This window comes from Hermetia illucens, chromosome 3 (assembly GCF_905115235.1).
Source record: "Hermetia illucens chromosome 3, iHerIll2.2.curated.20191125, whole genome shotgun sequence".
NCBI lineage: Eukaryota > Metazoa > Arthropoda > Insecta > Diptera > Stratiomyidae > Hermetia > Hermetia illucens.
In genome coordinates, this window is record NC_051851.1 from 126,589,250 (window position 1) to 126,708,908 (window position 119,659).

The following is a 119,659-nucleotide window of genomic DNA, read 5'->3' on the forward strand; positions in this document are numbered from 1 at the left end:
CACGGGTCTAATTTGTCGATGAGCCGCGCAGTCCACTTGCCCCTTGGCTCATTTTGCCAAGAAAGTTGCCACTCGTTAAGGGTGCGTTGACGTTCTTCACGGGCAACCACTTCTCTTAAGTTTTCGCTCTTACGGCGATAGATAGCTTTGCGCTCCTTGGCAAGGAGGGCAACGGGGATCACTCCCGCAATCACCATCATAGCCGGTTCGGAGACAGTGCGATAAGCAGACGTCACTCGCAAAGCTCCCCGCCTCTGCACTTGAGCGAGGCGTTTACGATGCACCTCCTTGTCAAGGGCATCAGCCCATACCTCCGCACCATAGAGAAGGACTGACTGCGTTGCTCCCATGAGGAGACGTCTCCTAGTTGATATAGGGCCGCCGACATTCGCCATTAGCCGACTCAAGCCCGCGAATCCTGCTGCAGCCGTGTCCGCGGCTGCTTTGATTTGCTCGAAGAAGCTCATCTTCGAGTCGAGCATTAAACCAAGGTATTTAATCGCTGGTTTTGACTCTATAGTCAACTCGCCGATCGATATGGGATCCGTTGTTAGGTTACCATCAACCCCCACTTCAGCATATCCCTGCGTTAGTATAGCACTTAATCGAAGTTTAATCAATATAATGCTCTCTAACGACATCACAGAGCTTTTGGAAGGGCGCAAATTCAAATATCTCTCAATGCCCACAAACACCTCCATCGCGTACTATCCTTTCAGAGCTGCGTCCTCTATCTTTGAAACGAAAGAGTGCAGGTTGGTAGCGTGTTGGTTTTCATTTAGTAGGTGCGACCTTAGCGCCTTCTCATGAATGTGACGCTCAACCAGTCTCTCCAGACATATCACCGAAAATGATTTTAAGCTGATTTATCTGGAGTACCTTGAATTTGAATAGTCAACTTTTTCAGGTTAGGGTATGAAGACTACATCAACCTTCTGCGAAGACTAAAGTCTAAAGAAGACTAAATCTTAAGTAACGGAGATCTGAGAGTGAAACTTAATCTTATCAGTCCCTAATCAACTCTAACAATAGTGCAGATAGTTAGGTCAATTACTTCACTTCTTTTTGACCCTAACAACGCAGGTTCGCACTATTCGTTCGCAGACATCAGATTGTGATAAAATCAAACAACCTCTCTCCTCTAGGATTGCATTTGCTACCTCCCCGACAAATGCCCCTTAGTTCTTGCGTCGGCGGAGGACACACGAATCATAGGGTAAGTAAGCAGTGGTAACTATGACGTTTCTTTCCTTGCCGTTAACCTGGTATTTGGCAACAGACATCAGGACGGAGGCTCGCGGTCTCGAGGATCTCTCATGGAAGAACTCCCTTCACTGATCTAATATCAATATCTAGTCCCCATTTCTGATACAATACCGCAGATTTTGTTAAAACCAACCCATAGCTCGATATATAAGGACAGTTCTGCATCTTTGCCAGACTTGCTGGCAATAGATAGGAAGAGGCTTGTTATCCTGCAGGTTATTTTGACTAACCTCTATGCTTGCAGACATAAGTGTAGTCTAATGTGAAACCTGCTGCTAACAGAAGAATCTGCTGCCCACAGCTTGTCGTCACTTTGATATAGCAACGCCCATTGCCTCATTTCCAAGAAACTTGACCTTCTTTCGCAGTGTCTTGGCTGCATGGATCTGTTTCGACATACCGGAGTTAGACTATTTGCGCCCAAATCACCCGCTTCACTTTCTTCCGTTTTTCCTTGTAGGGACGAGAGGGACGCCCATTTAGGAAGTTGTAATTCTATCCTTTCTAGCTGACCGCGCCGTAAACAATGGGAGCAGGTTTTCTACTGATTTCTCCGTGTCTCTTTATCTTTCACAGATTTCTCCGTCGAGAACATGAATCTGGTGAGGCCTCCAAAATCATTGCCTTGGCCGCGACCTGATTCCTCAAAAGTCGCGGTTGGATTTGAAGTATGTGACCCCTTATCACTTCTTACAATCCATTGCTTCCAACTTCATGTGTTTGAGACACCCTTACTGCCGAGGGAGGAGGAATGAGAAGTTTCATTTTTGCTTTTCCGAAATTAGCCATATTGATGCAGCCATAGTGAATTGAACTGTAAAATAATCAATAGCTACTTCCTGCAAAGTGTTTATAGAAGATTTCTTACTTTTTGGTTTTAGTCATTGTAGTATAATTAATGCTCTTTAATTTTTTTTTCAAATTTGATTGACCAATTCTCAATTTCAGAATATAAAGGCCAATATTGATCACTGCAGTCTAAAGCTTAAAACTTAGGGTATGCAATATGATTGATTTTAAAGTTTAACCTGCTTTTAATATTTCACAAAGTTCAACAAAGCACTCACCTACATTTTAGCTCTTTCATATTTCATCTAGGGTCATACAACTTTCCATGTCTAAAGCAACGAGTCTACGTTGTTTCCTTCTATTCCAGTAAACTAATCTTCGGCTGTACGATAAACTTTTGAGTTGTACATATGTGTTTATAGCCAATTTAATCAGTTGGGGGGGTGGAAAACCATAACTTCATTCATACATATTAGCGAATGGCAAGCAAACCATGCACCATTGGTATGAAATGCTGAAAGGTTCAGCTTTGATTGAAAATTGGTAAATTGTAATCCCTTCTTACATGTGTAGGGCCCACAACATAAATATTTCGTTTTGTACGATGTAGACATTATGTAGACCTCGAAATTCAGGATATTGTTTTTTCAATGTAAATAAATTAAATTTGGGACGAACTTTTATGTTCTTGTCTTTGACAGACCGAAGAGGCCTCCTATGGAAAATTCGTTTGCATCACCGACACGACTCATCAAGGTAAGACATTGATAGGCTGATTCAAATCAGCTTTAGAAATGCCAAAAGACCTGTGAAAAATAAAGTACACACGGTGACTATTGCCATCCCTAGTGAGACTCACTTTCAATTTCTCACATCACATATTTTCACCTAAAGACCTTATTTTATGATTTTAGTAACCAAGCTCCGTGCTAAATTTACGCAAGGGGCGAGGGACTGTATTCTGTCGAAAAATTCTTGGCGATCCGGATTTTTACAGCTACACGCGGCGGTCGCGACCCTTCTTTTTTGCAGTTTTAGCTCGCATTTTGATTCATTCGTGTTGGTTGAATTTTCAGGATCTGGTGCGGACCCACGAATCGATTACGTGAATTTTTGTATAATACCACGTAGGGAATCGAAGTGCCCAACGGACTCCCCCCACCACTTCACATTCCCGAGCATGGTTAGCACAGAGGCATGCAAGGTCGTGCTAACCAAGCATGCAAGCACGTGTCAACGGAGCACTCGATGGGGTATAAATATTTGCGAGTTGACCTTCTCTATCTCTTTACGTTTCTTTCTATCTTCCAAATGCGAGCTAAAACACTTGATATATTTAGATGATGCATGCTGGTATTGATCACTATCTTTGAACCCTTGAGGGATAGCAACGACAATATTTCGGTAGGAACATTTTTCTCAAGATATGGATTTTTTCCGCTTTTTAGTCGCTTTGCCTCCCTGCGCCATAGCAACATTCACCTGGAATGTCTTATAGTAATCGGAATTGTAATATTACGGATATGAAAGGTTTTGCAAGGAACTTTCACAAGATGTTTTGCCCATTGCCCAAGTCGGGAAAGCGGAAGCTAGACGCCTCAGGTATGAAAGGTTTTGTGTATTTCTGTTATAACGAGATTTTGGCCTGCATTTGTCCCATTAGCATGTAGCACGTAAAATATGCATATATTATGTGAAAATATCCACTTTCAAGTGATATTGACATTCATAGTCTTGAATTTGCAGAGGAGCGACAGTTTTGACCTAGTATTACTTTGTTAGTAATAGTGCGATTTTGACCAAATTTGGCAGGATCATGCTCTATGCTGTAGCCTACATTACTGCAATTTGTGATTCTATTGTGAACTTAAGGGGGTTTTCCTGTCAATTACTGAAAATTATAGTAAGGGACTATTATTAACTTTATTTGAATAGGTATCGGTATGGAGGGTATTTCAGAGCCTAGGCACCATATAGTGGCAGCCCCCTGATTTTTTTTTCAGATTTTTCGGTTGGGCAGTTTCTAAGAATGTGTCCGCTAAAAAATGATCACTTTGTCGACTTGACTTCAAAAAGTACCAACCGAGACCTTCAATTTGATACCCCATGTGACTATATTTTATTAGAAATATTTTACATCCCCTTTTGCATATATAGATAACCCCCCCCCCCTACCCCTTAAATTCGACGTAAAAGGATGTAACTAACTATATGCGTGAGTGTTCACAGTTCCCACCTTTCTACCAAATTTGGTGCCAATCGCTACAACCGTCTCCGAGAAAAAAGCGTATGACGGACAGACAGACAAACAGTAAACCGATTGTGTAAACACAAAACCTTAGAAAAATAGAAAACTGGAAGCTAGACGCTTTAGATATGAAAGGTTTTGGGTATTGGGTAAAAATACTTGAGTGGACATTTGTCCAATTTTAACTACTGTTTATCCATTTAGACTGCATCTTATTCATTCAGTGCGATACTGGCATTCAAAGTTTTATATTGCAGTAAATTTGCACAACAGCTTAATGATTCCAGGATAGGGGCTTTCAGTAAATTCCCGAAAAATATACAAATACAGCAATGTACTATTATTCACTTTATTTAAATAGATATTCGTATAGAGGGTATTTTGAAGCCTAGATACCGTGTGTCTGGAACACTATAATTTTTTCGGTATCCTAGATCCCCTTCCCTTTCGAGCCTCCGCATTATTCCCCTTGGCACCTTATCGTGACCTTTCACTTTATATTTTGGGATTTTCCAGGTTAGGTAGATAGCAGGGTTTGAATGAAAGCCGTGTTTACATATAACCTTGGCCATAAATATTAGCACCCTATATTTGATTCTTTTTCTTGTTTAGTGTGAAAATTTAAACTATTTTAGTGGTTTATTCGATTGCGTTGTATAATTCATACAATATTATCAAGATTTTGTTGGCCTACCGTTGGCCTTTATTACAGCAGCTATCATTTACGTTATACACCTGAGCGCTTGTGGCGTTCCATTCGCAGATTAGAACGTTTTTGAGCACTGTTTTGGATGTAATGATATGCTCCCTCATTTTGTGATTTAGGTTACTCCCAACCTAACAACACAATGTAATTCTCTTTAGACCAACTTATTGCTGTAGCTTATTTGTAATAGGGTGAGTTAACTTCTTAGAATTTCATTTAATTCAAGTCGGTGTTACCGAAAATGGAGGCATCAAGCCATTTATATACTTTTCACTTCATAAAAGACATTTCCCCGGTGCCACTAACACCCATACATTTTAACAGTATAAAACTGTTTCCTCTATGCATAACAGTGACCGTCTCATAATCTATATAATATTCTTCACCAACACGACGGTCTCATGAAGGTCAAACGACGTTTTTTATGCCTGAGAAAAAACAAAAATCAACTATTGCAGTTAAGAGGGCGACCTAATATTATGTATGTCAATTCGTCGGACCGCGTAACATTTCTCGAATTTCTCGCTGTGCAATGTTGACGCCGTCAAACCCATTCCAAGCGATTCTTCTTTGTCCTGATCCAAAGCTACGGTTTCTTTCTAGTTCCATAATCATCCATAGGATCCACTTCGGCAAGTCTCTTTCTTGCCGTACAACCAGTAACAACTTTTCTATTTTTTTCGGCAGATCCCTAGTAAGCTCAGCCAATTTTTTTGAGATGATTAACAGGCTTGTGAATAAGTTCCCTGTTCTGGAATTTCGCGTTTTCTACCCGCTTTTGATCTATTCGCGTGGCAGCCTGGCTCATTAAACATTTTAATTTTGATATGCCACGTGCTTCCACTAACAGTTGCAAATACAAACTGAGAACGCATCATCAAGAGAAACTCAAAACACCTGTTTTCAGCTTCATCTCTCAGATGTTGTACAAATCATCACTGCAAGGAACAATGGTACCATCATATATACGATGATCAGGAGAGACGCACGAAGGATAGTAACCTCACTACACTGTACAGCTAACAATCGACTTTTACCATATTAAAAAGATATAGGGTCACCTTCTCAAATCTGTCCAAGCATATAAAACGCACATTCAAAAGGTTTGACATACAACTGGTAGGATCAAGTCGTATTTACCAGGTGAAAACTCAGTTTGATAGAGAAAAGGACTGAAAAACGGTAGAGAAGATGAGCCGTATTTATAAAACTGCACAAACGAACAGGTTGATAACCACTAGATTTAGGGAGCATACGACGAAGGCAAAGTTGGCTGTCAAGTACTCTCGAAAACCCAGAAAATCCATAGTGGCAGATGCGGCCATAAGGGAGGAGCTGGAAGTGTTCTCGTCACCCATAAGTGTGTCCTTCATGAGCAGCCTAATTTTCTCTTCCTGGCTGGTACACAATCGCTTTAATATTCCTTGCGTAAGCGGTCATATGAGCTGTCAGTCACGGACTTCGATGGCATATCGCGGTGGCAGTACCACTATGGCTTGTAAATTTTGCTGTTGTGGGACTTTCATACTATACCTCACAACGCTTGCCTCCACAATTTTAAATCACATCTTAGAATCGTGAGGGTTGAAGGCAGGAAAAACTTGTACCCAGTTTGCGGCGGTCGGACTTATACTCTTGTGCTTTTACGTTTGGCTTGAACTCGGCAATTTTCCTTATTTGAATTCGGGGCCACCACATTGGGAATTGTCAGGTTAGGTAGATATCAGAAGTTTAATGAAATCAGTGTTCATATATGTGATACGTTTATTTAAATCCTATATCGATCCTGCTTATCATGGTGGGCTCCACGGTGAATGCTCTACTTAACTCTCTAGAAATTAGCTAACTTTTAGGGAGAAGATCACTTTGGTAGAAAAGGTAAAGGTAATTAAAAGTTCTAATTCCAGACAAGTGTCTAGAAGTAATTGGCACCGCTACAATATCCTAGACGACTGTAATCGGTAAAAAAACTTGCACCCTTCTTTTCAATGAAAGGGCCAAGCATTGATAGCTCTCACCTATCCACCACATTTTGCATGGGAAGGAGTAATCGTTTTTATAGAAATGGGTGTGACAGACTTTAATAAAGTCTAGTTTTCACAAAATGTTAAAAATATTAATTTATTTACTTTGGTTCGATTTGGCCACCTTCAGCTTGGCTATTGTGTTCAAACGATGAAAAAATGAGTTCCATGGAACACGAATGTGAGCTTGCGGCTTTTTAGCCATTCTTGGTTCGTTTTGTGGGATGGTGTGGAGTCCTGTGAAAACTTCTTCGTCCTACGATCGAAATATTTTTATGCCCACGGCTCCAAGATGGTTCTAAAAAACTTATCCGATCATAAGTAGCATTATAATTGAAGCTAGACCGGGTGAAACAATTGAAGAACGTTCGTCAGTTACCATTGCTGCCGAAACCATTATTTGTGATATGAAATTACTTCGCATGACCATTCGTCAAGTTCATACTATACACATGATCATTTTGTCTATGAATTTGTAATGTAATTTGTAATTGCTCGCGATGTCGATGATGTCGTTCAAACTGCGTCTTCACTTTCAGATATGTAGCTGTTATTTTTGCCTTCCATCACACGTATTTCATTATAACTATTTATGGTGCGGAATATTCTTTGCCTTCTGAAAAAGTATTTTATTCACTTCAAGGTGGCTGAGCTCATGAACAATAGCTTGTTGCGATTTTGCAGTCAAATATGACTCATTCACCTTGAATTCCATGAGATACAGATTGTTTTTGTGGTGTATGGAATTATAATTAAGTGTCATTAAAGTAAACTATGATAGATGTAGATTGTGAAATTTGAAAAGAAAACCATGTTTTAATAAGAGTGGGATTTCCATCAAAGTTTCCAGTATTTTACTTGTTATGTTATCGGTTAAAACTTTGTACTCTTACGATGAACTTGAGGGTTTTCCTTATAAATTCCTAAAATATGGCAACATACTATTATCAACTTTATTTGAATAGATAACGGAATTGGATGAATTTCCAGGTCTAGAATTTATATGTATAGTTGCCTCTCAATGATTTTTTTCAATTTTTTTCGTTGGCAAGTTTCTGAGAACATCGACTGTTACATTTTGTTTTTCCGGGGAGCACATTTTGAATAGCATAATCTCCAAAAGTGCTAGCTGAACTCTTCGTCTATCCTTGTATGCCCATACAACAATATTATATGAGAAAATATTTTACACCCCCCTGTACGAGGAGCATCACTCGTTACATGTGAAGGGCCCCCCCTCTGGCATGTATGGGTAGCACGAATTTCTACGTGGAACGCGTTTTATATGCAAAATATTCTTAACTAATTTCATGATAATAATTTCAGCCGTTTTTGAGTACACTATATATAATTGAATCGATTATAATGAGGGACAGTGTCGTAGGTGGGCCCTACTTGCAAAGCTCACCGCCGTGGACCCTGTGCTAAGCGCTCGCGATTCATCTGACATAAGGCGGCAGACCAATATATGAGTCCTCTCAGACATCCTCACCCTGAAATGCGGAAATCATTTCAACGCCTCAAATATGTATGCCAGCTTCGGAGAATTAAAGGTATTCTTCTAATTCCATAGTACGAATTGTGTTAGTCAGTTTTTGGTGGGTCCAGCATCTCCTCTGCTTTTGCTCATTAGCGCAAACTTCGCCACGTTCTTGAAAGAGTGGAAAAAGCGCCGCCTGACATGTGTTGATCGCGCTGAGTAGCATTTTAGCTCTATTTGCGACGGTTCTTTGTCCATCATAGACAAGAAGGCCTCATCTACTTCCTTTACCATTCAAAGCAGCGGTCTGCGGCGCGTTCCTCACAGTCGATAACGTTTACTCGGATGGTGTAGACAGGAAAAGGTCTCCGTTCAATATTTCCCATCTTAGCTCCTTACTTGGAGTTTTTTGGTGGCCGACTTATCCCCAAGTCATCATGGCTTCCTGATTTGGGGATTATCTCGTCTTGGCTTCTTGCGTCCTGCGAAATCCGTAGACATTCAGTTTTTCACCAGTAGACGATTTTTTTGAATTAGGATCTCCTTTTGGAAATGGGGACATTTCGAGCTGCTTTCATAAGGCATTGAGTTTGCCAATAATTCAACAACAGCTCTTTTATTCGAATCCGGGTAGTATATTTCGGTTGGGGAAAGTTCCGGCAAACTTGCCAACGATAACCCTCATGACGTTCATCCGGATAAATAACGCTTCACGTCATGATTTTGATAGGGTCCTTTCGGTATTTCAATGGAAATGTATCGGTGACGTCTATCTTCTAATATTTTCCACCGTTCTGTTGCTAGGATTGATGACATGATACAAAGGTCACGTCGAAAATAGTAACCTTGCAGCCATGGCGTTGGAATTTTGGGATGCTATCGATATTTAAGTTTTAAAACTAATCTCCTCCGAGAGCCTGGCTAACGCGCGTCTCATTGAGTGGCTCTGGCCTTAAAATCATCTCTAACCGATATTGTCCTTCCTTTATTCCGGATCTGGTCATCTAAGTTTCTGAAATTTCTTGAAGAGCAAGAAAAGAGTTGTTCCATGTGAACATTGAGAAATATTATTCCTGCACAATAAGTCAGATGAAATCATCTGCTCGGCCATGGCCATGTAGTCGTTAGTTTGCAGTCTCACGATTCTAAATAGAAATTTTTTTCAAAGTATTGGAATACCACGATCATGAGCTCCTACCTCGCAGAAGACTTGCGCTTGAAAAACGGGGTAGATCTTTGTTCCTCACCATTGAAACTGTTTTCTTTCTTGTCACGAGATCGATCACATCCGGCTAATTTCGTTTCCCTTTATCCACTGTCTTTTAAAGGCCGATAGTACGGGGCCTATTCAGCCATTATAATACATCCTCCACGCACAAATTGCATTTTCCAAACAAAGTGGATTTTTTAAAAATTTTGTTTTATTTTTTTACGAATCGGCATAAACTATAAATACAGGTTCAATTATCAGAAAAGTTTAACCCACTTGAGGAGGTGGAATATATTGGTCGGCAATGTCAGCCACAAAGTCCATAATATCTTGGCAGTCAACTCCATAGAAGTCAAGATTTCGTTCCATTATTTTAAACGGGCGAGAATCTTTAACTCGATCGCACATTAATATAAATGATGGCGAATTAATTTTCCTTCTCATGGTTGGGAGATGGGTACGCGATCCTGGGCTTGCAGTTAAGTCAGTCATTAACGCTTGCGGAATTGGCCGAAAATCTAAGAAACCTTGTAAACCTCCCCTTGGTAGCTGTGTGTAGGTTTTGGTCTTCAAGCGCTGTGCAGGTGTTGCTACCCTCTCGCTAAGCCAATTATAATAGAAGTTCGAGTCGATATATAAATCTGTGCATGCATATTTTTCTAACGCAACGCAGGATGGATCAGCTCGAAAAGCAGCGAGTTCTTGTTGGAAGGTAGGAGAAGCTATGTAATCCATGGCTCCTCGAGTGTTTGGATCATTGACCATGCTGGCGAACATCATCTCAGTTGCATTCTGCAACATAGAAGTGAACTCTGTCCCATCAGGAGCTTGACAGGCTGGTTTCGGCACTGGAGGCGGCGTTGTTGCCGGGGGTTCCTTCGGCACTGCAGGTAATGTTGGGGTCTGCCATTGCTGTTGGCCTCCACTTAGTTGGAGAATATGTTGATACAACAGCTCATAAAGTTCCAAAATCGAAGGCTGAAATGGTTGCTGGGCCGGAGGCTGAACTGAAGCCTGACTCGTTGGCTCTGCGGGCTGTTGACCGAGGGCTGTGCAAAATAAAAGACCACAAACTATAAAAACTTTCATCACTCCGATATTGACTACTGCACTTAAACTAAGTGCTCTTCTGAGGTGATGGAAGCTTTTATACTTCCATGATCGTGTTCCCCATTGCATCATTTGCCATTTTTTCTATTTTTTTTGTCAATAGCCAACTCATTTGTTCCAAATATATGTTCCGCGCTACACTGCAATAATAAGATACCATTTTTCGAGAACCAGAATTACGCTTCCTTAGCACTTTTAGAATAAATTTTCAAAATGTACATAAGCACTTAGTATTGCGTATCAAGAAAGTCGAGGTTAAGAATGCCATTTCGATAACCAGCACTGTTTGCAAAGTAGCAAGATAAGGAATATTATAGTTATGATAGACACTGCTTCGCAAACTACTAAATTTTGATACACGGAATGCCTATCGGGGAAAAGTTTATTTGCAAATAATTATAAAATTTTTCGGCCGCTGATAGGTAAACATTGCACAATCTGAATTCTACTTTACAATGATGAATTTAGAAGTCAACGACACAGTGTCACTATAAAATTGAAAAATTCTGCACAAAACTATTTGTTTTTGGGATTGGGATGGAATTTTCTCTTTCAAAACGTAAACGTTCAACTATGCTCATATTGTTCATTGCCCTCGAACTGACAGAAACTGTTTCTGGCTCATATACATATGTACGTACTTTCTGATAATTAGCGATGGACCGCAATCAAAAGTACGTAGAGGCTAACTCTCTCTTTCCTTAGATCTACCTGTTTTCTGTATAGATCGTACTGAAATGGCGATAGAACGATGCCAACTTAACAAAGGAGACATCCATCAACACACTGCCACCCAAAAGTGAAAGTGCTAGTCTATACTAAGTGAACGCTTTACATATGAACCAGCGGATATCAGGCCTATCTGACGCTGTTGCTGTAAGGTTTTCATCCAGGAACAATCTCTGATATCAATAAACCACAAACCTTATTAATGGACTTTCATTTCAGCCTCAGTAGAACCACAGCAATTTGAGTAGAAGCTGATGCCATAACGTAAAACCACTGCATTTAAATATCCGCCGGTTACCTGGAATTAAGCAGAACAACGCCATAGAGCAATTGCACGTTCACATGTTCGTGTTAAATGTGGGGCTTATATACTAATTTAATGTATTGTATACTATCGGAAGTCCTAGACCCCATTTTACATGTTGGTCGATCTACGGATTAACCTAGATAATGATCATTGTGACAGCAAAACTACAACGGTCGAGTTAATCATAAAAAGACAAAACAATAGGAATGGAACTTTGATTATTTCCCCTTGGACGATGACAAAGTTGCTGTTGGAAGGTTTATAAGGGTTATGTAATATGCGGAAAATGAATAGGGATGAAAGAAGACCGTAGTTCCAGCGCGGATCATGTTTGTTAGAAAATTTGTAATCTAGTGCAGTAATCCCACGTTCATAAATGCGGTCAGAATGTAAGTCATCGATTTCTTCCCGGGTACAGCACTCTACGAGCCTACATAAAAAGAATAACCGTGGACGAAAATGCCCCTTCGTCCACAGTGATTTGTGGTACAACCAGGTGGTTTGGATTCCCTGCAAAACAGTTCGATCTATTCCTTTTGGATGTCTATAAAAACCAATGGTGATTCAAAAGGAAGTATTTTTTTTCCCTGGTTAAAAGGCTGCTTAGAACGTCGCGGGTATTATACTTCAGCCCCCCTCAGGATTTTGGGAGAAGTTAGTACACTTTCTCTACTGTTTTCTGTTATGCACCTACGTCGGGCATCCTAAAATACCATATCATACCATACCTCTATGGAGTCTTTTCTCAATGTGCAACTCATTCACTGGCAGTTCCGCCTTCTGATCAACACGTCCGTGGGTATTTTGCCCGTATTGATGACATAAAAGTTGATGCAGCAGAGGACTAGAATCACCATTCGGATTGATTATATTCCACCACAAAAACTGGCCATGTCCCAAAAACCTAAAGCAAATTTTCGAAAATTTTTAACATTGTGACTGCTTCAGAACCTAAAAACAAAGAATATAGTGATCAGTTAGGAAGCATACACGAAGGAGAATGTATAAAACAAAAAAAATTAAGTTCAACTGTCCGTGGAATTGAAAAACCGGTGATTCGAATGCGATACACATTCTCATTTCATATATCTTCTGCCCAGATGATGCTTCCTGGCACTCCCGATGTTCGACTTATATCTCCTCAGGCAGTCCTTATACGGTTATACAGTGATTGGGCAGCCTATCATTCCATGTCCTTTTACTGTTTTTCCGTAGCACTAAACTATAAAAGCTATTTCGAATGTTCCAAAGACCTGAGCCTTGACTTCAATTTGTTTCTCGTGCTAACGTTGACATTGGATGCACTCATAAGTTTATAATAATAATAAAGTTAAAGAGACACACGGGTCCGTCGTTAATTTCCGAACTAGCCCAAAGCGTGTGCCTGCCGTTGATATCACAGCCTCGCTGCGATGATAGCCAGATCAGATATAATTTTTCTAATGGGGTTGATTGGTAGTGAATCATATTAGCTGCTCCCGCGCGGACAGTTTTACTACGGTCGCTGAAACTGTGGTCCGAAGGCAGAAAAAGGCGCAGGCTTTTTCTGGCGGGGACATTTTTTCTATGGAATAAATTGTGATATTTGGTTTGAAGTTCTTTGAAAATTCATCTTCTACCGATCCACACGCCTGTACCAATCGTTTTCGAACAACGAGGAATCGACGAAAGCTGCGGAATCCACAAACCTCCCGCCATTGCGGTTGCCAAGATCGTGCTTTCCCATCACATGTTCGAACAAGGTGTTATCAGAACCTACCTTAGCATTCAGATCACCCTTCACGATAACAATGTTACCTTTAGGAAGGTTCTCCTTAACTGCATGTAAATGCTTGCAGAAATCATCTTTCTCGAAAATATCGGAAGTTTTCGTTGGTAGCATAGCACTGTTCAATTATGGATGTTCCTTAACCTGGACCGAAATCTTGCAGTCAGAAATCGGCTCCTAGGTCAAGAGTACGTAACTTGCGGTAGCCGTCAGAAACAACCCGACACGGGATTCGCGTCTGCTACCACTCCTCTTTCCAGAGTACCAAAACACATTGCCATTAGTGTATTAAGAGGGAGAGAAGTACTCTTCGGAGTGCCACTATGTTACTTCGCTTAGGCTTTGGATACCCAGGGAGCATTCTGGGGACCCCCATTACCGTTGTCGAGAAGTGTGCACGCATTCCATAAATTAATCATAGCAGCTATAGGTCAGTCCCTTTGCGAGGCATTGTCGACATTTCGGTAGCAGTAAAGTTTCAAAATTTGCAGGTTGCTTACCCTTAAATTTCTAGCGGCTTTGAGCGTATTCGTAAGCCCCAACTCACAAGGCAGGACAAATGACGTCAATTTTCGCAATTTGAAGCCTCCCTTTTGTAGAGCATTGATGAGGTCTGGCTAGATGGTTTACGCTTCCTTGACCATACCAAGTAGAAGCCTTCCTTAATGGCTCGATACATTCTGGGCAATACTTTCTTTTGTCCAACGATAAGTGACACCCTGTGCATGGCTATGTAAGAAGCTTTGCCAGTACCGTATGTAACGGTTGTTTACTTCAAATGTTTTACCGTTCGAATGGAAGACTTCGCACTATATTCGATGTTAATCCTGTCTACGTGTTTTCCTTTTCGTCAATATACGAGTGATGTTATTCGGGGTGCTGAGTCCGACTAGTAACGAATTGAGATCTTTTTAAGGTTTTGTTTGTAGAACAAAACCTTATTAAAATCGGTTCACTGTCTGTCTGTCTATCCTTCTGTCCGTCTGTCACAGGCAATTTTCTCAGAAAGGGCTATACCGATTAACACGAAATTTGGTGAGAAGGTGGAACTGTGGACCTTCAGACATGCAGTGAGTAATATCCTCCTACGTTGAGATTTAGGAGGGGGGGAGGGGGGGCCATACATGTAAAAGGGGGGTGTAAAAATTTTTTTCACCAAATATAGTGATGTGGGGTATCAAACGAAAGGTCTCGATTAGTACTTTTCGAAGCCGGTCTTAGTTTTGAGATTTGTTAAAAAGGCGGGGAGTGGGAGAGGTTCAAAGTGATGATTTCTTTAACGGAGCCATTCTCAGAAACTACTCAACCGAAAAATCTGAAAAAAATCGTGAAGCTGCCTCTGTACGGTACCCAGGCCTTAAAATACTTTCCATATCGATATCTGTTCAAATTAAGTTAATAATAGTTTATTACCGTAAGTTTATGTCAGAGTTATAAAAGTTGGTAGTAGTATAAATATAATATGAAGCATATTATCTCCAAGTTTGATCAAAATCATACTATTACTAACAAAGTTACAGTAGCTCAAAGTTACCTTACCGTGTAAATTTACAACCCGAAGTACTAAATCTGATATGCTAAATGCATGTTCTTAACGGGCTACGTACAAATAGGATAGTTCTACACTCAAATATACTCACACAAGAAACAAACAAAACCTTTCATACCTGAAGCGCCCAGCTTCGAGTTTCCTGACTTGTTTTTAAATATTAAGGGATTCCAAGCATCCACTTGATGTCCGACCGAACCAAATGCACCACAACTTGCTCTCACTTTTGTTCTCCACGGATCCTTCTTTTTGTGTTTAGAAGCGAAATAATAAAAATGCTAAAGGGAACCGTCTTCACCTTTTACTTTATTGAGATGCTTACCGGACGATGTTGTCTGAGACAAATTGGAAACCACTCAAAGCTTAGTGAATAATATGTCTACTACTCCTCCATAAAACCTACATATTGATTCCGAAGGGCATCCTCGGAATTCAATGGTTCCTTCAGTTCTGAGAACTGCTGGAAATATTCACAGATTCAGCATTCCAGTTAAATGTAAACAGAACAATCTATCTTTGTCATCAACCATTTTTCTGGGACTTCGTTCATTTTCCAAAATCTCTTGAAAACCTTGGCCGTGGTGTCCTCAATGGCGATCAGTAAAAGTATTCCTTCTTGATTTTTTCGAGAGCAGTTTGGGCCGAGGAAAATCCAGTCAAACTTTTTTTTACCGCGCACGGAGTCCCCTTTTTGCAGTCTGCTACCATGATATCCCTGTATATATGCGCTCCAAGGAAAGTTTCTATTCGTCCTGTGATTCCACAATGCTGATTACCTAAGTTCTTGACTGATATTTCCACCGAACTACAAATGTTAAGAAACATAACATCAATGATTGGGATTTATAACATGGTTTTCACTGAACTCAACGTTGCATTGCTCAATTAGCACTGTGGTGCGCTACTGTCATATCATAAATTGATAAGACTATGGTTGCTGCGGCAAAAGCAAATGGCAGAGGCAAGTCGACTGAGGTCTATTGAGCCAGCCTGTTGCATTCACTTAGGAAAACAGTTCTCCCATCCTGGAGATAGAGATTCCTTTCATGTCCCTTAAAGAATGGTGTCCGTAGCTTGACTCTGGCTAGAATTATGCAGCCGTAAAAGAAGTTCCTTAGGTTTTCTCGCTCTTCTCCGCAATTTCGGCAATGCGAATTGTAAAGTGTGCCAAGCTCTTCTTGGCGAGAATAAATACTCTTAGTTTTTCTCGATCAGTGTCTCTTGTGCTGTGGAATAAATTAGAATATTTACTTTGGAGCCCTTTGATGGTTCGGCCTCTTCGGGTCCAGGGCTTCTGCATTAAAGCGGCGTCCACGTCTTTCTCTGAAAAAAAGACCAGCAGATTAGCTAAGGTGCTAAGGTACGGATCACCTGGAAGGAATCGAAGCATGGAATGAATCTCTATGTTCGTTTTTGCCTTCCAGACGACGCCTGCTGGCCTTCTCTAACAGCCTGGTTTAGTTTGCTGCTGGCGAAATTTTCATCCGCCAGAGCCACATGTGATTCTTGGCCACGTCGCGAAAGGGTTTCGGAGTTTGTGATTCCTCGGCCGGCTAGAGCCGCTTACCAGTTCTCAGAGCTTGTTTGGCATCCGAGCACTTGAACTCTTTTCCGCTTTTGTTGTTGTTCGACTTTATCTCGAGATCGATTACATTTAAAAGCGATGGGCAGCTCCCAGTGTATGCTATCCTTGGTTTGGGATGTTGTTAACACCTTCTCCAACGTATGGAGGACGATTTCCGAGCTGCTGCTTCGGCTTATCCCCCCGCCAGAGGCGTTTGCTCCTAACACAACACCAGCAGGCAAACAGATCCTCGTCAGTTGAATGAGCCTACTGTCAGCCTCGCCCTATACACACTTGGGTCTTCTGAAGATAGTTTCCAGCGGCTACTGCGAGGAGGTCCTTTGAGGATTTGCCAAATTATGCAACCTTAACTTGAAGCATAGTCAGACCAGGCGGCCCTAGATCCCAGACTTACAGTTTTCTTTGACTACCAATAACATGATTCCCAGGTTACTGTAGCAGAGGTCTATAATCAATCGTCACCACAATCAACAATTTGAAGCAGATAACAGAGGTATCTCTCTTTCGTTCTCGGCTTGATTATAGCTGACGCGTCACTAGCTGACGCCGCTTGCACTTTGTACCGCAGCGGCCAGCTTAGAGAATGCAATTAGAGACAGACCAAAGATGAGCGACATTTCATCATTCTAACAATACTTTCTTGTGTATGGCGCTTTGCATGCTTTTAGCTCTTATATTTCACCAGGGACGAAATCTTTAACTATTTCCTCAATTTCAAGAGGCGTGTGCTTATCATTCTACTAACTGAGTGACATTCTCTTAAGGTTCTTACAGCAAGCAGCATGGAGATGAGATTGCCATCTTATTGCTACTTGCAACAAAAGTGACGGAAATGTTGCAAAAGTAAAAAATTATATAATGTTACCCACACATCTTGAACCATTTCCCGGTATTCTCTGTAAGATACATAAGCATCTCAATCTTCTACCAAATCTTTTTATCACGTACATGTTTGCATTTCTTTTTATGATGGTAAGTTAATAGCAATCGCTCAAAAACAAGCAAATGTACATTTTCACATGTTTTCTAAAGGGGAAAGCTACTTTCGTGTGTGAGAGTAAAAGTGAAATATATTTCGAATTTGAGTTGTCATATCACAATTTCAACAGTGTTAACACCTGCCAGAGTCTTAGATGTACTTAATATTCATGCTATGATGATCTTTTTATCAACAGCAAATTATCTGAATTCCCTTCCTCTGCGCAATGTGATAAAAGAACACCACTCGCGTTGTAGTCTTATGACTGCGGCATATAAAAGCTGGTTCTAGAATTTCAGTGAAATCAGTTTAGTGTGTGGCTAGTTTAAAGTTCACCGAAAATGAAAGTGTCACTCATAGTGGTAGTTCTTTTAGGGGTTGCATTTGCACAGGAGCCTTCCCCGCCAAGTGAAGCTCCCGAAGTGGTAACACAAGAGACACCCGTCGAAGACGTTATCACAGAAGAAGCAATTATTGAACCAACACCAGAGCCTGAACAAGCACCAGAAGCTGAACCAACACCGGAACCTGAACTGGAACCTTCAACCACCCTGAAACCAACTGCATCCCCGCCAGGCGATGCAGGCGTTCCAGGATGTTTAGCACCCGGGGAGGGAGGCCTCCAAGCAGTTCTCAATGAATTCGCTAAGGAAATTCCAGTTACACGACTTTACAGGCGGATTATTAGGGCCCTTTCAACGGATCGAGAAACCCAGCAAGTCTTGTCTTATGTTTCGTCCGCAGAGTTTCATGATTTGCTAATTGAAGTCATAAGATCTCCCGAACTTATCACATTTGTTGACTACGCTTGCCAGGAATTGTTCTTGGATGTTCGTTACTACTTCAATATGTTGCTTAGTCTTTTTGCATTACCGGAATTCCCGCCAATAACAAGTCGTGCATCGCCAGGATTCCGTGGACTATTCTTGGATATACTGGACTTGATTCCTACAGAAAGGTTGAAATCTTTGGTAACTCAGAGAATGGTGACAGATCCATTCCTGCAACAAGCATATTCCAAAATAAGATCACCTGAATTTAGCAACATATATGAGACCCTAGCCAACTCAACGGCTTACAATCAAATGATCAACGGGTTGAGAGCGAAACATATTGATGTTGACATAGTCAAGGGCACAATACGCCGAAGTTTTCTTTAATTTGTTTCTAAGTGATTAGTTTTTATTGATCTATTTTGTAAGAAAAACAAAAAAAGATAGTGACGCAAATACAAACTTTCTCAATACCAAGGAGTTTCTTTCTACAACTTCCCAATTGAAGAAACACAATCAGATTTTTATTGTAAGTAGAGATAAGAAGTCTGCAGGTGTCATAAATCGGAAGGCTATAAATAAAAACAAATATTGATAAAGGTCTAATAACGTTGATTTTTCAATTTGCTACATAAATTTTGGCGAGGGAAAAATGTAATATGAAAAAGCTTTTTCAGTAGTAACTCTCTTTGACAGCCTTTCTGTCTATCAACAAAAAATTACCTAATTTGCTGACAGAAATGCTAGGATTTAAAATTCGTGAAAACTGCATAGATAATAGACTTTTTGGAATAAATATACCAGTAAAATTGGTAATTTTTGGTCGGTAATGAAAAGCTTTTCGTTTGCATCCTATTAATTCAAAAAAACATTAGAGAAGAAAATGACCGACGGTTTCGTCGAGGGTAAAGGCAACTCATCTGACACTGCCTCACCTCTGCCCTGGGAGCAGCATCACCAAAAATGGCTATAGGTGATAATCGATTGCCAAAGACGTCAGTTGTGGAGCACCATTTTATCCAAGTAGCTCTGATGTATGAAGCAATTTCATAGCACAGTGTTGACTAGGAGGATTGATCTGGGATTTTTAAGTCATTGAGTTCTGGACAGGCCGCTATCATTAACAATTACTGCGGCTGTTTCAATAGGTTCAGTTGTTAAAAGTTCTTTTTTATTCAGATTGAGTGGAAGACGCATGAGGCTATCATTTTGCTTTCGATTGCTGGAGATCCTGTTTGTTGTAGTCACTAGAAAAATATCATTTGTATAGAAAAGGTAGATGGACGTTAAATGTCTCTCATAACTTGGAATTACCAAGGGGACTAGCACGAGGGTGTTTCGTTGGTAAATCCTAACAGATATACGCTGCAGTTTGAATATACCTAGCAACCTGCAGACTTTACTCTTCGGATTACTGTAGAATAATTCATCCCAGTACACGAACTTCCCTGCTGTCAGAGATCAGTTTGTGTGGTACATGGTCAAAAGCCCTGTGAGTTTGCGGTAGTAAAGCTCACTCACTCCTTACAAAATGGATACAGATTTTTTGGCTAGCAACTTGCAACCCCAGAAATTAAATATGCTTCAAAAATTACTACCACACCTCGAAATCGGGCTGACGTTTCAGTCACGACCTTTTTGTTTTCGTGAACTGCTTATGACTGAATTGTGGAATGCGCAATCCAGGAGAGACTTCATTAAAGGGAACATTGCGATCGTGATGGGAGATCAGAATACCAAGATGGAATCCTGAACATATTATGGGGCAAGAAGGTCTTGAGGAAACGACAATAAAGTCTGTGGGTTTCTGCATAATGGAGATATGAACTCCACGTACTGCTCCAAAATTATATAGAAGGTGTTGATGTGATCAATGCAGGAGGATCTGGAGCGGAAACCAGCCGACTCTCTGTAGATGCTTTTTAATGCGTTTTAAATATTGGTAGCAATTATCTTTGTGACGGCAGGGAGCACGCAGATACTCCTCCAATTGTCGAACTTAGGACCGGTTCCCTACTTCTGAATCTTGCCTATCATCCCATTTTCACATTTATACTGCGAAAAGGTCTTCCGTTCACAGGAATTACCGATGAGTGGAAGAAGGAGTTCTGCAGATACGACGGGTGCTACGATGTTCAGCTTCGGGACGAGACCATCAAACCCACGGGGGTTAGTCTAACTTAATTGATGGCTGCAACGATTTCCTTTTTGTCTGGAGCTGAGCAAGTTTATCCAAAAGAAGTAGAACTTCACTAGGTGTTATATGGTTGAGAACTGTGCTGAGATGTTCCTGGATCTCTACCTCTGGCCACAGTATTAATTTCAAAAAGTTTATCTTTTGTTTTTTTGCTGAATGAATGCCCTAACAATTTAAGAATGGTGTATTCGATTTGACTTGAAAGTACTTGGAAGTGAGTTTTACCATACATTGAATAGTTTTTTTCTTTTGATAAATAATTTGTGAACTTTTTTGGTCGAAAATTTTGATTTTTTTTTTTTTAAGTACGCGGGTTTTGCAAAATTTGATATATTTTCTTTCTATGTATTTTTGTTTGTTGTGTTTGTTCACCCTAAATTAAAAATTGTAGTGATCAGACCGCGAGACCTTCAAAAAGGAAAGCGTCGTCGAAGGATAACTGTACAGTGGCTATATAGTTTTGCACTGCTTTCGAATCAGATTATCATTAACGCCCTTTAATTTATTTGAATGTCCCGCTGAAAAAAAATCCCAAAAAAGCATATATAAGCTGAACGGAAAATATTTCGTCAACTTAGCTCTCAGAACCATAGAGATCGTGATACGTTCGGAAGCGAACGTTGTAATTATGTGTAGCAGCATCTGCATCCCTAATTAGCGCAATAATGCATTCCTTTTTTTTCACGGCGCACGTCAGGCTATACCAGCACGAGCCTATGACGTTCGCCAAACTCGCCACGCAAGAAAGAGCCTTCTGTTCCCTACGCTTCTCGATTCGCTTCTATGTTCCGGAAGTCACTCGGACCTTATGGTGCCTTTTCGGAAAGTGGCCAAAAACTTTATTTGCACAGAAAAGCAGAGCAATCTTGATGGCGCCCAAATGTTCATCAATATTATACAGTAAGCTTGATGTCAGTTGTCCGATCAGCTAGAGAGTTTTCCGCTGAAGAAAGAGCCGGGTTCCCTTGGGATACACCGCTGAGCTTAAGAGCTCAATGCTTCCTCCCTCGTGGGAGAAGACGGAGACGCGATACGCAAGTAAAGGCACTCTCTCACATCCAGAAGGCGTCACCTGAATTCACCATTCATGATAATACTGTGGCACGGCAGGATTCGCGGCATTCGAAATTTAATTCGAGGCCCTTTTAGCTTAGCTATTGGTAGGTTTGTGTGGTTGTTTACGACCTACGACTTTTGGCTTAGTTTGGTGAAACGTCTTTCAGAAGTTGTGGGATTTTATCTTCACACGTATCTAGTGAAACTAAGGTACAAGCAGTGTGATAGTTTGCTGGAATGTCAAGAAACTAAAATACCATTATATCAATATACCATCAGAAAGCTGATCAGATCTCCGTTTCAATTTGTCTTCACCAGCTTCGGAAAACTTTCAACGGCGTAATCCGATAGTATATCTTCAATGCTTTGCGCTGGAGAGCTATTCCGGCGAAGCTCATAGTTCTTGATAGAGTAACATATGATGTCGAAATGTCACATGCTTCATTGGTATAACATTTTTGATAAATTTAAAGTTGAAAGCGGAGTCTGGCAAAGTTGCATTTTGTCGCCGATACTATTTGTTCCCGTTATTGGTGCTACCTTGTCCAGAGGAGGCAGTCTACTTCAATAAACCATGAGGCTTTTCCTAGAAAATCTCATTCTACGCCAATCTTATCTCTGTGTTATTATATGGAGGCAACATATAGAAAAGCACCACCACTTTTACTCAAATCTGCGTTAACACCTAGCTCTACCGCGTCATTCATGTACTCTGGTCTGAGAAATTCTCAAACGAGGACCTAAGTCGGCGCAAGGGCCAGTTACTGGAAGATGCATTGATTATAGGGCAGAAGTGAGCAGGGGAAAAATTTAAGGGAAATGCAACGAACGCGTTGCTGGCTGTGCCGCTCAATGAAACTCACGGTTTACTTAAGCCTAGTATTTTTCTAGGGCTTGTTAATTATCATGATTTTTTGCAATGACTGTCAACGTATTTTTCTGGGCGTCTGTCAGCAGAAGAGATCAAGTCTGATATAGTAAAATAGAATAGCTCCAATTGGACTTTATTTAGCTCTTTCTCTAATATCATCATTTTGACTTTATTCTACTGAGGCAGTAGTATTAAGTACGTTTATTCAAAGACGCCAAGTTCAAGAGTAAATAAATGATATTAGCTTGTTCTATAAAGCCTCCACACAGCTCTTATTGTGAAAATGTCCGTCAGTAACCACCATTGTGCAGTTTCGGGATGTGACCAGCTCATTACGATTTCCTGGCTTGGACCAGATTCGATGCAGGTGGGTCATTATATAATTGCCAAACCATGATTGTATGTTATTCGTCAGGCATCTTCTTATTCTCTAGTTTCATAAATCTTTTGGATGATTTCGATTTTAAAAGTATAAATCAGAGGACAGTCAGACTCCTCAATAGACGAATTGCTACAAGTATTGCAAATTAGACTCACCTATTGTATTATCTTAATAGAAGTAGTTTTTCAAGCTTGAGTCATGTGATTTGGACTAACCGGTCCTAATCGGACTGCCTGACAGAAACCAAAGGGCAGTTTCTGTAGACCGATGTCATGTTCGCAGTATTATACAAATATTTTTTTGATCACCCAGATCTTAAGCCATCTTAATACTATCTAACTACGTTGTTTGCTTGCTCTTTCAGTCGACATTCGATTATTTTCGTCAATATTTTTTAGTATGTACGTAACAATGACGTTTCCCTATAGGGTACCCAAAGTAGACTACCATGCTTTTCGTTCAGTTGTTCAGATTCAACAGATTACCCCTATTTGACAATTTTGGATGGAATTCCGTCAACTCCGGGAGTTTTGTACTTTTTTGAAAGAAATAGATCTTTATCAAGAAGACTAGATGGTGTCAAGAAGAAAATCATTGCAACAGAGTGCTCGCCTAACTCAATGTGATGTATTTCTGCCCACTGTTCTTTATAAATGCTGGTATCACGTATGCGGTGGGGCCCAGCCCCGTCGTTGCAAACAGGTCCCTGCGAGGCATTTGGGTCACCCGAAATAACAAAGGGTTTAGCACATAAAATTGTTGGTCATAACAACTTTTGAAAGTACACAAACCTGGGGAGGAAAATTTTTTAAAAATCGGTTTATTTTCCTTTTTAAGGTTTTGCGTGAGCCCATCGCGGGGCTGGATCAGCTTTTAGCTGCGGCTCATTATGGTTCTCTCCCTTCCTTGTTTTCGTCGTAGTTCTTCCTGCCTAAGCTGTTGGTGAATAGCTTGCAGTTCCCTTACAACCTGGTTCCAGGCATCCGTTGACTCCAGCATAAACTCCACAATGTTTTCGGGTGTTAAACGCCTGTCTGCGACCGCTTCCATTCTTGTTCGGTGCGCGGTGAACCTGGGGCAATCAAATATGACATGCTCCGCATTCTCAGCCACGTTACCACATCTTGGGCAGCATGGTGATTCGTCGTGACCAAATCGATGTAAATAAGCACGATAACCTCCATGTCCACTCAAGAATTGTGTTAGCTCGTGGCTTAATTCCCCATGGTTTCGTTCAAACCATCTCCGAATATCCGGAATGATGCGGTATGTCCAACGACCAGTTTGGGATTCGTCCCATCGCTGTTGCCACCGTTCGATAGATTCCCGCCGTGCCAGCTGCCGTCAAAATGCGCTAGACTCTCTAGCTGCATACGTTTTGTCGTAGAGTCGCCGACTTTCCTTCGCCAAGATGTCTATGGGGAGCATCCCTGCTAGTACATATGCCGCTTCTCCTGATGTTGTCCGATATGCACTGCATACCCGGAGTGCACTTAACCGATACGCCATTCCCAATTTTCGGCAGTTCACTTTGTTATTCAGAGCAGTTGCCCAAACTGGAGCTGCGTAGAGTAGCACGGAGCTGACTACCCTGGAGAGCAGAAGACGTCGACTTTGTCTTGGCCCACCAATGTTCGGTAGTATCCTCGAGATCGTTGTAGCGATAGAAGACGCTTTAGTTGCGGCGTACTCAATGTGTCTTTTGAAGTTGAGTCTTCTGTCAATAATTACTCCCAAGTATTTGAGCGATGGTTGGGAGTAAATTGTTTTTCCGCCAACTTTGATTTTCACAGTTGTGTTCTTTCTTCTCTTGCTAATGAGAACTACTTCTGTTTTATGCTCGGCAAGTGGAAGGCCAGAATTTCTCAACCAGGAATTGATCTCCCATATCGCTTCATTTGCATAGATCTCGATCTCGTCTTGGTGCTTTGCAACCACCGTTATTCCGATATCATCGGCGAAGCCAATAGTTGTCAAGTTGTCCGGTAGGCGTAGCGTCAACACTCCATCGTACATAACTAGCCACAGCAAGGGACCCAGGACAGAACCCTGTGGCACTCCACAAGTTGTCGGGAATATTTTTAGCCCATCGTCCGAGTCGCAGTAAAGTCTTCTCCCAAGGAGAAGAGGAGTGCCTCGATGATTTTATTCCATTTTGCACTATTGAACACATTTTTTACGTCGAGGGTTATTACTGCGCAGCTTTTTCCTTCTTCTATTGCAGCCTGAGCCAAGCCAGTCAGCATGCTGATTGCGTCGACAGTTGATTTTGCCTTACGAAATCCGAATTGTTTGTCGGAAAGGCCTCCTTCCTTTTCCGCAACAGCGAGCAGTCTGTTATATATTACTCGTTCAAATAGTTTGCCAATGGTATTGACCAGACATATCGGCCTATAAGAGGAGGGGTCACCCAATGGTTTACCTGCCTTCGGAATGAGTATTAGCTTTTGTACCTTCCATTGCTCGGGGAATTCTCCTTCCCTAAGGCATGCCGTGAAAACTTGGGCAAACATACCTGGTGCTGTCCTGGCTGCTACCTTCAGGGCAATGTTAGGGATTCCATCCGGTCCTGGAGTCTTTTTTTCAATCAATCTTTTTGCTGCGTCTAGAACCTCCTCATTTACCACTATCGGAACTTCGCCGGGATGTAAATGTACTGCAGGCAGACTTGTACCATTCAGATCCACTGGGAATAGAGTATTCACTATATTCTGCAGCAACTCTGGGCAAGTAATCGGTGGGGAGCGCTCGCCTTTTAGTGATGACATCACCGACCTATATGCGCCACCCCATGGGTCAGAATCAGCTTCAGTACACATCCGCTTGAAATGTTCGGATTTGCTCCTTGCGATAGCTACTTGCAATTTTTTCCTCGCATTTTTATATTGCACGTGTAGCTCTTCGAACTCAGGTCGGTTTCTTCTGCGCTGGGAGCGTCTCCTAGCTTTGAGACACTTTTTCCGGCATTCCTCAATTTCGGAATTCCACCAAAAATTAGGATTTCGTCTTCGGAAAGTGCTACGTCGAGGCATAGCGGCATCGCATGCCCGCTGCAATTTTTCCACGACCTGTGAAACTTTGTTTTGTGCGCTTCCCGATAGCAATGTATCTTCCAGAAGTACCTCCTTGAACATTTCTGCGTCGAATTTCTTAGTTACCCAGCTCATCATTATTCGTGTTAGTGGCTTCAAATTATTCCTTTGCGAGGTTTGAAAGATGATAGCCTGATGATCGATGTGTGTGTACTCCTCGCTGACACGCCACTCCAAGTCTCTGATTAGGGTATCACTGACGAAGGTGAGGTCTACCACCGATTGCAATTCTCCCCTCCGGAATGTGTTGGCTCCCCCAGAGTTGGCAAGTACCACGTTCAAGCGCGAGAATGTCTCCAGCAATATTCGTCCTCTTGCGTTGGTTTCTCTGCTACCCCATTCTTCTGCCCATGCGTTGAAGTCGCCGGCTATTATTATACTTTGGGGTTGTAGCGACTTGCATTGAAGGATAGTTTCTCCAGCAATGACGTGAATTCCTCTAATGTGAGGCTCGGTGCTGCGTAACAGCTATAGATATATATCCCTCCAATCTTGGCACGGGTGAACCCGTCTTCTGGATGTTTTTTCGCATCTACTATAGCTTGGCTTCCGCAGCTCCATATCGCTGCCTTACTGGTTTTGTCTGCTATCCATACTCCGCTATGCAGATTTTCGTATTGTTCAGAAACAATCGCAACGTCGACGTTGTTCTCGAATACGCTTTGGGAAAGTAGGTCTTGGGCCGCTCGACAGTGATTCAGATTGAGTTGCATAAACTTCATTTGGCTTTATTTATGAACGCCTTTCTGAACACTGGGCATTTACTGCTTCCTGCAATGTGGGCGCTGTCACTACTTTTTGCTTCCACACAGAATACGCACTTGGGCATTCCGTTGCAGTCCTTTGCCAAGTGGCCTTGTTCTCCACATTTGCGGCACAGATTTGATCTGTCTTGGGAGCTACTGCAAGCTTTCGCTATATGACCAACCTGCCAGCACTTATAACATTTATGTACTGGACTCTGTTCCCGTAACCGACAGACCACCCATCCAATACGTACTTTGCCCACTGCAATCGCCTTTTTCGCTGCTTCAATAGGAAGACTTATGGACGCTATCTGCGTGTCACCGTACGCTTTTCTAAGTCGTAGCACATTAGACTCGCTCACTGATTGTAATCCCAATTGGGTTTGCAAGGCCTCGCAGATCTCAGATTTTGTGGTGACTTCATCCAAATCCTTGCATTCGATCACCACCGAATCCTTACTCATTTTGACCGCCGCAGCATCACCTAGTGATGCTTCAATTTTCTTCCGTAGGTTTTCGCCTCCGTCATCACCGGTTTTAAGTTCGAACAACAGGTCGCCTTTCTGTGTTCGTCTTATCCTCGTGACATTTGCACTCAGATCCGTCAAGGAGGCATCTGCTTTAACCTTGCGTAGGATTTCCGCGTACGTCAACTCGCTGGTTTTTGTTATTATCAGCGCGTCCGGCCTGGCTCTTTTTTGCAGCTTCTTCTTAGGTCCTACCTTAGTCCAAGTGTCTTCGGCGCTGTTAGTGGCCTTTTCCGTATGCCCAGATAATCTTCCGTCATTCCCAGGTTGCACCGGCATCTGTTTCTCTTTTTTCCTTTTTGCTGTTCGTTGGGGAGATTGCACTTCTTCATTTGGGTCTCTTAATCGTTTGTTCCGAATTTCCGAGACATCCTTTTCACTTTGGAAGAGTTCTTTGCCAAAGAGCTTTTTGGGAAGAGATGTCTTCTGCGTGGTTTGGGTTGCTACGGCAACCATCGCTTTTTGTTGGCTTATCGACACTGTTGCTTCTGCCCGTGCTTTCACGTCCTCTTTGGCCTTGAAGTATGTTGCCCTAATAGAACGCACCTGATCCTTTATCGCGTGGTGTACATTATTGCGTTGGTTAACATACTCCATTAGATCATTAATCATCGATCCCAGCTTCGTAAGTGCGTCACCCTCGGCTTCAGCAGTAACTACACTGCTGCTACTCTTAGGGCCTAACATGCGTTTTTCCGTCGAATTCGCTGCTGGTGATCGCACTAATTTTGCGCTCCGCTTGAAAGGATCACTCGCACTAGAAGGTAACAGTGGAGCCTCCCCACTAGCCATTTTGCTAGTGGGAAGCCCACCGGAGTCCTCCGCTTCCTCCACTGCTTACAGTAATTTAACTCAAAAAAGTGAAATTATAATAATGTAGTTTATAAAAACTTGTCCGCTTTAAGTGGGGATGGAACTCGGGATTCACTCACCATCCGATAAATTGGAAATTTAAAAATTTATTTGTTATAGTATAAATATGTAAAAGTAAAACCTCCCGCGATCGAAACGAGAATCGAACCCAGATCACGAGTAATGCGAAGCAAGCGTGCTGTCACCAACCCACACACTCTTGGCTAAAAATCACACTTTATGTGGATTAGTCCAGACAATAATTGCACTTTCTACTCGCATTCAGTATGAGCGCCTTGAATGTCCAATTCAGCATTCAGCGAGAGAAATAAATAAATGGGGAAGAGCCAAACTCCAACCTGTTCCTATTTCGATCAACAAACATTAACCATTAAGTGTTCCGCCGTGTTGGTTCGGTTAAATTGAAAACAATTTTTTTTTATTATTTTTTTAATATAAAAGAACAAATAGAAAAAGAAATTCCCCATACGTGATTGAACCAGGGCCGCCCGGGCCGCGAGTACGCGCGCTCCCACTAGTCTGTCCTCGACACCGTATGTCCTTTTTCAATATTAGTTACTGGACATTACCAGCTAACACCCGCCGATATATTTCATAAACGGCAATTCAAATGACCGGTTAAGCGGAGAAGAGAACAAAGGGAAGATAAAACTTATTTAAATAGGTTTCACGTAAGAAACGCCACCGATCTCACTTCACCTTTAACTACTCCCGCACTTTTCACCTTCGGGCAGTTTAGTTCACAACTTTCACTGGATTCCTTTGCCTTTTTTTTCCTTCTTGATTTGCGAGCGTTCGCAATACACTTCCGCTCCAGTCAACGATTACTGTCTGTCTGTCTGTCTGTCTGTCTGTCTGTCTGTCTGTCTGTCTGTCTGTCTGTCTGTCTGTCCGTCTGTCTGTCTGTCTGTCTGTCACAGCCGATTTATTCGGAAACGGCTGAAGCGATTGTCACGAAAATTAGTAGGAGTATGTGATCTGCCGTTCCCTTTACATGCAGTAACTGACGCCATTTTGCGTTAAGTTTAAGGGGGGGCTCCCCATACATGTAAAAGGAGGGTGCAAATTTTTTTTTTATAAAATATGGCCATGTGGGGAATCAAATGAAAGGTCTCAATTAGTACTTTTCGAAACTGGTTCAATATTTGATATTGGGTGAAATATAGGGGAGTGAGGGCTCAAAATATGACCCACAAAAAGTGTAACAGGTCTCATTCTCAGAACCTATCCAACCGAAAAATTTGAAAAAAATCTCAATAGTGCATCTCTACGAAATCTAGGCCTCAAAATATATCCGGTTTCGATATCTGCACAAATAAAGTTAATAATAGTATATTTCCATATTTTAGAGATTTACCCGGCACCACCCTTATGTTCATCCCAGAAGTACAAAATTTGGCATGCGTGTCATGAAGAACATAATGCACAATTTGGTTAAGTTTGAAGAAAATCATACTATTATTAACAAAGTTATAGAGGGTAAAACTTTACAATTTTTTGTGAATTTCGTGCACTCTACAACCTGCACGACGTTATCATCACATATCAAATTCATCCATACCACAACGAAGTAAGTTCGTATAAATTGGGTGGAAAAGAATTATTTTGTTTTAGTTCTTTAATCATTTGTATATAAATATCAATTATTCCAACGAGACATGTGTGTATGTAGGTATATAGTATATGCGTGCTAATGAACTTTGTGGGTAGAGCCTAATTTAAATAGATATAAGAAGTAAATCGGAAATATGAGTAGGATCAATTTATATATGTGCCTATATGTGTACAGTATTCGGAAATAGGCAGTTTGTTTATTTAGGGTGAGCGTAACATCTACGGCTGTAATATGTACGTAAGTCTCGTAGTTTTGTAGCTGTATACGGATAGAAAAATGTGCGTTGAAATTTCTTAGATAAGATGAACACAAAACCTTTATACCCGAAGCACGAGCTTCCGGTATTCCGACTTGTTTATGTCTGTAATTGGGAAATTATTTTATGATACTTATTCACACGAAAATTGGTGATTCTGTCAAGATTATTAGTCTCCAGATACATTGTGTTCAACTTGGGAGTTACTCATTAAAACTGAAAATTTACACAAATGTAGTAGGAGCCAATGTCACAAATGCCGTGTGTCCGGATAACTGAGTGGTTAAAGCATAAGACTGCCGTACGGAAAGTTGCGGTTCAAATCTCATTGGTGGGAGTGATTTATATTGTGATTTGAAGTCGGATACCAATCGACTCAGCCGAGAATGATTGCTTGAGTCAAATCAGGGTAATAACCTCAGGCGAGCGTAATGCTGTCCACATTGCCTCCTACAGTGTAGTGTAATCCTGTAGTGTACCACTACGGTCTTGAATGAAGTGCTCTAACACACTTTCAGCCCATGATCCAATTGGATTGTTGTCCTACTACTATTAAAAAGTTATCATAATCACCATCAATGTATGTAGGCTACGGAATAGTCCATCCTCATGTAGGGGGCCAAAAATTCTTCAGAAGATTCTTCTCTCGAACGCGGCCAAGAGTTCGCAATTCTTCTTGCTAAGAACCCAAGTCTCCGAGGAATACATGAGGACTGGTAAGATCATTGTCTTGCACAGTAAGAGCTTTGACCCTATGGTGAGACGTTTCGAGCGGAACACTTTTTGTAAGCTGAAACAGGCTCTGTTGGCTGGCAAAAACCGTGCGCGGATTTTGGTTGTGATTTTGACCCTAGATAGAAAGAAAGTTGTATTCTCCTATCTTTATTCTTCCCGTTAGACCAGTGTGGTTTAGATAATGTTGGTTGGGTGGTTTTCGCTGCTGATGTTGCCACTGTATATTTCGTTTTGCTTTCGTTGATCTGTAGGCCAAGATCTCGCACCATTTGTTCGGTCTGGATGAAGGCAGTTTATATATTTTGGGTCATTCTTCCCAAGATGTCGATATCGTCAGCATAGGCCAGTAGTTTGTTAAACTTAAAGAGGATCGTACCTCTCGCATTTACCTCAGCATCACGGATCACTCTCTCGATGGCAAGGTTAAAGAGGACGTATGATAGGACATCCCCTTGTCGTAGACCGTTGTTGATGTCGAATGGTCTTGAGAGTGATCCTGCTGCTTTTATCTGGCCTCGCACATTGGCTAGGGTTAGCCTAGTCAGTCATCAGTTTCGTCAGGATATCGAATTCTCTCATGGACGTGTACAGTTTTACCCTGGCTATGCTATCATAGGCGGCTTTAAAGTCGAACAGATGGTGCAACTGGTGTCCACATTTCGGCAGTTTTCCATCGCTTGCTGCACGAAGAAAGTCTGATCTGTAGCTAATTTGCCAGGAGTAAAGCCTCTTTGTTGTGGGCCAATGATGTTGTGGGTGTATGTGGCTATCCGGCCTAGCAAGATAGCGGAGAATATCTTATAGATGATATAGAGATAAGTAATGCCTCTTTGCCAGTCGTCTGGCATTAATTTGCTGCCCCTAGTTGATGAGCCACTTGGTGTAATTGGTCGCCTCCATATTTAACCAATTCGGCTGTAATTCCATCGGCTCCTGGCGACTTATGATTTTTAAACCGATAAATTGCACAGACTGTTTCTTCTATACTTGGTGGTGGCATTATTTGTCCGTCGTCTTCAGTTGGTGGGACCTCCAACTCGCCAATATGATAGTTATTCAGTAGTTCATCAAAGTACTCGACCCGCCGCTCCAATATGCCCGTTCTGTGGGATATCAGATTTTCGTCTTTGTCTCCGCAAAATGAACATCGAGGTGGGTAAGGGTTCACCCTGCTGACTTGTTGGTAAAACGTGCGCGCCTGGTGCGGTTGCTCCCTGTACTTTTCGAGTTCACAGACCTGTTAGTTCTCTCAGGCTTCCTTTTTCCGCCAGTGTCACTTCTTCGCTTGCCGGAGTTCGTGATAAGCCTGCGCGGGTGCCCGCCTTCTTTGAGAATGCAACATTATTCGGCATTCTTCCCTTCCGTAGCTAGCTTACATTCATCATCAAACCAGCCGTTCTGACTTTTTCGCGGCTGGGGCCAAGTATGTTTGGGGGCCGTATTTATGATAGCGTTCTTCAGGTGATTGTGAAGATCATTTGTTGATGCTTCATGTCCAGAATCTCTTTTGAATGCGGTTATTGCGGGATCCATTTCCCTATTATAGGTGTTGCGGAGGGCTGTGTTGTGGATTGCTTCAGTGTTAACTTCCACCTGGTTGTCAGAGGGGATCCTGGGTGATGATGTTATTGTTATTCAAGTTCGGAGCACCATTTCAACGAGATAGGGATCCGAGCCTATTTTGTCCTCTCTATATGTTTTGACATTCATCAAGGCTGAGAGTTGGCGGCGTTCGAGCAGCACGGGGTCAATTTGGTTGAAAGTGGTCCCGTTTTGAGAGGCCCATGTATGTTTGTGGACCGCTTTCTGTGCAAACCAGGTACTTCCAATAACCATTTCGTGTGACACTGCTGATTGGATAATCCGCAGTCCGTTATCATTTGTATTTTGGTGTAAGCTATGGGAGCCAACGTATCGCCTGAATACAGGCTGCTTTCCTATTTTACTGTTAAAATCCCGAAGTATGATTCTAACATCATATCTGGGACAGGCTTCGAGGGTTCGTTCTACTGCGACGTAGAAGGTATCCTTCTCCGACTCTGCAATCTCCTCTGTAGGGGCGTGAACGTTAATGAGACTTATATTTCTAAACTTGCCTCAGAATTGCAGAGTGCATATGTTCGTTTTTGTTTCCAAAGCCGATAACAGCAAGTTTCATTTTTTGGCTGACTAAAAAACCTACTGCGAGCACATGGCTTACTGGATGGCCACTATAATATAAGGTGTACTGACACTTCTCTAGAAAACCTCCTCTTCTCCAGGAAACCTGTCCCTGTCCAACGCATCTCCTGTAACGCTGTTACATCAGTCCTATATTGGGACAGGGTATCGGTTAGCTGCTTGGGAGCTCTATCTCTGTAATGGTACAGGGAACGCACGTTCCATAAGAAAATGCGCAAATTGTTATCCTGTGTAGGTTGCCGGGTTCGTCGTCGTATTATCAGTCCAGTCCGAGGGTCCTCTTGTGGCTTCGTAACAAGTTGTTTTCCATGTAGGGTTGTCAGTCCTACCCAACCCTCAACTTGGAGGACCAGTTGGTACAATTTGTCCCGTTTTTGGGAGCGGGAGACTCGCCTTCATATTTCTTCGTGTACAAATTTTCCTTAAGAAAGAGCTCCTAGCGGTCACCACGTTGAGGTGGAGATAGCGTTTGGTAGTAGAGCTATTGGTGTTGGTTCAGCAGGTGTTTCCCAGGTTTTATGCTCCATCGTGGGTACCAATTCACGTTTCGCTGTGGGACCTATACTGCCCTTTGACCACCATTGCCTCCTATAGTATACTGTAATCCTGTAGTGCATAATTACGGCCATGATCGGGTGGGGTGTTGCGCCGCGATTATACTAGCCAAACTTTGGAAATTTTTGGTGGAAGTCCTGCTTCTATTAAAAAGTTATAGTAGGTTAGAATCGTCTATTTCGTGAATTTATATTACCTGATATATATATATATATCAGCGGGACATGAAAGTGAATGATCTGGCATAGAAATACATATAGTTTTACTACGAACAGCACATAAACGGATTCAACTTGCATCGATGTCTTTTTACCTAAAAAATTACTCCTAATCTGTTTTACTGGAAGCGGTGAACTTACAGTTACCGACTTGCTTTTCATATTGGCATTAACTAATAAGATGTTATCTTTACGAAACTTCTATTATTTTTATTTCCAGATCATGTTCTCGATACCTGTCTTCTCTGGCTCCTCTACTTCTGCCAATTATTAGTCGGTAAGTTTCATTTTTAAGGTTTTGTGTAAACACAAAACCTTATTAAAATCGGTTTACTGTCTGTCCGCCTGTCTGTCTGTCTGTCTGTACGTCACACGCATTTTTCTCGGAGACGGTTGGCACCGAATTTGGTAGAAAGATGGAAACTGTGAACGCTCATGCACATAGTGAGTTACATCCTTTTACGTCGAATTTAAGGGGGGGTCCTAATACATGCAAAAGGGGGGTGTAAATTTTTTTTTCATCAAATATAGTCATGTGGGGTATCAAATTAAAGGTCTCGGTTAGTACTTTTCGAAGCCGGTCTTAGTTTTGACAGTTGTTGAAAAGGTGGGGAGTGCGGGGGGTTGAAAGTGGTCATTTTTTTAACGAACCCATTCTCAGAAACTACCAAACCGAAAAATCTGAAAAAAATCAGGAGGCTGCCACTATATGATGCCTAGGCTCCGAAATACTCTCCATACCGATACCTGTTAAAATAAAGTTAATAATAGTACATTACTAGATTTTTTAGTAATTGACAGGAAAACCCCCCTTAAGTTCACTCTAGAACTACGAAATTTTGCAGCAATATAGGCTATAGCATAGAGCATGATCCTGCCAAATTTGGTGAAAATCACACTATTATTAACAAAGTTATACTAGGTCAAAACTGTCGTTTCTCTGCAAATTCAAGACTATGAATGTAAATATTACTTGAAAGTGGAAATTTCCACATAATATATGCATATTTTACGTGCTACATGCTAATGAGACAAATGCACACTCAAATCTCTTTATAAAGGAAATACACAAAACCTTTCATACCTGAAGCGCTGAGCTTCCGATTTCCCGACTTCTTGTTATTAATTACTTCCTGTCAGACTTTAAAAATCATTTTTCTTGTGTTCTATGCTCAAAATGTCTGGCAATGTATTCTACATACAAATTTTGCGGCAGGTTCCATCACAATTTTTGTCGAGACCAGATGGAGGTTACGTTTCACAATATATCATACTTTTATAGGGGATATGCATGTTCGTGGAAATATGCATACTACAAAATTCCATCTCAGGAAAATTTTGCAATTCTACCTTATGTGAACCTGTGCTGGGGAGCTTACCATAGCTTGCAAATTTCTATAAGAATAAAAGCAAGTTTTTATTGAGAAGATACTATATTCATTTAATATTTCACACTATTCACTTTAGTGGGATGTTAATATTTTTTTTGGGTGACATTAAATTCATACGAAACAAAAAAATTTGACTATTGTAGATAACTTTTGGGAGTGAGCAAGTGGATTCCCGGCCGGCGTTATTCCTCGCCGGTGGTGGTATAGAACTTGGGCACCATGATTTCTAGAGTTACAAGTGATTTAAATTAGGAGAAGAAGGTGTTCCCAGAGGCAAACAATCTTCTTTCCCTTTCGTTTTTGTCCTGTTCGCAAGCTGGGTCGGCTCGTCGTGATCGGTTGCATCATTTTATTTTATCATAGGTCGGATCTTGCAAATTTACATCTAGCGTATCATATCATTTTGGTCGCTTACCATCAAACTTGATGCTCAGATCACTGATGCAAACCTCTATCGATTGCGGATATCCGGATCAGATGTGATCAAAGCATGTCACGCCGCTAGTTCAACACAACATCTTCGTCCCCATTACCACAAGGCGCTGTTCATTGTCTTTTGTAGTCAGTCAACACTGAGAACCATAAAGAGCGACAGGACGGACGATGTTGCGGTAAATTTTAGATTTGAAATGTTCGTTGGTTGCTACGTAGATCACAAAGAACACATAGTTGTGGAACTCCACTTCATCTAGGTTGCGCTAATGCGTGAAGCAGTTCCACAACGCATCCGGGATCAGTTGTAGGCAGGTCACTGCCATTGACAGTGACTGGGACTATTTCATGGGGATCATTTGTCAAAAATTCAGTTTTATTCAGATTCAATCTGAGACCGTGTTGCATGAGGCGATCATTCCATTTTTTGACAAGTTGCTGGAGATGATTTTTGCTATTGGACGCTAAAAACACATCATCTGCATAAAGCAACAGAGACATGAAGCGGTTTTGATACACCCGCCTCATTTCGAACTTTACTTTTCGGAGTTGGGCCCAGCGCAGAAGTTCTTCTGGTAATAAGTGTTGTAAAGCATATCAGATGAGTTGGTGTGGCAGACGGTCAAATGCTTTCTCTAGGTCCAGAAGGCGATAATATATGCAACATAAACGGAAGGAACGAAAAAAATAATTCAGAAATTTTCAACAAAACAATCCGTTTCGAACACTCTTTTCTACAATCTTCCACAAATAGAAACTCCACCCTGCAGACAAAAACCCAATTTTCATTTGTTGATGTCGCTACCGTTCACGCCCGAATCCTTAGACTTGTAAATTCCTAGTCGCCGTTTCTCTTTCCTTTTCACCACCCAATTGATATTATGTTTAGCATCATCAGTTAGCTCATGTCCATTGAACCCCAGAACTAAACAAACACAACTGGCCAATGACCCAAGCCATGGGAAACTCCGCATTGACTAAATCGAGTCAGCGCTAACCCACTAACCACAGTACATAAGCAAGTAAATTGCATACCAATAGGAGCAATAGTTGCATGATTTAGTGTGATGGTATAATTGTACCATTGTAGAATGGGATTTGGTAGTTGTTGGGACGTTGGGAGTATCCAGTTTCATTTGTATTTTTTTTAGGATTTGTCAACATCTATTGTTCTATTCTTCCACATTTTATAATTTTTAATTGTTTACATCTTGTTCATTTTTTTTTTAATTTGCTATATTTCTTTGTTATTCCTTTCTTCTTGCTTTGGAGGGATTTTGTGCAAAACGAAACCATATTAAAATCGTTTCAATGTCGCCTATAGGATTGAAATGAAGCGACACAGAGCACGTGCTCTACTCTCTTGTTAAAAATCCTCCGATGTTATTCGCCTGGCAGACAAGGCAGGTGACGTCTTTCAGAGATCCCTGAATGTGACGCTACTTCCTGCAGTAACAAAAGACAAGCTTTTGAAGATCTACAGTATTATAGAATAATTGAACGGAATGCTGAATAGGGACTTTAAACTTGCCGGAATATCTAGACCGGACATGATTGCTGAAAAAAAGACTGAAAAACCTCCAGGTGAACCATCCTCCTATCGATTGTATGTCTTCTAGACCATATAGGGGAAATCGTAGATCGTGTAATTTACAATAGATTGCTTAGTACGGAAGTCTCTGGGAACGATTAGTATTCCGATGTACCTCACTGCTATTGTCAATAGCCATTTAGCTGAAAGAACGGTCCAATATAACACCGATGATGTAGCCCTGGGATACGTTTTGTTGACGGTAGCTCCACAATACTTGCCTCCAACTGCTGTGGAACATCATTTGCAATTATGGATTTAATCTCCCAATTCCGGAAGAGGTCACGCTCACCACGGTGGGTTACGCCGATAATATTCAAACTATTTAGAAGATACTGAGCTAACAGTTCTGTTACGGCCTGGCTAGAGAGGGTTGGGCTAACACTGTAAAAGAAAAAACAGAAGCGGTCCTCATTACCAACCACCGTTAACGAAAGCCCGCTTGCAGTAGGATTCGCAATGACACCATCATTTTCAACCTGGTCATCAAATACTTAGGAATGACGGTAGTTAAGTTAAGTTTTAAACAACACGTACAACTTGTGACAAAGCATCCACGACAAATATTGCTCTAGGAAGAATAATTCCGAATCTCGGAAGGTATATACTTGTAGGCAACTTACTGCCAGTTCAAAATTTTTTTATAATTTGGGGAATGGCGGTTAAAAAATTATGCAACGCCCATAAACTGAATGCAGTCTATAGGTGAGTAGCCCTAATGGTCTGTTATACCCATTTTATCTTATGGGGAAGAAAGTTGCTCTATCATAACAGGTTTAAAGAAAAGTAGGTACGGTCCACCTTGAAATAAAAACAGGCACTGTAAACCCGACGCAACCGCTCAGACCCTTGAGAAAAGTATAATCTTGGTTGTCTACCACGCGATAAATCATAGACCTCCGAAGATACTATTATTACAAGGGTGAATTTGCATTCCAAACATCGATTTACGACTTTTACTTGGATAGCAAGAGATTAATCCTCTAATTAGTCCTAATCCAAGGTTTACATAGAGAGTGTCGGAACTTAATTGGCAATTAGTTCTTAAATTTCTACACTATACACAACAATTTCAAATACAATGATCCAATCTTTAACCTTCTGTTGTGTAATGCCACGAAGATAAGCTCACAATGATATAATTTAATCATATTATTAAAGGATTTCTTACTAATTTATTTCGATAATCTGGAGTCATGTGCACATTAAAAAACACCTGTTCGTAAGAATTTTCAGTTGCAATAGATGTAAAAATGCAGTGTCACTATTTATGAAGAAAGATTTAAAATTTAATGCAAAATTTTGCGATAATCTACTTTAAACCCATGCTGCTACCAATTTGATTGACAAATTAATAAATTAATGTTATTGATAACTAAACTGTAGCCCCCGTGGGGTATATAATGGAAGCTCGGCTCATGCAAACTCAGTTTCAGTTTGGGATTCCAGATTAATCGTCCAACATGAAAGTATTAGCTCTCGTCGCTCTTTTGGCTTGTGGTGCCTTCGCCGCAGAAGGACCCCAATGTCAAGCTCCAAACGGTGGTGGTCTTCAACCAGTCTTGGCTGAATTCGTTGACATGATCCCACTCGACAAGATTTTGGAACTCCTCTTGACTTCAATGACCTCCGATCCAGAAACCCAAGCCGTCATGGAATATTTGTCGTCATCTGAATTCCATCAAATCGTCATCATGGTCCAAAATCAACCAACATTCCAAACACTTGTAGACTACGCCTGCACCGACTTATACATCGATGTTGCCTACTACTTCAACATCTTGGCCGGTATTTTCGGATTCCCAGAAGTACGTGCTCACCCACGTGCCACCGCCCGTGCTGGTGGATTCCATGGACTCCTGTTGGAAATCCTTGATCTTATCCCACTTGATGACCTCAAGGCCCTTTTGGACGAAAAGTTGGCCACCGATTACTATGTCCAACTGACTTTCCAAATGATCAACTCTGACGAATTCGGGTCTATCGTTGACGCTCTTAAGGCTAATGTTGCCTACATTGACATGAAGGATCGTCTCCGTGCATTGGGAGTTGATGTTGATCTCATCATTGACACCATCAACAAGATCTTCCATTAATTGACTAGAATGTTATAAATGGTTAATAAAGTAACTTAAATGCAAACATGTTTTGTTTACCTTAACAACCACATCCCTAAGAAAGTGACCTCAGGATAAATATATTACACAGTTCGCAACTAAATGAAGAAAAGTTTCTCCTTGGCTATTGGTGTTGGTATATATTTGAGTTTAAAAATTAAGATTTTGTTGCGATTCATCATCGTCATCTAGTGATCTCTTTCCTCTCTCTAGATGCTTCTAAATATCGAAAATTTTGTTAAGTCGGGGTTTGATTAAAGACACTTCTGCTGGACTATCTCTCTAACCACCTAGCTCGCACTATCCAAAGTTATCCTAGAGGGGCTAAGAGGGACAAATCTAAAGAATGGGTAATGGTAGCGTGTGTACTTCTAAGTTTCTAGGATCCTATCCTGCTATGTAGCATAATTTATGATGGAATGCTTAGCTTGCCGTACCAGAGAAGACCATCTTGATTGGTGGTGGTGGTGAAACACTGCGAGGAAATAAAACTTTATAGGAGTGACACCAAACACAGGGACAAATCGTGGCTACAACTGATCAAGCTGAACCTCTTGAATCCAAAATGTTACGAGCATCAGGATTATTGATCACGATCGTTCACCATTATCAAGCTGAGCTCGAGGGGCTAGTTTATCTGTAGTAAAAATGATGCTTAAAATTGGAGAGCAAAATATGTATCGTTAAGGGTTTTCTGCCGTCGAGTGATAAAGAAAACTTGAAGATGAAAAGTTGACAAATTAGGCTTTTATTGTAACGTACATACGTACAGTGGTTCCTGCTTCAAGATAAAAGACTTAAATTGATGCTCTTATGTTTGTAGTTATAGGTTTTCTGTACAAAAGGCGCTAATATATATTATATACAATATATTTTTTTTTGTAACTCGACATCTGTGGAAGATTTTGTTTTTTTTATTTTCGGTGGACTGAAGATGTTTAGTGGGATGTTTATCTTATAAGAAAGTTTAAAAAGAGCAGATGGCTTATGCTATATGGTGAGGAAGTGTTCAGAACAGTGTACAGAAGATGTAACCTCCCCTTCCTCACTTTTTCTTCAAAGTGTTTTTTTTTGGATAACTGATTTTAAATTTAGGTAAATGGAAATTATTATAATATTAAACAAATAATTATTGCTACTGTTACTGAAATATCGGTTACAATGTGTTTGCTTTTTTCATACTTTATTTCTTTCATTTAATCTAAGGATTTTTTTATCTAAAACTCCTCTTTTTGTTCCCAGGTTGTTTGTATGATGGTATTTTATTATTTAGTGGAGTAATGATCATTTTTGAACGGTATTCAGGATATCGATTTACAAAAGTGGCTCCGTTGATTGTAATTGAACAATTGTCAAAATAGTATGTTTCCTTCTGCTATTATTTTTCTTCCATCAGAACTACTTTGCAATTGGCCTTTATTTTTAAGGTTTCGTGTGAAAATATATTAGAATCGAGTCTATGTCTGTCTGTCTTTTGTTTTTGCTGGAGAAATCTGTTATGGGTACAAACTGTACGCACCATGTCCACTTAAGAATTTAGTCGAGTCGTAATTCGTAATTCGTGTAGTCAAATCCTTATGTTCGGAATTAGCTTGTATGTACACCGACCATTCTTTGCCTGGTTCCATGCTGTTTGCAATGCAGCCAATGACCTCATTCGCTCAGTTTGCTTGCTAAGGCTCGTTTTCTGCTTCTCATACAAGCGACTTGCTTCACCGGCTGAAACATCATCCCCGCAATTACGCATGCTGCCTCTTACGATGCTGTCCGGTAGGTGGAGCATGTGCGGAGAGCACTTAGCTAATATAAAACTTGAAACTGTCTGCGATTTTCTACAATTTTTATCGCAGATGCCCACACTGGTGTGGCATGTAGAAGAACAGAGCTAACGGTTCGCTGTAAAAGTAATCGTCGACTCGTTGGAAGCATTGTTGCCAATGTTGAGCCGATGGTCGCTGCTTTTTTATCCAGTAAACTTCAAATGGGATTTGAAACTAAGCTTTGAGGCGAGACTTATTCCTAGACATTTTAGCGATTGTTGGGAGTGAAAGGTATGTGAGAGATGAAGATATGAACGCCTTCCGGAAGCCAAACTGCCTGTCTGATAAATAATCGCCACTATTAATTATTTGATAAAACCGGTTATATATTATCCGCTCGAGAACCTTGTCTATTGTATTGAGAAGCCAGATAGGTCTGTAGGATGTGGGCTATAGGCCTATAGGCCTACCTGACTTCAGGATCAATACAATTTTTTGTAATTTCCACTCCGCGGGGAAAGATCCCTCTTTTAGACAGTCTTTCCATGCCAGTTTCAACGCTTTGTTGGAGATACGATACAGGCTGCGTTATCCCGGGCTCGTTTTACTGCCTCCAGAACTTCGTCTGCGGTTACTGGGGGGATATCTTCTGCGCTTACAAAAACTGTTTCGCTCGAAATGTCTCACCATAAGGTCATAGCTCTTACTGTACAATCTATGAGCGATACCACGACCGTCGAATCGATCGAATTGGTGGACCTCTGTGCAAAACCGGGATGTCTGGAGCTCCTTATTAGAGCAGACCGGATACCGGTTGTTGCGCCGTTGATGATGATGATGATCTTCCGCATCTAGTGAGATCGTAGGAACTGTAGTTTCCGGACGTTGGGGAAAGTGTGTCGAAACGATTTCCCGCAATCTAGGATACTTAATAGGAGGAGACGTTTTACCTTTTACTGCTGACATTACCATCTTGTACGCACCTCCCCAATGGTCAGAATTTGCTTCATTACAGAGTCGCTGGAAGCAATCATTCTTACTCCTCGTGATGGCTCATTGCAACTTTCTACACGCGTTTTTATACTCCAAGTATTCCGACGTCGCCTTCTGGTCTTAAAGCATTCCGTCCCGCATTTCGCTATTTCAGCGTTTCGCTAGTAGTTGGGATTCCGCTTTTGAGTGTGTACACGGCTTGGCATGGAAGCATCGCAGGCCCGATATATCTGTTGGGACAACTGCTACGCCTTATCTGCAGGTGTTCCTGTAAAATCAGTACGTTATCGAAATAGAAATAGAAATGTAGTCTAGTGTCTAGAAATGTATCCTCATCAAGTAATCCTGATGGCCAACCTGGTTCTCATCTTTTCGGGTTAACATTTATTATTCTAGGTCGCTTATCAATGTTAATATTTATCACCTGGTGATCACTATGTGTATATTCCTCGATAACATGCTAGCGTATATACTCGTCTAGCGAGTCACTTACGAAAGTAAGATCCACGATGGAGCCTAGCTCTCCGCGGCTAAACATGTATACGCTTCCAATATTGAGCCAGTGTGATGTTTAGGCAGGAGAATACTGTCTGTCTGTCTGTTTACCTGTCTGTCACACTCGATTTCCTTACACAAACTGCTGGACTGATTGTCACGAAATTTGGTGAGAACGTGTAATCCGTGAATCCCTTTACTTATGGCAAGTGGCGTCATTTTGTGTTGAGTTTAAAAGGGGCTCCCCATACATGCCAAAGTATATAATCCTGTGGGGTATGAAATGAAAGGGCGCAATTAGTACTTTTTGAAAATATATTTGATATTGGGTGGAGCGTAGAAGAGTGACGACTGAAAATATGACCTCCAAAAAGTGTAACAGGTTTCGTTCTCAAAACTTATCCAACCGGTAAACCTGAAAAAAATCACAGATGTATCCAAACGAAATCTAGGCCCCAAAATACATCCCGTTTCGAAATATGCCCAAATAAAATTAATAACAGTATATTAGCATATTTTAGAAGTTTAGCCGGAAACCCCGCTAAGTTCATGCTAAAAGTACAAAATTTGGCACAAGCCCAAAGGATAACATAAAGCACAACTCTAACTATTAAGAACAAAGTTATAGAAGGTGAAACTTTTACATTTGATGTGAACTTTGTGCATTCTAAAACGTTCATGACGTAATTATAACTTATCAATTCGTCAATAATAATAATAATCTTTGGCGCAATAATCCATTTTGGATCAGGACTTTGAAGTGTGTTAGAGCACTTCATTCAAGACCGTAACGGTACCCTACAATATCCTGTAGGAGAGAATGTGGTCAGCATTGCGTTCGCCCGAGATTATTACCCTGATTTGACTTAGGTACTCATTCAGAGCTGAGTCGACTGGTATCCGACATCCAGTCACGGTAACAAATATCTCTGCCACCAGTGAGACTTGTACCGCGACCTTCCGCCGCAACAGCGCAGAGCACTGCGCTGTTGCAGTGCACAGTGCACTTGAGCCGTCCGGACATGGTTAACATATTACGGTTCATTAATCTTAATCTGGCTGACATGTTGTCTTGCAATAATTCAGTTTCATTTTTACCTGTTTGAATATAAGTTGATATTTCAGAGTTTATCAATTTTGACGTTTCTTTAAGATTTTCTTCTATTAATCTAATCTAATTGATCTAATTGTTAGTATTAAATTTTTTATCTCTTTTCCTATTATTTATTGATATTTGTTGGTTTAAGTTCTTAATAATTGGTTCCTTGTTTTTATCTATTGCTTTAAACCAAAAATCCAATTATATAGGCTGCCAATTCGGTTTAGTAATCAATTTATATCGTTTTACAGCTGAAATAATAAAAAAGACTTGTTAGCACTAATGAAGGGAACAAGTGGTTCCCAAAATATTGGTATTTGAAAGAATATTTATATTTAATATTTAATCAACACCAAAAAGAAACAACAAGTTTGTTATTATTTCAGATATTAATCGTTGGAAACACTCAGATCGTTTACAGTTTCTGAATACATTTTTTGTGATAGAAAATGGCTTGCCTTTATTTGGTGGTAATATTCCAGTTTTCTTATTTTTTTATACATTAGGGTTCTTTTTACCGAGCTTCCGAATTCTTTTTCAGCACATATTTCTTTGTATCCTGACATTTGTCATAGATATCCTGACATTTGTCTTACATATCCTGACATTTGTCATAGACATGATTGACATATATCTATTAGTAGATTGGCTGTTGCTACTGGTGGATGTATTGATCTTTCTAATTGTTTCAGTAGGACTGACGTTTCGTATATTTAGTTTTGGGTTGAAGTTTCCAGAAGGATATCAGGTAATTGGTGTTCAAGATTAGTTATATTTCGTTGGATAATCATGTGCTTGGGGTGGTCTGGATTAATTGGATTTAGTTTAGACAATTCTTCTATTGCTTCTGGTAAGTAGTTAACATCAATCTTGTGAATTAGAATTTTATATTTGGAGACTAGCTTCATTTGATCTCCTTTCATTTCCTTGATGCTTTGAATGCTTTCGACTGATAATATGGCCATGGTTGGTAAAACTATTAGGAGAATGATGATGATCATCTGAAAATGTAGATTTCAAGCTGTAGCTTCGTTAAGGATTGCTGACCGAAATATAGGTATATTAAATTGTGTGAAAACTATTGGTTTGCTTTGCGATATCAATTCTGCGTCTTTTAGGCTGTAGGGCTACAGTCATAACTATTGTGTTGTTGAGGGATATCCTTTACGATTATAATCATATACTTTTGTTTGAGCTCTTGTTTTGACTTATCGAAATATTCTAGTTGTAGATATTCTATTAGTTTTTTTAGGGTGAAATCGTTATTATTTTCTAAGGCTCGTAGTCTGATGTTATCCTGTTTTTATTATTTATGTCTAATTATAGTCCAGTAATTTCCATTTACATGTGTTGAGATCAGGATTATATCGTATTCGAATAGATTTGGATTTGAATCATACTAGTTTGTCAGGTATTTGTTAATGAAGAACATGCTAAAGATATTTTTTCTTTTTATTCTGCTCCTGGATTACATTAAGGTAGAAATTTATAATATTATCGTTTAATCAGTTATTATCATTAAGACTGTCTAAGTCTTCTTGTTTGTTTTAATTGAGGGTTTCCTCGTTTTCATGTTTGTCCTTGGAATATTTCAGTTCGCAATTATGGATGAAATCGTTCACTAGTTTTTCAAATTTTGGAAAATAGTAGTTTTCTTTAAGTTCTTTTCTTTAAGTTCGCTGTACGTTTTATTCACATCTAAGGGTTTGTTTTTCTCGAGCTCAGTCTTAATTACTCTGAACCTTTGCCCTTGATCTAAAAGATTAATTGCTCGCCATATATAATATTTAGTTGTCCATACTATGGCCAATAATTCCTTTTCTATCGTACTGTAGTTACGCATATGTAGATTGAGTGTTCCATTTGCGTATGATATTGGATGTCCTTTTTGGCTGAGTACGGTTCGAATAGCCTTATTACTTGCATCTGTGATAAGTGTAAATTTTTCTTTGAAGTTGGGGTACTTCAGTATAGAATAATTTATTAGTATTTCTTTTGGTTTCTCAAATGCATTTACAAATTTTGCATCGTTTTGGTCGATTTATTTTTCATTTTTGAGTGAGTCTGTTAAGGGGGAAATACCTTTAGAAGCGGGAAAAATAAGCATTTTTCTTAATTTTTTTTTTATAGAAGCTAAAATAATCATATCATTTTAAGACATAAGTTGATTCTAATTTTAAATTAATAAGAAAATCTGTTTTTCTTTGAATGTCCAACAAAATGACGGCGTTAAGAGTAGAATTCAGACGCTTGTTTCTCGCGACATCAAAAAACTGCAGCTGTAATTTTTTTCTTTTGATCCGAAAAAGAAGAAATAACTGTTATTCGTTTACCGACATATTAAAATGCAAAATGCAAAATTGAAATTGAATTTACTTCGAAGTTCAAATTTTCGACTATTTGTCCAACATATTTGACACCAAAAAAATATTTATTTACAGAACACCTTTCAACAACCTCTACAAATTTCATCAAAATCAGTCGATAACTTTTTAAGCTAATCGCGTTTGAAGATAAAAAAATATTAAAACTGTTGACTCTACTGACTTACCGATTAATCAGCGATTCCAGGCGCATAAAGTATTGATTTAAATATAAATCCATTTTAATTCTTCTAAATACTTCAAATACTTTTGAATCCTTCATCTTATCAGAATTTAACAATATCAATGCTTTTAAATCTTTCTGCTTAAACAGGGGACCGCAAATGCTGTCGGAGTGCTCTAAACTATATGCGATAATTTTGAAAATATTTAATATTTCGAGTTATTCTGTGGTTGATATACTCGTAAGATATTTCGAAATATGCAAAAAAAAAAAATAGATTTTTTGTTAAATTTCTAAAGATATTTCTACCCTTAAGGGAGTTGCGGTTCGTCGAATAATGATTCCATATTGGGAGTAGGAAACTTATCCTCTACCGTAATATCACTTTTAATTAAGGTAATCAATTACTATACGCCATTTTGCTAAATAACCGAAACATGACACCTGCGTTTAGAAGATATACTAGGTTCTGGCCTATTATACCTTGAAAGGATTTGTTGGAAAAAGTCATGATGTTCCATAAAACATGGTCTTCAGGTATCTTGAATTCCATTGGCATGTCCGTTTTTATCTTGTGAGTTACGTCATAGTTACCTCCTAATCCTGATATAGGAGGAGGATAGGAGTATCTAGTATTATCCAGGGTGTGTTTGGGAGACATGATTGATCGAGGCTGGAGGTAGCCGCTCGAGTGTCAATTAGTTTTTTCGACACATGAGACATGTCCTTGATCCAAATTTGGCCGGGGTGTGTATCCAGAAAATTTAGTATTAGTGACCTGGGTCCTTTTAGAGACGTCGCGTGTTTCCGTAGTGTTTGTCCCATTCCTTTTGTATAAGTTATTATTGGGCTTGTTTTGTCTAAAGTTATTGTTATTTTGATTGTCACTTCTATTAGAGTTTTGAGAAGGCCGTTGCTGTTGGGTTTACAATCCTTATTATAGAGCCTACAAATAAGTTCTGTCGGGTTTTTCTTTAAATTTGAAGCTTTATTGTGAAAAATTGGTTATACATTCATTGTTCAAAGTATTGCCGATCGCTAGCCACAACTTTCTTCCATCTTTCAGACAATTCATAGATACCATCGCGCCAAAAATTAGCCTGCTTGGCCGCTATCCACTCATCGAGCCATTTTTTGAGTTCGTCGTAATTGGAGAAGTGCTAGTCAGCCAAGCCATGTTGCATCGACCGGAACAAATGGTAATCAGAAGGAGCAATGTCTGGAGAGTACAGCGGGTGGGGTAGGACTTCCCATTTCAACGTTTCTAGATATGTTTTAACGGGCTGTGCAACATGTGGACGAGCATTGTCATGTTGCAAAATAACTTTATCATGCCATTGCTGGTATTGCGGCCGTTTTTTCTTGAGTTCGCGGCTCAAACGCATCATTTGACGTCGGTAGAGTTTGCCCGTGACCGTTTCGTTCGGTTTTAGCAGCTCATAGTATACCACACCCAGCTGGTTCCACCATATACACGGCATGATCTTCTCACCATGAATATTCGCTTTGGCCGTCCATGATGAGGTATGGCCGGGGTATCCCCACGTTGCCCGACGCTTGGGATTATCGTAATGGATCCACTTTTCATCGCCACTAACTATTCGATGCAGAAAACCCTTCCTTTCTTGCCGTTGGAGCAGATGTTCGCACGTGAAAAAACGGCGTTCGACGTCTCTTGGCTTCAGTTCATACGGAACCCAACTTCCAACCTTTCGGATCATTTCCGTTGCTTTTAAACGGTTGGAAATGGCTTGCTGAGTGACTCCAAGTGTTTTTCCAAGTTCTTCTTCCATTTGCGATGGATCTTGGTCGAGCAATGTCTCTAATTCTTCATCTTCAAAAATTGTTGGCCGTCCGGCGCGCTCTTCGTCTTCCAAGTCAAAATTGCCACTTTTAAACCGTCCAAACCACCTCTGACACGTTCGTTTAGATAGAGCATGGTCACCATAAACTTCCACCAAAATGCGATGACTTTCGGTTGCTTTTTTCACACACAAAACACATTATTTGGTACAAAATTGGCCATTTTCGTTGATGAAAAAAGTATTGTTGTTTACACTTCAATTAAATAATTTATACTGACGTTTGTGCCTATTGACAGTAGCTTTCCGATGAATGTTTGGAAATGTGGATCAATGGAATAAAAAACAAGCTACGCCATCTATTGTGAAAACCGACAGAACTTATTTGTAGGCCTAATATATTGGAAATAATTTTCTTTTTGGTTCAATTTTTTTAATATTTTGTAGGTCTGAATTCATCTTTTAGTGCAGTAGCGTCCACTCGATCGATTGTTTCCTTCAGGTGCTGATATGCTTATAGTGATATTACTTAGTTTCTTGGCGTCCTGGACCCAAAATTTGACTCGCAGAAATAAAGCAAGATATTCGTCCAACATAATTTTATCACAACTTTGGTGGCTGTATATAATTGCATTTATCTTTTTTGGATCTTGTTCAAATTTTAAGGTTAATAAGTTCTTAATTTCAAATAGTTTATGATAAACTTCATATATAGTGTAATTCCTATTTTGAAGAACCCTTTTGTGGAATCGGAAATGGGCTTGTGGCTATGACATTAAAAAGTGAATTGAAACTGCTGAGGGAACTATATTGGGCGCACTTACCAGAAATACTGCTTACGGGGAGATACGAACTCATGCACACAAAAGACTGTTTACACCTCACAAAGAAAAATCTACGGATTACAGCAGGAATATTCACTTATATGATAATTGCCGACTCAACTAGAACCTGCGGCAGCTGTGGATATCTACGGCCGCTGCCCGCAGGTTCTGTGCTAAGTTTGTCGAAACCTTCATACACGCTCTGTCCGCCACTTATGCAAAATTGTTCGAGGCACCTCGGAGAGTACTTAATACAAAATGCCAAGTTGAAATACTTCGAAATAATTATATATATATATTAAAATTCCTGACGGTTATGGACTCGCTTCACATACTATGTTTAATAGCTACACCAGTAAAAGCGCCACAATAGTTCTTTAAGGACGAAGTGCAACTTCCCTTAACAGAATAATGGTGGATCGTTTACGGTACACTAGACTAGATATTTATGGAAAATATATGTGCTTTTATAAAAACTTTAGAATCCCTTAACCTAACGTATCATCATCATCAACGGTGCAACAACCGGAATCCGGTCTAGGTCTGCTTTAATAAGGAACTTCAGACATCCCGGTTTTACGCCGAGGTCCACCAATTCGACATCCCCAAAAGCTGTCTGGCGTTCTGGCCTACGCCATCGCTCCATCTTAGGCAGGGTCTGCCTCGTCTTCTTTTTCTACCGTAGATATTGCCCTTATAGACTTCAATATGTACATATTTACAAAGCCCACCAAGAAACAAATGGCAGAACTGAGTTCTAGGCTCCGTCGATCTGAACGAGTTGCCGTTTCCGATTTCCATTGTTCTCAGTATTTTCGGCGGGTAATTCAGGTTCCTTGTGGTTTGTGTGAAAATGTCCAGGCGTTAACGCGTTCAAGTCGTAATAGCTCGTACATCTCTACCATGTTCAGCAGATGGGTTCCGACAACCTTTATGAAGTGTCATTTCATGGAATTCATGACTGCTTCCCATATTTCTCCAAAGACCGCGCTTCCAGGTGGGATGAATTTCCACCGGATGTTAGACGCCGTTTCTTGTGTCTCCTTAACCATTTATTTCCCTGCCACTTTCAGCAGCTTACCAGCTTCAACAATGTTGGTTCCGTTCCGAATCTCCTAGTAGCCGCAATGCATGTCTTCGCGGATAGGTCACTCACTAATTCCAGATGAACAGCTTTTGTCGAGGGACACACGCTATGTATGCTTCGGTAGTCTTTGTGTCCCCACTACTACTCCACTTAATTGTAATGGACATTGCCGATCCCTGCCCATAAGTTGGTGGCTGGGTCGTACGAATCATAGCATGGTTTAGTTAATGTCTACTGTGTAGCACAAGATGATGGTAATACCTAATGGTGATGTTCATAACGTGTCCGTGGCGCACAATTATCTGGTGTTTCTAGTTGTGGGGTGCGGTACTTTGTTGGATTCTTCCGCCTATTCTAATCAGTCATTTTCTATCCAGGAATGGTACTAGTCTAACCAGATTACTTGATTTCGGCAGTTGGTGGTTGGTTTCAAGACAGTTGATCTCAGATGAGCTAACCGAAGACAAATGATTTCCGATTCTCTTAGTTCATCAGATGTCAGAAGTGTGGTGTGGGGTTTTATTAGTTTTGTGAACAACGAGAATCTATGAGAGACCTCATCCCTTCTTCCGATTCTGATGACACATATGCTTCTAGGTCGCTACTGGATACTAAGTCGAGGATTATTAACTGTCATCTAAGCGCTTTGCTCGCTAAGCCATTCTGCCCTATTCCACTATAATTTTTCATTGATTAGCGCCTGGTTCGACTTGTTATTTACGTGTCTCCATTGTCTCACTTCTGGGTTGACTGTAATGTTTGCCGCGAAGAGCTTCCATTTTGCTGCTGCACTTCGAATCCACTGTAGAACGATCGTAGAGTCCAGAAATCCAGTAATACGCTGTGAACTTGTCCCAACTGTGTGTCTTGAGCGTATCGTGTTCTTCATTCATTGGTAGCGCATTTCCGTAATCTGAAGCCTCCCTTTTGTCTTGCTGGTGTCCTTCCACTGACTCAATAATGTCTCATCCCGTGATACCACATTCTCCTCCTCAGCTAGTTATCGTAATGTTTGTAGCGCTAAATATGGGGCACTCATCATCACCATCATCATCATCATCAACGGCGCAACAACCGGTATCCGGTCTAGGCCTGCCTTAATAAGGAACTCCAGACATCCCGGTTTTGCACCGAGGTCCACCAATTCGATATCCCTAAAAGCTGTCTGGCGTCTCCATCTTAGGCAGGGTCTACCTCGTCTTCTTTTTCTATCATAGATATTGCCCTTATAAACTTTCCGGGTGGGATCATCCTCATCCATACGGATTAAGTGACCCGCCCAACGTAACCCATTGAGCCGGATTTTACCAACAACCTGACGGTCATAGTATCGCTCATAGATTTCATCATTGTGTAGGCTACGGAATCGAATATCCTCATGTAGGGGACCAACAATTCTTCGGAGGATTCTTCTCTCGAACGCGGCCAAGAGTTCGCAATTTTTCTTGCTAAGAATTCAAGTCTCCGAGGAATAAATGAGGACTGGCAAGGTCATAGTCTTGTACAGTAAGAGGTTTTTATAAGCTGAAATAGGCTCTGTTGGCTGACAACAACCGTGCGCAGATTTCATCATCGTAGCTGCTATCGGTTGTGATTTTCGACCCTAGATAGGAGAAATTATCAACGGTCTCAAAGTTGTATTCTCCTATCCTTATTCTTCCTGTTTCACCAGTGCGAGGCACTAGCGGTCTTATAAGTGACCGTAGTCTATATGTAGTGTTTGATTGATTTGCTGATACATATTGGCAATGTCATCTCATAAATGTATGAGAGAGGTTATTCTGAACGTCGTTGAGAGACTTTCCTGATGGCGTCTCTTGAGACGCATTAAAAACCACCCTCAACTTCTAGGTTGTACTCTATTGTTTGTAGACGGCGTGGCGTGGCAAGTAGTAGCTGTGTACCGCATGTTTGTCCTGTTTTCTACCTTATAGCCGAAACATTAGTTCTCTTCCATGAAGTCGATGTATTGTCACCTTAAAGTCTCGTCTCTAGCTAGTCTTTTTTGTAGCGAACCGTACTGCACCAATTTTTGTGAATCATGTAAATTCAGTGCCCGTTCAGCTTTGTCCTTGAATGGGAGCCTCACTCTATATCTCCCGGATTCTTCGCGTTATGTCACTCTTGGGTACAAACCGACTGCTGCCACTTCTTCGATACATGCATTTGCTGAACATGGCAAATAATATATGTGCTTTAAGTTTTTTCCATTAGACAATTCCCACAATCGTCTGGACTCTATGCTCGGTATTAATGCCGAGGCTTCTCATGTTAATAATTAGTTTCGCTCTGGTGCCATACATTGTTTTATGATGGAGGCATATTTTTCTTCCGCTGCCGGTAGTCGGTGGAGCATATGTAACTGGCCCAACGCTATAGCTCTTTTCATTTCGAAGCACCTTAAAGGCTACTTCATAGTTATCGCTGCTGACATTCATATGTTGGATTGTGCGTGTTTGTTGTTCGGTTAAATGGGTTTTCAACCAGCTTTTCGACGGCATCTAATGCCTGGTTCTTGTCCACCATCGATGTGAATAAGTCGATGAACGTTTGCCATTGTGTGTATTTCGCGTTGAATTAGGGAGTGGTCAGTCTTTAACTCTTCTTGACTAGAGGCGCTACAGATTCAGTGCTTAGGTGGGTTTTGTATCGCTTCATATACTACTGTTGTGAGTTGTTATGTTATGTAGTGGACATAATATAATAATATATAAACTCGCCTTATTAATAGATTTATCTTTGGTTAAGCCTGAACTGTTATCTTTGCTTAACTTTATACATGTACTGTTGCCTTCCTCGAGATATATTTGAGAAGGACGTTGGGGATTTCATCATAACCAAAAGAAGATTTTAAGTTTCCTTAATATTTTATATACCTCGGGTGGGGAGGAGAGGTACCTGACATTATCAAGTACTACATTTTCTGTGGATTGATCACTAGTAATGTTACCTGTTTTGAACCGAATCTGTGTGCGAAGCCTTTATCGAGCGTTAAGGAGTTTGCCCTAATTATCATTTCGGTTTGCGCATAATGAATATTGAATCTCATGGGAGACCCTATTTACTAAGGTTTTCACATAAACATTACGAGTGCATCGACGGAACTTGTTACGCTGGTTAATCAGCGAATGACTGTTTGGATCGATTAGACGGAGCTTATTATTAATATTAATGAGATGGGTGGTTTATTTGCGCGCGTCCTTTATACTTTTAGTGAAAATTCCGATCATGTTCTCCATGTCGTCAGTACTTTTTTAAGGCGGCTAGGTTATCTCCTTTAAGTCCAATATGTTCGCTAAGATAGTTACGAAATTTTTTCCCATCAGTCTTCCTAAAAAATAGTACACACCTCCGAGATGTAAGAAGACCATTTCCTTCAACGCAAAGGAGGCTGGTAGACGAGGGGACGACGTTTAAGGGCGATTGGCTGTGAAATATCAACTAGATCGTTACTAATGATAAGATCGAGAATCGATCAGAAACCGCGACACCTACTGTGTACACGTAAAAGATAAGTGCGAATTTTTTTTTTCACCGAATATGCAAGTAGTTATGTGGGGTCTGAAATGAGAGGCTTCGATTAGCACTTTTCAAAGCAAATATTATTTTTGATATTGGTTGCCAAGGGGGGGGTGTGGGGATCCCAGAGGAGTCAATTATGTAAAGGACCCGTTCTTGGAAACTAGCCAACCGAAAAATTTGAAAAAGACTTATGGTGGTCCGTGCACGTAATATCTAGGCCACAAAATATTCCCCGCTACGATATTTCCTCAAATAAAGTCGATAATATCGAACAGATCACAGAAGCAACCAGGCTTTACAAGGCTGTAGCCAAAGACGGGGAGGGAATATTCCCCTGTTGTTGTTTGAAGAAGGAAGATGGGGCATTTACCGAGAATGAGGAGGACAGGGTGCACCTGCTCATTTCCCTGGGTCCTATCCCACGGTGGCAGGGGATAATATTCTGCCTGACACCCCAACAACGAATAAAAAGGGAAGAAAGGAGAACTGGAAACTAGTAAGAGAGGTGTGCTCAGAAGCCAAGCTAAGTTGGGCATTGGGAACTTTTAAACCACTGAAATCTCCTGGAGCAGATGACATTTTCTCAGCACTAATCCGGAGAGGCCTAGGAATTATCTTAGAGTCTCTTCTGAGGGTGGTAAGGGGGAGCATAGCACTGGAATACATACCAAAGGCATGGAGACGGGCAAAAGTGGTCTTTATTTTGAAAGCGCCTAAAAAGGAGCCTTTTCACGCTAAATCTTTCAGACCAATTTGCCTAACATCGTTCGTACTCAAAACGGTGGAGAGGGTCATAGACAACTATATTAGAATGTTCTAAAGCGTAATCCCCTACATCACCGTCAATACGCTTACCGGGCAGGACGGTCAATTGAAACTGTTCTGTATCAGCTGATAGAGGTACTACGGGTTGCCATAGAAACAAAAGAAATAGCACTGTGCGCGTTTTTGGACATCGAAAGAGCATTCGACAACACATCACATACAGAGATACAAGATGCCCTGCGCCGTAGGGGAGTGGGAAACACTCTGGTATTCTGGATGGGCATAATGCTAGAAAGCAGGCAAATAGAAGTACCGACAGGTACAAATTCTATTGTCATGAACACTACTAAAGGCTGTCCACAGGGCGGGGTACTATCGCCGCTGATGTGGAGTATGGTAGTGGATGAACTCCTGGACGTGCTAACAAATACTGGAATGCAAGCCCAGGGTTGCGCCGACGACATTGTTTTAATCTGTAGGGGCAAACATGAAGAGATACTCTATGTAATAGAATTCAAAGTGGACTAAGGGTTACTAGCGCCTGGTGCAGGAAGGTGGAACTGCGGATCAACCCAGCCAAAACCACCATAGTACCATTCACTAGGAGGTGTAAGCTTGATCACCTGAGAGCCATAAGATTACATGATATGGAGGTGAAACGAGAAACAGACGTCAAATATGTCGGAAACACTTGTCGGAAAACCACGAGGGCTCTGATACTTGTAGATTCATTCAGGAAAAAAACGGGGTTGTAGCCAGAAGATACTTCTTTGGATATATACTGCAATAGTAAGGCCAATGATTACCTATAGAGCGGTAATCTGGGCAGAAAGAACCGAATTCAGTACACAAGCCAGGAAATTACATAAGCTCAAAAGACTAGCTTGCATGTGCGTCAGTGGGGCAATGAGGATATGCCCAATGGCATCCCTGGACGTCCTTTTGGGATTAAACCCTGTCCATCTGCACATACAGATGCAGGCAAGGGGGCAATATTCAGGATGGCCGCAATAAAAGATCAAAAAAACCTTTCATACCTGAAATGCCAAGCTTCCGATTTCCGACTTGCTAGATTTGGCAATTGCAAGCTTCATTATCAACTGTTTTGTTAAACTAATCAACTGCTGAGGGGTAAGTAAAGTGGCAACGGGATTATTCCATGCAAGTGGATGAGTAACATTGTTTTCTACGGTATTTGGTGCTATAGCACGATATGATTGATTAGCTTTCATACAATTCATATTCATTATCGCTTTGTGCTTTTGGAGGTCTGATAGTTTCACAGAGCCTCGGGCGAAATAAAGCGAATATGATGTTTCCTCGCAGTATCGCTTTTTGGTCGATTTGATGATGATGAGCTTTTCATCGATGCATTCAACGCCTAGCTAAGAAGCGAGATGCGGGATCTATTGCATGTAACCCAGTAAGAACGAAGTTTGTTGGTTTTTAATCAACTCTACCGTTAGTAAAATGCTGAGCTTGCTGCTCGACTAGATGCGGGTGCACTGTCTCGTAAGCATCGGTATAAACGTTGAAATCTGGAATATTCAACGCCATTACGGCTGAATGTGCACTATTGGGCAGAATGATGCAGGCACTTTTACAGGAGGGCTCTTTGATCCGCTTGTATTGGTGCTTTTATCAGAAACGTAAAGCTTTTCCAATATTTTAGTGTTGATGTTATCTAGGAGTTCCAATGTCGTGAAACGATTAGAGTTTAAATTGGATAATAAATTTTCATCCTTTCTGGAAAGTTTGAGGCGCTTCCGAGAAGGATATTTTCGCCACTTCTTTCGCCATCGCATACCATGTGAATCCCACCTTAATAATCAGACAAGTCCGAATAACGGAAGCTAGGCGCTTCGGGTTTGGAGGTTTTGTGTTTAACATTCGTACATACCTCCAATTCAAATAATTCTTTGATATATATATATCCGAACTCCAACTGCGCCGTATATATGAACACCTTATGATGAAGTCATACATGCGTTAGACTGTCTACACCTTTGTTAATAATAGTTGCACTTCCATAAAACTTTCCAAAAAATGTGCACTATCTTAGGTTGTTGCAATTGAAATAGCCGTTTTGGTACTAAAATTTCAAAAGACTGTAAAGCTCACAAAAATTTATTTATTTAATCAAAATAGGTGCCAGTCGATTCAAAACACTTCTCCCAGCGAGTTTCAAGAGCATGTATACCAGTTTCGCAGAAGTCCAACTGTTGGGGATTGATAAATACGTCGAAGGCAATTTTGACAGCCTTTTCGTTCCTAAATTGTTTTTCCGCCAAAAAATGATCCAAAAGCTTAAAAAAGTGGTAGTCAATTGGCAAAAGGTTCGGCGAATATGGCGGATGAGGAAAAATCTCATACTGCAATTGGTTCAACTTTTGTACCTTTGTTCTGGATACATAAAGTCGTTCGTTGTCATGAAGGGGTATCACACCATCTCTGTTGATCAACCTCGGCCGTTGAATACTAAATTTTTGGTGCATTTCCTCGAGTTGAGCACAATATTTCTGTGCATTTATTGTTTATCCAGGTGCCAAAAAAGAATAGCGGATAACTCCAGCTGTAAACCACCAAACAGTCACCATTACCTTCTTCGGAGGGAGGCTCGGTTTCGGCATACGCTTCGGTGGCTCATTAGCATCTAGTGTAGTGATCGGCGGCAATTGCCGTATAATATCCACTTTTCATCACATGTCACCATTCTGTGCAAAAAGGGATCGCTTCTGTTGCCGGTGAATAAAGAAATGCAAATTTCCATTCGAAGGGCATGCGGAACCCATTTGTCAAGGCTTTTCATCTTTCCAAGTTGTTGGAAGTGCCGGGATTGTGTCGAATAGTGTACACCCAGTTTCTCTGCCATGTCTCTCACAGACTGACGTGTGTCGGATTCGACTAACAAACCCAGCTCGCCGTTGTCAATCGATGGTCCTGGATGTCCACGTGGCTCACTTTAAAGGTTTACGTCCGGAATTTTTGAAACCAATGCCGTGTGGTTCGTTCGCTTACCGTATCAGCTCCAAATGCGCTGCTAATATTCTTGATCGCCTTCGTTGCTTTATGACCGAGTTTGAACTCATACAGGAAAAGTATACGTTCTTGGTTCTTTTCTATCCTGTTTTTCCTTTCTATTCCCTGTTATCACAACGTTTGTCAAAACTGAAATGACTCCTTGATTCAATGTAGGAGTATTTATACTTCATTATCCGACATCAACAGCGCCAACTGCTGGTGGTTTGATACAGCAAAATCATGATTGTCAAATCGGTCATTTCATGTGCAACAACCTAATACTTATAACAGTACCAAATTTCGTACTTTTAGGATGAACTCAAGAACGGATTTCGGGAAAATTCCCAAAATATGATAATATACTATTATTAAATTTATTTGAGCATATATCGGAATGGGATGTATTTGGGAGCCTAGATTTCGTATGGATGCATCGTTGTTGTTCACTCCCTTATGCTTCACCCAGTATCAAAAGGAGGATCAGTATCGAATATTACCGATTTAGTTTTTTGATTTGTTTCTACCTCGTAGCTATATTCTGTAAAAAAAAATGTTGCACCCTCTTCCGTATGTATTTAAACCCAGTGGAAAACGACACTACCTGCTGTACATATATAAACACATTCATAGACCACAACTTCTTACCAAATTTCGTGAAAATTGATTCTGCCATTTCCGAGTAAATCGGATGTGACAGAAAGATAAACGGACATTGAACCGATTTTAGTAAGGTTTTGTTTTAGACAAAACATTCATTTAGGATCCCTAAGATGAGCCTAGGGGGGTTTTTCCGTTAATTTCAACAAGCTTGTAATATACTATCAGTAAGTTTATTTTAGGAGGTATCTCAACGAGACATATTTCCAGGTCGGCTTCACCCTGCTCGAATGATCAGTCAAAATTCGCAATTTTCAAATAGAGGTTAGTGAGTTGATATTCAACTTTACGACGAAAATTTCGTATGGGAAAGAAATTTTCCTTTCCTGGTAAAACGAAACTGTTTCCTCACAACAGATCTGACGAAAAGTTGGTGTTACCTTCCCTGAAAAAAACCAGGTCCTATCAGCCTTATAGTTTTATACCACGCGCAGAATCATTTTAAAGGAGCCACTTACTTTCCAAACGTCAATTCCGGAACCATGTCGGCAGCGAAAGCCTAATCCTACAATCAATCCCACTCCAGGTGGATTAGGAGTGGATTCGAAGTCTGGGACTTCTCACAACTTGGAGGGTTACAATCTGTTACTTCCATCTTTGTGTTTTGAACTCCCTTAGTGTAATCCTAAACTACTAGATGGTGCTACAGGGGAAGAAGCAAAAGCCTAATCGCTAAATCCTAATCAAAAGGTTACATGGAAAATTTCAGAACTTACTTGCTATTTGTCCTCAAATTTCCACACTTTATACATATCTAAGCAATTGTGAATACTATGATTAAATCTTTAATTTTCTGCTGTGTAATGCCTCGAAGTCAAACTAACAATGATACAATTAAATTATATTATCAACGGACTTCTTATTAATTAGTTTCGATAATCTAAAGCCATGCGAAAACAACTATTAGTAAGGATTTTCATTTATTCCAATATATATATATATAAAAACCAAATTTCACTATTTATGAACAAAGAGATTTAAAATTTAATGCAACAGTGAACAATAATCTACCTTAATTCCATGACCAACACTTTCGCTGCCATATTGATGGACAAATCAATAAATCAATGCTGATGATAACTAAGCGATAGCCCCCGTGCGGTATATAATGGGAACTTGGCTTATATAAACTCAGTTTCAGTTTGGGATTCCAAATCAATCGTCCAACATGAAAGTATTGGCTCTCGTCGCTCTTTTGGCTTGTGGTGCCTTCGCCGCAGAAGGACCCCAATGTCAAGCTCCAAACGGTGGTGGTCTCCAACCAGTCTTGGCTGAATTCGTTGACATGATCCCACTCGACAAGATTTTGGAACTCCTGTTGACTTCAATGACCTCCGATCCAGAAACCCAAGCCGTCATGGAATTTTTGTCATCATCCGAATTCCACCAAATCGTCATCATGGTCCAAAATCAACCAAGCTTCCAAAAACTCGTGAACTACGCCTGTACCGATTTATACATCGATGCTGCCTACTACTTCAACGTGTTGGCCGGTATTTTCGGATTCCCAGAAGTACGTGCTCACCCACGTGCCATCGCCCGTGCTGGTGGATTCCATGGACTCCTGTTGGAAATCCTTGATCTCATCCCACTCGATGAACTCAAGGCTCTTTTGGATGAAAAGTTGGCCACCGACTACTATGTCCAATTGACTTTCCAAATGATCAACTCTGACGAATTCGGATCTATTGTTGACGCTCTTAAGGCTAATGTTGCCTACATTGACATGAAGGATCGTCTCCGTGGATTGGGAGTTGATGTTGACCTTATCATTGACACCATCAACAAGATCTTCCATTAAATGACTGGACTCTTATTAATGCTCAATAACGTAGCTTAAATGCACGCTTAATAAAATAGCTTAAATTCAAAGTTTTTTGTTTACCTTAAGAACCGTATTCCTAGGAAAGGTAACTTTTGTCACCAGGATAAATATGGTACATTGTTATCAAATTAAGGAAGAAAGCTTCCTTTAAGACTATTACTGTTTTTTGGTTTTAAAATTATCATTTTTTACGATTCCGCCTGGTTATCTCTTTCCGCTCTGTAGACAACCTTAGACATCAAGAACATTCTCAAGTCGAGATTTTATTAAAGACATGGGAATCTATTCTAGAGGCGCTTGTCTAGTATGATGCGGACGGCGGGTCAAGAGAATAGACTGTAGTGGTGAGTATGCCTCAAAGTTGCTCCAAGTGTCCCACTCAGCTGTATAGCTTTATTTATGTTGGAATACTTGACCCTCACGTGCCAAAGGAGGTAATCTTCATTGATTGTCCAGATAACATGGCAATAGCTCTGACACACACACTCTGAGGGTGTAGAGCTATATGGCAGTAAAATCATCCAAACCATCAAATCATGGTTGGTTAGTTAGTTTAGTTTACTAGGGAGTGCCACAGCTCCGACCACTATTTAATGGCTTTTAATGGCTTACCGCCTACGGCGTGCGCAGGCTTTAGCGATTCTGAGAACATTCTCCAGAGGCAGAGAGTGCGCAGATTCTTCATTGAAGAAAACCTTGCCAAGGTGTCTTCGTCTGAGATATGAGGAGGCCGGGCAACTGCATAAAAAGTGCAGGCCCGTCTCCTCCTCCTCACATTGGCCATAACCGAAACCACCACTCCAATCTTTTCCATATACTAGTTTAAGGAGCAGTGTCCTGTTAAAAGCCCTGCCCTATAGGATAGTTTCAAGTGCCGCAGTCGGCGTAGTACGTACATGGTTACGAACAAACTTGATTTCGTGGGATCTGATAAGAAGAGCAATATTGTCAATATCAGGGTTGTTGATCACCATCATTCGCCGACGCCAAGCTTGAACTGAGGGGGCTAGTTCATCTCTAACAGAAATGATGTCCACTGTTTAACAGTCAAAAGTATGTAGATATCTAGTAGCAAGCTGCTTATCAGAGGAGTGGTGCAGGGAGTGTGTACTTATACAAACTACTATGGAGGAACTGAACTGAAGATGGTAGCAACGGTGCAATAACCACTGAAGAGACGCTGGACTTAAACACTGATTTGGCGTGTTGAGAAATGAGCCGACCGAAAATCCGAAAAATTAAGTTATCGTCTTGGGCAGTTTCGAATGAGCTCTTACATTCGAGGATTTGGACCATATTATTGCAATTGCTCGAGGTTTATAATGAGAAAAATGATATTTTTTCAAGGTGAGAACCGTTAAAAAATTATTGATGCCCCCATCCCGGTTTTTCGTCGAGGTCCTCCAATTCGATATCCCTAAAAACTGCCTGGTGTCCTGTCCCACTCCATCACTTCATCTTAGGCAGGGTCTGCCTTGTCTTCTTTTTCTACCATATTACCCTCATAGACTTCCCGGGCTGGTTCATCCTCATCCATACGGATTAAGTGACCCGCCCATCATAACCTGTTGAGCCGGATTTTATCCACCAGATCGTCGTGGTATCGCTCATAGATTTCGTCGCTATGTAGGCTAGCGGTGTATTCAGTCACTTAAAATTCCACTCACTGCCGAGGTGTAGTCTTTTTAGTATTAAAAACACCAAATTTAGCATCTTTTGAAGTTCATCAGTACCTCAGCACTTTCTATCATTTTTCAGTACTTTTTAAGGTTTTATGTGAAACAAAACCTTATTATAATCGTGTCAATGTCTGCCTGTCTGTTTCTTTCTGAGGAGGTGGAAATCTTCAAAAGACACTGGCCTCAACACGCCAGCCTCGGCGATTTTCATCGATAATATTATTGTATTGCTTATAACTGAGCTTCGCTTCTGTCATCACTGCCAAGTATTTGATGACCGGCTTGGAAGCGATGATATAATCCCCAATTTAAATACAGGCATAATTTCTTTTATGGCGCTTGGCAATGAGGAATGCTTCCGTTTCTTCCCTTTTCTTCCTTCGCAAGTGCCAGATCAGAACTTTCTAGCCAAACCTTAACAGCGGTGATCGCTTCGCGTGAGTATAATTCAGGAACTTCGAGATGCTTTAAGACCACAACAACTGCTATGTCCTCAACTCCGCCATGCTATTAACATAGTATGCTGGTCCCAAGCCCAGGTAAAGGAGGAGGGTTTGAGGCAACGTACTCTGTACTATCCTCAGTAAAACAAAAATAAAATGCTGAGATCAGGGAAAGAGATAAATAGAGTATAGTTGGAGTTATCCTACTATGCTAAATCCTACCTGATCTCTCTTGGTGACAGGCCCCGCGACAGGTCGACAAAGAAAATGCATAGAATGTCGTTACAAACATGATGATCGGATTAAGTCACAGGCCTCGGAGAAATGCTAGGGCGTCCACCTCAGTCGACGCGGCAGGACGGGCCCCGGTCCTGTCGAGAAATGGGCAAGGGTTCTTGACGCATGGACGGCGTCAGGACGTAAGCAAGTTAGTCCGCACACAACGAACAAAACAAATACGTGTCTGCACGCTAAATGTTGGTACCCTAACTGGAAAGACGGAGGAACTCGCAAGAGCCCTTCGGAAAAGGTGCATTGACATCTGCGCTCTGCAAGAAACCCGATGGTCTGGTTCCAAAAGCTGCGACATTCAACGCGAACGCGGTAAAAATGGCTACAAACTTCTCTATTTTGGTAACCCACACACTCAATACGGTGTTGGCATTGCCATCTTAGAGGGTTTCCGTGATGCCATTAAAGAAGTCGAACGATTTGATGATCGGCTGATGAAGCTCACCATTATATCAGCTGATCGCACTATTCACTTCTTCACCGCGTATGCACCACAGACAGGCCGACCTGATGCCGAGAAAGATGCCTTCTGGCAACTTCTCGATGAAAAGACTTGTCACGTGCCTGCTGACGATTACATAATCATTGCCGGCGACCTTAATGGTCATGTGGGTGAAAAGGCAGACGGTAACAGGTGCCATGGGGGAAAGGGGTTCGGAGCGCGCAATGAAGGTGGCGAGCGTATAATCGATTTTGCGGACACCCATGACCTTGTACTTATGAATACATGGTTCATCAAACGATTGTCTCATCTTCCCACATTTTATAGTGGGAACAATAAAACGCAAATCGACTATATTCTCATAAGACGTCAACATTTTACCACTGTCACTGATTGCAAAGTCGTTCCCTATGAGACCATCGCACCTCAACATCGGCCGTTGATTGCTGTCCTGCGAATTAAGCCACCGATAAAACGGCGTGAGGAACGCACTGGCCCGCCGCGCATTAAATGGTGGCAATTTGGTGAGAAGAAGGAAGAAACGGTCTCACTCATACGATTGCCAACCATTACGAAAGTGGAAGAATCATGGAACCAAATGAAAGACACGATCCACAAAGCGGCCTCTGCAACCCTCGGGGTCTCCAAGCCGGGTAAGCGGTACATCAACCGAGATACTTGGCTTTGGAATGATGATGTTGAAATGAAGGTCCGTGAAAAGAAACGCCTCTACCACAAATTTCTCGACGATAAAACGCCTGCTAATTGGCAAATTTATAAGAATGCCAACCGGGAAGCAAAGAAAGCTGTCGCTGTCACCCGAGCGAACCATTTCAAAAATCTTTACGATAAACTGGACACTCGGGATGGCGAGAGAGATCTGTACCGACTTGCTAAAAGCCGTGATGAACGCACACAGGATATCGAACATTTCTGTTGTGTTAATGACAAGAACGGTACTTTGCTTACTGATCGTCGAGCCGCGACGGATAGATGGCGAGAATACTTCGAGCAGATTTCAACTGAAGAATTTGCTCATCCTCCACTTCCACAATCATTGCCGACATTTGGAGCAGTTCCACCAGTCAGCGCAACTGAAGTCGAGGAGGCAATAAAACAAATGAAATCGGGGAAAGCAACAGGACCTGACGACATCGCATCTAAGCTCTGGAAAGCAAAGAACTGGGACCCAACACCGTGGATCAGTGAATTCTTTAACCGGGTTATTCAGGAAGGAAGAACACCATCTGACTGGCAAGAAAGTACCACTGTTCCAATATGGAAAAAGAAAGGTAGCCCAGCAGAATGTTCAAATTACCGTCCGATCCGGTTACTTTCCCATACCATGAAGATTTTTGAACGCATTCTTGACAACCGTATTCGCGAAATCGTTGAAATAACCGTGAATCAAGCCGGATTTGTCAAGAACTGCGGAACTATTGACGCAATACACGCTGCGCGGTTACTAATGGAGAAATACCGTGAGAAGCATCGCCCTCTTTACATTGCCTTTCTGGATCTAGAGAAAGCGTTTGACCGTGCACCACACGAACTCATCTGGTATGCTTTACGACAACACTTCGTGCCAGAAGAACTCGTGCGCTGGGTTCAACTGCTCTACCACGATCCGAAAAGTAAAGTTCGAAGTATGGCGGGTGTATCAAAACCGCTTCGTGTCTCTGTTGGAGTTCATCAAGGAAGTGCCCTCTCACCACTCCTCTTTGTCCTTGTTATGGACACCGTCACACGGGATATTCAACGTCCAGCGCCCTACACACTGCTTTATGCAGATGATGTTTTCCTAGCATCTGATAGCAAAATGATCTCGAACAACTTGTTCAAAAATGGAATGATCGCCTCATGCAACACGGTCTCAGATTGAATTTAAACAAAACTGAATTTTTGACGACCGATCCCCATGAAACAGGCACAATCACTGTCAGCGGCACTGATCTGCCCAGATCTGAGCGATTTAAATACCTCGGGTCAACGCTATCAGCCAATGGAGAGCTGCGCTATGAAATTGTTTCACGCATTAACGCAACCTGGATGAAGTGGCGTTCCACAACTGGTGTCCTTTGTGATCGACGTATCAACGAGCGTCTCAAATCTAAAATTTACCGCAATGTCGTCCGTCCAGTCGCTCTCTATGGTTCTGAGTGTTGGCCAACCATAAAAGACAATGAACGGCGTCTCGCGGTAATGGAGACGAAGATGCTACGTTGGACTAGTGGCGTCACACGTTTAGATCACATCCGAAATGAGGATATCCGCGATCGTTATGGGGTTGCACCGATCGTGGAAAAGTTGCGAGAGAGGCGTCTTCGATGGTATGGTCACGCAATTCGTGCAAACGAGAATTCACTTGCAAAGATTGGTCTGAACATCGAAGTCGATGGTAAACGACCAAAAGGCAGACCTAAGCAACGGTGGCTTGATACGCTGGATGGGGATTTGAAAGCCTCGAGATTGCACCCAGATCAGGCATTCGATAGAGCCAAATGGCGAAGCCGATCAAGACGAGCCGACCCCGCTTGTGAACGGGACAAAGGCTGAAGAAAAAGAAGAAGAACTGCTATGTCCTCGAGGTAGCCCACCACCGTGGCTTCCTCCGAGACTGGAAGATTAAGCACATCGTTCTGCATGATGTTCCACAGCAGTGGGCCCAACACTGAGCCCGGTGGGACACCCTCTCGGACATGCACGCTTCGATCAACGCAGTGAATACATCCGGTCTGCATTTCATGGCAGGCTTACGGTCCTTATTCGCTATTCCATCAACTTCAGGGTTTTGCGGGCTTTTTTATAGTCGTATCCATTTCGTCTCTGATCGATCCTGCCTACTGCACTCTGAGCCATTCGTCTGGCTCGGTGACAGGCTGATCGAAGGTTGGTCAATTCATTTTTCCACCTGTAGTAGGCTGTTCTACCGGGGAATGTGAATCTCGTAGGCATGAACGCGTCACGTACTTTGGCGATGCATTTTACCAGATAGAAAGCTATTTCTGTAGAGACACCTGCTTTATTAGGGTGATCTAACCACATCTCTATGAAGGTCTGCTCATCCAAAGCTTTTGCAGATCAGCCTGATATTTTTTTCGGTTTCCGGCGTGATAGTTTTCTCCCCTATGGCTCCCTCCATAGTTCAAAGAGGATTGCCAGGTAGTCGCGGTGATGAAGTCTTCGCTGACCAGGACATACCCCGTACCAGTGCGGGGCTGACGGAGGTCAGTTCTACGATTAAGCCAGACCCTTCCTTTCGAAAGGTGTTTAAAGCACTCTCGTTGGCTAGGACTATTTTCAACTGCGCAAAAGCCTCTAATAGATTGCGCCTCCTCGAATTTGTTTCTTTCCTACCCCACTCAAATGTCCAAGCACTGAAGTCATCAGCAATCACCTTTGGACTTCGTCTTCTTGTGCCGAGAACAAGATTGTCAAACATTGCCTCGAATTCAGACAGTGTACACCATCTATTTTCGCCCATACAAAGTCATTAGTTCCCTGATTCATAGTGCATTGTATGGTTTGTCGACCGGAATTTATGTTACTCAATATATACATTGGATTTCATTTTTCCAATATGTCCATCAAGCTTTGTTTCGATGGGTAAAGTCGTTTTGGCGAAAAGCGCCTGCGGCACACAGAAAGTAAACCGATTTAAAAAAGGTTTTTCTTTACACAAAGCCTTAAAAAAGCGTCTTGCGTTGCAAAGTTGAGGGACACCAGGATGAGAGCGCACCTAACTACTGATTCAATTTGAAACTGAGAATGACTCAAGCTACTGTAAAATTCGTGGTTAGTGTGGTTTTGTACTTACTTCGTAGTCCTGCGTAGTAAAGCTCTCACTGTGGGCACGGTTTCTGTAGTTCTGAGTTTGAATGTCCACTTCGCTTAAGGCTCGTGAATTTTTGTAAAGTTATATGGAGGACAATTGTATCAGGAATACCACGTTAACTAAATGCCTGCCGTTGTAGGATCGAACAAACGAAACAAGATTTTTTGGAAGTCAGATAAACCCCGTAAAATGTTGATACCACGAACAGAATCATAGCAGCCTAAAGATATTGAAGATATTTTCTTTACTTGGTCTACTTACATTTTAAACATCTACTCAATACCTATGTTGATAGCAAAAGCTTAATCCTACAACCAGTCCCAATCCAAGGGTTATATAGACAATTTCAAAATTTACTCAGCTATTAGTCCCTAATTCTGTGCACTTTATACATAGTCAAGTCATTCCGAATGCTATGATTGAATCTTCACTTTTCTACTGTGTAATGCTCTAAGTTAAGCTTACAATGATATAATTAAATCATATTATCAACGGATTTCTTATTAATTTGTTTCGATAATCTAATGCCGTGCGTAAATTGAAAACACCTGTTCATAAGAATTGTCATTTATTGCAATATATGTATAGAAACGAAATTTCACTATTTATAAACAAAGAGATTTAAAATGTAATGCAAAAGTGAGCAATAATCTACCCTAATTCCATGACGAACACTTTCGCTACCACATTGATTGACAAATTAATAAATCAATGTTGTTGACAACTAAGCGATAGCCCCCTGTGGGGTATATAATGAGAACTTGGCTCATATAAACTCAGTTTCAGTTTGGGATTCCAAATCAATCGTCCAACATGAAAGTATTGGCTCTCGTCGCTCTTTTGGCTTGTGGCGCCTTCGCCGCAGAAGGACCCCAATGTCAAGCTCCAAACGGTGGTGGTCTCCAACCAGTCTTGGCTGAATTCGTTGACATGATCCCACTCGACAAGATTTTGGAACTCCTGTTGACTTCAATGACCTCCGATCCAGAAACCCAAGCCGTCATGGAATTTTTGTCATCATCCGAATTCCACCAAATCGTCATCATGGTCCAAAATCAACCAAGCTTCCAAAAACTCGTGAACTACGCCTGTACCGACTTATATATCGATGCTGCCTACTATTTCAACGTGTTGGCCGGTATTTTCGGATTCCCAGAAGTCCGTGCTCACCCACGTGCCATCGCCCGTGCTGGTGGATTCCATGGACTCCTGTTGGAAATCCTTGATCTCATCCCACTCGATGAACTCAAGGCTCTTTTGGATGAAAAGTTGGCCACCGACTACTATGTCCAATTGACTTTCCAAATGATCAACTCTGACGAATTCGGATCTATTGTTGACGCTCTTAAGGCTAATGTTGCCTACATTGACATGAAGGATCGTCTCCGTGGATTGGGAGTTGATGTTGACCTTATCATTGACACCATCAACAAGATCTTCCATTAAAAGACTGGACTCTTATTAATGCTTAATAAAGTAGCTTAAACGCTTAAATTTTTTGTTTACCTTAACAACTGTATCCCTGGAAAAGTTAACCTTAAGGGGATAAACATATATCCTACATTTAACTATTATACTAAAGGGAAAAGGTTTCAAAAGTTATCTGTCTTTGCGGTTCAAAAGGGAGCCAAATTGAGGAAGCACGTCCGTCGTCTGGTGACCTCCTTCTTCTCCCTGGATGATGCCTTTAGATATATGCAATATTTTTAAGTCGGGGTTTGATCAAAAGCACTTCTGCTAAATTTAGATCGGAACTCTCAGAGGGGTCTATCTAGCACCAAACAAGAGACTGGCCGAAAGAATAGATTGTGATAGCGAGTATACGTCAAAGTTCCTCGAAGCTATCCTGCTGCGAAACATAATTGATGATGGAACGCTTGAATTTTACGTATTAGAACCTTAATTTTTGTTTCAGGTAACATGTCAGTAGTTTCAATCGCAAAACACTCAAATGATATAGAACTATATGGAAATGAAATGACCTATATCATTCAATCATGGCTATGAATGGTCAAACTGTATCTCGTGAACTCTAAGAAGAAGAGGGACGTTATCAGCATGAGTGTTGTTGATCACGGTCATTCACTAATGTCAAGCTGGGCTTGCCGGGCTAGTTTACCTCTTGCGAAAATGGTGACTAATTTCGGCGACCAAAAAATATGTTTTAGCAGCCTGCTTATCGTAGGAATGGTGAAATGGGTATTGACTTATACGAGCTGCTAGGATGGCACTTAGCTGGAGATGGCAGAACGGGTGCGGTAATCAGGAAAGTAATCGGAGAATAAGCGGAGGAATAAATTACCACCTATCACAGTTCTGAATGCGCGGAGCACGTTATCACCATTGCTCGAGTTTCATAATGGACAGAAGGGGACTTTTTTAACGTGGGTTTCATCGAAAGATATTGACGTAAGATTTCGGTAAATGTAGGAACGGCTAGCTTAAAAAGAATCTCCGGGAAGTGGATTTAAGCCCGGCTGAACGTGGTTGTGTTGACCTGGATCACCTCTGTGAAGTAATACTTTATGGTGATCAGCCAACAATCTCGAAAGAAGAGGTAGTTGCCTTTACTAATGTCTATTTCCTTCCAAACCCAAGTCTTGAAATCGGGAGCTTGAAATTTGAGGGAGATAAATTTTACGCGTTTCTTATATTAGTAACTTTGGGAGTACGTCTTTTCGTTTGCTAAGATTTGGAAATGAGATGCAATGCACAAGGCAAGATTTCAACCAGATGAAGCCATCAAAAGGGGGGATTTCATCTTGGAGCTGAAAATAGTCCGGCAAGTGGAAAATTTGTTTGGCATGAGTGCTGCGATGCGTGGTCAAAGATATTAATCCTCTGTCAAGTGCAAGGATCTAGATAAGGTCAGGCAGAAAATCGCCTTAAGAGTATTTGCAGAAAGTAACTATTGTCGGGTCTAACCCTATAAATTGAAGTTTAAGGAGACGACTAAATAAGGTAGACATGTGTGGACTATGGACCTACAATTTTTAAGACTACTTTGTTCCGGAATGTGTACACTTTCTTTAACAACGATATCGTAGCTCCCCATAAAGATCGCTTCCTTTATAACATTAGCTGTTCATTCCCCGCGTGAGCGAAGTGAGATGATGTGGCTCTAGAAAGTACTCTTCTCCCTTTTTACACACTTACGGTACTGTGGGAAGTCTTGTGGTAGCAGAAGTAAATCGGGTGTTAGGCTGTTGTTGACGACTAATACAAAACTGACAAGGCGTCTTTTGTTAGCTGCCTGACTTGAGAGTCAGTTTCTGGTGGGACTTTGACTGTGAGGTTCCGGTTAAGATTAATACGGTTGGCATTGTCCCCCATGTGGGGTATAGCGTGTTAACCACCCCTACACGCTTTCGGTTGCTGGCAATGTGCTTCAGCTGACTCTATGATTCTAAGAAGCTGGGAGCCTCCACTATTCTTAGCATCGGATTTTTATAATGATCCACTCTTTGGCCATCCTCGGATAGTAGATCCCACTCTATAGCATAACCGGTAATGTAATCCATTGCTATTTCCACTTTCTGATCTAGATGACCATAGTTATTTAGGCACAGACATGAATTGTCGAAAGCTTACAGTTTTTGAATAACAGTGGTGATCAGTTTTTATTCCCTTATAGTAGCACAGAGAGAGCACTGGGACGTAACAGAGTCAACTTCTCGCCTTGCCATATGTATAATAGAGAAAAACGAATTTAACATTGTTAACACGTCGGGCGACATAGAGTCGAAAAAATATACTATGTATTTCTTGATTACATATTTTTCCATGCTCGGAATGGTTGGCAACTGCGTTAATAAAATCATTCATCTTTTCTTATGAAATTCCCGATTTGTACTCGATGTTACTTTTTCTCAGATAGTTCAAACGATGTTTTGATGCATGTGTATCGATTTGAGGTTGACAATAAGGAATATTGTAGATTTAGTAACCATATAATGCATAAGTACAGGTTATGATTATCAGAAAAGCTGATACCCTTCGTCGGTCTGACAGCGATAGCAATTTGCTTTCTCGCCTACATATCGTTGTCCCTCGGTGAACACAACCTCCTTCTTGCTCCTAAAGGAAAATAAATTGCAGCAACTTATACCTTGACCATATCCTGATAAGCAGCGACTTTAACGTGAATCCTAATCCAAACACATCCCCCTACCTAGGAAGTGCTCCTCCTGTTAGTGACCACAATTCCGTGACATCTAGCTGCACCTAGCTTCTGCAACGACGGCAGTTGACTAATAGGCTCATCTCTCAAAACGAACTTTTGCAAAACTATACCGAATGAGACCATGAATCACACGGTTCGTCAGTATGTAATATGTATTACAGAAATTCAGAATCATTTCAATGTCTGTCTACCCCGCTTTATTCGGGAACGGCTGAGGCTATTGACATGAAATTTTATGATTTGTACTCTGCGAATCGCTTTACATATAGCAACTGGCGCTAGTTTCTGCTGAGTTTAAGGGTTTGATGATTCTAAAATAAACTTAAGGAGGGTTTCCAGTTAAACATGGAACAATGTTACTCATTGCATGCCAGGAGTCTCACAGTTCCCACGTATCACATATCTGAGAAAATGCATGTGATAGACAGTAGACCGACTTTAAAAAGACTTTGTTTCATGCAAAATCTTACCAAATCAGGACACTTCAGGTCTAAAAGGTTTTGTGTAAGCGACAGTTTTGACCTATTGTAACTGTGTTAATAATAATCCGATTTTCCAAAAACTTGGTAGGATCATGCTCTATATTGCTGCATCAAAAACTTGGTAGAATCATACTCTACGTTATAGCCTATATTGCTGCATCATTTCCTGGTGCTCGAATAAACTTACTAAAAGTTATAGTAATATACTATTATTAACTTCATTTGAACAGATATCGACATGGAAAGTATTTCGGAGCCTAGGCACCATATGATGGTAGCCATTTGAGTTCTTTTTAGATTTTTCACTTTGGTAGTTTCTAAGAATTGATCCGTTATGAATGAAATGATCATTTTTGACTCTCCGCATTCCCCACCTTTCCAACAAATTTCAAAACTGAAACTTCGGCTTCGGAAAGTACTAACCGAGAGCTTTCATTTGATACTCCACATGACTATGTTTGGCGAAAAAATATTACACCCTCCTTTTGCATGTATGGGGACGTCCCCTTAAAGAGCAAACATATTTATAAATGACTGTTGTTTGATATGTTACCACTACATATTTCTTCTTCCTTTGTGCAGCCCGGGACCTCTTGCCACCTTCTCGAATTGAATCAAAGCATCTCGTCCATTCCATAAATCGTCAGTAGATGCCAGAAGTTGAAGATGAAGAAGGTGAACTTAAGGAGAATAGTCATACCGGCCTACATCTCGGTGTCGTCTCTAGGATCAGATTAAAAACAATACATCGTAGGCAGTTAGGTAGGCGTCAGTGGCGGCTCCGGAATTCCAGTTAGCACTGTAATGCGTCATTTTGATGCCTGAGACCATGATTGCTGTAAAAATTGCAAGGAGAGAGTCCAATCGGCTCAAATATTCCGTGTTTTTGCATACCAGGGAACTTTGACTGTTTTTTCAGATAAAATGGCAGTATCTGTAATGGCGAAACACTCCGAGGGTATGGAGCTGTATGACCAAACTGAGACTTGTGTATTGGGGGGCTCTATAGTAGAAATGATGACCCTGTTGGAGGTCCAACATTGGTGCTAAGGTGCGCCGATTTGATCCCACAAACGCAAGCAGGCAGAGTCCAGCCTGCTCAGATCTCCCAAGTCAACCTGTAGCAATCATGAATGATACCAGCTCTCACAATATGCAACAAGAGGTCTCTTTGATATACTCAAAGGACGGTTTACCCAGTATCCGCAGCCTGGCGCTAGCTATAGCTGTGCAATCGGAAAGAAAATGCGTCTCTATAGCTTCCACTCGCATGTACTGGATGCCAAGACTGTTGGCCAGTGCCCTGTGCAAAGCGCTGTGATCTGTATGCATTTCCACGGGGAGATCTTGTTATAAGCGGACCAAATTCTTCTTGGTTTGGCTGCACATATGCTGACAGTACCGCACGCTACGGTATATTTAACGTGGGAGTCCATGTCTATTTATATCCAGAGAACCATTTTGAGTCGACGACCCTATTTCTTTACAACAGTCTTCTTCCAGGTTTGGGAGGCTTTACAGGGCTTCTTAACCTTCAGTTTCATATTCAGTCTTCAATTTAACTTAGGAGTCAAGATTACACCTAGATACTTTACCTGGAGGAGAGAATCAATATTTGTTCATTTAGACGAGGGAAGTGGAATTCGGTTAAGCTTATCTTGATGGTGAATAACATTAGCTCCGGTTTGGTTGAATTTATGCAGTGTCCGTATTTTGCAGCCCACAGACATAACTTTGAGTCCAACTCCGGCCAAGGCCCATGTTTTGGTGAGAGAGCGAGCAAATATCATCAGCCTAGTGGAGGTATTTGATTAGATATGTTTCGGTCGAAGTCCTGCACGTTCTCCAGGCAAATTAATGTCAAGAACGATAACACGGAGAAATACCATCGCTGAAAAGAAGCGTCTCCGGCGGACTCCACTTCGAGATTCTGCCCGTTCTCGTGTGTGCTCTGTTCACGCTCTCGAAATCGATAAAGTGCAGCTCGAGCGAATATTTGAACTCCGTGCACTGTTCCAAAATAATTCATAGGGGTCGATCAAGCCTTCCTTCCCTGACAAGTACCAGGATTATTTCAGCTATTATCTTTGCAAGGGCATGAGCTGGAACCGTGGTGAAGCGTTCCTTCCATCTCTTCAGCCGCTTATCCCCTTGGATAAAAAGTCAACTCTTAAGCACCTCATAGATCTATCGAAAGATTTGTGTCTACATGCAAGTTCTTTTGTGATGCAATCCTATCTGCGGTATTTTTCGCTTCCCTGACCAGCGCAATGGCAAATTCCCTTTTGGCACGGCCCGCACAGTGCTGAAATCACTGGGATTTTGCACGGTATTGGAGCTCGACAATATGCTGAGGCGATAAGGCACCGTTGTGCTTACGATAACCAAGACCGTGTTTCGGCGTCACATTCATCACGATCACAATGTCAACTTCAGGAAGCCTTTTCTCCATCCTCCTCCTTTCTATAGGAAATCACCGTTGGTGCACAGCCCTGTCAAATTATGATACTGGTCAACCTGGACTGGAATCTTGCAGGCACTTGACAGCAAGAAATCGTCTTAACGCTTAGACCCAGAATGTCCTGTCTGAAATTGGGACGTGGTCTTATACCACGCTGTAAAACGCTGGGTCGATATTTACTGCCACCATCCTTATTATAAAATAGCAGTATTTCATTAGACAAAGAAATTATGTCACCAGCTTACCAGTACGTATCCTTCATTGGGCTGCCCTTCGATTTCACTTCCAATAGCATACCAGCAACTGTTGATATCATTAGCAACTGGACAATCAAAAACGAATATTTAACTTCAAAGACTATGATTGACTTCTTCAGGGATACAGGGATTAAGACAAGAAAGAAAAGCATTTTGCATTTAAGTTACTTTATTAAGTGCTAATTAGAGTCCAGTCATTTAATGGAAGATCTTGTTGATGGTATCAATGATGAGATCAACATCAACTCCCAATCCACGAAGACGATCCTTCATGTCAACGTAGGCAACATTAGCTTTGAGAGAGTCAACAATAGATCCGAATTCGTCAGAGTTGATCTTTTGGAAAGTCAATTGGACGTAGTAGTCGGTGGCCAACTTTTCATCCAAAAGGGCCTTGAGTTCATCGAGTGGGATGAGGTCAAGGATTTCCCGCAAGAGTCCATGGAATCCACCAGCACGGGCGGTGGCACGTGGATGAGCACGTACTTCTGGGAATCCGAAAATACCGGCCAACACGTTGAAGTAGTAGGCAGCATCGACGTACAAATCGGTACAGGCGAAGTCTACAAGCGATTGGAAGCTTGGTTGATTTTGGACCATGATGACGATTTGATGGAATTCGGATGATGACAAATATTCCATGACGGCTTGGGTTTCTGGATCGGAGGTCATTGAAGTCAAGAGGAGTTCCAAAATCTTGTCGAGTGGGATCATGTCAACGAATTCAGCCAAGACTGGTTGGAGACCACCACCGTTTGGAGCTTGACATTGGGGTCCTTCTGCGGCGAAGGCACCACAAGCCAAAAGAGCGACGAGAGCCAATACTTTCATGTTGGACGATTGATCTGGAATCTCAAACTGAAACTGAATTTGCCTTAGGGGGCCACCTCTTATATACCCACCCCACAGAGACTATAGTTCAGTTATCATTAACTATGATTTATCAATTTATCAGTCGATATGAAAAGTAAAAGCGGTTGGTAGGGGATTAAGTCAGATTATGATTGACTTCGGCAGTAAATTAAAAGTGTCTTAGATCGTGACTTACTAATTTCACTAATATATAGTATACTACAATTATTTTATTTTTATAAAAAAAAAATCATTTCCTTGATAACATCTTTGCGCATAATTGCCGTTCAGAGCAGGTGTGGAGGACATTTCCAGAGATATTCAGGTTTTGGTTATGTTAATTTACAGATAGCGCAGAACTTTTATATAATTGTTAAATTCAATATGCATCAATAGGAACCTTCCGAAATGGTGTTCAGTTATACGTACGTCAATCATACAGAGAGGATGTTAGTTAAATCTTTCTAGGGTCAGGCGGAAATAATTACTCTGCGAGAACGCAAAAATAAAATTTGGGCTACATATCGGTGGAAAAGTAGAATTACATGTCAAAATCCTGTTTTCAAATGAGGTGTCGTTTTACACAAAATCTCATGGAAAAAATATCTTTCTCTCGATTTACTCCTGATTTTTTGCTGGCTTGGTTGCATTAGCTTTTGAGCAAAAAGCAGCCAACTCAGACACTATTGCGCGTGTTTTTTTAATCTAAAATTCGATCTCATCTGTTACTACAGAGGAGTATTGATCAGTCTTCTTCTTTTTCTTCAGCCTTTGTCCCGTTCACAAGCGGGGTCGGCTCGTCGTGATCGGCTTCGCCATTTGGCTCTATCGAATGCCTGATCTGGGTGCAATCTCGAGGCTTTCAAATCCCCATCCAGCGTATCAAGCCACCGTTGCTTAGGTCTGCCTTTTGGTCGTTTACCATCGACTTCGATGTTCAGACCAATCTTTGCAAGTGAATTCTCGTTTGCACGAATTGCGTGACCATACCATCGAAGACGCCTCTCTCGCAACTTTTCCACGATCGGTGCAACCCCATAACGATCGCGGATATCCTCATTTCGGATATGATCTAAACGTGTGACGCCACTAGTCCAACGTAGCATCTTCGTCTCCATTACCGCGAGACGCCGTTCATTGTCTTTTATGGTCGGCCAACACTCAGAACCATAGAGAGCGACTGGACGGACAACATTGCGATAAATTTTAGATTTGAGACGTTCGTTGATACGTCGATCACAAAGGACACCAGTTGTGGAACGCCACTTCATCCAGGTTGCGTTAATGCGTGAAGCAATTTCATAACGCAGCTCTCCATTGGCTGATAGCGTTGACCCGAGGTATTTAAATCGCTCAGATCTGGGCAGATCACTGCCGCTGACAGTTCAGAATTTACACCGATTTTTTTTTCGTATTTCAATCGCGAGGCGAAAATGTTTCGAATAAGTGTTCACTTCCGATATTCAATACGTGTCTGGAGAAGAAAATATGGTTGCTGACATTTGTCACATGTTGGAGAGGTCAAGATCCCACCAACGTCGATTTTCTGGTAATCGTCTTTTATATAAGTGCAGAAGCCCTCTATCGAAAATGGATTCCACGCTTTGGTGTGCACTTTTCTCAGAGTTAGACAAACTTCTCGGCTTTAGACGCCACAGAACAACCACCTACCATCAGCTGTCCAATGGCATGCTTGAAAGGTGGCGCAGGACGCTGGAGGCCGCTGTAATCGCCCAAGAGTCGTAGGTCTTGCCACTCATTTTACTTGGCCTCCGGACAGCCAATCGAGAAGAGTTTGCTGCAAACCAGTAGAGTTGGTATACGGGGAGAACCGGAGAGGGCGTCAAACATTATCACTTAAAGATTGGCGGAGTTTTTTTTTTGACAACGCAACTCAGGAATAGAACAAATGAGTTGAGATCTGCCGCTGGAAAGGGGGAAAGGGGAAATGAGAAGTTAATGCTAAGAATTTGCGTGCAAGGTGGAATGTATTTCAGAGCTAACTTTGAACTAACAAAGCACAAATAAAAAGTCATTTATCAATTAGACTCTGGAGCTCTGCCAAAAATAGGTGGAGTATGAAGATAATCGGTATTGAAGAGGACTTTATGCATCTAAACATCAAAGTTTATGTAACCGTTCGTTTATCAGAAGGCACGTCATCAACCCTTCGGCACAACAAAAAGCAGAGGTGGTGTCTACTGGTATCAGCGAACCTTTCAGCGAGTCACACACGAAAAGACCCATTACGTTCCGTTTTAAAATAGCTAATCTGCTAGAAGTTCATCATCAGGGGCAAGTAAGAGGTGAATTAGGTCATTCAATTAAGGAGTTAATGAGCGACAACCCGGCGAACTCTACGATGAAAAGCTAGGAAAATTCCTTGGTAAACCGGTGTTTATAGACGAATTGCACATTTGTGTGGTCAGATCCATATAAACAGAGCTAGCGACTAGTACACCCTGTGTCTTCAACAAAATTAATAGTACGAATAGTATGCTCGTATGGTCTGTGGGTGGCTTCAATTCTATGAATAAAATATGTGCATATTTTTGAGGTAACTTGATATATTCTTATACAGGGTGCGGCAGCATAACTTCCTTTTTTAAAATGCGCGCCACTCAGTTAGTTGATGTCATAGCGGAGCGGAGTGGTCTCGTTCAAGAGGAGATATTGTAAAGTTTTGTCCCGACACGGTTCAGTCGCCATCACGCGTTGGAATAGTGAGGAGCGTGCCGTTGCCGTTGAGGTTTACTTTTCAAGCGGATGCTCGGTTATTGCAACACAGCGTGCATTTCGGAATCGCTTTAATTTAGCCCCGTTGGCTCCCGCCCCAGACTGCAAATCAATTGTTACATGGGTCACTACATTCGGACAAACTGCAAGTACGACAAAAGGAAGAACTGGAGTCCCTCGGCCCGTTAGATCACCTGAGAACATTGAAGCAGTGAGAGCGTCAATGTTGCGATCGCCACGGCGTTCTGCGCGGAAACACGCATCTGCTCTTGGACTATCCGATCGTTCTGTGAGAAGAATTCTTCGTGATGATCTTCATTTTCATCCCTATAAGATGGCGATAGTGCAGGAACTTTCAGAACGTGACTTCAATTCTCGGATGAGCGCGTGTGAGCTTCTTCTTGATGTCGTTCCCGAGGGTGCTATTGTTTTTTTTTAGCGATGAAGCCCATTTTCATTTGTGTGGGTCGGTTAATAAACAAAACATGCGCTACTGGGCTGACACCAACCCTCGAGAATTGCATCGAAAGCCTTTGCATTCACCCAAAGTCACAGTGTGGTGTGCAATTTCCTCAGCTGGAATTATTGGTCCCTGGTTTTTTGAGGAAAATGAGGTTACAGCGGCAGTGAATTCGGACCGGTATGTAAACATGCTACAGAATTTTTTTTTCCCACGGCTAGAAAATTTGGATTTGGAGGACACTTGGTTCCAACAAGACGGTGCAACAGCGCACACTTCAAGAGCATCGATGGCTGTTTTGAGGGAACACTTTCCAGAGCGCCTTATCTCAATTAGAGGCGATTTGGAATGGCCGGCACGCTCTCCCCTTGTGATTTTTTTCTATGGGGTTTTTTGAAATCTCGTGTTTATGTGAACCGTCCAAGAACCCTACCAGATTTGAAGACCAACATCCAAGAAGAAATTGTCAACATAACACCTGCTATGCTAACAAGAGTCATGACAAACGCCAGAAATCGGTTTACGCAATGTATGGAGAATGGGGGACGTCACCTAACAGATTTGATCTTCAAAACAATGTAAAAAAAAATAAATAAATATTTTCCGATGCATACAATAGTTTTTATTGAGTTTTGAAAAAAGGAAGTTATGCTGCCGCAGCCTGTACTAATTCAGAAGTGCAAGGAAGCGGATACAAAAATAGTTATCTCATTTCTTTATTTATTTTAAGAGCTATCACAGGATCACTCTGTCCAGGGAAATGCAATTTCAATAGGAACGCAGAAACCTTCAAATTACAGATTTCAAATTAAAAGACTGTTTTGAGTAATATTTGGAATATTATTCAAAAGAAACAGTCGGAATTTTATCTATTCAAAGACGCTGAGAAGTATAGATCTAGCAGAATTTCCGAACCCAAGGATGAAGAAAAAAATTGAAAACATTCAGTTCAATCAATATATTGAACATAGTCAGTTTCCCGGTTTAGCCTGTGAACTGGCGGAGGTCTGTTTAGTTTTAAAGTCATTTTTATTTTTAAGAAATAGGTAACAATAGTATATAGATTGGAAAAATGAACAATAAAAAACAATCTTTTAAAATAACAAAAATAACTTAAATCTAATGGCCACTGTGGGCTCTCGAAATTTTCGAATAACAATTTACAGGCAGAGAAGAGGAACATTAAGAAATAAAAATCTAATTTTACAATAAGTTGTCGGGAAATGGTCAAAAACCCGACAGAATTCACTTGGCCTTAGTGGCAATTAAAGAAATATAAAAGTAATAATAAATGTTTGATCGCTTCAAAAGATACTTTTAGCTTAAATTATTGTGCTCAAAACTATCATAATTATATATTTATATATTTATATATTTATTTATATTATATATTTTTTTTTTTATTTTTTACAATAACAATACAAGAAAATGTAATAATAATAGTTGTAATATTTACAAAGAAACAAAGAATAATAACGTATGTATGTATAAGTTATTATACAACTGGAGGCAAAATCAGCACCCGTTCAATATGTACATATTTACAAAGCCCCTCCAAGAAACAAATGGCAGAACTGAGCACAGCCACCGCTAACCGGCATCCCGCAGCCACCAGTACCAGGATTTCTCTTTTTCATCCCGCTTAATATCAATTGCCCTCGCTCTGGAGTATCTCCAGTCGAATCCCGGAGCCCCCACTGTCAAATTGCATCCTTTTGTCTGTGACCCGTCTATGTATATGACACATCACCGGCAGAATCAAGAATTAGACCAGTCCTGTCAAGATACACGAACGCTTCAGGAGGAATGAAGCCTGTCGTGAGAGTTTTCTCAAAATACCCATCATTTGGGTTGAACGCCTGCGAAACCCAAGGGTTCTCACCATGCGAAGCAGATCGCACTTTATGATTCCGAATCAATCTGACGATAAATGTGTCGATTCTTGGCACAGCAGCAGCTGTATACATCACTTCATTAGTTACATGGTGCTCATAGTTTGACTAAGCATTCCTATTAAGTCCCGTGCAAGCACGCACACAAAGGTCCTTATTTTCTCCATTTGGCTAGCACTCAAATTAAACCAGATAGCACACCTGTAGGTGAGCACCGGTCTAACCAAAGTAAGATAGCAAATAATCTTAACCTTCCAGCTAAGATGTGGAGCATAAAAGAGTCTTCGAAGAGACATGAATGCCCTGTGAGCGCTTTCTAGCGCGACTTTAACGTGCTCGTTAAATTGGAGACGCTCGTCAAGACGCACACCCAGGTATCTAACGCACTTCTTATGAGGAATGCGCTCAGAACTATCCTCGCTCGCGACAATGTGGAAATCTCTCCAATTCCAATTTCGAAACAGAATCGTTTCACACTTTTGCGCATTGATTTTCATCCGCCAACTGTTCGTGAAGAACTTAATATCATTGAACATCTTCTGAAGTTCAACTTGCACTTCAGAGTTTAGTAATTGGCCGGCAAATACTGCAAAAAGTGTAGACGCAGTCACTGTCCTTGCTGTAATCCATTCAAAACATGAAGTTCTCTGCTAGTAGTGAGATTTCCGTCCGTAATGACAAAGCAGTTGCCATACAGCATACTACACATCATCGCTACGAGGTGGCTGGGAAACTCATTCTTCATTACTTGTGTTATTGCATGTATTGTCGAATGTCCCGATCGAAATCCGAATTGCGCGTTCGGCAATAATTCCTTCTTCTTGATATGCCCGTTCAAAGTTTTCAATACCAAAACCTCAAACACCTTGCTGATGTTAGGCAGCAAACTGATTGGGCGGTAGTTTTGAGAGCTGGATGAATCCTTGCGTCTCTTTAAAATCGAGAATATTCCGACTTTCTTCCATTGTCCTGGAAAGAAGGAATTGTTCAATAAATTATTGAACAAAATACAATAATTACGAATGGAATGCACAAATCCAGATGGGAACTTGCCCTGGGGCAGGTTGGACTCTCTGACCCATATAATTCGCATTTATTCTCTATCTGGTATTGCTCTATCCAAGATTTGAGGAGTACCCCTCTGGGATTGTTTGTGGCGTTTAGCCACGAGGTATGCTTAGCATTCAAGTCGCCAGCTATAATATAATAATTACGCAGCCTATTCAGTTCGAGTATCGTGAACAGAGAATTCCTCCTTGAACTTGGCTCGAATGTTTCCCACTGCATAGACTGACAGAATGTATAAATTCCCTACTCTACGCAGTGAAAACAAAATACAAGAGACTTCGACACACTCAAAGGTTTCATGCCTGAATCGATAATGGGAGGTCTGTTAAGACTTGTTTATTTGGCACCTATGGGATAGGTGGATTTGGATTGCCGTTGCGTACAGCATCGTCGAACGATAAAGACGGCTAAATGAATGAAGGCACCATTATTAAGCAGGGCATGATCGTCGCGCGCGGTTTGTTTGTAGGCGTGATGATGAAGCTGGGGCACTTGCGATTGTTTACATTTTGCTTTTTCCGCAGCTGACAACTTCGGTTACATGCCTTAGAGAACACCTGGCTCGTGTGCGTTAACCTAGCGATATTGGAGATTGCAGTTTGGCACTGCATGTTGATAGCGCGCAGGGCGGGTTTTACTAACGCAGCAGTTACTTACGTACCTTCCGCTCAAAGAGTTTTTAAGGTTTTGTCTATCTGTCATCTGAACTTTTCTCAGAAACGATGATACAAAATTTGGTAGAAAGGTTGAAACTGTGAATCGCTACGCATGCGGTGAATTACATTACTTAACGTTGAACTTAAGGGGGCGGGTGTCGGCATACACCTAAATTAGGGGTGGAACATTTTTTTCGCCGAATGTAGCCCTCTGGTATCAAAGTAAAGATTTTGAAGAGCGCTTTCTGCCAGAATAAAAAGAATGGGCATCCATGCGAAACCCCATTAAGTTTATCCCAGACGGGTAAAATGTTGTGTCCGTTAAGTTTTACAATAATGTAGGTTTTAACATGAAGCATCATACTGGAAAATTTGGTGGCAATCCTACTGATCACCATATCCTTCTTGTTTGCCTATACATTTAAAAACGTTTTCTTCGCGGATGTCGGTGCTGAAGTACATGTCACTTGCGCATCGACATTGCCTTCGTTTCCCCACACAAAATGTTTATTTATTCATTTAATTCAAAATGCGCAATAAACAGACAAATTTCTTCATTATATTGTACGCATATATACATTAGAAAGAACATTACTAAGAAAAAAGGAAACAAAAACAACAAACATACTTGACACGGGGAAGAGTAGCATAAGAGCCCCGCGAAGGCACCTCAAATATGTTAGCATTGCGGACGCCATATAAAGAGTCTCAGAACTAAAAAGATGCCATGTTAAGAAATGCTAGACGATTATAATAACATGAATAAGGAAGGTTCTTTTTAAATTACAGAGAGCAGCAAATTTCTCTTGAACTGATTCTATACCATAACCATTGCAATAATGGCTAATAACGGTATATTTGTGTTTGAATAGATGAGGGGTTAGAGCATAAGGCTGTCGTACGGTCTCGGCTCAAATTTCACTGGTGGCAGTGGGATTTGTATCGTGATTTGAAGTCGATACCAGTCAACTCAGCTAAATGAGTACTTGAATCAAATCAGGGTAATAATCTCGGGCGAGCGCAATGCTGACCACATTCCCTCCTACAGGGAATGTGTCTGGTCAACGCATGCCTCAGTAAGAAACTCCAGGCACCCCGGTTTTCCGCCGAGGTCTACCAATTCGGTATCCCTAAAAGCTGTCTCGCATCCTGATCTACGTCTGCCACGCCTTCCTTTCCTAACATAGATATTGCCCTTACAGACTTTTCGGGCTGGCTCATCCTCATCCATACGCATCCGCCCATAGATTTCGTCACTATGTAGGCTACGAAATCGCCCATCCTCCTGTTGGAGGCCAAAAATTCTTCAGACGATTCTTCTCTCGAACGTGGCCCGTTCCCCGTTTTTTGCTAAGAAGTTAGGTCTCCAAGGAATACATAAGTACTGGCAAGATCATAGTCTTGTACAGTAAAAGCTTGGACCCTATGGTGAGACGTTTCGAGCAGAACACTTTTTGGTAAGCTGAAATAAGCTCTGCTGGCTGTCAACAACTGTACGCGGATTTCATCATCATAGCTGTTAGCCATCATGTACTTCGTCTTGTCTTAATGTGGAGCCCAAGATTTCGCGCGGCCTGCTCGATCTGGATGAAAGTAGACTGTACACCTCGGGTTGCACTTCCTATGATGTCCATATCGTCAGCGTAGGTCAGTGGTTGGCTGGACTTGAAGAGAATGTTGCCTCTCGTGTTCACATCTGCATCGCGAATCATTTTCTCTAGGGCCAGGTTAAAGAGGACACATGATAGGGTATCCCTTGTCTTAGATCTTTGAAGATGTAGAATGGTCTCCAGAGTGATTCTACTGCTTTTATCTGGACTCGCATATTGGTCAGGCTTAGCCTAGTCGGTCTTATCAATTTCGTCGGGATACTGAATTCTCTCCCGAGGTACAGTTTTACCTTCACTACGCTCATAGGCGGCTTTAAAGTCTATGAAATGATGGTGCAACAAATGTCCATATTCCAACAGTATTTCCATCTATTGCCGCAGAAAGAAAATCTGATCTGTTGCTGATTTGCCTGGACTGATGCCTCTTCGGTAGGGGCTTTTGGGGCTATCCGGTCTAGCAAGATAGCGAAGAAGATTTCATAGATGGTTCTCAGCAACATGACACCTCTATTATTGCTGCAGTGCGTGATATCCCCCTCTTTTTGGTATAGACAACTAGTGCCTCGTTGCCAGTCGACCGGCATTGATTCGAGGTCCCACACCATGAGCATCAGCTGATGAGGCCGCCTGGCGTAGTTGGTTGCCTCCATATTTAACCAATTCGACTGTAATTCCACCGGGTTCCGGGCGACTTATGGTTTTGGGTCGTCTTCAGTTGGGACCTCCAACCCGACGATATCTTGGTTGTTGAGCATCAGAATACTCAACCCACCCCTTCAATATGCCTAGTTTGTCGGAAATCAGATTTCCCTCTTTGCGTCGGCAGGATGCGCATCGAGGTATATAAGGCTTCATTCTGCTGACTTTCTGATAAAACTTCCCCGTCTTGTGCGTTTGCTCCCTGCACTCTCCGAGTTCACAAACCTGTTGGTTCTCGCAGGCTTCCGTTTTCTGTCTGTAAAGTCGCTTCTTCGCTCGCTGGAGTTCGTGATAAGTCTCCGCATTATTCGGTTTCCGTTCCGTTGCTAGCTTACATTCATCGTCGAACCAGCCGTTCTGACTTTTTTTGCGGTTAGGGCCAAGTATGTTTGTGGCCGTATCAATGATGACGTTCTTCAGGTGGTTGTGAAGACCATTTGTTTCTACTTCATCTCCAGGACATCTGTTAGCTGCGGATATTGCGGCATCCATTTCCCCTTTATAAGTGTTACACAGGGCTGTGTTGTGAGTGGCTTGAGTATTCACTCTCACCTGATTGCCAGAGGGGATTCTAGGTGGTGTTGTGATTCGAGCCCGTAGTGCCCCGGGACCAACGAGAGAGTGATGCGAGTTTATATCGGCCCCCTATATGTTCTGGTATTCATGAAGGCTGAGTGTTAATGGCGTTCAATGAGCGCGGGGTCAATCTGGTTGAAAGTGGTCCTGTCTGGAAAGGCGCAAACTATAATATTTAGGTACTTCCGACAACCGTTTCGTGCGATACTGCTTACTGAATAATCCGCAGTCCGTTATCATTTGTATCCCTATGTAAGTTATGGGAGCCGACCTATCGCTTGAATACGGGCTCCGCCCCTACTTGAAATCTTCAAGTATTGCTTTGATAGCCTACTTTGGACAGGCTTCGAGAGTCCGCTCAACTGCCTCCTAGAAGATATCCTTCTCCGACTCTGCAGTCCCCTCTGTAGGGGCGTGATCGTTTATGAGGCTTATATTTATAAACTTGCCTCGCAAACGCAGAATGCATAGCCTTTTGCTTATATTTGAAAAGCTGACAACAGCAGGTTTCATTTTTTAACTGACTAAGAAACCTACTCCGTGCTCATGGTTTACTGGATGGCCACTATAATATGTGGTGTAGTGGCGATCCCTGGCCAGCGCATCTCTTGCAATGCTGTTACAGCCTTATATTGGGGCAGGTTATCGGCTAGTTGCTCAGCAGCATTCAGTCTGTACAGGCAGTGCACGTTCCATGAGAAAATGTGGAAATTGTTGTTCCGTTGCTGTTACCGGGTTCGTCGCAGAGGTTATCCTGTCCGAGGCTTCGTAACATCGGTTTTTCATGTGGGGTTGTCAGCCCTACTAAACCCCCAACTTGAATGACCAGTTGGTACAATTTGTCCCGTTTTTAGGCGCAAGAGATTCGCCTTCATCCTTCTCCGTCTGCAGCTTTTCATGAAGAAAGAACTCCCAGCAGTCACCACGTGGAGATTGAGATAGGGTTTGGTAGTAGAACTGCTGGTTTTAGTTTAGCAAGCGTTTCGCAGGTTTTATGTTCCATCGTGACGTTGACCGCCCATTAATAAACAAGGAGAATAGAGTGACCTAAGAATATCACTCTGCGGAACTCCAGATAAGGAAAAAAGTGCTGAGATGCAACTGTTGAAGGAAACCGTACGCACCCTATCACATAAGTGAAATCTTAACCAGGAAAGTACAGACAGACGAGGAGCGAGAAATAATCAACAGAATCGGAAGCCTTGAAGAAATCAGTATAAATTGAATGCACGTTTTTCCTCTAGTGACGGATTTAGCATCGAATTTAGTAAGTTACGATCGAGCGCCCCCTTTGAAACCCATGCTGGTTCTTCACAATGAGATATACGAAGCAAGATGAAAGGCAGTCTTTGACATATTTTTCCAGAATTTTACACACCCATCAAAAGAGTGATATGGACCGGTGATTTTCTGCTAAGGTGGCATCGCCTTTTTTATGTAAGATAATGGATCATACGCGCCTTCTTCCAATTGACTGGAAAGTCCCTTTAGTATAAAATTTTGTTAAAAACTAGGGAAATATTAGTAAAATCTCCCCAGAGGATGACTAGCTGACCCGGATATTTAGTTGAGAGAACATTCGCCCAATCATCAACAAATTCTTTCACTAGAAGGGGACAAAACTCAAGGGAAAACGCAAGTAGTGATTGGCTCATAGGGGCAGGTTCTTAGTAATATAATATGGATAAAAGGAAGATGCTATAACTAAAACACCCCCACCTATGAAGCTGCCCGATCACTGCACATCGCGATTGCAGCGAAGAATTGGATACCCATCGAGAAGCTCAGAGTTAAAAATAGTACTATTAAGCCAGGCTTCAGTGAGGCAAATAATATCCTGCAATGAGAATGCGGCCGATATGCGCAAATCTAGCACCTTAGTCCTGAGGCGTCTCAAATTTTGGTAGTATGATTTGAACGGAGGTAAGTATGCTGAAAAGGACGGCGGCAGTTGAAATCCTTGATGCAAACGCCTGGCGGTCAGAAAGACGACAGATTCAGCCCATCAAAGTTATGTGGGTATGTTATTTTAATGCCACAATAACACGGTCCAAAAATTAACCGTGACCCAAACCGGTCTGCCCCCACCAGAAGGCAGCTCCACTGAAATGCTCTCTCAGCACATAATTGAGTGTTAAGTAGGCTTCGTTTCGCACTGTAAATCAAAGTAAATTTATAAATTTCCATATAAAGCAATTACCAGGGACTTATAGAAATTATATAATTACAAAACATATTCCAAATACTTGGTGTAGTTACAACACCCAAATTAAAAAAAAAATATAGGCGCTTAATAGATTTATGCATATAGATATGTATATAGTAAATCGGTTTATATTGCCTGTGCGTAAATGTAGACACACGCTAAGCTCTTATCAACGAAATGTACTTTTTTATTATAATAACAATGCCCAGAAATTGAAAACTTACCAATTAAGTCGTTTTTAATTTATACCAAAAGTCGGCAATAATCTGCTCTAATCACTATTAACCGCTTTACTTTTTATGTCAACTGATAAAACGATAAACTATAGTTAATGATAGTCGAACTATGGTCCCCGTGGGATATATAATGGGGGTCCAATCAGACAAATTCAGTTTCAGTTTAAGATTCCAGATCAATCGTCCAACATGAAAGTATTGGCTCTCGTCGCTCTTTTGGCTTGTGGTGCCTTCGCCGCAGAAGGACCCCAATGTCAAGCTCCAAACGGTGGTGGTCTTCAACCAGTCTTGGCTGAATTCGTTGAAATGATCCCAATTGACAAGATTTTGGAAATCCTCTTGACTTCCATGACCTCTGATCCTGAAACTCAAGCCGTCATGGAATACTTGTCATCATCTGAATTCCATCAAATCGTCATCATGGTCCAAAATCAACCAACCTTCCAATCGTTTGTGGACTTCGCCTGTACCGATTTGTACGTCGATGCTGCCTATTACTTCAACGTGTTGGCCGGTATTTTCGGATTCCCAGAAGTCCGCGCTCACCCACGTGCCACTGCCCGTGCTGGTGGATTCCATGGACTCTTGCGGGAAATCCTTGATCTCATCCCACTCGATGAACTCAAGGCTCTTTTGGATGAAAAGTTGGCCACCGACTACTATGTCCAATTGACTTTCCAAAAGATCAACTCTGACGAATTCGGATCTATTGTTGACTCTCTCAAAGCTAATGTTGCCTACGTTGACATGAAGGATCGTCTCCGTGGATTGGGAGTTGATGTTGACCTCATCATTGACACCATCAACAAGATCTTCCATTAAAAGACTGGACTCTTATTAATGCTTAATAAAGTAACTTAAACGCAAACTATTTTGTTTTACTTGTCTTCGTCTCTGTATCCCTGAAGAAGTGAATCTAAGTCAAATGATGATGTATGTATACGTTTGCAAGAAAAACGTTAGTGGTTTGAGAGGTAATTGGCTTTAGAAATAGGTGTACCAGTGACAACGAGCTGTGGATTTTCGAACTAGTAATGTTGCACGAAATGATTCTCGAAAGTACGTGCATTGCCCAGAGGAAATCCACAAGCAAAATGGGTCTGTCCAGATGGGAAAACTTTCAGTCAAATTGGTGTGCTATTAATGAAAACCGTCCTAGTGGTGCGAATGTGCATTTGGACTACTCTCTGGTTGACATGGTGCTCCGCAGTCCGGTAATAATAGAACACACAAATCTCCTCTTGCAGTTATATGAGAGTAAACTCTAAAAGGATTCAAAACGAACTCCTGCGGATCCCGCATAACCACAGCTGCTAAGTGCGTTGGAGACGAAACATCATCAAATCGTAGCCTTCCATGTGATACTCCACATAACCATATTCGCAGAAAAAAAAGATACAACGGCCTTTCGCATGCATGGAAGCCCTCGAGCCCTTTGAAACTCAGTGCAGAACGATGTTACTCACAACATTGGGGACAGGGGTCATAGTTGTCAATAGGGGTAGTTGTTTGTGAGAAAAGTATGTATGGCAGACAGACAGACAGTGAACCGACATTAATAAAGTTTTGTTGGTAAATTTTAAAGTGAGGTAGTACCGAGAATTAGACATGCGGAACTGAAACCTAGTCTTAGTAGCGAAAAGGTCTCAAAAACTAAGAAGGATGAAGGCGGAATCTGCAAATCACATGCCTCTGCCACTCTTTCGAGAGTGTGTCTTTACGACCTACAGCCTTGCCAAATTAATGGAAAATTCTTGTAAGCTCTCTATGTGTGGAGATCTTTTCTAAGAAGGACTCCTCCGGTGGTATCTACGGTTAAACAGTCTTCGTCGTAGTGTTCTCTCGTATTGTATGACTTGGAGAGTCTTGCTCACGAGGAAAATGAATTTGCGAAAGGTGAGCGCCCCAACGGCACCAGTTCTTTGTACACTTTCTGAATAACTCTAGTGTACTGACTATGTGGTTTATGGTATCATCCAATACTGCATGGCTTTAGAAGAGTTCAAATTTGAGGAATTAGTCTATAAGTCGCCAGTTAGCGTGGCAGGAGTGATGGGGTGGTCCATTATTCTCCATCCAAGATGACAACATCGTGGTCAATAACATGAGCAGTTTCACGGAACGGATATATATTTGGTTTATGGTTTATGTTAATGCTACTGCTTAGCAAATGATCAAGGTACGCGGCTATTTCTTGCGCTGGAGGTAGGGGGTGCTAGTCTGAAATGAAAGATGTTTTATGCAACGGAATATTTTTTTAATAATGTTTGTCATTGTCCAACAAGGAAGTCTATCTAGCGTATAAATTGCTCCCTAAGGTCAAATATTATGATTTGCCAATTGGGTCTGGATAATTTGAACGGAAGGATGGTCCTCATGCTTCACCTTCTTTGTTCGAAGGGTTTCACAGATGTTACTCTGAAGATGCTTTAGGGCTCCAAGTACTCACTGATCTCTTGCAAAGAGTATGTTTGATCTAGACGACGAATGGTGAGCCAAGTGGTTTTTCCTCTTATTTGTTTTTGTTAAGAGTCTAATTGCTGGAAGTCATTGCTTAAATGCTTGGCTACTGTGTTTTGAATGACTTTCACCATACCCAACAAGAGCAACAGGAGTAATCTAGAGCTCAGAGTAATGTGAAGTGAAAAGTCCGGCGGAGTTGTATCCTATCAGCGATACCTTTGATTTTGCCTGTTGGTGACGTCCTTCATGCGGTTTCGGTGCAGCTGGGTTCAACACACAATGTCATTCTTTCTCAAAAAGCCCCAAATTAACGGATGCCACCTGTTTATTCTCTTGCCAGGCCATGCTCGGATGCTCATGTGTGCGAAAAGGAATTCAACGAGCGCCGGATTGCAGGCAAGCTCCAACAAAACCAAGGTTCACAGTTTGACTCACAGTCACCGCACTCCGTCCGAAAATTTGAGTATCTGTATGGCGTTCTTTCTGCAGACAGCGAAACAGAACTTGATATCGCTCGACGTATTTGGAGCGCTAAATACGCCTTTGCTATTTTGCTGAAAATTTGGAAATACATTTTGTCCAACATTGGTGTTCATTTACGTTGCGCAATCGATCTTTTGTGCTGCTTTATGGAGGTAATATATACTCAGAAGCTCAGTGCCTTCGTAAGCAGTTGTCTCGATGGTGTGCGTGGAGGCGAAAAGCTCAATGCGTGCTAGCCGTGATCGTGACGGAAAATTCACGATGGATCGCATCCTCAATAGACGTTTCATTCGACATAGATTATAAGGAACTTGGACGGATCGGGGGGCGATAACATTGGATTAGAACCGCGACCTTCTTAAGATTCGCGGATTTTCACTCTCGATCGACACTCGAGTCTTGCGTTTTCCAGCTCATAATGTCATTTTGTATCTGAGGGGCATCAGTTTCATCCTTTCAAAAAAAATCGTTTCCTACAGTGTTATTACTTTAATGACACATTGCCTTCCCATAAGATGTAACTTTATTCAATGAGGTCAACGTTTCATTTGTTAACCTATCCGATATCGCAGATCAGCAGCCTTTCACTGCAACATGTTGCCTAACTTGCACTTTTCCGACAAGACAAATTTCTCCAATATCCTGTAAGTTGGTGGATGGGCAAAAAATCGCAACCTACGTAGGCAGTCTATACGTTTGCTCGACACTATTGTGATTTTAAAACTGACACGCCTATATATTTATTGGCAATTCAGAATACACTAGTGGCTCACTGCACAAAGATTCAGCACCATATTGCCTGAATTTTTTGTACTCAAGCTGGTGTTGTGGGTGTTGATGGAATGACTAAATAGTGGTCAAACATAATTGAGGGTCATGTGAAGTGGCTTCTTTTCGCATTATGAATCAAAGTAAACTCATAAACTTCAGGAAGCAATTATCAGAGACTTACAGAATTTAGAACTACAAAACATATTTCAATACCGAAACTTGGTACATATAGTCACACAATAAATTAAAACATATATATAATATACAAGTTTATATTGTCAGTGCGTGAATGCTGACACTCGCTAAACTCTTATCAAGAAAATGTACTTTTTTAGTAAAGAGGTACGTCGAGAAATTGAAAACTTACCAACTAAGCCATTTTTAATTTATACCAAAAGTCGGCAATAATCTACTCTAATCCCCTACCAGCTGCTTTTACTTTTCATATCGACTGATAAACCGATAAACTATAGTTAATGATAGTCGAACTATGGTTCCCGTGGGGTATATAATGGGGGCTCCAATCAGACAAATTCAGTTTCAGTTTAAGATTCCAGATCAATCGTCCAACATGAAAGTATTGGCTCTCGTCGCTCTTTTGGCTTGTGGTGCCTTCGCCGCAGAAGGACCTCAATGTCAAGCTCCAAACGGTGGCGGTCTTCAACCAGTCTTGGCTGAATTCGTTTCCATGATCCCAATTGACAAGATTTTGGAAATCCTCTTGACTTCAATGACCTCTGATCCAGAAACTCAAGCTGTCATGGAATACTTGTCATCATCTGAATTCCATCAAATCGTCATCATGGTCCAAAATCAACCAACCTTCCAATCGCTTGTGGACTTCGCCTGTACCGATTTGTACGTCGATGCTGCCTATTACTTCAACGTGTTGGCCGGTATTTTCGGATTCCCAGAAGTCCGCGCTCACCCACGTGCCACTGCCCGTGCTGGTGGATTCCATGGACTCTTGCGGGAAATCCTTGATCTCATCCCACTCGATGACCTCAAGGCTCTTTTGGATGAAAAGTTGGCCACCGACTACTATGTCCAATTGACTTTCCAAAAGATCAACTCTGACGAATTCGGATCTATTGTTGACTCTCTCAAAGCTAATGTTGCCTACGTTGACATGAAGGATCGTCTCCGTGGATTGGGAGTTGATGTTGACCTCATCATTGACACCATCAACAAGATCTTCCATTAAAAGACTGGACTCTTATTTATTTTTAATAAAGTAACTAAAATGCAAAATATTTTTGTTTCAACCCGTATCCCCGTAAAAGGCAATCTTAATCAAAAGGCACATATGTAGCCATTTACTGAAGGTAAGGATGAGTTTTTGATTTGTTCGTATTTAGTTGTTAGTGATATCAAAACTTTCTAGAATACCAGTGCTGCTAATGGAAACGCGTTGGTAGTCTAGCAATATGATCCTTCTTCTCATTCATATTATCGTATCGGGTCAGCAATGATGTTGCAATCTAGTGTATCAGTGGGACATTTCTGCTACATATGTAAATCCTACCTTATTCCATGGCTCACAATGTACATTGACTTGTGCTATCCAGCCACTCGTTAGTTTTACTGAAAGGAAGTGACCACAATATGATGATGTTATGAACCTTGGCCAAATGTCTCTGCATTACGCTAATTTCCACTTTTTACATACGCTTGTTGAGTAGCGTATATTCCCTTTTTTCATTTATTTGGTGGCTATATTTTAACCGACGTACAGGAGGTTATTCCAGAATTTCAAATGCCCTGTGCGTTGGGGCTTAAGAATCCACTCAAAGTTCTCTCAGCTTGTCGCAAGGGGCGACTAAAAGCCATGGACATTTTGCGGGCAGGCAATCTGCGAATTCTCAAACTTTACTGCTACCGAAATGTGAACAATTCCTCGGATGGAGACTGACCTTACAGTTACGACGTTTGGTTATCTAAAATGGACTATGGTTGATTTCTGGAATATGCACACGCTCCTCGACAGGGGTAGCGAAGGTCTCCAGAACTGCAATGATGCAAGCTGTACACTTTGAGTCTAAACGAAGTTAGATGGATTCTGGAGAGTACTCTCTCTCTCTTGCCACACTTATGACAACGTTCTTTTATAGTCTGGAAAACCAATTGATAGCAAACGTGAATCCGGTGTCGGTGTTGGTTAATTCTGACGGCTACCGCAAGGCTTGCTCTATTGACGTGGGAGCCAGTTGCTGACAGGCTTTTAACTGCAAGATTCTGGTCCAGGTGAAGGAACATCACAATTTTTCCATACTATATGTCAACGGAGACTTCCGATATAGTGGAGAAATACGTTTTCTATGAGCAGCTTCACGAACTTCAGTAGAGGCCTCCTAAAGGTGAAATTGTAATCATGATGAGTGGTCTAACTGGCAAGGTGAGATTTGACAACACCTTGCTCGGACATGTGATGGCGACACACTGCCTCGGCGAGGGTAACGATAATGGTTGGAAGTTCGAGGATTTCTGCAGCTTCCACCACCTCGTTATTATTGGCACATTGTTCAAGCACAGAATCTGCCATAAGGTTAGTTGGTTTAAACTGATCTACACTGCACGTCATAGGCGTTCGTAGCAAGAGTGGCGCTGACATCGCCCTCGAAAGGGATTACCATCTGATGGTCGCTTACGTTCGATTATATGTCGCGTTCACTACTTCTCGCAGGTTTGGAGCTGCAACCCGTAAATTTATCATTGACTGATTGTATGTTCCAGCTGTCACCCGAAAGTGGGAGAGCTATCTTTCTAGTTGGATTCTACTGCTACGGTTTCGTCCAGGGAAGAGGTTGCTTCTGCCTCTACGCAGAGTTGGATCGCTTGATCGACAGAGAGGTTCGTTTCGGCTCTCGTTCCTCCTTCATCTACCATTTCCAATCACGTTCGAGGGATATTTGTAGCTAAGCACGTGGTTCCACCTAAAAAGAAGTCCGCTTGAATAGCATCTTACGACAATCGCCCGTAACCAAACTCGGTCGGCTATGAATGATCCGAGACCGGGTTGGCTTGTCGATTATCGGGGCGCATAAAGCTGTCTCGTCTGCCAATAATAATAATAATAATCGTTGGCGCAACAATTCATATTGGATCAGGGCCTTGAAGTGTGTTAGAGCACTTCATTCAAGACCATAACCTGCCTGCCTGTAGGAAGCAATGTCGTCAGCATTGCGCTCGTCCGAGATTATTACCCTGATTTGACTCAGGTACTCATTCACAGCTGATTCGACTGGTATCCAACGTCAAATCACGATACAAATTCCACTGCCACCAGTGTGATTTGAACCGCGACCTTCCGTATGACAGCCTGGTGCTCTAACCACTGAACTATCCGGGCACTCGTCTGGCAATGCTCTTATATAAGTAACGCACCTTCGATAAGGTGTGCACTTATGCATCTAATTACCAATAGACGAAGCTGCAAAATTTACGAGAAAAAATATTTGAAAAACTACAAACTTATGTTTGTGCAATCTTATCGGGTTAGTAAAAGAGAGTAAGTAAAATTGATATCGTGGAAGCAGTCGAAATGAAGTGTAGATATTTAGAAAAATAACATAATCTTGGAGAAGAGACTTTTTATCTTAGTATTTGTCATTCCCCGCACAGAATCTGCAGGTAGTCTTCGCAGATAGTTTGACTAGCAACAACCAATGAGTATTCCAACTATGATCAAGTGCCTCTTCTTGGTGAGCTTTAAACAATCCGTCGCGTGCTCGGTTTCATATTCCCCATGCTTCGTTCCGGGTAGCTTCACTCACTCACTTTTTAACGCCATAGCCATGAACCTATTTCCGATTTAACATTGCCTTATGGCATAGGAGGTCACTACTACCCATTAGTGGTAATAACATCCCGCATTTTTTAAGTTCCCCGGAAGCAATTGTTACTAACCTTATCTTCCAACTTGCAGGTATAGTTTTCTATCTTTTCTTGATCAAAACATAAATAAAATATTAGGCCTACAAATAAGTTCTGTCGGTTTTCACAATAGATGGCGTAGCTTGTTTTTTATTCCATTGATCCACATTTCCAAACATTCATCGGAAACCTACTGTCAATAGGCACAAACGTCAGTATAAATTATTTAATTGAAGTGTAAACAACAATACTTTTTTCATCAACGAAAATGGCCAATTTTGTACCAAATAATGTGTTTTTGCGGGGAGTTCTACTTCATTACTTCAATATGAAGAAAAAAGCAACCGAAAGTCATCGCATTTTGGTGGAAGTTTATGGTGACCATGCTCTATCTGAACGAACGTGTCAGAGGTGGTTTGGACGGTTTAAAAGTGGAAATTTTGACTTGGAAGACGAAGAGCGCGCCGGACGCCCAACAATTTTTGAAGATGAACAATTAGAGACATTGCTCGACCAAGATTCATCGCAAAGGGAAGAAGAACTTGGAAAAACACTTGGAGTCACTCAGCAAGCCATTTCCAACCGTTCAAAAGCAACGGGAATGATCCGAAAGGTCGGAAGTTGGGTTCCGTATGAACTGAAGCCAAGAGACGTCGAAAGCCGTTTTTTCACGTGCGAACATCTGCTCCAACGACAAGAAAGGAAGGGTTTTCTGCATCGAATAGTTACTGGCGATGAGAAGTGGATCCATTACGATAATCCCAAGCGTCGGGCAACGTGGGGATACCCCGACCATGCCTCATCATCGACGGCCAAAGCGAATATTCATGGTGAGAAGATCATGCCGTGTATATGGTGGGACCAGCTGGGTGTGGTATACTATGAGCTGCTAAAACCGAACGAAACGGTCACGGGCAAACTCTACCGGCGTCAAATGATGCATTTGAGCCGCGAACTCAAGAAAAAACGGCCGCAAAACCAGCAAAGGCATGATAAAGTTATTTTGCAACATGACAATGCTCGTCCACATGTTGCACAGCCCGTTAAAACATATCTAGAAACGTTGAAATGGGAAGTCCTACCCCACCCGCTGTACTCTCCAGACATTGCTCCTTCTGATTACCATTTGTTCCGGTCGATGCAGCATGGCTTGGCTGACCAGCACTTCTCCAATTACGACGAACTCAAAAAATGGCTCGATGAGTGGATAGCGGCCAAGCAGGCCAATTTTTGGCGCGATGGTATCTATGAATTGTCTGAAAGATGGAAGAAAGTTGTGGCTAGCGATGGGCAATACTTTGAACAATGAATGTATAACCAATTTTTCACAATAAAGCTTCAAATTTAAAGAAAAAACCGACAGAACTTATTTGTAGGCCCTATATAAAAATATTTATTCTTCTAAACGTTAAGTAAGTAAGTAAAGAAATAATAACAAAAGCACAATATTTAATAAAAAAAAATTACGGTAATTATTTGGGTTATAAATTACCATGAATGTTGAATTATTCTTGTGAGTATGGTAACTATTATTTCAAAGTTGAAGTGTAGACTCCGCAGGAGAAACCTCTTAGATTTCGTTGAGAAATGTCTTGCATTGATCTTCCTTTGTGTTGTGTTGGGTGTTACCCCTCACCCGGCCTAATTTTTCGCCCTTTCTTACTTCTGATATTATACGTGGATATGTTTGCTTCCTGATTTTTATGATGAGCTGAAAAGGCCTTTTTTTCTTCGCTATTGGGAGGAGGAGTTGTTGGTTGGGAAGATTAAATCGGAGCGGATTTCGTCGTAATTTTATCATCGCCTTGCGGCATTTGTTTAGATAAAGGAGGTCGAAACTAAGTGATGGATCCAGGTTTACACAAAGAAGAGGAAATTTTCGCGTTTTCTCTTTTTATTTTTGGTTTTTGTATCCTATTCTACGGTGGGGAGCGAGTTTTCGATGTTTCCCTTTCTGTATAGTGTACACTTTGTATATTGAGTACTCTTACTTGGCGATGATGGTACTTTGCCATTATTGAGTTTCGCTGAGGTATGGAGTGTACTTTCGCCGAAAAGTATATCTAACTCTAGCTAGAGTCAGGCTACGGACACCAGGTAAACCATTCTTTGAGGACCTCAAAGAGATCTCTAGCTGCAGGGTGGGATAGCTATTTTTTTCGTGAATGCTACGGGCTGGCTCTAAAGACCTGGGCTAGCTGGACTCTGTCCCCTTGCTCTTATAACAGCAGTCATTCTCTTAGGAGTTTGTAGCATCACAACAACGCACCACAGCGCTAATGATGCGTTCCATGATTTTGGGGGACGTTGAAAGGATGGAGGTGAGCCTACCTCAAGAAGTAGTTAATGTTCTTGTTCTTAGGGGCGGATATGATTTGAGCACACTTTCATCTCCCGGAGAAGTGCACGTTCAGGAAGCTACGTGATGATAGGATGGGTCGGTCGACTTCTTGTTTTTGCGCTGCTTGATTGGTGAAATGGAGCCACGGAGTCTGGTGGTGTGCGTTGGAATAATGTAGTTTAAATAGTTCTTTCGGAGTACAATTAATTGGCTTCAGGGCGATTTATGCATTAACATTAACTTCAAAGCTTTAGTGAGGGGTGGGCGAGCTTCAAAGAAACGGTTAATAAGGACTTTTGCTTTTCTGAAGGGGTAATGTTTTACAGTAGGATATCACAATGACTAATAGCTTTACCATTTCGTGCGTTTATTTCGCGGACTTTTTGTTTGATTTTTTGTGTTTAATTCTATATTGCACGCACGATTGTAAAGATAGGTCGTGTCCAACTTGATTGAAGTATGCGGTTTTGGTATAGTTGCCGCACTTAAATTTTACTGTTTGGATCGCTGTACAACAATTTTACACAATGGATACGCTTCTCCAACACTAGAGATTGCTGTAGCTTTTTGGTTGGTAATTGAATTCTTGCTAGGGCGAATTACGTAACGATACCAACGAAAACGCGTCTCACACAATTTTTTCACGATCGGTGCAACCCCATGTCGATCACGGATATCCTTGTTTCGTAAGCAGATATTGGCAGAGGTGATTATGTGTCTTTTTTTAGGATTTTTGGGTTGAGTAATTTTTGCAAAATCGACTCTGAAAGCAATTATCACTGTCCAGTCTCTGCCTTTCCCTCCTGCATCGAGACCTTCGATTTGACCACTTGAATAGATTCGACAAAAAATGCGAAACCGCCTTTTTGAATACATGGAGACCCCCTTTAAACTTAAGGTGGAACTATGTTCCGTGTGTGTTTATGTGTCCGGATAGCTGAGTGGTTAAAGCACAAGGCTGTCTTACGGAAGGTCGCGGTTCAAATCTCACTGGTGGCAGTGGAATTTGTATTGTGATTTGACGTCGGATTCAAATCGACTCAGCTGTGAATGAATAGCTGAGTCAAATCAGGGTAATAATCTCGGGCGAGTGCAATGCTGACCACATTGTCTCCTACAGTGTAATGTAGTGCACCGTTACGGTCTTGAATAAAGTGCTCTAACATACTTCAAGGTCCTGATCCAGTATGGATTGTTGTGTCAACGATTCCTCATTACATGCGATGTGATTCACAGTTCCCTCCTTTCGAGCATATTTCATATCAATAGGTGTAACGGTTTTTGAGATAATGGGTATAATAGAAAGACAGACGGCGGACACTGAACCGATTTTAATAATGTTCTGTTTTATACAAAACCTGAGAAACGAAGCGCGATAAAAAGGGTGCTGATAATTGAATAATTTACCAAAAACAGGAAAGCTCATCCTTTTCTGACTTGTATGCAAATTCATAAATGAATTAAGTCACACTATATCAACGAGGACGTTAAGACGTCGATTACTTTACGGTTTGTTAGCTAGCAAATTAATAAACTGGGAGAGCATAGTTTGAAGTGATCAATTTAAATTCAACTTGTTTGAGTCAGATGGTAGGATCAAATGTGCGTCGTACCCCCAAATAAAGAACTGTACCCATGCAATGCTCTAAAGACCATAAGCCATTGTGTAGGGAATATAATGGTTTGGGTCGGTCCTCTGTGATTTGTAATGAGCCCTATTTGTCGAGTAACTGCAAAAAAAGAATAACGTATGTATCAAGATACATTGCCGAATATTTGTCAACGAAGTCGTTTTTATGCATGAAAATGGCTCAAAACATTGCCTTGATTTAAGGGGAAACCAAATTAGGAGATTTTCAGAATCATTTTTTTAATAAATAGATCATTAACCTAGCTATTCTAGAATATCCTGCCAAAATTTCAAAATGAAATTCGTATTCCTCTAGATTTTATAAGCGTCGAACTAAGCGCTTAACGGGTACAAGCTTAGACTCGCTTTATGTCCTTACGTAATCTTGCAATCTTTTCTACGAGTGCATCTGGACTTTGTTAGTAATTAAGAATGAAAAGTATCTTTTTATCCGGGTGACTTTTCAAACAATTCTTTTTTCAAAAGCGTTTTTCTCAAAATTATGTTTTCCAAATTTGCGGGAATTCTAGCTCAAAAAGTAATAAACCGATTATTACGAAATTTGGGAGTGTGATTCTCTATAAAATTTCCAAAAATATAAATCAATATTTTGGATGATATCATATTTCTAAGGGTGCCTTTTCTGTTATATTTGTAAAAAAAGTGGTGTAAATTGAATTTTTTTTTCAATGGCTGCAAAATTTTTAATTTTGATTATTTGTACCCGTATTGAGGTTCATATTCTTAGAAAATAAGTTATTAATATAAAATTCAAAACTGTTTTGTTTCAGATAAAATCGGAGTAGCTACACGTCCCGCGGTTGGAGACCTCTAACGTCGCGTAATTTTTTGATGTTTGCCTCAAATTCTTCAAAAATTGTCAAAAGTAGCTCCGAATCTGAGCAATACAATGTCCGGATTTTATCGAATTCCAATCATTTTCTCTTTCTAAGAAAAAATCCCCAAAACATACGTGAAAATAAGCCTTCTAATGTGGATTATCCTCACACACTTTTTTGGCATTTTTTGTGGGAAGAATTAATTGGAGGCCAGTCAAATTCAAATATCACATTAGATCGGATATTCGAGTCTGCGCCTGAACCCAATAATACCTCGGATCTGGTTTGATAAAATCTAAAGAATCGCAAATTTCACTTTGAAGTTCATATCCTGGGGTAGTTGGCGGTATATCCTATAAAAGAAAACTCGATTCCGATAAACCTCCTACTGTGAAATAATTGCGACTTGCCACTTCCCATTTGCTATTATAATATCATCAGTGCTTATAAGTGAGACTTGTTAGTACTGATGAAGGGAACAAGTGGTTCCCGAAATATCAGTAAGCTTAATAAACATTACCAGTTAGTAGAAAAAGGCAAGTTCTAATTATTTCAAATAATTTAAACATCACAAGATTACACTTACACTCCTAATATGGTTTCTCCCCGATCGAAAATTTCTGGGCAATTGTCGACACAGCTTTAGAGAAAACAACAAACAAGTCGGGGTACCTAAAGTACTAAAGTACCTCTATACACGTTTCTCCATTCGTACATAGCTAAAAATGCAAAATATTCCACATATTGTGTTCTGTGTCAATTATTTTCGTTAATTATGACGCCAGCATCTCATTTGCATGGCTTAAATGTAGCAAATGCACCCGAAATTGATAAGTTTCAACTGTGGTAATTTTGAAACCAATAGCCACGGGAACATTGCGGAGAAAAAGCTTTTGCATCCCCCGTGTAATGTGAAGCCCCTTTTAAATCCACGTAAATTTATGTCATTCGCTGTATGCATGGTATTTCATAATTCCGATACGCCCACTAAATTTCGTTGGAATGGAAATAGCCATTTTGAAGAAAAATGTGTATGACAGACGGACAAACAATAAATCGATTTGAATAAGGTTTTGTTTTTACCTTGAAAGGAGGAGATGAGTTACTCTTAAATATGAAGGAAATGCGGTAGAATATTTCAACGACGTCATCATTGAAGAGCTAGTCTCTCACAAAAACGCAATAAAATTTTGAAATATAAATACGTAAACCCTCAAAATATTGTGTTTACATTAAATTGAATACAAACAACTTTGAATAATATTTAAAAACTGGAATGTATTAGAACAAAAGTTCAAGTATCCTCAATTAGTTTCCCAAGAAATAGTGAACTTTTCTGAATTTTATATTTTACCGGATATGAATTCGTTGCCTCTCTTCTTTCTTGTCAAATTATAACATCTACATAAAAGTTTATTAATTATTCATAACTTAATAACATAACAAGTGAGGAAACCGGAAGCTGAATACGTCAGGTATGAAAGGTTTTGTTGACTATGTAAGAATATTTGGCTACATGATATTCATTTCGACATTGTACAGACATTTTATCTTCTAGCGAGTAGTTATTTGGTGCGAAATGGCAATTTTGATCTACTATAATTTTGTTAGTAATAGTATGAACTTTTCAATAGGACGCTTTCTGTTAAAGTCTACTTTACTAAAAAATTTTACGAACCTACAGTGAATTTAAGCGTGCTGCGAGTAAAAAATTTTCCAAATGTGGTGGTATGAACTGATATCGTAACAGCCAGTATTTTGAGGACTAGATACCTTGTGGAGGGACCACCATGATATTTTGCTGGGTACTTTCTGAGAACAGGTTCTTAGAAAGGCCCCTCCCCGCACTTCTCCTCTTTACAACTGATATTAACACTAACATCTACTTCGGAAAGTATTCTTGAAAACATTTCATTTGATACCCCACATAGCTGCAGGCTTGAGGACGCTTCCTTAAACGCAATATAAAACCATGCTACTCACTACATACAAAGGGATTCACAGTTTTCAACTTTCCACCAAATTCCACCAAACCATTCCTGCGGAAATGAGTGTGACAGACAGACAGAAAACCGATTTTAATTTGTTTTCAATAAAACCTTAAAAATAAATAATTCCCTATGAACATAATGTCGATAGTCGAGCCGTAACTAGTGCTCCTAATTATGTATTTGACCAACTCTGTATACATATAGGTTTCTGAAATTCACAGCTTGGTCCCATAGTCCATGTTCAATATACATTTATTCTCGAGCTCAGATAGGTGGAATTCCAATAGATACATATTAAATTTCACCACAAGTACACATAATATAGATTTATGTTATGCGGCCGAGGTATGCTTTATGAATACCAATACATAAAATTGGCAGTATTAATCTGTTGTCAAGGAACTGCGGTTTTTATAATAAAAATATAGAAAATCTAACAACTCATCAACAATGCAATTTTAATTTATTGCTAAAACCGACAGTAATATCTTTTAATACTTTAGCAATCCTTACTTCCTACATCGAATTGTAAATTGCAGTTAGTGGTAACTAAATTTGAACGCCCATGGGGTATATAATAGGTGCCTACCCAGATAAACCTAGTTTCAGTTTCAGATTCCAGATCAATCATCCAACATGAAAATATTGGCTCTCGTCGCTCTTTTGGCTTGTGGTGCCTTCGCCGCAGGAGGACCTCAATGTCAAGCTCCAAACGGTGGTGGTCTCCAACCTATCTTGGAAGAATTCATCTCCATGAGCCCAATCCAAAAGATTTTGGAACTCCTCTTCACTTCCATGACCTCTGATCCAGAAACCCAAGCCGTCATGGAATACTTGTCATCATTCGAATTCCACCAAATCCTCATCATGTTCCAAAATCGCCCAGAATTCAAATCGCTTCTGGACTTCGCCTGTAACGATTTATACATCGATGTTGCCTACTACTTCAACGTGTTGGCCTTTATTTTCGGATTCCCAGAAGCCCGTGCTCACCCACGTGTCATCGCCCGTGGTGGTGGATTCCATGGACTCTTGCGGGAAATCCTTGATCTGATCCCACTCGATGACCTCAAAGCCCTTTGGGATGAAAAGTTGGCCACCGATTGCTGTGTCCAATTAACTTTCAAAAAGATGAACTCTGACGAATTCAGATCTATTGTTAACGCTCTCAAAGGCAATGACGCCTACATTGACATGAATGAACATCTTCGTGGATTGGGAGTTGACGTTGATCTCATCATTGACACCATTAACAGGATCTTCCACTAAATAACTGTACTTTTGTTAATACTTAATAAATCAAATGAATTGTATACTTTTCCGTTTAGCTCAATCCTTTCGCAGGTCTAGAAACAATAATTAATTTTTTCCTTTGGAATATTTCTTTATACGACGCTGTATTTAATCTGCTTTCTTAACCGACCACTACTAGTGACTACTTCTCCTTGTTTAGACGAAAGTGGTCAATTTTCCACTGCGCTTGTTCAAGCAGATATTTCAGAAAAAGGAGAAAGCACCATTCAAGAAAATTTTCCTTAATGTCAAAGGCATCAAATATAAAGCTCAGAGGAGCGCAGCGAGTACCGTGAGGAAAAGGTCCATCAAGCAACAGAACCTTCAATTCTGTACGTTCATCGATCTGTTTCCCCCATCCCTTGTCTTGTGATATCTCTTCAGAACCTGGTCGATGGCTGAAAATAGAAGACTATATGTTTCCCGGTGAACTATTCAATACATCTGCCATTTTATCAGGAAAAAAAATTCTCTCACTACAACTTTCTTTTATTGCACACGAAGAAGACCAAAAGGGGCAGGGTAGGACTATAAACAGATGATAGACGAAATCGATCATAACCCCAATTCAGTTTCTTACTGGCCATATAGGTTGCGGTCAGCACCCATACACTGTGAAATTGGTTACTTCATCTAGATACAACCGCCAAATAGCATTGCATGGAACACATGTTCTTCCCTTATTTAAGATTTGTGCACCAAATAATAAATCTAGAGGAGACTCTAGATGAATTACCGGTACCCAAAGATCAGGTCCAGAGAATACTAACCTGCTAAGAGCATTGGAATGCGATCAAAACTGGTAGGTGGGACAGGAACCTGTGGCTAGACCTTAATAATAAGTGGTTCATTTTAGCAAAGAGGAATGCAAATTTCTGATGTAATTTTGGTCGATTTCCGGTCATGCTTTCCTCATTCCATTTTTCAGCTACAGTTGCGCACTGCTGTCCTTCGACGAAAACTAAAGTTACTAACTTCGCCCACATGCTTGCAATTTTAGATATTGAGAGATTATGTCTGAGGAACTTGTTGACCATTGTAGAACGTCACCTTATCGCTCGGGAAAATATTGGCGCACGACATGGGTGGTGTAAAATGCGGCATTATGCTGTTAATTTCTTTCCATATCATGGTTCCACTATGGCTCATTTGACGCTTATTCAGTATTAGGAGTTCCTTCCGCAAATAGTGATGATAATGTCTAAAACCATCGGAACCGCCTAAATTGTATTGTTTCTCGTCAAATACATTTTTCCGACCACTTTCAAGGACCCATGCTCAGAAACTGCTCAATTGAAAAAAATGAAAAGATGAAGCAAATTTGATCAAAATCGTACTATTACTGACAAAGTTACAATAACTCTCTTCGGTTTAAATTTACAATATAAAACGAGCTTAATGTCATGCAAGTAATACTGCAGCAGCGGGACAAGAAAAAATGCGAATAAAAACTTTAATAACGCAGTCACCACTCGGAAGTACTACAACAGTGCCCAGAATAATTTCAGCACTGCCTACGGGATACTGCTAGGCAGTGGAGCCGACAGATCGAATATTTTCCTAACTATTGTGATCTTCGAAGTGAATATTAAAATGGAACAACGTTACCATATCTTCCATAGACTTGGGTGTCGCACGTTAGAGTACCGGCTCTGAAGGGCAGTAAGAAGGATGCGCAATCTTCGGACTTCTATTATGCATTTGTTAGGGAAGTTTTAAAATCAACAAGAGAAAATTCAGATTACTAGAACATCTATTCTGTAGAACTGTGGATCCTCAATTTCGGTAATGAACCACTGTTATAAAGGATACTCTGGAGAATATTGGGCTAATACGTGTGAAAACTTTCCTGCGGGTTTTCCGTGAGAATCTACTATGTGGGTCTAATGGATGGTTTTCTTCAGGCGCGGATTGATTTGGCGACCACCATCAGAAACCGGCTGTAACTAGCGCACCGGTACTGGTTCCTACTGGATACAGGCTCAGCATTGACACAAGTGCCTTTAATACACACATAGACTACTTTTAGCCAGATTAGTGAATTGCATACTGCTGTATGCATGTACCCGGACCGACCAAATGGGGAGCAACTTACTCCCTCTTTTGTTGGTCCACGGACCCCTCGTTTAGTGCTTAGCACCCAAATTTTAAAAAAATGTCAGGCGATGACGGCTTTACTGTTTCTTACCAGGGCAGAGACAAAATCATCAGACGCTGCCTCACCTCTGCCCTGGGAGCAGCGTGACCGAAGCGGTTCGTAGATGTTGAGTGCTCCTTTATATAATTCGCAGATCGAGGTATTATATCAGAAAAATTTGAGGTCCAAGGCGGCGTACACCTGGGTTGCATCTTGCCATCAATATTATTTTTTCCTGTTTTCGGTGACGTTGTTCATGCTGCTTTGTCCAGAGAACGGAGAAAATTTCAATAAGCCGTGACATCTTTCCTTACCGGGTCATGGACCTGTCATATGGTAGTAGGAATAGAAAGTGACTTCCACTATCACTCAAAAACTGCGATATGCGTCTTGGTACGCTGGTCTCACATAATTTACAAGATTCTTTTCATTATCGCTTTGTCACGGTTGTAACCCACTGTATAAAAGTGCTGAACTCGAATATAATGGGCATGTTTGTAAACCAAGGAGAAGTATCTCCTTATACCTCTCAGTTTGGCTAACATTATCATCATCAATGGCGCAACAACCGGTATCTCGTCTAGGCCTGCTTTAATAAGGAGCTCCAGATATCCCGGTTTTGCGCCGAGGTCCAACAATTCGATATCCCTAAAAGCTTTCTGGCGTCCTGACCTACGCCATTGCTCCATCTCATTGCAGGGTCTGCCTCGTCTTCCTTTTCTATCATAGATATTGCCCTTATAGACTTTCCGGGCTGAATCATCTTCATCCATACGGATTAAGTAACCCGGCCACCGTAACCTATTGAGCCGAATTTTATTCACAACCTCACGGTCATGGTTGATTGGCTAACACCGTCACTAATTCGAAGCTTTTGCATGCATACGATTATAGAACGCTTCCGGCTCGCATGGCTAAAATTTTTGATAGACCAGAAAAAGGTTTATTGAAACATTGATTTCACTTATAATATCTTTATGGGGAAAACTAACTGTAATTTCTTATCATCATCAACGGAGCAACAATCAGTATCCTGTCTAGGCCTACCTTAATAATGGACTCCAGAAATCCTGTTTTTGCGACGGGATCCGCCATTTCGGCAGCTCTAAAAGATGTTTGGACATCGCTCCATCTGAGGCAAGGTGTGCCACGTTTTCTCTTGTTCAATATCAATTTATAGTTGAATAGAATAACCAGTGAAAACCTAACTCAGTAAACTAGTTTAATTTTTATTTTTAAAAAAAAGTTGAAAAATCTCTCAATAAGCATCCTGAATTAATATACGTTTTAGGGAGAATTATTGACAACTTTATTAGACCCTAACATTAGTACAGGAATCTAATGGAATATCTTGTTGATGGTGTCAATGATGAGGTCAACATCAACTCCCAATCCACGGAGACGATCCTTCAAGTCAACGTAGGCAACATCAGCCTTAAGAGCATCAATGAGAGATCCAAATTCGTCAGAGTTAATCTTTTGGAAAGTCAATTGGACATAGTAGTCGGTAGCCAACTTTTCATCCAAAAGAGCCTTCAAATCATCAACGGGGATGAGTGCGAGGATGTCCAACAAGAGACCACGGAATCCACCAGCACGGACAGTGGCACGTGGGTGAGCACGGACTTCTGGGAATCCGAAAATACCGGCCAAGATGTTGAAGTAGTAGGCAGCATCGACGTACAAATCGGTACAGGCAAACTCCACAAGCAATTTGAATTCTGGACGATTTTGGAACATGACGACGATTTGGTGGAATTCGGATGATGACAAGTATTCCATGACGGCTTGGGTTTCTGGATCAGAGGTCATGGAAGTCAAGAGGAGTTCCAAAATTTTATCGGTTGGGATTATGGAAACGAATTCAGCCAAGACTGGTTGGAGACCACCACCGTTTGGAGCTTGACATTGGGGTCCTTCTGCGGCGAAGGCACCACAAGCCAAAAGAGCAACGAGAGCTAATACTTTCATGTTGGACGATTGATCTGGAATCTCAAACTGAAACTGAACTCCTCTCTGCAATCCCTCCTTTATATACCAATTTCCGTTACTATTTAGCTATCATCAACAATGAGTTATCGATTAATCAGACGATATGGAAAGTAAAGAGATTGTAGGGGATTACGACAGATTATAGCCATAAATTAAAAGTCTTTTAGTTGATAAATTTTCAACTTTCTAGATTATTATGTGCTTGTTAGAATTTTCCGAAGCTGATTGAATCATAGGTCTGACTTTTTCAGACAAAAAAGTGTCCTCGTTAATGCATATCACTAACATCAATTTCAACTTTCTCTCCGCGAGTCCTTCAGAACTTACAACTTCGGCTTAAATGAAGAAACTATGTAACACGCGGTATCTTAATCAATCAGAAGATAGAGAAGTGTGCTATATGTCGAATGACTAATATTTTTGAGTGCTAAGTTCTCTCTGTCGCAGCGACCAATAGAAAATCCCATTTTGAATAGACAGTGGGAACGGTTGCAATACATTTTTAAGGTTTTGTTTGCAAAACAAAAAAGTTTTTGAAGTCGGCCTTAGTTTTGAGGTTTGTTATAAAGGCCGCGAGTGGGAGGGGTCAGAAACTACCCTCATGAAGGTGTCTCTACGTGGCGCCCAGGCCTCAAAATACCCCCATAAATTTGTCCTAGAGTTATGAAAGTTGGTAGTAGTATAAATTGAAGTACTGAATCTGACATGCTAAATGCATGTACATAACGGGCTACATACAAATGGGATAGTTCTACACTCAAATATACTCACAGAAGAAGCAAACAAAACCTTTCATCCCTGAAGCGACCAGCTTCCGGTTTCCCGACTTGTTTATTATATTGACCAGTATGGTACGCGAATCCAGATGAAAACTACAAGAGGCTGGATAATGTTTATATGTTTTCTTATAATGTCAGAACTTCTCGAATTTATACGAGCTAAATTGGGTTTTGCGGCACTTAATAGAGTATATCTGGAATTTCATAACGTACTAATAGTTTGTGAAGAACTTCAATAGTTCCCGAAGAAGTGAACAAACATATCGCCAGGAAATTGACAAGAAAATATTTTTCTTGGTGCGTCGTGCATGACCTGGACATGCTAATTCGTGCGATTTTTACCCACTGAAACCACCCCTGACTCTGTTAATCTGCAGATCACACTCAATTTGTGTGTTAGATAAGATATACTGCGTGGTTCCCCAAACTGGGACTGCATACAACATGACGGAACTTACCACTGCATCTACATTCGACATCATTCTTGCCATACTAGTAGTTAACGCCTCTTCGCAAGTATACTCTATGTGCTGCTTATAGCTAAGCTTTGCGTCTGCCATCACTCCCAAATAGTTGATAGCCAGCTAGGAAGTGATGACTCCCATTTATAATGCAATTTCAATTTTTCTTACAGCGCTTGGTGATGAGGACTACTTCCGCTTTTTCCTCCGTAAGTGTCAACCCGACCCTCTCAAACCAGACCTCAACAGTACTGATTGCTCCCCATGAACAGGTATCAGCGCCTTCGAGATGCTTTGCGATCACAACGAGTGGTATGTCATCGGTGTCACCCACCACCATGGTCTCCTTCAGAACTGGGATATTAAGTATGTACATCATTGTACAAGCTTTTCCACAATAGTTGCCTAACCGTCTACCCGTACTGGAGCCCGTCATTGGTGGTATACCAGAGCTTCCGTTCTAGTAATTAGCTATCGATAGTAGCAGCGAGATAGGAGGGAAGCTCTGAAAGGAGTTAGCGCCCTTATCTTGCTGCTGGTGATTTGATGATTTCTAGGAAGAGGATGGGGTACGTGATCAGCGCTTTCCACGAGTTATCTTTACCTCAGAACAGAATTCCTTAAAAAATTCCCTCCTGCTCCGCTGGATGGCGAGCTTACCTGTACCTGATCGATTTTCAATGCCGCCCTTTGAGCCGTTCATCTGGCTCGTTGGTAGGCTGATCGAAGGCTGGCTGGTATCATCTACTAGGGAGTGCGCATTTCCTGGGTATGAATGCGTCACATGCTTTGGCGATACAGTGAGCGACATAGAAAGCTCTATCCGCAGGACGAAGTAGGTTGCTCTAGCTCGACTTCTACGAAGGTTTGCTTGTCCAATGCTTTTATAGACAAACCTGATGTTCTTTTTAGCTTTAAATATCTTGTTTCCCGGTCATGTGGTTAACTCCTTATTTCGAAGATAATGGCCTTCGCTAACGTGGCAAGATACACCACACACCTGTGTAGGGTTGACCAAGGTCAGGTGTACAATTGAGGCAAAGTCCTTTCCAAAGTCCTAACGTGGCAAGACACACCACACACCTGTGTAGGGTTGACCAAAGTCAGGTGTACAATTAAGGCAAAGTCCTTTTCGAAAGGTGTTTACATTACTATCGTTAGCTAACTAGGCAAAGATCTCGTATAGGCTTCGGTCCTTCGCGTTATTCTCTCTGCTTGTCCATTCAACAACCAACATCTTAAAGTTCTTAAAGATCTCTTCGTGAACAAAGTTGTTTAACATGTTTTCAAACTCAAACAATGTGAGATTGGGTTACCAGTAACTACCGTACACGTACCACGGCGTATTTTCGCCCACGCAAAACAACTGGCCGAATGACTCATGATGGATTACTATATATACGAGTAGCTTGGCGTCCGCACGGCCATTCTGCCGCTCCGATCGTTGAATATATACGTCGCCACCGTGGGAGTCTCTGTATGATTCACTTGTAGTAGCAATTTCAGTGTCAAATTCATAGATGGTCTGTTTCGAGTGAATTCTGACCGACTCTGCAATAATTGCAGTTTAATTAGATAAACTTCATTTTTTCATTGGAGATAACACCTTTCTGAATTTCGAGCTTTTTCCACTTCCGGTAATACGTCAGTTATCTCGTCCCTCCTTTCCTTCACCCAACAGTCATTTGGAGTCCCTATTGCACTTTTTTGTAATATGGCCTTTCTGTCCGCACCTTTTGCATCGATCGGATTGATCAATGTCAATGGTTCATGTCTTTGCGAAGTGGAAACCCTTCTTTATTGGAATCTGCTTACACTGGAAATCGCATTGTGGCGATTTGAGTACTGCCATAGGTTTTTCTCAAACTAACAATGGATTCTGCTCTGAATGACACTTTGCTGAGATCCTTGCACTGAGTATAAATCTCATGTTTTTGTGCCCATACTGTGGCATTCTCCTAAGTGAGTTCTTAGCCTAGTTAGTGAAGCGATCAGCCGATCAGCTTGGGCAAAAGCTGGATTTTTTCAGCTCAAATATAATTTCACTTGACAAAACATGTGATTTTGCTGACATTTCCTCCTAGATCTTGAAGGTTAGGGTCAGCTTTGGTTTTCTGGTCCATGGCCAGCGAGCAAAAAGGTGCATCAACACATATCAATATGTATGCCCCTATTCGGAATTTGGGATTGTACAGGTTGACAGCGCGTTATATCCATCTCCAGGTTCTACTCACGATAGAATCGATACACAAATATACAGGCTAAGTATTTATATGCAAATCATAACCCTATACCTGAAGAATCCATGTTTATATCAAACCTAAGTAAAATCCGCAACGCCAGCTATCTGAATTGAGCGATAAAGGGGCGTGATCTTCGTTTGTCATAATTATATAAGCTCTTGAAACTTAATCTCCTACGTTTATAAACCTCTTTAAAGCCAACCATGTACAGTTTGAAAATATATACGATGTGTTCAACTTCCGTGTTGACAGGAAACATTCTTCTCTGCCAAAAAAGACATAGAAAGTTATTCTCCAATTTATCCGGTCCGACATCAACTGGATGTGGACTTAGGATCCAGTGACCCATTACAGTGAAGTACAATATTTACACAAAACTTTGTAGACGGAGTAGCTGAAAAGAAACATTAGGGGTAAAGTCAGGTGAATTTGTATGAGCGATATGCATTAACGAACCCCTTGTCTTTCTCTGGAAAACTTCGCATGTAGTTCCCTACTTATTCCTGAAGTCGGTTTCAGAGAATTCGAACAAGCACATATTAAACTTCCAAGTATGTATCAAATTTTTTGGTTTGATTTCACTTGTAGCCTAGATTCTTCTTAAAATTTCTTTCTTATCACCTTTGAGGACGTGGCGACAACTTGTTGTCAAGGAAAAATATATAACCAAAATTTAGAAAGTTGAAACTTTATCAACTAAAAAACTTTTAATTTATTGCTATAACAATAATCCATTTTAATCCCCGACAATCTCTACTTTCCATACCGTCTGATTAATCGATATATCATAGTTAATGATTGCTGAATAATAACGCCGATGGGGTATATAATGGGGGGCTTGCAAAGAGGAGTTCAGTTTCAGTTTGAGATTCCAGATCAATCGTCCAACATGAAAGTATTAGCTCTCGTCGCTCTTTTGGCTTGTGGTGCCTTCGCCGCAGAAGGACCCCAATGTCAAGCTCCAAACGGTGGTGGTCTCCAACCAGTCTTGGCTGAATTCGTTTCCATAATCCCAACCGATAAAATTTTGGAACTCCTCTTGACTTCCATGACCTCTGATCCAGAAACCCAAGCCGTCATGGAATACTTGTCATCATCCGAATTCCACCAAATCGTCGTCATGTTCCAAAATCGTCCAGAATTCAAATCGCTTGTGGAGTTTGCCTGTGCCGATTTGTACGTCGATGCTGCCTACTACTTCAACATCTTGGCCGGTATTTTCGGATTCCCAGAAGTCCGTGCTCACCCACGTGCCACTGTCCGTGCTGGTGGATTCCGTGGTCTCTTGTTGGACATCCTCGCTCTCATCCCCGTTGATGATTTGAAGGCTCTTTTAGATGAAAAGTTGGCCACCGACTACTATGTCCAATTGACTTTCCAAAAGATCAACTCTGACGAATTTGGATCTCTCATTGATGCTCTTAAGGCTGATGTTGCCTACGTTGACTTGAAGGATCGGCTCCGTGGATTGGGAGTTGATGTTGACCTCATCATTGACACCATCAACAAGATCTTCCACTAAATGATTGTAGTAATATTAACGCTTAATAAAATTCATTGAGTTCAACAATATTTTTTATTAAACATGACTTTAAGATTCTCTTATATTTGTAGAAGTGTGTAGAGCTGGCTGCCCAGCGAACTTTCTCCTAGTCAATAAGATCTTTGCCCTTGGGCAATGGATATCCCACTTCTATTAAATCTGTTCTATTAATGCTATTTGAACGGCCTTGATAATACAAGGGAAGAACATATAAGGGGTTGTTTGGTTTTAAAATATATTTTACTGCAGCCGATCATATCTTCGTGCGAAATTATTTCATTACCTCTCTAGTTCATTCAGTTCCTAAAGATTTTGGATTTGCTTCTTCTTCATTTTGAGAAAAGGATTCGTGGAAAGAGAACTTTTTGGTGAATACCTATCCACCGACGCGAGTCGTACGTTGTCGTTGTTGTCGATGCTATGCAGGACATTTCGGTCCTTAGCTTTCAGAATGTCCTTCATATAACCTCTCTCGGTTCATTGATCGCGCCTTTCAATTTCTCTTCGAGTACCCTTTTTGGTGGAACGTAGTCAGCCCATTGCAACTTTTGCAGTTTGATTAATTTGGAGGCTTCAGGGTCATCAAATAGTTGGTACAAGTCATAATTGTATCTGGTTCGCCATTGGTAGTCCACTCGGTCAATTTCTATTATTCTCGGCAAGACTCTTGTCTCGAAGGTTTCTCGGAAGTTTTCATTAAGGTCCATGTTTCACATCCGTAGTATAGGACAGTTTTTATTATTGTTTTGTTTACTCGGAACTTTTCTTTCCCATATATGCAGCCGTTCCGTCGTCTTCAACCTTTTTTCAGCTGTCCTGCTAAGTATATAAAATTGTCTACATTTTCTGAGTTGTACTCGTCTATTATTATATTTTGTCTTTTTTTGTCGTGTGCGGGAAAATTTTCATCTTGTTTTCATTAATTTGTAGACCAATTCAAGATAAACATCGTCCGCATTTGATTTGGTAGGACTTATTTGGGCATCTTCGGGCAACTTTGTCATAACCTGCTTCTGTGCCAGATTGAATAGTAGAGATGCCAGCCCACATTACTTTAATCTGTCGTTTGTCGCAACTGTATCTGTCATGCTGGCATTGCGCAGGAAGCGCTCTGGTCTAGGACATTGTCATTCTGGTAGGGGCTTCCAGTTTTGCTGAAATTTCCAAAATGGGCATTGCTTTGTGCAGTACATTTAAGTTAATATTTTCGTAATTTTCTCTCTTCGTCCTTGTGTTTCACTCTACATGTTGTTTGGGTGCTTCATTTTTCTTCCGGGCATTCATCGTTTAACCAATCATTTCTCCACTTTTCTTTTGCAAGGATGTTTTAGATCATACGAGGTGTAATCCGTGAGATTCAGACGAATCGAATCGTTCTTAAAGTTTTGCCTTCCATTTTTTTAACTTTCCAACCTCAAAATTTGGAAGTGGATTGATTTTTATCCCGCAATTCTGTGAAATTTGGTACCTGTTGACGCTTTTTATTATGTAGTAGTCGCAGTCATAGTTTGTTCTTCGACCCAATCTCATATCGAGGATATGGTGATCTCGTTCCTAAACTGGTGTTGAAGTGCGAAAGCAATATTTTGACGTCGTTCAGAGGCAATGAGACGTATATTCTTTCCAGGCTATCGTAGGATTGCTCTCTCACTTGAGCGAAGTTATGACGATGTTGCATCTTGTTTGAATCTATATTCTTTGTCTCTAGAAAACTGCTCAGACTTAGGCTGCTTAGTAGGACCAAGTTTAAAACCATCGAAAGCGCACACGGCGGCTTTGCTTTGGGTCATCTATATTTGATATGCGTACCAGTTTACACGCTTTTAGAGATTTCTGTTGTTCGTTACAAAACATGCATATTGAGCACCGACCAGGTGGACCGCATTGTGCGGGCATTGTTCCCCAGACACCCTGTACGGGTTGATGTAAATAGCGCAGAAAGCGTCGTGGATTGCCCCCTTTTCACAATGGGAGAACTCGAAGAAGCGGTTCGCACTATGAAAAACAGGAAGGCGCCAGGTCCTGATGGCATCCCGGCGAAAGTTTACAAACTGGTGTTCCGCCAACGGCCAGAATTGCTGCTCGAAGCGTTCAACGCGTGTTTGAAGGAGGGCATTTTTCCTTGTCGCTGGAAGGGGGCCAGACTCGCGTTGATTAGGGGTAGACTCGCTGAAGCGATCCGTGCTGCCGGGTACTTATCCGCAAGGCAGTTCGGGTTTAGAACAGGGAAATCTACAGTGGATGCTGTTATGGAGGTCGTAGATGCGTTTAATCGAGCCGGGGCACACAGCCGCCGATCTCGACGGATAGTGCTCCTCATAACGCTTGATGTCAGAAATGCCTTCAATTCCGTAAGATGGACAAATATGCTAGGCACACTAGAGAACTCCTTTCACTTGTCAAGATATCTCTTGCGGATATTGAGGGATTATCTAAAAGACCGCTCCCTGTTCTATGAGACGCTAGAGGAGGATGGAAATCACGTCGGGAGTAGCGCAGGGATCCATCCTAGGGTATGACCTCTGGAACGCCTTCTACGATAGTCTGCTGAGACTCGATACGCGCGAAGAGTCGCGCCTGGTCGGTTATGCAGACGACGTTGCGGTACTTGTTGCCGGACGCATTGTTGAACAGGCGCAAAGGAGACTTGGCATATTGATGCGACGGGTACGCGGATGGATGACTGCTCACGGTTTCAACCTTGCGCTGGAAAAGACCGAAGTAGTCATTCTGACCAGAAGGAGAATCCCGACCTTGCGTCCCATATCGATCGGCGAGTTGACTATAGAGTCAAAACCAGCGATTAAATACCTTGGTTTAATGCTCGACTCGAGCAAATCAAAGCAGCTGCGGACTGGGCTGCAGCTGGAGTCGGCTAATGGCGAATGTCGGCAGCCCTATATCAACTAGGAGACGTCTCCTCGTGGGAGCAACGCAATCCGTTCTTCTCTATGGTGCGGAGGTATGGGCTGATGCCCTTGACAAGGAGGTGCATCGTAAACGCCTCGCTCAAGTGCAGAGGCTTGCCAAGGAGCGCAAAGCTATCTATCGCCGTAAGGGCGAAAACTTAAGAGGAGTGGTTGCCCGTGAAGAACGTCAACGCACCCTTAGCGAGTGGCAACTTTCTTGGCAAAATGAGCCAAAGGGCAAGTGGATTGCGCGGCTCATCGACAAATTAGACCCATGGTTGAACAGAAAGCACGGTGAGATTGATTACTTCCTTAACCAACTTCTAAGTGGGCATGGAGGTGTTCAGTCTTACCTGCACAGGGTTGGGAAGGCGCGATCTCCTGATTGTGTGTTCTGCAATAGAGTGGCGGATGACGCTAAACACACCTTTTTCTCTTGCGAGAGGTGGGACGCCTCCGCCAGCAGCTTTATGCAGACACTGGGGAGCTCTCTCCAGACAACATTGTCAGAGAGATGCTGAAGAGCGCTGGCAGCTTGAATCGTATTGCGTATTATGTTCGGGCTCTTCTTACTACGAAGAAGATTGAACTCGACCGGCAGAGGGATCGGACGGTAAGGGGTTCCCTGAACTAACAACAACTCCCTTCTTCCCCTCCCCTCCCGTTGGTGAAAGGAATTCCCTGACTTGAAGGCTCCCAACGCCGGGAGAGCGGGAGGGCTAGCCCGAAGTAATGTGTCAAACGGTTCCAGGCTAGTTCTCTGATGACAGGGAGGTGTTTAGTTGGTAGTCAGCCAGCGTGCTTTTGCGGGAGTCCAACACTCTGTGCGTAAACGCATTCACTTACCCTACTCCAAAAAAAGAAAACGTGTATTTGTATTGATTTCTAGGCACTCTAGTTTGTTCTACGGATTTTATAAGATATATCGAATTTACCGTGTATCGTTTTTATACCGTGCTTCATGGAAAAACATTCTCTATCATTTATCGTTATTTTATCAACCTAGCCGTATTCTGTAACTACGTTGAATTTGATAGTCAAACATCATATCGCATCTACTAACAAACATTAGTCCCGTTTTCAGTGCTTTAGAAACCGTAGCTTTTATTGGTAAACAGTACTTTAATTTCCATCGCCGTACTCAATAGTCTCTATTTCAGTTAACGCATTTTCCGTGGAATTCCGTTAAGATGGGACTACTTGACAGACCTCTGTTCAACTGCTGAGCCTCACTGACGTAAGGGAGAAATCAGCAGACGCTCCCTTTGCACAGTGGCAGCATAATGAATCTGTCAATTTATGACGAGAGTGTCTCAGATTTGTCCGAGTTGCCAGACAAGGTTTGCGGAAGGAAAGGAACCTGAAAAGTTGTCCTTTTCAACAACGTTCCTCCGGTGATTCGCACATGAAAAACATGGGTGAGATAAGAATATCTGAGTACGCATTTATCTCATCTGTACCTAGCTCGTAATGTGGATTCATATATTATGTCAGACTATTCATTTTTTTATTCAAAAACTTAGATTGCCCTAAATTTGCACAAAAGCGCCAACTTTAAACTACTATTATACATCTTTGTAGTAAAAGTAAAAGTGCGGTTCCCACCAAATTTTTTAGTACTATGCCCTGTATTGTAGCCCATTCATGATTTTAAGATAAACTTTAGGGGGTTCAATTTCTAAAAAATATAGTAATAAACTGTGAAGAGTGTATTCACTATCCCACGTGAGTATATTCGGTAAAAAAATGTACAGCCTCTAATGTATGCATAGGAATCGTCCTCAAACTCAACGTAGAATGATGTTACAAGCAAGCAGATAGATAGATGGACGGACGGACAGGCAAGTGCAGAGTAAAGCGATTCGAACAAGGTTTCATTTTACACAAAACTTTTAGAAAAGATATTTCCATATAATTGAGGCCTAAGCAAGTCGACAATCAAAACCACGGTTCCAATTATGCATAGATTGTAATAAATGTGCGATTTGACGTGGTACTCAGATTTTATCTCATGGGATATAGTAGTTTGGCGAAAAAGGGGTAACTTTAACCTAATATAACTCTGTCAATAATAGTATGATTTGCCGAAACTTTCCAATATGGTTACAGCAAGAACGGAAAGTGAAAGAAAAAGCAAAAGTAATAACAACAGGTCGAAAAAACAAAGATATTATGTCAAATGTAATTCCTCCGGACCGTGTAGTAATTACTGTAGTAACAAAATTTACCGTCCCTGTAAAAGTCAATCTTACTGCAAAATTTTATGGATCTAGAATTTAGGTTGGGTAGTTTCTTCGAACGAAGCATTGAAGTAATTGATTTCTTTCGGACCCCCGAATTCCTCCCATTTGCGACCTATATCAAAACCAATATCTTCTTCACAGTTCCCACCTTTCTATAAAATGGTATACCAATAGTAGCAATGGTTTGGAAATGGGTGTGATAAAGGGACGGACAGATAGACAGACAAACAAACAGACAGTAAACTGTAAAAGTTTTGTTGAAAGCAAAAGGTAGAGTGGAGACTCCAAGGAGTTTGTGCCTCAGTGTCATCAGAGGAAGAACGATGCCGCTATGTCAACTTTCCGTTTCTGCGTGCGTACTTTTTTTCAAATTTTGCACTGTGTCACTCCGATAATGTTTCATGGTTGCCCTGCACATTAGAACAAGTTTCCGTTTTGGGCCAAATATCTATCGTACCCGCAATTAAAACCCATGCAACTTCCTTCTATTCGTGCAAGAAGGACGAAAATGTCAAAAGAACTACCTCACACTCGTGGGCCTGGCATGCAAGCGCGTGTCGCTGGTACATTTTAATTGAGGTACTTGCAGGTGCTGATGGATGCGAAAGGCAATATTCGCCAATTCGTCCAGGGCAGAGGCAACTCATTAGACGTTGCCTCACCTCTGCCCTGGGAGCAGCGTGACCGAAAGTAGCGACAGGTGGTAATCGCTCCATTTATATATAATCGTAAACATGACATAAGTACTAATTATATTAAAGTGAAATGCGTCATAAGTTCAGACCTATACCAGGCCGAAGTAAATTTTTTGTTAGGATGCTGGGAATCCTGAGTCCGCACCCACTTGATGATGGACTGGACCACTTGGGAGGCAACTCACTTCCTCTCTTGTGGTCCACAGACTCCTCTTTTTGGGTTTAATACCCAAGTTTGTCAAAAAAGGAACTGACGGTTTCGTCCAGGGCAGAGGCAACTCATCATACGCTGCCTCACCTCTGCCCTGGGAGAGATAAACTTGGGTGTTAAACCCAAAAAAGAGGAAGTAAGTTGCTCTCCAAGTGGTCTGGTCCGTCATCGAGTGAATATAGGCTCAGGACCCTCAGCATCCAAACAAAAAATAGTAGATTTTTCCTTTTTTGACTCCTATCTTTAAGACGTTTATCTTCTTGCATGAATTCCATTTCCTTTTTATTCAGTTTAGTCAGACTTTCCCAAATATCAGTTTCAGAAACTGAAATGTACGACTTTGCTTTCATTCAGCGCTCAACCAAATATAGAGACGTTTAGCATGATTTTCAAGTTTTAAAACGATTAGCGGATATTACCGGGAAGAGGCAAGTTAAGCACGAATTTCTGGGAATGCGAAAATGCCGGCCGAAAATGCTAGGCAACATCGACATACAACTCGGTGTAGCCGAAGTCCATATTCGATTTGAATTCTGGTTGGCTTTGGAACATGACGACTTGGTGGAATTTGCATAACGGCTTGGGTTTCTAAATCAGAGGTCATGGAAGTGAAAAGGAATTCCAAACTTTTTTCGGTTGGGATCATGGAAACGAATTTAACCAGAACTGGTTGGAGGCCAACCCCACTTGGAGCTTGACATTGAGTCCCTCTATTCCGAAGGTACTATAAATCAAAGGAACAACAAAAGCTAATACTTTTATGTTGAACAATTGACTTAAAATCTCAAACTTAAACTGCATTTCCCTGATTTACGTCCAATTTTCTTATCACCACAAGAAACCCAAACATTGTAGCTATCAACTGTTGTTAATCTTATCGAGAAGTAAAAGTAATATAATCAAGTGGAATTAATTGCAGTCAATGAAAGTTAATCTTAAAATCCCGTGGAACAAAGATAAATCTGTGCAGTATGCAAAACTGCCTAACAACTTCTGTAAGATTGTTGCTAACTATATGTGAAGACCGAGTTGGAGGTTTATGAAGATATTTTAGGGCCAATTAGTATATGAAAAGTTTTGTCGTTTCGTATGGAAATGAGAGTGTGTCATGGGCAGTGACAATCAACAAATTCTTGTACAGAATTAGATGATTAGTGTACAAAGATATGACCTATGTCTTTGTTCATAAATTGTATTTGCATCACTACAACGCACAATAATATAAGCCTTAAATACGATTGAAGATCGAAATGAATATATAAAACTCAAATAACGGGTAAAATATGTAGCTTCCTCTTAGTTTTTCTGCAATTAGGTTATGTGTGAGTTTCCTTGTAGGCTCGTCGTGTGTCTCAACAGTACGTTCATCGAGAATTCAATTTAATTTCATGTCACAAGCTTCACTGAGACAAATTGTCGCATAGTTCAACGAAGCGTCAGCAGTCGGGTGAAGCGAAAGCTACGTCGTGGAGCGTGGAGCAGATCCCTCACAGACAGGCACAGTTGCTGTCGAGTCCTTCAAAACTTGATTATCGTCGAAACCACCAAATTGTAATTAGGAACTTGGAATCACTCTTACCGCCTAAAATTTCACTGGAAGAGACATTAGCTCGATTTTATACTACGAAAATTCTTCACAAGTACCACAAAAACTGCTCGCAAAGAATTATATTAAGTGCGAACAACTCGCACAAACGATGCAACTAAACCCCCGGTTCACCTTCCCATTGCTGCTTCTAATACGGTTTTTGCCCTCAACCTTGAACTCAAAATTCAATGTCTGTAAGGACAGTAGCAAAGCCTTAAGCCCTTTCACAATTTGTGTGCTTCGAATAGGCTTCATGGACGTCCGTATATACAGCGTTCGTTCCAAAAGTAATGCGTTTTTTTTTTAAGTAGTAAATATTGAATAGATCAGCACGACCAACCAAAATTCTTCAAAG

General features: G+C 41.3%; 4 protein-coding genes across 4 annotated transcripts; 2 read left to right on the forward strand and 2 right to left on the reverse strand.

Annotated features, from left to right (window-relative positions):
- Positions 1 to 38,658: 38,658 nt before the first annotated feature.
- On the forward strand, positions 38,659 to 111,697 carry LOC119652128. The gene is made up of 6 exons (XM_038056068.1): positions 38,659 to 39,328; positions 59,060 to 59,728; positions 67,220 to 67,885; positions 86,922 to 87,639; positions 91,010 to 91,728; positions 111,626 to 111,697. The coding sequence occupies exons 1-6, from the start codon at positions 38,705 to 38,707 to the stop codon at positions 111,635 to 111,637; spliced, it is 3,408 nt and encodes a 1,135-aa protein (XP_037911996.1). The 5' UTR covers positions 38,659 to 38,704; the 3' UTR covers positions 111,638 to 111,697.
- Positions 73,980 to 74,706, reverse strand: LOC119651120. The gene has a single exon (XM_038054495.1). The coding sequence runs from the start codon at positions 74,657 to 74,659 to the stop codon at positions 74,027 to 74,029; it is 633 nt and encodes a 210-aa protein (XP_037910423.1). The 5' UTR covers positions 74,660 to 74,706; the 3' UTR covers positions 73,980 to 74,026.
- Positions 101,801 to 102,523, forward strand: LOC119651121. The gene has a single exon (XM_038054496.1). The coding sequence runs from the start codon at positions 101,847 to 101,849 to the stop codon at positions 102,477 to 102,479; it is 633 nt and encodes a 210-aa protein (XP_037910424.1). The 5' UTR covers positions 101,801 to 101,846; the 3' UTR covers positions 102,480 to 102,523.
- Positions 105,926 to 106,655, reverse strand: LOC119651117 (protein G12-like). The gene has a single exon (XM_038054490.1). It carries the CDS (start codon positions 106,609 to 106,611, stop codon positions 105,979 to 105,981), a length of 633 nt encoding a protein of 210 aa, XP_037910418.1. The 5' UTR covers positions 106,612 to 106,655; the 3' UTR covers positions 105,926 to 105,978.
- Positions 111,698 to 119,659: the final 7,962 nt, after the last annotated feature.

Excerpts from the sequence above, each read along its gene's own strand:
- LOC119652128 (XM_038056068.1), top strand. The coding sequence starts at position 38,705 with ATGAAAGTATTAGCTCTCGTCGCTCTTTTGGCTTGTGGTGCCTTCGCC. Across the intron at positions 59,729-67,219 it reads CCATCAACAAGATCTTCCAT|ACTCAGTTTCAGTTTGGGAT; the intron begins TAAATGACTGGA and ends TGGCTCATATAA. Across the intron at positions 87,640-91,009 it reads CATCAACAAGATCTTCCATT|TTAATGATAGTCGAACTATG; the intron begins AAAAGACTGGAC and ends GATAAACTATAG.
- LOC119651120 (XM_038054495.1), bottom strand. The coding sequence starts at position 74,659 with ATGAAAGTATTGGCTCTCGTCGCTCTTTTGGCTTGTGGTGCCTTCGCC.
- LOC119651121 (XM_038054496.1), top strand. The coding sequence starts at position 101,847 with ATGAAAATATTGGCTCTCGTCGCTCTTTTGGCTTGTGGTGCCTTCGCC.
- LOC119651117 (XM_038054490.1), bottom strand. The coding sequence starts at position 106,611 with ATGAAAGTATTAGCTCTCGTTGCTCTTTTGGCTTGTGGTGCCTTCGCC.